At 45.1% G+C, this 144179-nt stretch overlaps 1 protein-coding gene across 2 annotated transcripts; it reads left to right on the top strand.

Annotated features, from left to right (window-relative positions):
- The first annotated feature begins 80969 nt into the window (after positions 1-80969).
- Positions 80970-135751, top strand: FGFR3 (fibroblast growth factor receptor 3). Of its 2 annotated transcripts, none has more exons than XM_058024305.1 (17): positions 80970-81150; positions 101601-101864; positions 106141-106194; positions 112069-112238; positions 116901-117024; positions 117441-117631; positions 122132-122276; positions 124841-125028; positions 125906-126054; positions 126147-126268; positions 127516-127626; positions 127761-127951; positions 128637-128759; positions 130356-130426; positions 131844-131981; positions 132497-132602; positions 132689-135751. In XM_058024305.1, the coding sequence occupies exons 1-17, from the start codon at positions 80970-80972 to the stop codon at positions 132851-132853; spliced, it is 2493 nt and encodes an 830-aa protein (XP_057880288.1). In that variant the 3' UTR covers positions 132854-135751. The 2 variants fall into 2 exon arrangements, with proteins under 2 accessions (XP_057880288.1, XP_057880289.1); XM_058024306.1 differs by having other exon boundaries at positions 81046-81150; positions 125909-126054.
- The last annotated feature ends 8428 nt before the right edge of the window (positions 135752-144179 follow it).

Genomic DNA, 144179 nt, shown 5'->3' with positions numbered 1-144179 from the left:
GACAGAGAGCTGAACAAGGCACCTGTAAGTGCACCTGTGTTATCCAAGGGGACAGCAGGTTTCCATCCACCCAGAATGGAATTTTCATCACTTTCCTTTTCATTCCAGTTGTGGGAAGCAGCAAAGTGATTTGTTTACTACACATGGCTCAGCTTTACCAGGTAAGAAGTTTTTACTAGGACTTGTAAACTCTGTGGTGGCACTGGGAGTAATTAACACCATCTTTGCTCATGCTGCCTACCCACGCCTGGGATGCACTCTGCACATCCCTAGGCCAACCTGCTAAACTTCTGCTCTGCTCTTTTACCCAAAAGGTCACCATTCCTTGCCCATAAACCAGAGCAGGAGAGAAATAAGAGGGCACAAGTTGCTGCTGAAATGGGGCGCACAGAGGTGTGGGTACAGTGCTCCTGAAGTTACTGCTGAGGTGCTGTGGCTTTGGCAAGATGTCTAGATGCATAGCTGGCTAATATAGACCCTTCTTTTCTCCAGAGCCACCTCAGAAACAGCTATTGATTCTTAAGGCAGTAATATTCATCTGGCATCTCATTCATTCCAAGTTAATTGCTTAAATGGGTGGAAAAGGAAATTTGTGAAACGAAATGTGCTGCTGCATCAGGCATAAAGGAAACTTCGTCCCTATTAAGCTGAAAATGCTTCCCAAAGACAACACATAGGCTCTGCTGTGCTGAGGCACTTAAGTTCAATTCTTCAGTGGGGCCACTGTTTAAAGAGAGAATTACCAACTCAGTCACAGCAAGCTTCTGTGCTTCGACTTCCCAGTCGCTCAGTTTACTCTTCAGGATGGTTTCCCCTACAGCTTAAAAATATTACCTTGGAAAGAATTGCTAAATAAGTAAATACTTGAGTCTACCAGGGTTTTCTTCCTAGATCCTAACCCTGGCACAGGTTGAAGCCTTGCAACTATGTCCTATCTGCTAGGGAGGCTTCTGTTGGTATTGAGTGGCATATTGTTTAGAGAAATAACACATTTTCCTTACGGAAGGAGAGAAATATTCCAAATAAGCTGCTGGTCAAACACACATTTTTATGCATGTCAGCAGCTTGAGGAGAATAAGGAGAAGGGAGTAGTTTCATTTTAAGTTATTCACTGAAGAAAAGTTCCAGTTTACATTACCATGAATTTCTCCTTCAGAGTGCTTCTCATTTTCAGGATGCAATTTTGTGCTTCCTTCTCACAGCAGACTTTTCACAATCTGTGTAGCAGTGCTCATTTTAGAATTGGCTGTTTCACCTCTCTAAATAAAGCTACTTTAGTACCTGCATTAATCCCTTGCACTGGCCATTACTAACATTAAAACATGCCTTTATGCAGAGATACTACCACTGCAGCTATTCACTGAATTATTGAAAGTAGTTGGTGTCTTTTAAAGCAGCTCTTTTAATGTTTCTATTCATTATTTGTTTTTACTTGTGACCTCCATTGTATTGGCTCACAGGTAAGTCTGGAGAAGTTTCTTTTCCCTGAATTAAGGCCTGATGAAGGTTTGAGGGGTGTTCAAGGGATTGGCCCAGATGCCATCCTGGGGTCTGCTGCCATCAGCTTTCCTGTGCCTGTGAGCAATTTTCTCCAGGAAAAAACCCAAAAAACAACAAACCAGTCAAAGGAGACTTTAATCCTCAGTGGAGTGTTTTTTCTTCCCCAGCTCTGGTACTGCCGTGTGACGAGCTGTTCTCTCCTTACACCTTAGCTACCAGCAGCCTCAAGAGCCAATGCAACCCATGATTGCCAAAATAGAGACCTATTCCTGTGCTCTCATGGTCCTTAAGGCTCTCCAGCTCAGTGGCAGTAGGGTAAGCCAGGCATTGCCAGCTCCTGTGGGTTCCTAATCCAGAGATCCCGTTCCCAGCTCTTGGTTCAGGGACCTGGTGTGGTCTAGGAGCGTATGACTTTGCTGGAGAACATCTCCTCCAACTGCAAGGGCCTGTTCAGTTTAAGTTTTCTCCAAAGGAAACAAAAAAAAAACCCTATTTTTTTCCCCCGAAGAAAATGCCATATTGTCGTGTTTGTGGTTTTGATTAAGGGGTTGAGGTGCAAACTGCTGTGCAGTCAAATTCTGTGGGATATGGTTGAGTGGTCAGTTTAAGAGTTAAAATTACAGGCAGTCAGAGAAAGGTGAGAGAGAAGAAAAGGAGGAACAGCAAAGAACTAAAAGGAACTGTCAGAGATTGAAGTGGAGCAAGGCAAATCCAAATCTGGAGGAATGGTGCTGAGAAAGTCAGGATTTTTTTGAAAGTGGCAGAACAAGTTTTGTGCAGTTTGGTGCAAGTCTGTAGCTGTGAATTCATTGGCCTTCCTTCAGGTATCAGCAAAACAGGCAAATATTCTTCAAATTCAATATTCCCTCATATTCTGCCTAAAGGACCATTTTAGCTGCTTTTTTGGTGCTGAAACACTTCACTTTCCTGCTCTGGAAGGAGGTGGCTGCAATGAGGTAGGTAATGACAGCTGACAGCAAGATTTGGTGCTCAGGCAATAACACCATTGTCTTGCTGGGCAACTGGCTTCACCAAGGCTGAGGAAACCACAATTTAACCTGGATCTCTAAGGCTATCCTTTTTCTATCAGGCACGCACAGAAACAGCAAATCATTCCCTCCTTCTCTATGTCAGCAGCTTTCTTATTTCTGGAGAACCCCTCTGAATACATTTCAGTGGATTTCCAACTTCAGTACTGCTTCCAGGGTTTGGCCCCCAGGACTGCCGCTTTACTTTCTGCACAGCAAAACAAAGCTAGAAGTTTCTGTAAGGGTCTCTTGTAATGAAAATAAGGAAACCGACAAAAAATTAATCATTAATGCTCACTCCCACTGACATACCAAGTCTGTTCATCCTTGTGGCTCTTATTTTGCACTTGTTACTGCAGTGTGTGGTTTAGAAGTAACTTCATCCTCACTCTTTTTATGGGCACTGTTTCTAAACATAGGAGATTTCAGCAAAACAGCCACACACACCAGACACATATACCCCACCCCAATACTAACCAGGTACTTCTGTAGGACAATGAATTTCATCTAGGGGAGGTGGAAATGATTTACAAGAAAGAGACACTTGTAAGAAAAAAGCCCTAAGAAGAAAGCCTGTAAAGCTGCACCTTTGAACATAAAACAGCATTTTGTCTCTCAATCAAAACTGCTGCCCAGAGGACATGTCATACATTCTGTACAGCATCAACATTTCTACTGATGCAGAAGGTCAAGGCAGCCACTCTGTCTAGCCCATGTCTGCCATTCCTGCTGGAGGGCAGAGTGAAAAATGAGCCTTACCTGCGACACTGCTCAACGCCACAACAGCATCAGGCTCTGCCCAGAACCCTGGGATTTAATGCAGTGTTTCACAATCTCAGATGATTTTTAAGTGAAGCTTACAGGAGAGAAAGGCTGATGAATATTTACTCAGGAGTTTGTTCATGATTTGGCTGAGGTTTCACTTCCAGGAGCCTGTGACTGATGCTCTGCACTCTTGTTCATCAATGCACGGAGTGTTGGGGATGCTTGTGGAGCAACCTCCGTTTCAGAGGAAGGGTGTGCAAGTTCAACAAAACATTGGTGTCCAAAGGAGCCTGTGGTGAAGGAGACCTCTAAAGAGCTATTAATTGAGCTAAAAGGAAAACCTTGTGAGAACACTTTAGCTTTCATAGGTTTTCTGCCCCAGGGAGATCTGTAAAGGGGGAGCCAAAAGATAAAGAAATCTACTCATATTTGCCTGTTTGTTTGCCTTGGTGTCAGTTATCTGGTACTTGATAAATGCAGGAATTGTATTCACTCAACTGCTAGGATGATGAAATTTTACTTTCTTCATCTGCTGTGGTTCTGGCAAGACATAAAGAATAACAAAAACCAAGTTATTAGGAAACTCAGTGGCTGAACCCTGGAACTGCTAAGGTTTAACTGACCTCTCTCAATGAGAACAGCACTCACTGCCTTCATATTTTAGGCTTAGGTCAGGAACCAAGTTCCTGAATAAATGTGCAAACCTTCCCAAAGTCTTGAGTTTGGTCTATTGAGGCTTTCATCTGCCTTCCAGAGAGATTAGGAATGGTACTAGAAGAAATAATTTCTGGAATCCAGGATGAGTGAGAGTCTCACAAATCACTCCAATACAGGTTTAGTTCCAGAAATAAGGGAAGAGCACTGCAGAGCACTCAGTTATTCTGCTATTTTTTCCTGTAGGAGAAAAGTAGTCATTCATATATCTGGACAAACTTGCCTTGCTTCCTTTCCAAACTAAATGAACACTTTGCTCTCAGTTTGGCTTCAGTACACAACAGTGAAAATGAGAAAAGAATCTAACAACACATTAATAGATTCCAGAAATTCTGTACAATGTCAATAAAGAGGTCGCTGAGCTATTTCAAAAAATGTGAAGTATTTGCAAGATATCATGAAGTGAAAGAAATTGTTCCTCTTATGGCTCATAAAAGAAGCCCTAGGAAATGCAGAAAGGATTCCAATTATTATTTTATCAGAAAAAAAATAATAATTGATTTATATTTAAGCTAAATTGTAGTAATTTATTGTTTCACTTGTAACCAAATAACTTGGTTTGCAGCATGTCATTTCAACTGAGTGCAAATTTCAGGCAAACAGAAAATCCTCTTCTGCTAAATGGTTTCATCATCTTTTGTATAAATATTCTACAAATGCTCATGGTTGTGCAAGCCCTAAATGAAAGACATTTTTTCAGAAAAGGTAAGGAACAAGTCCAAGAAAATTAGTAAAATACTGATAGGTCTAATAGGAGACATCTAATTAACAGTAAGTCAAAAGTCACCTACGGATTAAATCAGTGCAAACACTTTTTCCTACATGGTAAAGGAGGAATTGAGGTGTCCAAAGTCATCTCTAACACAGGCAGCAGACAACTGGTAGGATTTTTGGACAAATGTTTCTCCAGGAACATCTGGACCAAACATAAGCTCCAATTTCCTCTGGTGGAGTTGAGTCTCTGGTGGTTTTGCTCTTCAGCTGTAAAATGGAGGCATCTACTGTATTTTCCTTCCTCACCAGAATGTTGTGAAACTGACTCAGAATAAAACTTTCAACAGCTGGCTCTGAGGAGCGGGGGGGTTGTCTGAGATGTTAGTTTGCATTGCAGTGTCAGGAATGGTATCCACTTGATGGTCTGATTACTACAGGGATTGTTTTCTATGCAAGTGCTAAGAAAAGAATTAGAGAATGTCAGTTTTCCACTTCCCATTACTTTGTTTCCTTTCTCGAGGGCTGCTTTTTTTGGGTTTACAAAATGAGATTAGTTATCACTAACTGTGGATATCACTATTTATTCAGCTTGTCAAGATTTTTTTTATTGCCTAGAAGGGAGTGTCTGCTATTTCCATTTTCCTGAGAAAAATGGGAGTTAAGACATATATCTGGAAGCAGCCTATAGTGATGACACATGAGATCACAGACCTCTGACCACACCAGAGATTTCAAAGAGAATTTAAACACCTTAAACATTGTGGTGGGCTTGGTCACACCATCCTACCAAAGTCATTTTAGGCTGGTTCAGGTAACTGAATTTAATTCTCCAGAATCTGAGTGTTGCTGCTGTGGTGGCACCTTCCTTCATTGCTTTGTTTTATTTTCACCAAGCAAGAGTAAATTCCAAGCACCTGATGAGAGTTTGCAATTCTTGTTTATGAATACATCCGCTACAGAACCCAGAATGTGGAATCTCTTGTTCTGTTGATTCATCCATGCATCTAATTTGGTTTTTATTTCCACCCACCTCAGTTTAAGACCCAGCGCTATGTAAGTGATAGAAAGACACAGGCATCTTTCTAAGTGTGATTTCTGGGGAATAAACTCCTGAATTAACAACTTGGTCTTCAAAGAAGAATCTGGTAAAGGAAAACAAGGTTATTCTGAAAAACACCACTGTTTATTATGTCCCTGGAGATCTTATCATTCCAGAATAGCTGCAGACCTCACAAACACTGGAGAACATAGGAAATCTTGTGTTTTATCATTAATATTTTTTTAATTCACTTTAAAATAGTAAAAAAATCCAGCCTCCACTGAATTCCTGTACATTCAAAGGCAAAATGTAAATATTCCCCTAGAGAACAGTCTACTGGACAACTAAGGAAATGGAGAAAATGAAATTCAGGTGAATATATAATAAAAAATAACTCCTTTCATGTAGCTGCATTATTATAATTCATCTCTAACCTCTTGCTGAATTCTTAATGATGACAAAACTAATTTGTGGCAGTGGCATTAATGTTGAAATATCACACTTCAGCACAGCTTTTTTTCATTCTCTGAACTTTCATTCTCTTCCTCACTTTTCTGACTTTTCCACCTCTGCTCTCTGAGCTTATAATCAGATATACTGTATAGGGGTTTCTAAAATTTTTCCAGTGCTTATTCTTGGGGGGAAGGATTGCTTGTTTGTTTGGGGGTTTTTGGAAGGGAATAAATTTGTTACTAAAAAAATGTTAAAGGTCCTCTTTTGTCTCTGATACTGTTTCTGCATTTAAATCTCTGGCCAGGACTGACTAGGCCATGCTGCTCAAAGCCTTTTCCTTTGTGTAGGCAATAATTCTAATCAGTGCCATTTCTGATTTAGGGAATTCGTCCTCTGACTTCATTAGAAATTGATAAGCTCATTTGCTAAATAGCCTCAAAAATTAGGTTTGTGTTGTCCTGAAAAAAAATATCTTCTTTGTCTTGGTATAAGTCTAAAGCAAATCAATTTTTTATCCTTCTCCATCTAAATACCTCAGAATTCAGTGTATTCCCTTGTGTGCAGAGAGGTTGCAAATGTATTTCTGATTCCACTCATAGGTGAACAACCAGGGCACAGAGCAAAGAAGGGATTTGCCCAGGGCCATACAGACACTTTGTGGAGAGCAGGGACCTGAACCAGCTTTCCCACATTCCTTCTCTGGTTCAGTGAGGAACCAAGGCAATTTCAGTCCATAGACATCACAGGGTTCTTTGCCTGACCTGCTCTCCTGTTTCCCAGCACAGCAGCCAGGTACAATATTTTGTGCAAGATCATTCCACTTTCCTAGAGTTCCAACCTACCTGCTTTACTATGGGTGTGCTCACTACTTCCCTCAGAAAATGCTGACAGGAAGAATAGTGATTTTACCATCAATCAAAGGTCTCCAGATTTAGCAGAAACATTGTCAGTGTGGCATTCCTGATGGCCGAGCCACAGGCAAGGAGGCTTCCTGAAAATATGCCATGATTCTTCTTCTAGAAGTTGCTGGAATATATATAAATGCTTTTTTTTTCCTTTTTCTTTTTCTTTTTCTTTTTCTTTTTCTTTTTCTTTTTCTTTTTCTTTTTCTTTTTCTTTTTCTTTTTCTTAATCTAGGGTTTCCTATTTAGAAATATGCAAGAGCTGCTGTGTCCTTTTCAAGGCTATAGGAATGATGAGTTACTTTTTGCCATCTCTGAAATATCTCCATTTGGAAAATCCAGAAGCTCCTTATGCCTTGTAATATTTTGGTGTAAGCAATACTCTAAATTGCTTACACCAGAGACTGTGCTTGCTTTAAAATGCTACCAATTTCTACAGTGAAACCTAGTGTTTCTCAAACTTAGAAGGAATAATAGAGGAAAAAAATTAAGTGATTAATGAATTCTATATCTTCACTGCACTGGTAAATTCTAAAACACTGCTCAGGAGACAAGAAAAAGGTTTTGAGGGATTCTAGGAACCTTTCTCATGTCTGTATGTGCAAAACACATGACAGTAAAACTAATTTGATTTATCTTCACATGACTGCTAGCGATAATTTCAGTCTGAGATTAACACCTGTATGTCAGCAGGGAATGTGGGCATGCATTGAGGGGGAGGACAGATCAGCAGTAACACTGTACAGCTCTTTATTAATTATCTGATAAAAGACTGCTGATGAAAAAAATATGTGTTAAAACACCATCCTGATGTTCAATGCCCTTTAGTGTATGAGCAGTTTTACTAAGGCTTCTTGGTTCAGTATTTTTAGAACTGTTTAGTATGTTTAGAACTGTTCCTGGTATTTTCCTACTTAAATCTTATATGTATCATAGCTCACAAGATCCCTCTGTGCTCAGCCCCACAAAGATGGCAGAATCTTTAAGGGCACTGGTTTCACAACTGGCATCTATATTCTTTACAAGAAATAATATTCAGGAGAAAGATTTCTGAGGTGATCACACAGGAATAGCAGAAATTAGGTTGGCTGCTGCTAGAAAACCACAGCATTCCCTCAATAAAATGTAACGATAGGTAGTGCTCATCCTATGAGTGAGATGTTTTATCCCAACACATCTTTCTGGGAAATACTGAATTACCATTCAGCTCAGCACTCCTGCCAGCCACCAGATGCATCCCCCAGAAGGGCACCATGTGGCCAGTGCCAGTGTGAGGTCTGCAGCTCCCCTGCCCTGCTGAGCCTCACCCAGGAGCTGCTGGATGCTGTCACCTCATTGATGCCCCATCAGACTTGTGGGGCCTCTCTCATGCCTCCAACCACAGGCGACTCTGTGTCTCTGTGCCTCTGAGAAATGATGTGCCAGAGTGCTGGGCTCCTTTGGAAACAGAGCTGTGACTTCCCAGGCAGAAGCATCCACAGAGAGCTAAGGAAGGTTTCTGGGCAGCAGCCAAGCTAATTCCTGCTCTCGTTTCCACCAAAATAAACCCGAAACTGTGTGACAGAAGCAGAGAAGCACATCAGCACCTCAAACCCCACACAGCTGAGATCCCTCTGCATCTGCACACAGCAGCACCTTCCCTGTGGACACGGGCATGCCCTGCCTGGGACACAATTGGCCCAGGGCTTGTGGAGTTTGTCCTCAATCCCCCTCTAGACGAGCTCTCCTTGCAATTCCAAAAACGTAGTTCAGTAGCACAGCACAGCTTGGCTGATGACGAGGGGACACAGAGCAACTTTGGAAACACAAACTGGCACGGGGAGAGAGTCTTCTTGGCTTTGAAAGGACAGCACACACGTTCAGAGCCAGAATGTGTAAAGGCTTTTGTTCACAAACAGAAATCCCTTGTGCTGACAGGCCTCGAACAAGGCTGGCACTCTTGTGAACGCAATATGAAAGTTGCCTTGTACTGGGATTAGCTGAGTGAACAGTTAGCAGCAAATAATTGACTCAGAAAATTTAGAAGGATAGTACTCCAATATTTAAAAAAAAAAAAACAAAAAAGAACAAAAAAACCCCAAAAACAACAAAATAACAAAAAAACTGACTGTGAAAGCTCTGCTGTTTTGACTTTGTTCTCTCTCTAAAATCAGCAAATCTTTCAGGAGAATAGTCTTCAGCCCAAGAGTGGCTCATGGTCTGCCTATTACAAATATTCACTCTTCAAAGTGTGATACTCAGTCTGTGTACTGTGACTGTTGTCTATGTGCATCTCTGGAGCAATGAACTGCTCCCTGCTGCAGCAGGACCTTTTTCCTCCACCTTACCCAAGGCTGTGTAAAGTGAGTAAGGTCAGATCTCTGTGCCAAGTCACAGAGGGATTCTCAGCCAAATTTGTCTTGCTCTGTCACAGGCACATCGTAATGTCAGAGACACAAGCTCTGCTGGCAAAATTCTTACCTTCCTGGTAGAGGGTTCTTCAGAAAATAGAAGAACCCGGTACCAGGGTTCTTCCATTTTCACATGGACACTCTCTCCTGGCCACAGCTCTCCCATCTGAGGCAGGATTGGCTTCCCTTGGACCAGGTTCTGCTCCATAAACTGGAGATGGAGCACAAACAGGCCAAGAAGCTCTCTTACAGGCCTTGAAGGCTGATGTGGAGGAAAGAGGCTGAAGCCATATTGTGCTGTTGTGCTGAAATTTCTGTTTCTGATCAAAGCCCTGTATTTTACAGGCCACCTTTCTTATTTTTTAATTTCTCCTCAAAATAATTAATTCATTCCAGATCAGTTTAAAAAAATTGCTCAAATGTCACTTTTCTCTGTGAACATTCATATGTCCCAGCTTCTCCAGACCAAGCATTCTCCAAAGAGGTCATGAGCACAGACATTATAAAATCCCAAGATTATTTCCAGCACCTTCTCCTCACTTCAGGCAGATGCAAGGCTTCTGCACTACTGCTGTAATTTCACTGCAATGGTTTAGATCCTACACCCTGTTGTGTTAATTACCTGGAATGGAGATAATTATTACTGGATAAGTCAATTTATGCAATGTGGCTAACACACAGAGAAGAAGAGTGAGCTAAGCCTAAAAATTACTGGATTAAAAATTATGAGATTCAAAATTTTTTTAAAAGTAATTAGATTTTTCTCTTTGCTAAAACTGAGCTCCACATTTCCCTTCAGTTTCAAGCTTTCTGGAATGACAAGAAACTTCTTGCTGTCTCAAAGATCAGTGCCTTGCTGCTCTGCAGGGCTCATCTGGGAAAGCGCCAGCATTGGCAAAAGCTCCAGTGTTTTGTGGGGACTGGGAGGGCTGTCCTGGGCAAGCAAGAAGCTCAGAGAGGGACCTCAGTGCCAAGGAAAGCAGAAGATGCACAGGATTCAGCTCCATGTGAGAGCAGTTTGGGACTAACAAACACCCTTGAGTGGTTCCCTTGCACGGCTCAAGCCCTGTGTGTGTTGCCATCAGCTGTCTGGGAATGAGGATTTAGAGGTTTGTTGTTGTATTTCTTACATACCTGTCACAAGACTGTGGGTCCTAGAATCGCAGAATCATAGAGTGGTTTGAGTTCAAAGGGATCTTAAAGACCATCTTGGTCCAACCCCCTGCCATGGGCAGGGACCCCTCCCACTAGAGCAGGCTGCTCAAAGCCCCATCCAGCCTGGCCTTGAACACTTCCAGTAATAGGGCAGCCACAGCTTGTTCCAGTGCCACATCACCTTCACAACAGAGAATTTCTTCTTAATATCCAACCGAAATTTCTCCACTTTTAATTTGCATCCATTACTCCTTGTCCTGTCACTGCAGTTATTGATGCAGAGTCCCTCTCCAGCCTCCCTGTGGGCCCTGTTCAGACCCTGGAAGGCTGCTGTGAGGTCTCCACACAACCTCCCTTCTCCAGGCTGAACAGCCTCCCATTCCAAGCCTGTATTCACACCTCACACCCTGTCCCACCAGGCTGTGACCCCTGAGGAGCCCCAGGGAGGTTGAGTGGAAGAAGTTCTGTGGGAATTCCAAGACCAATGGCAAGCCTGTGAGATCCAAGCCTGAGCCCAGGTGGAGAAGCTTCAGGTGTTTAAAAAGACACTTTAACCTGCTTTCCTCTCTGCCACACAATGTGAAGCAGCATCTGTTCCCCACTTGCAGGACATGCCTCCAAATGGGCCTTTTTTCCCCCTTTTCCACACTTACAACCCCTTCTTCATGTCTTTACTCAGTCACTATCTCACATAGAGGGACTCTATGCAAAACCATCTGAGAGTGAATGGGAAAGACCCTTCCACTGAATATGTGGTTAGGACTCACAGGCACAAGCATTTTCCAGCAGCACTGAAAGGATTAATTGAAATGTTGAGCCAGAGCAGTAATTATTTTACCAAACAGTGAAACGCTATTCAGCCCTCACTTTTCAACTGCTACTGATGCAATCAAGGCCAAACGGAGCCAAGATATAAAATTACTGCTGCAGCCCAGCATTTTAAAAGCAATTAAAAGTGAGAGGTGCCCATGATTACAGTGTAAGAAAGAGAGTTTTCATTAAACAAATGGGTGTAATGCTTGCTCCGAAACCCTGCTTCCCAGCAAAACAAAACACACAGGACTGGACTCACTCCTGACTTTCCAGAATGAATCCATTCACTTGAGGAGAGGTACTCCAGATTTATTCGGTGAGATCAGAGTCACACCTGCACAATGAGGGACGTTAGAGGTGCTTTTGCTTTGCTTTGTGGTACTTTCCTGTACGTGTATTTTTGTCTCTTCCTATTTGCAGTTCAAATACCGGGACAACAATAAAAGTCCCAAAGAAGAAACTCAACTGGGCTGGGGAGCAGGAAGTGAAAATATTCCAGTCTTCATGTTTATTCTTGCCATAGGAATAAATAGGGCTTGGTTCAGCGCACAGTTCTGTCACAGCATGTTGTGCAAGCCTAAGGTTTGCTTCTCCTTAGGCTGGTGAAGCTTCACTGACTGCTGTGAAATCACCTCTGCAGTGAGCAAATAGAAGCTGGCTGATGCTCAGGGGGGACAGCAGTTATCTGGAACTGCTGAGTGATCTGCTCTCTCAGTGATCCTCACCCTCATGCTGGCAGTGAAGAGCCCTGCACATTTATCACTGTGAATCTGCCTCCTCTAGTCAGTGGAGGTGAAGGACATTTCCCCCGTCTGCATTGCATGCTCTTATTTATCAACCATCTTTACATATTTTTGATCCTTAATACACTCTGAACTTCCAAAAAAATTCAACCACATTTGCTGAAATTTTCCGTGTTTCATTTCTGACCAAAGGTGGGCCCTGATTTTTTGAAAAGCCAGAGGAAAATTCCATTGGCTGCTTGTGAGCTGAAAAGAAGTGCCAAAACAAAGAAACTCTTTCTCCCGTTTCAGACATGTCTTTAGGGAGTGAAACACCAACCATCCAGCATAAAGGAGCTGCACACAAAACTTATGAAGGTCTCACTCCACCTTTCAACAGGCAATAGAGCTACACCTGGACTTGCATAAGAAATGCCAGCTTGGAAACCATATGATTCAGTTGGTTTTCCTATGCATCCAACCCAAACCCTGCAGAAACCTGCAGCATCTTTCTACCCATCTGATAACAACTCAGCTGGACCTGAATATCAGCAATAACATGGTGATATGTGGGGCTTCTGTCTGGGTATTGTCTGTTTTCTTGCTAGTTGGATACCTATCACCCCAAAAGGCTCCCTGCATGCCTTGTATCCACCTTTTGTCACCAAAGCAAACATTTTTCCTAACAACTGTCCTGATTCTAGCCTGAATTGCCAAAAATTACCCTCTGACTCTGAACAGATAACATGGCCAGTAATTTTCTACCTTTCATGGCCAACACAGAGCTAGCTAGTCTCCTTCCAAACGAACCAAACCCTGAGAGAAAAAAAGATTTTCATAGGAGGAGGAGGAGGGACTATTCCATCATTGAAGTGATCTTGAAAGTTTGCAGAGATCTCCTTGATCCAATAGTGGAAAGCTCTCCTGAATGCAATTGCCTGCATCACTTTGCTTTGGAAAGCATGAAGGATGCCAACCTTTCCTGCTATTTAATTTTCATTTTTGTTTCTTTCACTCCAGTTTCTGTTTCTTTCTGCCCATTGTGATGTTATCCCTAAGCTGCTGGGGGATTTTTATTCTTCCTCTCCGTGCTAGTGCCATCTGACTGGTTAGAGAGCAGAGCTGTTCAGCGCTCAGCAGGAGCTCTCTGGGGCAGGCCTGGAGCACGTTAGGGGAGTTTATTATGGCCCCTGCCTTGGCTGGCACCCTGGGGTTGGGGTGGGTGCCTGCAGAGCTCAAAGCCCAGGTTGTTGCAGGCCGGGGTTCGGAGCCAGGCTGCGGGGCTGGAGCAGCAGCAGCTCCGATCCTTGCGGATTAGCACAGAGGGGGACTTGTGAGTGCTCCGTGTGATATCTGCTCAGGAGGTAAACAGAGGGTTTTAGTCTCCTGGCCTGTCTAAGCAACTCCTTTGACAAGCTCTAAATTCACTTAAAGCCATGTAATTTGAACGTGCTGTGGGGTCCAAGTCTGCTTCACCCTTGATACTGCGTAAATGGGCCCATTAAGGTGTAGCCAAGTTTTGTGTGGTTTGTTCCCAAACAGTCACCGCGACGCCTACTTCGGGGAGATAAGCTCTCCTCTGCCAGAGCACAATGGGGACTGCTCTCAGGATGAGAATCCACGGCTTTAAAATCATCAGAGGGAGGAAAAAAGAACAAAACAAGAGCTGTGCCCAAAAAACGTTATTAAACCTCAGCAGCTTCACCATCCCAGATAAAGATGGTGTTTGCTAAGCTGTAATTTCATCAGCACTTGAATCATAAGCACAGTCTTTTATAAATCAGGCATAAACCTTTACCATGGGACAGAACTTTGCTTACAACTCATCATCTATGAGAGAAACATTTTTTTTTCTTTCTGAGGTTAAGAAATTCAAACATTGTAGATACCTCTAAGTGCCAGGACAAGAAAATTGCATGCAGAAAAACATCATACTGCACTTACATTTGATTCGAAGTTTTGGGAGCTTTTTGTGAAGTCACTGCAGCATCAATGCAGTCTCAGCCCTCAGATTGTGCTCACAGTTCTTGTCTGAAGCAGCACCAACACCACTTGGCAGTCATATGAACCAGATGCAGTCTTCCATAACACTGAGTATGAGTCTCAAACAGGATGATTTGGCAAATCTGTTCCAAACTTCAACAAAAAGTACAAGCTGAACACTGTCACCTAAATAGTTCTGGGGGGAAAAATCTGCCTTTTTGATTGGAACCATACCAACTTCTTCAAATCAACATTTGTGATTATCTTCAAGATATTTTTAAGATTCTATTTTTAAGATTTTTCCAGTGTCATCTTTGAGTAGGAGCCCAAATTATTGCCACAGGTAGGAAAAAACAGTTAAGGAGAAAGAAACAGAAAGCTGAGTAGCCCACAGATGCTGATTGAAGCCACAGGGAACATAAGGTTGCAAAGGATCAGTATTCATCTGAGTTGTTGTTTTCAAACATCTTAGAAGAGAGCATGGTTTTAAAAAAATTGCTGAGAAATTGGACACATAAGAACTCACTGTTGGTCATGCTGCTGTCCCCAGTGTGACAGAGTAGGACATGAAGAGGACATGCACAGAGCTGGGCAGGGTTAGAGCACTCCTGAGGGCACTGGGGGCAGACAAAGCACAGGGCCCCAAGCCTCCCAGCAGGGTCACAAACCATGCTCTTCCACACCCACAGCACTTGGTTAGAGCCAGGTCCTGGCAGTTTGAGCATGGCTGTGTGAGAGCACAGGCAGCCAAAGCAAGGTCTTCTTGCAGCAGACTGCTCCTTGCCCAAAGAGAGCTGGCCAGATTGTGTTATGGCTATCTGCTATCACTGGCAATATTTGTTTTATCAGTTTTGTGCCTTAGTCATCTCTATGGCATGTAATAAGTTTGCAGTGGTGGGTTAACCCTCTTTTTGCTCTTATTATCCTTTGAAGGGCTGTGCTTGCAGTAGGCCCAGTGCAGAATAATTTGGATGCTGATATATTCCCACCTTGAAGGCCAGTGAAGGGCTCCCACTGACTGCTGCAGGGCAAATTCTCCGCTGTTTTTTTAAGAAGGAAGCAGCCCTGAACCCCTCCTGGAGCTGGACTCAATCTCCCTTCACAGGACTCCTAAAGCCAAACCCCACCTTTCCAGTCCACACTTCAGACCCTGAGCCTCTGCAGCTTTCCAAGCCCCTCATCACTCTTCTCCTTCAGGTTTTCTGAGTGCACACAAAACTTCTGCATCATTCCCCGGTGTTTAGGCTCAGTAGTGTCCCTTTGCATTGTGAGCTGGATGAGATGAATGCCTTTTTATCAGCTGGAAAGCAGGAAACATCGCCCTGCAAAAACAGCAGCCATCCAAGCACCTGGCACTCCAGGTGTGTCTTGGCTCCACTCAGGCACATTTGCTCACCTTCTTTAGCCCCTTGGTGTTGCTTTAATGATTTTCTATATACCTGATGCTCTGTCCCTTGCCTAAGCTTCCCTCTCTTCCCTGTGTCAGTTTTCCAGCCCTCCGTGTGGAAAGGACCATCCCTCTTACGCGGTGAGACTTCAGGGAAAGTGAATGAACAGAAGAGAGCACTTAGAGCCCAGACATTGAAAGGCTTCTTACACAAAACACAAAAGAGCTTTTCTTCTCATCAGTGTTTTCAAGAGACAAAAGAAAACACATTTGCTGAAGTGTTCCTTGGAGATACTTTGTTTTGAAGTGGTTGAAGAATTTCGAATGTGAGATAAGGGGGAGACACTGGCATGGAGCAAGGATAACAGCTTGTTCCTCCAAGGGCTAGGATTAAATTGCAGGGAATGCTGGCACTCAGCCCAAGCTCAGCTTCCCCGGCCCCAACACTTGCTTGAAAAGGTAGAACTTGAAACATGTGCTTTGCACTCTCTTCTTATCATCTCCCTCCCTGCTTCAGCCATTGTTCATGTGCTCTGGCACTCACAAAGCCTGCATCTAGGCTTTGCTCAGGACAGCATTGATAAGCCAGATGATGAATGTGGAAAACTCCTCCCCGAGAGGGTTTGATTGGAGCTGCATTTGAAGTTGCTGGCAAAGCACTCTTCTGTTGTTTTTTGTTGTTCTGTGCCCAGCATCAGGACAGTGCCATTCTGCAGGAGGCTGCACAATGTGGAGCAGAGATGCTCCACTTACAGGTGACTCATTATCAGGCTGGCAGTACTTATTGCTGGATTATATCAGTTTCTGTTTTGACATTATGAAGCTCAGGATCTCTTCAATGAGCAGTTTGCACTCTGTCTCCTTACCTGCCTCTGCCTTTTTTTTTTCAGCAGCAGAGACTTGCTTGCAGACATTTCAAGCTTAACATTATTCAAGCCAGAAACTGTGCAAATCACTCACTAAGTCCTCCCTGCTCAGTTTGCAGGCATTGCTGACAGATATGAGATGTTTCACCTATCTAACCCTCAACACACAAGTTCTCACAGCAGATGGGTGAGTGGGGATTTTCATGTCCTCAAAGGCAGCATGGAGTGGCAGATTGGTCAGGTCTGTGAATCAGAAAATGCTGCAAGGCTTTTTTGTGTGCTGACAGAGAGTGTCAAGACCTGTGTTTGCCTACATCCATTTATCATGGCTTGGTATGTTCAAAAATGTTGTTGATCTTCGTTAACTCTTTCATCTGTAAAAGAGCCAGAATCTTCATGCTGTCTTTGCAGCTGCATTCCTGGAGCTCCCAGGTTAATTGATTAATGAAGTGGAGCTGCTGGTATCTGTGTAAGAGAGGGCATCTTGATTTAATGTAGATACCAAAAGGATGGTCTGATGTAAACACAGGGGGCTGGTATGCAAAAAGAAAGACAGACCCCTGAGAGCCCTATGTGTTAAATGGCAAGGCAGAATAGCATTTTGCCCTTTTAAAATAAGGGAGGAGGTGGGAGCTGGTGGAAATTAGGGCAGGAAACACAAAATGCCTTGTCTGAGAACAAGTTAGCAGTGGGACACCTAAAAGCTATGTGTCCCAGCCACAAATAAATCAACTTTCAGTTTTAGGTGCGTATGTCTTGTTAAGTATGTGAGCTATGTGTCTATCCCTGGCTTACTCATTATCTCCTGGTGAGAAATGAAGCACAGCCCCATCCCTAACTGGACAGAAGGCAGGGACACACACTGAGCCAGAGAGCTCCCTGCTGGCTCCTAAACCCAGCCCCTGTAAGGAGGTAAGCTTTGTGCTGCTCCCTATCTCAACCACCAAGAGCAATTTTGGCATGTACGAGCATGGCTGGGCTGCAGGTGATCCTGTGTTCATCATGTGCTCAGTAATAACAGGTCCCAGAACCAACACAGCCAGGCACAAATATTATTATTGCAAAGGTTAGGATTCCCCTGGGGATCAAATAGAGTCATAAAGCCCACTTCCCAGTTAGGGTACAAAACATACTGGCACTGTACTGAGGCAAAAAATGATCCATCAACATCAGAAATGTCAGTTTGAGTCTTGATCTTCTTGTGACTTCGAAGGACACTGCTGTGTGGTTTGTGTTGGCTCACTTTCATTTGGTTTAGGATTTTGGGAGACAAAATACAAATTCTAGCCCATATATCTTAAGTAGTTGTATCACAGAATTTGGCCTGTGTTGTCTTTGACATATTGTATGCATGCAGCTTTATTTAAGTAACAGCTGGGATGTATGAACATATGTCATCCATCAAAGATTGGAGAGGGAAATGCATGAGCTGGTGCATTTTTGTATAACTTGCTGTCATCACATTCAAAAAGAATTAAGTCTCAAACAAAAATACTTGTTGCTCCATCTGACCATGGAAATCTTCCTTTAACCTTATGGCCTGCATGGTTGAGTAACTGTACGGAAAAGTTTAAGTGGATAGTGCAGAGATCAAAAGAACCCCATCCATTATAAATTATTGCAGTCTCTTGTTCTTCAAAAAAAACCCAGAGTCAGGTTCTGTTTGTGTTCCTGTGGGTTGTTGTTGTTGTTTTAACCTGTTTCTTTAACTTCTTATTTTGATGCTGACTGTGCCCATCAGCCAAAGCCTAAAAATAATCATAAAAACAGGGACTGTAAGCTCTGTGGAGTTAGGACATTTCATGTTTCACTCTTGGAGTGGCAGGGATCTGTTCAAATATAGAAATAAAGGTTAGCGATTTGGGGCCCTTTCATGGACTGACAAACCTGAAGGGATTGAAGCCCCTAGGGAAGATGTTGTGTGTCTATGGACACTTTGTAGAGGGCATCAGATTCTCACTTTCCCAGGTAACACAGGTGATATGGATGTGATACAGCGGATGGGAGAGCCTGTGGAGGTCAGAGCACACCTTTGTGGGATGGATGAAATTCCACCCAAATCGAGACAGTGTCTGAAATGCACTGTTTTGGTAAAATAGCTTCTCTACAAAAGCTCCAAAAGATCCAAACACTGGTTATTGCTCACTTTAGCCTCGCTCAGACAGCAAAGGCAGCTGGACTTTGAAACACTGAATCTAGGCTAGGATAGCCTTTGTTCTTCATGCCACATTAGCAAAGTCAGTGAGGCATAAAGGAAAGACATGAAAATTGTATTTATCTTCTGCCTATCTCACCTACAGATCTACAGATTGTCTTCCCCCATCCTCAGAATACAGAAGCTGACATTTTAAAGAAGACCCAAAGCTGATCTAATCCAGCATCTTGACTCTGACAGTAGCCAGTGGCAAATACTTGAGATAACTGCATTAAATCATGACTGCAGGCAAATTTTAAGTAATCTTCCCTCTCAGAATACTCCTTTTGCATTGGAATCATTAAGGAATGACTTCATCGCTTAACACGGAGTACTAGCCCTCCAAATGTACTTGCTGTTAGGATGCCTAATTTACGCCCAGGTATCTTCATTATTGCTAGGAATATACTTCTTACACCCAGATATCTTCATTATTGCTAGGAATATACTTCTTACACACAGGTATCTTCATTATTGTTAGGAATATACTTCTTACACCCAGGTATCTTCATTATTGCTAGGAATATACTTCTTACACACAGGTATCTTCATTATTGTTAGGAATATACTTCTTACACCCAGGTATCTTCATTATTGTTAGGAATATACCTTCTGGATATGGCTAAGCCTCTCCCTGCAGCAGGGAGTGCCTTATGACTTCACCTACCAGGAGATGGTGTTTATTTTTATTTAGATGCCAGTTCCCCTGAAAGCCATGGTGCTTTTGCACTGTGAGTTTGGAGAAACACCTTAGGAGGCCTCCCAGAAACTTATTTCTATCACATTCTCTGGTATTTACCTCCTCTCTCATTTGGTACAACCACTGCTTATCTGGGCCCCTTCAGCTGAGGAGCTGTGTCCTTGGGTCCATTCCTCCCAGCAGCAAAGGCTCACACAGATCTCAGCCAAATTCAGGCATCTCAGGAAGCTGACTGAGAAGAGGACAGCTGATATCTCCAGAGGACAGCTGAGATGTGATGATCATGCCCTGAAAGATCATGACCCATTCTTTTTCAGAAGGGAAAGCTGAGCTTCCCAGTGCCCATGTCTTGCATCAAGGGCAATCAAGGCATCTCCATCTTGAGTTTGCTTACAACCACTCCTACCTGCAATCCACCTGTATATCCACTTCTGATCCTTATCTTGATTTAGTGAAACACCATGTCTAACCACGCTCTAAGAGCAGGAATCTTTCGAAAGGTGACAGGATTTACAAATATACAGTAAAGCAGTTACAGATTGCATTCAGCTTTGGCTTTAAAATGCTCAACAAGTAACACCAACTGAGGTTTGTCTTCACAGCCTTCTCGTGTCCTGAATTTCAGCACATGCCAGATCATGTCTTTCCCATTCCAAGCTGCTGGGTGGAAGGAGAGCTGTCACGCTGTTCCCCATTAACACCACCACTGTTCTGCTCCTCACTCCCAGACTTTCTTACAGAAACCTAATTCCTTGCATGAGATGTAGGTGGGTTTCTAAGATCTAAATTTCCCTGGAAGCCTTTTCCTTATTTATAAGCATTTTCCACAGGCCTATCTGTAACTCAGTCTCTGCAAAGGCTTGACATGGATGCCACGTATCTCCACAGGCTTGCTGCTGCCCCAAGCTTGATCCTGTTATTCTACTGCAAATAACATCATTTCACTTGTATGCATGACTCTTTAGCCAAAACCATAATCTGAACTCTGTGTGCTGGTTCTGAAGAGCTTCCTACTCCATTTCAGCACGTCAATTTAAATGTCCTTTGTGGAAAATGCTGTTAAACCCATATGGACTGGTTTTGGCATACCAGCACTTTTCCAGTTATCCCTCTGTGAAATACTGCCAGATCAGGAGAGCTGTGTTTTACTGTCCCTCATCCTACAGCAACTGACAGCACTGCACAGTCCCATGGTTCATGTTTAACTTAATCTATGGCTGTTGGAATTACTGGATACTATCAAAAGACAGGAAGGAAAGAATGGAAAATCTTACTTCCACAGGGCTGTGGTCAACCGAGTGTTGAAACTGGCATAACTGACATTAGAGAGACACAGAGTGAGGCAGCATATAAGTAGGAATAAAGAAAAATGATGAGCTGTGAGGATAACCCAGGTCTGTTAAATGTCCTGCAGTCCACGCTGGGAGGCAAAGTTCCTTAGAAGGGCATCAGATGAGCTGCTCTGCTCTCCCAGTGGAAATGATGCCATGGGCAGGGGGTGGCCTCTATATCTGGCTTTGCCCCTTTTTGCAGCTAATGGGAAACTTTTGGTAGATGAATGAATTTTGAGAAAGAACCACTCTGGCTTCCAGATGAGGTCTTTCAGGCCTTAATATTGCTGGAGAAAGCAAGGCCCGCAGGGTGAAATACTTTGAGAAAAGGACCATACAAAGCCATGTGTGTATGGCTATTTGTCATGCTCTGCACCCACACAGACCTCAGCATGCTGTGGCAGATTTGCACCTGTACCCACCCCCAGAAGGTGCTTCCTCGTGGCTTTTCATCTTCTAGTGAAATGTCTGGGCAAATAGTGAGCGATTATTTCCTTCAATTGTTGCCACCATCCTCCACCACCCTCAAAATTATTAATTTTAAAGGAAATTTCAAAAAGCTTTTGTTTGAAAATTCCCTCCCTCTAATTGAGTGCATTGTACAGAGATCAAAGCACTGTTTTCAGTGGGTCTTGGTGGGCAGGAGTTTTCTGAACAGACTCCAAGCTTTTGGTGTAGAACGGGTCAAAATGACCTTTGCTTTTTCTCCCTCTCACATTTTTAATTAGTGACTGTTAATTCACATTACCTGGCATGGTCTAGACTTCACCTCTAGGCTGATAATTCTTAGAGCCTTGTTGTTTTCTACAGAGTTGAAGAGCAAACATTGCTCCTAAATGGCACATTTGAATCTTGGAACATCAATCTAGAAAGGAGAATATCCCACTCAAAGTCTTTTTTATGGATACATTTCACCTCTAGTAGGTTTCCACTTGTGGGACAAAAGTAGAGGGAAGCAGAGAAAATACTGAACCCACAGCAAACTAATGTTAAAGAGACCCAGATCACACGTGTGGATAAATTTCCTAATCCAGAACTCTTATAGGTTGGCAAAGCAAACAATAACTCATTTTATAGCCCTGAACATGACAGAAATATTCATCACAACGAGGAACAGGGACTGTTAAGGACCTAAAAAAGAATAATAAACAAGCAAATTTTATACACCATCCCTGGGGAAAATCTCCTCCCACGCACAAGTGTCAGATGCTAGTCTTGGCTTGACTAATGCTAAAACACTAAAAAGGGGAAGGAGATGGGCACTTGAGCATGGCTTCAAAGCTGCAGCTCATGGAAGGAGACATTAATCACCTGCAGGAAGTCCTGCATTTATAAGGGCCAATGGGTTATCAGAGAAAAGCACTGGTGGAATGGCTCCAGAGAGAAATATTTAATGGAAAAAAAAAGCAAAATAGAAGAGCGGAGAAAGATAATGTGAGGATTTACTCGTAAACAGACACATTTCACTGCTGCCAAATCAGCAATCTTACTAATGAGGGTTTAGAGAGCCTCTTGCCAAATAACTAGTATTACAGTGTGTAAAAAAGCTCAGGTTTTCTAAATGCATGACTCTCCAGCCAAAACCAGCTGAATGCTTCCTCATTTAATGCTCAGTAAAATGTTTTATTTAAATATCTCATAATGCTTCCAGTGTTTCTAGCGTACTGAAATGCAATATGTATCATTTAAATCCTGAAAATACAAGCACTTTGCAGGTTTGTTCAAGCTACCAAATATATCATATTGTCCAATGCTGCTATATTTGGGACCATTTTGAGGAGAGACATAAGTCCAAAACAGTATTCATGTTACAGTAGTTTCCCAGTCTCAGACAATTTTTTTTCCTAATTTTCAAAGTCTGCAACAATCCATCTGGAATTTTACATCTATGATCTTTTGGAAGAACGGGTTTTTCTCTCTGGAAAGTTTGAAGTAGAAGTGGACAAAGCTTCTTTGAGACCTGGAGATTCAACAAATGAGGTGTTTTCATTCTTGGAATAGTTGCCCAGTTTGTATTTATTTTGGCTCATCTGATTGTACATGGCTGGAGCTACAGACAACCAGGCAGGATCAATGCTTTTCACCAGCTTTTAGGAATGTTGTTTAGGGACAAGGACTGGAGACCTGGCCCAACAGATGGAATTTAAAAAATGGGCCAACACACTGGAGTTTAAAGCTGAAAATCTTAACATGAAAGATCATCAAGTCCAAGAGGCAACTAAATTACAGTTGCCTAAATGAATGAGGCTCCTCATATATGGTACTGTGGGGCGCTTTGAGAAGGAGGAGGACTGTCAAATTCACATTAAATGCAACATAATTTTTCCAGTTTCTCCCTGGCAGACCAGTCTCCAGAGGCTGCAGGGGATGTCCTGCTGGGCTGCAGCTCCTCCCCTGGTGCCAGCTCCCCTTCCCAGCAGTGAAGTTAAAGTCCTGCTGCCAATGCTGGTCCTCAGCCACATCCACAACCCACCTTTGTGCGCCTGGACTTTGTACCTAACTTCTTCACCTTCCGACCCACTGGGGTCAAATCACTTTGGATGTTTCCAGCAACTGGAAGTTCATTTTCCTTCAACTATCCTTTTACTATTCCAGCATTACATGTTTTCAAAGATGTGACTAAGCTGGGAAGTCCCTGAAGTAGAAATTATTGAATCTTGTTTACACTTATCCTTTTCTTACACCTTTCTTAGGCATCTGATCCTGACCAAGACTTAGAAATAGGATAGTGGGTTATCAGGGTCTTTATAAAATCATTCCTATGTTCTTGAGCTTTCATCATGCATTTTTTATACTATTTTATAATGAACATAAATCTGTGTGAGTGGTGAGTCTGTATTACTTTCAGGAAAAAGGATGTTTCTTCTTTTAGGTGGAGCACTGATCTGTGTATGCTATTATTAACTATCCTTTCTGTCACATCCACAAAGGAAGTGAATTTAGGACTGGCAACTCAACAGAAGGAGTGACTGCAGCCTTGGCTGTTCAGTCCAGGCAGAACATTCACAGCAGCACTGGCAAATGGTGGTGCTGGGTTTAGCAATGGCACTGCCAGTGCGGATCATGGTCCCAGGAGAGTTCTCACCAAAGCTCTTGCTGTGGGGTCTCTGCTGCTGCTGCCATTTGCTCCAAACATTTACCCTCTGATTCCACATTCTGATGGAAATTTAAGCCTGGTTTTATAGATTGATGCCTTTCCAAGCATGATGCCCAGTGTGAGCTCAAAACAAGGACATCCAAGTGGCCAAACCTGGTCTACACTTCTACACACAACTCAATTTCTCTACTGTAACCTTAATTCAACCCACAGATGCCAGAGAGGCAAAAGCTCTGCTGAAACCACACGGCTTCACTTCCACAGCATTGCATCATCAGCCCTGAATTTTGAAAAGTCCTACACCCTGTGCAATTTGTGTTTGTAAGGTGTTTGAGAGGAGTCACAGAGGCTGAGCCAACCTCTCACACTTCCTTGCCCCACTTTGCCATTACAGCACTTTTTGTGTCACATCACCCAAAATATTAAAAACCAGCATGGAATGACACGTGTCAAACACCACTCCAGCCAATAGATTACCAACAGGTAGTCATGTGATACTTAATGATAGGAAAAGAAAACAAATATTTTGTATTTTCTAATGATAAATATGCTTATGCAGCTACAGTAATAATGCTTGTTTGATCTTAGCCAATCTGCTTCAATAAATGTAATGTAAAATACCTCCTAGAAAGAGTTCAGGATACTGAAGAGTTTGGAAATTGCCTAGGATAAATAATACAGGAAGCAACTTTCCTTTTAAATTAAAAGCCAAGCTGATGAAGGAGTACAAGAGGAATTTCCAAATGTGACAGTCAGTGATTACAAGCTTGCCTGTGTTCAGTTGTGTACATATAAGTGCCAGTGAAACAGGAAACTGCTTACAAGGAAAAAAAAAATCATTCCAGGTCCTGGATGGGAGGGTAGATGAGAGAGGAGCAGCAGCATCAAGGTTTGTGTCACTTGCTCTGCAGCCTTCTAGGCAATGTCATTACCCTTTTCAAGTTACTGTACAAGCTGCCTGGATAAAGAGGCTGTGTCTCTGCAGCATGAGGGTGCTCTGTCTCTGGAAAGTCTCAGTCACTTGGAAACAGAAGTAGCAAATGCTGGCAGTGTTAGCAGAGTCATTTTTCCATCACCCAGGCTGCAAGTTGTTTAGTTGTTTTCTGCTTCCAATCTCTTCAATACAAATAGTTTGATTTGGGAAAGAAAAAAAAAGTGAGTGTGCAAAGAAAACCATTGAACAGAATGGGAAGGAAACATGTTTGAAGTGATCATTTATTTGGGTCCTGTTGTAACTTCTGTATTTTCAGGGTTCACAGGTTGCCCACTTCATATTAGAAAAAATCATAGATAAGCACTCTTTACAAAATTCTGAGATTTTCTTTAAAAAAATCATGAGATGTTTGAGCAACAAACTTCTACTACTTTGAATTCTAAACATTAAAGCATCATGACCCATATTCTCAGCCTCTTCTTTACAACTGCTGCTTATTTTTTTGGGGTTTTTTTAAAGGTGAATTCTTGGGTTGTCAGCCATAGGAAAACAGTCATAAAAAGTTCACAGAGGCTGGTGATTTTGGTTCAGTCAGGTGCTTATCCAGATAAATGCAGTCAGAAATGTCATGGTCTTGCTAGAAATCTCACAATGTTCGGTGGTTTTGCTAAAGGTCCATCAGGTGGGATAAAGAGATGAGTATGAAAATTCAGCTTTCAGTTAGAAAAGAAAGGGACATCTAGGCTTTTACATTGCAGAGAAATATTCATATGTGTGAGGCTCAGATGTTGGTTCACATCTTAAAGGCATGACTTTTACAGTGAGATGACAACATTTCTGAGTGAGTTTCTCAGGTCTAAAGGCCTGGCTCAGAGTTCAGGCCATGAAATTGGGGTTTTAGTGGTACTCCAAAATGCTGATCCAATCTGGGGAAAATCTGAAGTTAATTGCACAGGGAGGACACTAATTGAACATGTGCCTCTGTTACAGGTGCTGTTTATATACAGACCAGTCTGAACATGTTTTAAAAACCTGTATATTAACAGAAGCAAGTTCCGGGAGCATTGAGAATGCTGTAAAGGTGTAATTCAATGATGGTCCCAGCTTGCAAACCTGCAATCAAGGAAGGCACAGTTTGGATTCTTCTCAAGCAACAGTGAAATGTGAATGATAAAGCTACCATGTAAAGAGCAGTACATTATAACACCACCTTTTACACCTCTCAGCCTTGTTTGGAAGGTTACTGTAGGAAACCCAGATCTGGTGCATGAGACACATGATTACACAACTACTGGCAGGATGCAAAATTATTCCAAGTGTTGTGGTTCAAGAAATGCTTCCCTACATCCAAAATTATTCCAGGTGCTGTGGTTCAGGATATGCTTCCCTATATCCAAGAGTGACATAGGGACAGCCAGAGCAATGCCTGGCTTGGCACCTCTGCACAGAGGAAACAGGAACCACCTCACCTAGAAACAAAAGCTGGAATTTTATGTCTTCTGTGACAGTCACAAAGAGACACCCATCAGTCTGTACACAGCATGTATGCCATAGAATCATAGAATGGTTTGTGTAGGAAGGGACCTTACAGATCATCTTATTCCAACCCCTAAGGCATGGGCAGGGACACTTCCACTGGACCAGTTCACTCAAAGCCCCACCAGCCTGGCCTTAGATACTGCCAGGGATGGGGCATCCACAACTTCTCTGGGCAGCCTCTTCCAGAATCCCACCACCCTCTCAGGAAAGAATTTAATCCTAATATTTAATCTAAAAATCATCATCATTCTACTATTTAATCTAAATTAAGTCTCTTTCAGGTTAAAGCTGTTTTCCCTTGTAGTGTGGGTATGCAGTCCAGCACCAAAAGAACATTCCAGAGTCAGGCTCCTGCTGCAGCAAATTCTGAAAGCTGTGGGTCACAGTGGGTGGGTCTGGCTATGGAGGGTCAGACCTTTGCTGTGATCCTACCTCAGCCTGCGGGGACCTCAAGGAAACCATAATTCAACCTAGGTGTCAGACAGGTGAATGCTGGGCAGCTCCTCCACAGGGCAGAGGCATGAAGTCATGGCTCTTAATAGAGCTACAAACAGCCCAGCAATGTTCATCCTTGCGCTGAGTCTGAGCTGGGACACGAGCACATTGTTCCCAGTGGCTGCAGAGCCTCTCCAGGCCCAGGCTGGGTCTCCCTGCAGGGCCAGGAGCAAGGAATGAGCAGGAATGCAGACTACTGCCGTGGGATGGAGCAGCCTGAATCCATTTTCCCAGAGCTTGCTTTGGGGGATGTTTTTGTTTATCCAGCTCACCCATTTGCATTTGCTGCTTTGCTATTTCACCTCAGAAGAGCTTGCTAAGCAATTCTTCCCTGCTGCAAGCACTGGCAGGGTGCAGCCTTCCACCAGACACTGCTGGGACTCTTCTCTCCTCTCTTCTCTAGCTCTGTGGAATGAGTCACTTCAGCATTCTCTCTTCCCCTCCTCTCCTGCTCCCTGTGCACAGAGACATTTGTGAGACACAAAAGGATAAAAGCTCTCCTATAAACTGCCGGGCTAGTGCTGACACTTCTTGCCACACAACTGACAGGACTGAGTTTATAAAAATAAATCTCGACAATGAAGAGCTCAGGATATTGCTAAACTCAAAAAGATCCATTTGCTCAGCTGGGGAGGTCCTCTGGAAATCACCATCCATGGGGATTTCATCCTGGTTTCCTTCTGTTGGGACAATCACTTTGTTATGATCAAAACATGCCTTGACTGAATAAAGAATTTGGAAATAGATTTGAAAATATCTTACTTCTCCTCCATATTTTGTGCTCTGGGTTAATCAGCCTTGCTGTTTTAATTATTTAAATTGTTTTTCCATGCTTTATCTCCCCTGTGAATTTGACAGTCCTGAAATTCCAGGCTGAGCTTCTTCTTACTGGTTCTTATTGTGCTGCTCTCCAGCTGAATTTGAAAAGCCCTTGTAGTGCCCAGTATCTCTGGAATGTACTTGGACACTCGATCAAGTCAACTCCTCAATCTTCCTTTTATTGTCCTATTTATCTGGAGGACAGGAGGGAAATGGGTCACATGGAGACAGCCTGAGGGAAGTCACAGGTAGTGTCCAGCTCAGAAGGGATTTCCTCAAGCCTCCCAAGCACCCACTCCTGGCTTTTTATATGCAATCCAGGAGAACCATTCTGCTGCCTTCTTCACCCACTGCCTTGGGGACTCACCCCTGCCCCAGGAAAAATGTAGGAGATATTCTGGGTAAATTAAGTGATGGAGGCCACTCTGAGAGGGGACTGAGGACCTCGAGCCCAGCCCATCAACAAGGGCACTCTATCAGGAACCCAGATTTCTTTGTTTTCATTCCCCTTTACAATAACCTTCTTTTGCATTGGCGTTTGTGCCTAAAAGCCTGTTGTCAGCAGGTTCTGGTCCTTTCTCTCTGTCTCCTGGACTACAAATTCCCTGGAGAAGGATTACAGTCTCCCCACATCTACCAGGCAAGGAGGCAAAGCTGTGTCCCCAGTGTGAAAGGTGGTGCTTGTTGGTGCACATGAGCCTCTCCAGTCTCCAGTGCATTGTTCTTCACGAGTCTGCTCCCTGATTTGTCCAGCAGTTTTGTGTTGGAGGGCCCATGCCTCAGTTCTCCCAGCCTCTGGAAGCATTTCAGTGAGGTTATCAGTGCTACCATGAAGGAACACACCCTCCTCATGGAGTGGGACCAGAGGTGTGGTGCAAAGGTGTTCTGAGGGGTGGTTCTCGGATATTAACTGGTTGGTTCCTTTGATCTTATGGGGAAAAAGGACAGCCCATGCCAGGGTTAAAAAAAAAAAAAAAAAAAAAAAAAAAAGGCATTTTTAGCAGCAAATGCAGAGAGCATTCATTTTGCAGCCTAGCAGCGACTGAATTTCACACCCTTTCTCTCTGAAATGGACCGAGGATTTCTTTTCTCAATTTTTCCTGCCTCAAAATCCAGGTTGGTTTGTTGAAATAAGAAGTAAACATAATGACTTTAATGGGATGAGTTTGCAGGGCTGTTGGCTGACTGAGGCCACCCAGCTAGAGCTCAGTGTGAGACAGTCTGCACCTTATAAGGCCAAGAGATGAAGGCATTTAAAACAAAAAAATAAAGGATCTGAACTTGTTATTTAAATCATGGTGAAGGCAATTTTTTTTGAAATTCTTTTTTTCCCCTTCTGGTTCATGACAAAACCTGATATATGCAAGTGAATATAATGTCTAACATTTGTTAAACCCAGACTGAAGGCCAGCCAGATAGCTCTGAAAACAAACTGTGAATATTTTAAATGGAGTGAGATATACATGATGGAGTAAATAAAGGGCACATACCACATAAGAAAAATTGGACAAAGTTCAAATGCTATTCATCTTGGAGAAAGGCTTTTGAGCAGAGCAGTGCAGCTTGGAAACACTTGCATGTGCATTAGGGTCCATTACTGGGGTCTGACTTTTGGGGGCAAGGGGAGTTAAATCATTAAAAAGAAAAAGGAAAAAAAAATTGCCAGCCCAGGTATTGCATGCTCTTAGGTAACTCTGAAGTGCTAGAAAAAGAGAATAAGGGTTGTATTAGGCAATAGGTGGAAGTGGTCCAACATGTCAAGAGTTCAGTGCTACTTCTAGGACTTAAGTGCTAATAAAATAAGCTTCTAAACTGCTGAAGGCACATGTCCAGCCCCAAATGCTCTCCAGTTCCTTAGCAGTTATTACTTTTTCTGTTTTTTCTAGCATTTTTAACTCTACTTCTCCAAGTCCAGAGATACTCCCAAATTTGGCTTGTTTTGTCTTTCTTTGGATGCTTTTTCAGTTGACACCATTCTGGAAATTGAAACCCTTGAACTGAAATTCCTGGTACACATAATGCCACTTCTCCAATGTTTAAAAACTTGTCTCACTCTACTTGTGGGTTTGGTGGGAATCCCAGCCATGAAAAAAGATGACATACACGAATACATACAAGAAAAAAATGGATATAATTTACACATATATCAGTAGTTTGCTCTGTGCAAGCAGTAGGTTCAACTTTATGGCTGGAGAGAAGTTGCCCAAAAGAAAAAAAAGAAAAAGGATTTGAGAAAAAAAAATTATTATTTTTTGGAATGTTAGGACTGGACTAAAATTATTTTTAGGAATGTTAGGACTGGACTAAAATTATTTTTAGGAATGTTAGGACTGGATTTTGGAGCTGACAAGTGGTAACTTGTGGTTAGGGGTACATGATAATAAATGAGTGATAGCTCGACATCCCAGTGCCACCAATGGAAGTTTTTAAGCTCTCAGCAGAGTTGAAGCATGCTGGCTGGGGAGGTTTGCAAGGCAGTTTATTCTGGTGAGAACTGGAGACATTCTCGTGGGGCAGCAGGAGAGCTGACAGAACTGCACCCACGATCTCCTCGCAGCCCCTTCCCCAAAACCCAGCTCATCATTCTCCCCCTGAGCCAAAAGCTGACAGCTCCTGGCAGCCTGGCCTGGCCTGGCTGCTGGATTTAATCACATTGCTTAATTTCTGTTTTCACTCCGTGCTCTTGTGCCTGCTGCCCATGAATTCGGCATTTTAGCGGCAGCGCGTCACAGGAGCGCTCAGCCGCGCTGTGGAGGATGAGCAGGGGGGCTCGTTTGTCATCTCCCACAATTTGGGCAGCTCAGGCTGTTTGGATATCTCCACGGGACCTGTTTGCCAGGGTGGAAGGCTACAATATTTTTCCAAAGGCTCTTCTCTCAATCAAATGACAGGGGTCTTTGTGCTACCTCATGGGAGTCCCTCTCACCCCACACTGCCCCTGGAATAAAAAAGCAGAGAAGCACGCTGTTTAAATATGCATATAAAGCTCTGCTGCACAATAGATTAACTGCTGTCAGCTTTCTATTTAGTGTGAGGAAAAAACAGTAGAGATTTTTAATTGATAATTCAGAAAGACACTCCATTGAATGGTGTTAATAATTACATCTGCCTATTCTGAGCTCTTCATCTACGCAGGGGTAATGGAGCCTTGTCCCTCAGGGACTGGAGCCCAGCTGAGAAGGCGGGACACCAAGCAAAGGAGTTGTAATTTGTATTTTGTCAACAAAAGCTGCTTAATCCTCCAGAAAGGCATCCTTCAGAGAGGCAAGCCTTTGTCCCAGGGTTTTCAGAGTGGAGGGGGAGGATGGGGAGGGAGGGAGAGAGGGAGAAAAGGGAATTACTGGCCACATGTAATTTATGGTTGAAAAGGTTCATTTATAGCTATCCCACTGTTGTATGCTTAGCCTGAGACCCTACTAGCTTCTCATTCTCTCATCAAGTTTGCCTTTTGTGGCTATAGGAATGGTAATGATTTGAGGAGAGGCTGGTCATGGTTGTTAAGAGTCATCTAGCATGATCAGAACTGAAGTCTCAAATTTATATTCATGTCTAAATACATTTCGGCAGCATGAAATTTGGGGGTCCTTGCAGTAACCATCTAGGAGCAGGCAGTCATGATGCAGTGCTATGCATGCATGTATTTATTAGCCTCCTTTCTGTAAGTTTTCTAAGTTTCAGATGACACAAATTGTTTTCAACATCTGGCAGAAATTATTAATGTATATGAGGAATAAATAGATAACAAAAGGATTGGAATTGGAGATGTAGCCATGAGCCCTGGTGATCTGAACATACTGTCTAGTTTGGCTTTCAGGTCACATCCAAGCCAGAAGACACCTACTTTGCTTTGGATACAGTGAGAAGCTCTGAAACACAAAGCAAGAAGCCTGTAAGTGCAGCAGCTGCTTGGCACCTGTGCCACATTAGGCTGGCGTCTCATGGGAGGAGCATCACCCTGTTCTCCCTCTGACTTCCAGCCTGGACAGTCCATGAGACAGAATGCTGAACACCTTCATGGCAGGTATTTCAGCAGGCTGGCCACAGCTACCAACAGAGCTGCTGTGCTCACCCTGAACCTTTGCAAGGTGTGATTCCCCATGTGTGGAATCAGCCTCGTGCCCAGAGCAGTGAGAACCCTCCACCCCAAGAGTCTGAAAGCTGCAAGATAGGCCATGAGAAATTACAAGGAGTGATCTAAAAAAAAAAAAACATGGGCTGAAGCCAACAAACCTTCTGCCATCCTCAGGCTCAAGTCCTTTGGTGTAGCACCACTTCAAAAAAGGTTTAGGTGTACTTTGCTACGTGTGGATCCTCATTTGTCCACCAATGGGTGTCTGGCCAGGCACCTTCTCTGCACGGGGCTCCTCCTGGCTCAAGGCAGAGAAATGGCTGTGGGACAAAGGCTGAGGAGGATCTTCCCCAGTACAGGACTAAAAGATGCTGGCAGCAAGGGAGGGCCATATCAGCGTGGGGCAGTGGCAAAGCACAGCCTGGCCAGCAAAGTGCTCACTCCCTGAGCTGAGGCTTAATTATTGTTCAGGAAACTCGTTATTGGAAATGTAATGCCTAACTGCACATTTCAACACACACCCACATCTGAGGACTTTTGAAATCCAAATTTGCACCTTGATTTGTATTCTGTCATGGAGTCCTAGGTCTGTGACCAACCCAAAAGCCTCATTTCAATTTACATCAATTCAATCCATAAAAATTGGTTATTTGAAGCTGGACTGGCACAGGAATAGGCCAGGCTCCAGAATTCAATCTGAACTGGATACTTTTGATCCATCCTTATATATTTTCCTTCCTTACAGCTTCCTCCTTCCTTCTTCTCTCCCTTCCTGCCCACCTCTCTACCTTTCTAAATGAAATTGCATGCCCTGTCCTGGTTCTAGATGATGGCCTTGTCATAGAAAGTCTAATTTCAAGTTCAAGTGTACTTTCAGGATTTCCATTCTCTTAAAGAATGTCATTTTAAAGGATGAGCAGAAGCAGCAAGGGCATTTCTGGGACAGAAAGAAAAGGCACTTTACAAACCAGATCAATAAGTGTTCCTGCAGCAGACTAATCATTAATTTATGCATATAGGGTGTTATCAGTGCATCCTTCCAACAGGAAACTCACAAACCAGAAGTTATTTTCCTCTGTACTGTACATACCATGGATAATTTCTTCACTCAAAGGCATTTTTCAGGGGATCAATCGGACTAAGTCACTGTCACGCCACAATTACTGCACAACCTCCAGTGAACTCCTCACCCTCAGACCTCAGGGAGGTTTTACCTGGCTTGCAGACCTATAACACCCGTGCTTCTTTATGTCCTGACAGCTACCCAGGCTGCAAGCATGTTAGAGTACTTTTTCATCCCATTTTTTAGCAAATCAAGAGTTGAAGGCCATTGCCACGTTTCTGTGTTCTGCCTTTCTCTCAAATTTCTCTGCAGATTTGATCTTCATGAAAGCAAACAGGGACAAATAATAGTATGTACATATGGGCAGAGGAAAAAATTGTTCCTGGAGACAATCCACTGCATGCAAATAGTAATGTAAAATCATTACCCAGGTAATGAATTTGTCCCTTCTGCATTACCCCTGCTAATACATGCAGTAAATGCCTCTGAGTAAATGTCTCTCAGCAAATGTCTCTTAGCAATGGGCTGTTATTTAGTTTTAACTGTGTTTTAACACAGCAGTTTCCTTGCCCATGCCTCTCTAAACACCTTTGATCTTGCATTTGGACCATTAGGAACAGGTTATTACCTGGTTACTAATGCTGGGTCTGTGTAATTTCTCCGTGGCATTACCTGAGTTAACAACTGAGTCGCAGGGAAAAGGGCTCCGTGCACCACGGAACCAGGGCAGACACCTGGGCTGCTCTGGGCTGGCTGAAGTATGAGTGGTGATGGCTTGTGGGACGGTGCTGGGTGCTGGCTCCTGGCACAGCATGGACTGCTATTGATGTGTGCCTGTGTTGATATGCTGCAGCCACAGGAGCAGGGGGCACTTGCCTGTTTAGCGTCACGCTTGCTTTACTTCCCTTTGGTAACTATTTGCATTACCTCTCCTTGCCTTTATTATTACTGAGGGGGGACCAGTGTGTTCTTAACTGCAAAAAAGACTTGGACATGTACCTGATAAACCAGAAAAACAGGATAGGAACAATGTCTTGAGGGAAACTTACTGTTCTTACAGAGTCAGTGACTCGGTAGAGGAGCTGCTGAGAGTGGGATCAGGATCTCCTCCCAGTTATTTCCCTCTGTATCCCCATGTCTCCATGGAATACGAGAGGTTTTTCTGGTCTGTAAATAAAACCAGAACAGAGACCTTTTTTTTTGTCCTCTCATCATTCACAAGATGAACATTAGATCACTTAAAAACCCATTAACTAAAATCCTTTTGCAGAAGCAGGAACTGAATCAGCTTGACCAAAACATGCTGCTCTGTGCCTGTGTTTGTGAGAGGATGACTCCAAATAACACTTGGGGTTTACTCACAAAACAAAAACAGTGTGTTTCTGTTGAGCCAAAACCCCGTTTAAGGGTTTCATATGCAGCAGACCAGCTTCAGCCAAAGAGGCTGTGCCAGCCTGCTGAATTCACTCAAACTTTTCCGTTTGTCTAAATCAAGAGGGGAAAAAAGGCACTTTCAGCAAGGGAATTAAATAGTTGCACTAATTTACCCCTTCCCCATGTTCCTTGGGCAGTGTGTCAAAGGGAAGTCCTTGTCCATCTTTTCAATGGGGAAGATGGAAGAAAGAAAGAGATAAATTAAGTTTATCCTTTTATAATTTAACCAAATGCTATCAGCTCATTGCTAGCAACTGAGGTGGTCTCTTTACAGACTTACAAAATCTTCTCCTGCATATTTTTTCTGAGTTTTGCTATATTTCAGGCAAGAAAACTCATATTGTCATCAAGAAATGAAGTCTCAGGTTATTTAGCTGTGCCAGTTCTATCTGCTTCCTCCATAAACCAGAAAAAACCATTTCACTGCTATCCCACATTTCATTATCTGTTCTTATCTGGCTGGCTGAATTTTCTCACTGTTTATTTCTATTCAATGAGAAATTATTTATCCCAGAAGCAATATTTTCCCAGCAAACTGCCAGCATTGTTACAATTTTCCATTTTTTTTCCTTCCACCCCCACTTGTTATGATTTGCATTGACAGAAGAAGGTGGGATGGCAGGGTTCTCCCAGGCTCTGGATCCAGTCCTGGCCCTCAGGATATGCCATCCCTGCCAGAAAGTGGCCAGGCACCATCCAAGCTCAGCCCAGCCCTCGCTCCCACTGCTGCTGGCAGCCTGTGTCAGAGCAGCCCTGCTCAGGTGGCTGAAAAACATCTTCTGATTTCCTGGCTGTGTTATTAGTGACCAGTTTACAGCCATTTGTTCTTGTGCCAACCCTGCCTTTTGCTTTAATAGCTCTTTTTCCTCCTCTGTATTTACATCCCTGCTGTATTTATAGACAGCAGTCATGTTCCCTTCATTTTGCTGGGCTTAACAAGCCAATCTCTTTTAGTCCTGTCTCATAAAACAGGCTTTCCAGGCCCTGATTATCCTCCATCCTAGTTGCTTTTCCCTGCACCTGTTCCTGTTTGAATTCATCTTTTGTGATAAAGTCAAACCAGTTTAAAACCACTGAAATATCCCACTGACTCAAGGAGACCGGATTTTATTATTTTTCCAGCCAGAAGCATTGCAATAAAGCTCAGTATTATTTTATGAGGGCCATGAACAAAAGCTATGTATTTTCTTAGGCTCAGGTATTATCTAATTATTACTTGAGGACCACATTACTTAATAAAGCTGCTTTTCTGACTGCTCAGGAGACACGTGGCTGTGATTGGCATGAAGCAGATGCTTGCTCTGCCTGTGACATCATTCCATTCTGTGCTGGGAGAGAATCTATTTATTTAACTCTACCAGTTAACCTTTATTTTTTAAAGTTTGCAATATCATCCATCAAACTGGGAGGATTGCTTTTCACAGGTGCAAATGAGTCATCACATGTTTGCCAGCTTGGAAAACATTTAGCAAATTAGGGGCTAGAACTTCAAGAAGGAAAAAAAATAAAGGAAAGAGCAAAGAAAGTTAAGAAACTACAGTCAGTCTCACTGCCCTTGCTGGGTTGTGGCTGTCCCACAAGAAGCAGAGATGGGTTTTCTTCCATCTCAGGTTTTGTGCTGGTTTCTGAGGTCCTTGTCAGCAAACATCAGTGGCTCTAAAGCTGAGCCCATCCCGTAATGAAACAGTTATCCCAGCCTTAAAGGCAGGATTAGCTACCCGAAGTGGAGCAGAGAGCCCCTCTGCACTTTTTAACACCTCATGAAGAGATCTGGCTGCCAACAAAAGGAAAATCCTAATGTGTAAAAAATGCATAATAATGAGGACTTTGGCTGAGTGGAATTCCATCACGGATCAGATGAAATTGCCTTGTGCAACTTGCTGAGGGCTCCATGCTATGCTAAATGACCTTTGTACCATGTAAAATGGGCACTGCAGCAGGATGCAGGCAGGATCAGGGGCTGGGCTGCTCTTTTATTTTCCCCCCCTATGGAGTTCAAGCTTGTCAAGAATACAACAAAAACGAGAGGGAGAAAGAGGGAGAAGAAACGTCCCATTGAATTTTTCATGAATGATTTTTGTCAGAGGAGAAGGAACATCTGTGTTTATGAAGGGTCTGGGGAGGGGACACAGAGATGGCAGGATGCCACTGTCTGCTCCTGGGCACCCAGGGAAGTGTGCAAAGCCCCATTCCAGTGGTAAAATCCAACCTGTGCTGCAATATTTTAAGGCTACATCTGAAAAGGACCCTGCCTTTGCCCTCAGTCTTGTCTGCCTGCTTTGCACTTGTGAAGAAGCAGTGATTCCCAGAGGATTTGGGTCTGGACGCTCAGCACCCTAAAAATCAAGCCCTTTCTGCCTCAAAATGATGAAACCCTCATGACAGCCCCATTATTTCATGCGTCTGAGAAGGGCTGGGGTGGCCAGGCAGGTTCATGTCCCTCTCCACATAGGACTGATCATCACTTGATCATGGTGCCCCTAGAACCTGTGAGGAGCTTTTCTTTCTTTTGGGGGGTTTCCTCACCTCCCTCAGAGGCACCTGGGTCTGACAAGAGCTGGAAAGGTGAAGCAGGGAAGGATAGATCCTCATGGAGGTGTTGAACACTGTCTTGGGTCACCCACTCAGGGCCACATTTGGCACCATATTTGAGACCAGCAGCCAGCCTCTCTCAGCTCTGACTGGCAGGAGCTGTGGGGCTCTTTCCTTCTGTTTGAAGTAAGGGCTGTGAGCCTTTCTGTCGAGCCAAGGGGGAATTCTGCTTCACAATTTCTCTCCTGTGTTGTGATCAAAGATGCCCTTGAGGAATCCTCCACCAACAGCACAGCTCTGAGTCTCTGATTGTAAATGTGCAGTTTATTACTGCAGAGCAATGGTTTTATCCCATGGAGGTGGACATGTGGAACAGCTGCTCAGTGGTGACTTTGGGATTGGACATGTGTTGCAGAGTTCCCTGTCATGAAGGAAGACTGAGCTCAGCATCATCATGTCTGCTGTCAGTTCTGTTTGTGCTGGGAGCCCAGACACAATCTCACACCTGCCACTAGCATAGGATGCTCCCTTAGTAAAATAAAAAATAAATAAATAGACACCCAAAACTGATGAAAGGGATCCCAGGTATCTCACCAGCTGTGTTGTAGGTCTGCAGAAGCAGGATATGAGCATCTGTTGTCATACACTCAGTGGCTTTGTATTTGATCTGGCTGTGCATCAAGCGTCAAACTTCCCAAGAGCCCAATGGCTAGATTTCAAAACAAATGTTTTTCACCAGAGCTCACCAGGTCAGCAGCCACCCTGAAAGCTTGCCCAGGAGGGCGATGAAGAGTTCTGAAAGAAGCAAGCTGATTGCAGGTGCAGAGCACCCAAAGATCAGCCCCTGAGCTGTTGTCAAGACTTGTAGTTCTGCTGTCACCTTCTGCTCCCAAATGATCCTGCACTGCCCCACAGGCTCACACCAACATACCCCAAAGGGTGAGCATGCCTGAACAGGCAGAGATGAGAATCTGCTCCCTGGCATTGCAGGCCTGAAGTGCTCCAGTCTCCTGAGGGCCATCCATGCTGCCTTGCAGCTCTTCAGACAAAGATTCCCCCAGAAAAGACACAAAACTCACACAGAGCACACAGTACTCCTGGAGGCCAAAAGGCACGTGGAAAACACAGCCAGAGAGGAGCTGGAGTGCTGGGTTCTTCCTCTACCCACTCCAGTACCATTTTGCATGACAAAATTGTTTATTCACTCTACCTCCAAATCTCTTTTCACCTATCTGTGGAATTCATATCCACCTGCCAGGAATTTTTCACTAATTAGCTTGGTCTGGGAATGTTGGAAGAGCTGTTGCTGAAATACAAAGAGGATTTTAAAAAATATTATTATCTTTGTTAAATCTTGTTCCTCTCCTCACTACTCCCTCCACCCACTGCCCATGGCCAGAAGGTCACTCTGCACCTCCTGAAGGCATTGCAGAGCAAGTGCTTCCACAAATCTCCATAGAACTTCCCTCCACATGGGCTGGTATCATCAGTCAGAGACCTGATCCATCTGGAGATAACAGGAGTAATTTATCCTTTGTGGCAGCTCATCTTCTTGCCCAGACATCCTCAATGCTGTAGCAAAGTGGAATCTATTCTTGGAGGACAGGAAAGAGAAATTGCCCTTGATAAGCTCTTTTTATATTGGCAGCAGCAACATTTCACTCTGGTGATGTCCAATGCCCCTTCCCTGGCTGAGAAAGCCACAGAACAGACACAGGAAGCATGCCTGCTGTAATTCCAGCTTTTCCTCCCGTGCTGCCTCCCCTTGGAGGGGTTTTGCTCTTTATACAGAGTTGGATCTCTGGGCAAAGTCTCGGGGGTGGAGGTTCCCTCTGCCCCATCAGTGCTGCTCACACTCCATGTGAGAGCACCAAGGCAGCTGAGCACGGTTCCTCCAGCCCCAGGGATGGACAGCAGACCTCTGCAGCTCTGAGGAAGGACCATTCCCCAGGGATATCACTGGACACACACAGAGTCCTGTTCGTGCTTTTTGGTGAGCACACCGCAGGCCCTGCCCCGTGCCCCACAGCAGAGTCAGAGCTGCTCTGCCAGCCCCCACCACTCCATGGTGCCTTCCCCCAGCACCAGCCAGTCCCCTCACAGCAACCCCTTTCTTCTTCAGTTCAAAGTGCCCTGGCACTTCATCTGGAAAATTCTTTAAATCTACATTACCTCTGCCTTATTTAATCTTTTCGGGAGCACTGACAACCAGCGCATGAAAAAAAAAGAGATTTTAAGCTGAAAAGAAAGCAGCCCCTGATCACTTCTTGGGGCTAAGTTACAAACTGAATTGGAAACTGGAAGATGAAAAGAATATGTTACCATTTAAGTGTCACGTTTTTCGCTGCAAAAATGCCTTTTAACTGAGCTGTTGCAGGAGGCATAGAAATAGCATCAAGCCATGGCCTTAGATCTTGCTCTGTGCTTTGCTCCTAAACAGGTGCCTTTGGTGCCTGGCTTTGTTTTTGCAGAAATGGGAGCCACCAGGCATTTACTTGGAATTTGGAAATCTCTCAGACTTGGGAAGATTTCTATCTCTGTGTTGAAGCACTGAGAGTCCCCACTGCTTACAGCACTTCATAGCACAAATCAGATCCATCCTCAGCATCAGCAGCACACAGAGAGACCTGGACACTGCAGATACCAGAAAGAAAAGCAAAGAGGAATTTGTAGGCAGTCCCAATGTAGATGAACATCATAAATCCCCATCTGTCACATCTGAAAGGTGCAAACCACAATGCCACCTGGAGATAACCTGGCTTTCAGCTGAGGGGCTGCAGTCTATGTATCTGAGGTGAAGGATGTGCAGCAACACATGGTACAAACCCCCATGCTGCAGGACACAGGGCAGGCAGCACTGCCATGTTCCTGGCTGGATCCCATCAGCAGCACCATTTTGGGACACAGTCAGGGATGGACAGCCCAGAGCACATCACCTCTCCAGGAGGCACAGCTGCCTCCAGCTGATTTTGGGTCAAAACACATCCAAGGTCACCACAGCCCCAAAGAGCCTCCCTGCATCAAACATCTGTTTACCTAGAGGGGAAAAAACACCAGCTAGCCCATGGCACATCCCAGCAGGACTCTTCATACACTTCTGGTGGATTTGCAGGTGCCCATGACAGAGAGGAGATGGGCAAAGGTGCTGGGGCAGGACAGGGAGGTGCATGGGTTGACTGCAGAGGTCAAAGGCAGACGGAGGGAGAAGAAAGACTGGAGCAGCACTCCAGCACTCCAGCGCTGGTTTTTCCCTGTGTAGCTCACAAATATCAGAATCTTCAACACCTTTGCTGCAGCTGCACCCCCATCTGCACCAGGCTCACATCCCTGGGGTCCAGTCCCTCCTACCTGGTGGCTGTCTCTTGGCCGCCTTACACCAGCCACCCCTGTCTCCTCATTTCTGAATGTAGCTCTGAAATACTTCTGTGTCTGACCCCTTTTCCTTTTTGCCCCCCAGGACACTCACCTGAGCTGGGAACTATCAATTTTGATGGAACTTCAGCAGGAATTTTGCCCAACTGAGCAAAAGAAAGCCACAATTTCCCTACAGATGAGATAATATCTGCTATTTGTGAGTAAGCAGGCTGTAAGACATGAATAAAAGCAGTGTAGCAGAATAAAATACTATTTAAACATCAGACAGGCTGACAAATGTTGATTAAAATGTCTCCTTTCATAATCAAATGGCAAATATAAAGACATATTTTCTTATCTGTTGAGGAGCTTTCATAGCAGCCTAGGCCAGAAATGTTTGATGCTGTACAGTGTGCAGTGATGTGAGTGCTCTTTGCAGAAACAGGCACAAGCTTTTGTTGAAGGAAATCTTGTCTCACTTTTCTCTGACAGTGACTTAAGACAGCTCAATCCAGTTGTTCATGCACAGGCCTCCAGTGCCATCAGACACGGTCTTCAGGGTCCCTCTAGCCCCCAGGTGACACAAATGTCCCCAGCCCTTCTGTTTGATCTGCAGGGCCCCTTCAGGTGTTTGACAAACTCCCAGTCTTGTCCAGAGCAGCAGATAACCAGTTCAGGGTGGTCAGATTGAACTCTTAATCCTCTGTGCATCAAGCTCCAGTTTGCAAAACCTGAAATACCTTTTCCTCCTTGTTTTTTAAAACAGCCTGGGAGATCTGGGAATGAGATCTCCAGCAATGCCCTTTGTTAAGCAGGCACCATCATATCCTTCTCTCATATACATACCAAAGCAATCTAGAGGAGAGCTCTTTCCCAGAGCACTGATTAGAGGTTTATTGATCTCCCTTGGGATGCTGGAGAGCTCCCCATGTGTGTACCTCCCCTGCATGCTGTGAGACCACTGAATATGAAAACAAAATGCAAACAATAAGGAGCAAACTGCTTTTTGTTTATACAACAAAGCTGCAGGGCAGAGGCAAAGGAGCCTCCTTCCCTGCCTGCTGGAGACCTCCCTGTGAGCATCAGGTAGAGCCCCAGCTCAGCAAGGCTCCATCAGCATCCAGCAGCTCCAGGGACAGCACTGGCTGGTGGAAGGGAAGAGGGGAAGCAGGGCTGTGTTTGCCCCACAGTGCTGTGGCTTGCACCCTACCAGCTTGAGCTTTACAAGTGATGGATGCATGTGCAAAATCTTGGGAACAAATCCCAGTCCTGAGCAGATGCAGACAGCCAGGAGCTGGAAATGTGTCTGCTACCAAAGCTGCAGCTGGAGGGAGGGCTGGAGGGAGGGCTGGCTCCAGCAGCTCCAGCAGGGCAGCCCCAGGACAAGCTCTGGTGCAGCCAGCTCTGACTCACCAGCTCTCCCACGTCTGTCCTGGAGCAGGAGGGAAGGGTGAGCCCGCACAACCTCAGAGGGGTGATGTGTGCTCCCCCAGAGCAGCAGCTGTGCAGGGATGTGAGCCAGGGAGATGGAAATGCTGCTCACTGCTTGCCCCGCTGTCCATCCCATCTCTTGCACAGACAGGACAAACAGGAGAAGTCCTGCTTAATTCTCGACCTACAGGCCAGGGCACTGAAGGAGGCAAGAGCAGACCAAGACCAAGGGACTGATGACAGAAAGAAGAGGCAAAGCAGGGAGCTGAACACGGATCCTCTCAGGATCTTTTGCTGGTCGCCGTGACCCCGAGAGATGTTAAAAGTCTCTTTTCCCAGCCTGAGCGCTTGAAGAATGAGTTGGAGCTCTTCAGTTCTCAGTCTCAAGGTTGTTTTTTTGCATCTTATCTATAAAAATTTTTCTCCTGTCCAGCTGAGGTCTGCTCAGCAGGACAGTCAGAAGCACTCTGCCTCCCCTGGGGCAGTGTTATCTTTTTATACTAAAAACTACGTGTACAATGTTTACAATTACTTTTCAATACCTATCACCTATGTTAGACAGTGAGCTTCTACTCTAAACCAGTCTGTAAGTGCCACCATCACAGCAGAAGATGGAGGCCAAGAAGAAGAAGGAGAAAGGCAGGACACGCCCAGATCCCTCCATCTTGCCCCCTGAACCCCCATTCTAGAAACCCCAAAATCTACTTTTCCACCCCGTGATAAATTCACTATCATTCTACTTAAACTGTCGTGGCTTGCTGATCTTCATATAAGGTTGGTAATTTGCTCCATGGGTCATAATCAAACCCACAGGCATCTTGGGGTCTGTGCCAGGGTCTCTGAGCCCCCTGGCAGGGGTTCTGGCCGTCCTGGGTTCCCACAGGATCCCTTGGGGTGATTCACCCACTGGCAGGGTCTCCTCTCTAAGGAAAAGCACTCCAGTGAAACACCCATTTCCCCAATGTTTATGCACCCCTGAGTTTGCCAATGCCTCTCATCACTGCCAGGGCCTCCCTCTCCCAGATCACCCCTAATGTGCAATAATTCCCAGCTGGAGCTGCCCCAGGGAGCACAGGCTTGGCTCTGATGCCGAGCAGACAGGTGAGTGCTGATGGTACTGCAGCTCCTCCAGGGGAATGATTACCTGATTTATCTCCAGCCAAATCCTCCCTGATGTAAATTGTAGAAGCTCTCTTGGCAGGAAGCCCCATCCCCTTATATAAGCTGAAATATTGCCCTTTGAGATTTATCCATTACTGCCAGACTGCTGAGCCGTCTGTCTTCAGCAAGGGCCCCAGAAGAGGAGAGGGTGGTTGTGTTCATACTGGTTTTGTCTGTGCAAGGTAAATATTATTGCTCATTTTCCCCTGCAGCAGAGAGCCCAATGTCACCTGGACTGAGATTCCTCCTCTCTGCTGTGCCAGGACGCCGCCTCAAATAGCAGGAATCCAATTTGACCCTGTAAATATCTTTCACATCTAAATGCTTGATCCTGGGGGGTGGAGCAAAGTCTCTTTTGGAGGTCTGAAATTTATATATATGCACAGAGAAAAATGTTTCTGAAGAAAAAAATCCAAGCAGCAAATCACTGTGCATATGGGAATGGTATAGAGTAAACTGCAATCCCATTCCTCTTCAGTCCTTCCTCCCTTCCTTCCCACCCACAGTGGTACAACCACACATTTACATCCCAACACCACCAGAGCCAAGCACCCCCGGCCCTGCCCAGCTGCTCTCCCACACAACCAGCACATCTCCAGCCATTTGTGCCCCAGTTTCCTGGAGGGATCTGGTCCCCATCCTCCCAGCAATCACACTGCAGAGTTGGACCAGTTCTGTTTGCAGAGCTACATACTGGAACCCTCTGAGGGCTGACAGGCCCAGGGAATGAAGGCAGCTCTTCCCTCTGCAAAGCTCTGATAAGGCCAAGGTACTGGCTGGCAGACCTGGAGGGGCTGATGGGATCTGCTGGGGTTTGAAATTCCCATTACGCAACTGCAGATTGCAGAGAAGAGCAAACCTGGTGCCCAAAGTGGAAACCTAGAGATAGGGACACAGAGCCCGGAATTACACTGCCTGGGACATGGCTTCCCTCATTTAATGTCACTTGAACTTAATGATAAACTTCATGACATGAAAGATGCCACATGAACTTAGAGCCACTTCCTTGCACTGAGGTTTAATAGTTCTCCTGTGGCTGCTCGTTCCTGAATCCACTGATGAGCTCTGACATGAGTGGAGCTCCTGCAGAGAGGTTTCTGGGCACAGCTGGGTCAGGTCTTCCCAACTTGGTGACAATTCACAGGCCTGAGCAGGAGCATCCACTGAGAGCTATTGTCCTGGAAAGCACACATCTTCCCTTTCTATCTCCATGTCCCTGTCTCATTCAGAGTGATATCTTTCCTCTCATCCTGCTCAGCCCACTACTCTGAGCTCATTCCTCTCTGCCATTCCCACATCACTGAGACAAACCTCTGCTTCTCCAAGGGGAATCCAGTTTGGATGCAATTTTCTCCAGCTGCAAGGGCAGCAGGGAAGTGAACTGCTGGCTGTCACTGCAGGAATTGCTGTGCCCCTTCCTGGTGCATCCTTTATTTGACTCCTCTCGTGACAGACCCCTTTGAACCTGGCTGCAGGGAAGATCCTCATATGAACCCCCAAAAAAGCACTTGAAGGGTGAGATCCTGGACTAGGTAAACCCCAACTTACAGTAAGACAGCTCCCCATCACTTTCAGCATGCTGTCATGTTTCTCAAGGGCTGGGGACCATTGTTAGAGAACAAAGCAGCATTTCTATAAAAGAGTAGAGCACAGTTAATAAGTTCACTAACTGAGAAAAACAGCCTTTTAATATCTCTCTTTGTGACTCATAGTGAGAGAGCCAGCTGTTACTACTGGAGAGAAATTCCTTGCTGATTAGTCTTTTAAAGGGCTTCCCAGATAATTAAATAATGATTTCTCTCCCCATTCATTCTAAGTGACAGGAGAGCCTGGCAAACCCACTAAGCATGGAAGGGCAGCATGTTTTCCCAAGCCTTAGAGGAGCTTAGCTATTCTGCAGCTAATCCGGTGCTTAAACCCAGCCGCAGATCCCTGTGTGGAGGGACAGGCTGTGCCACCTTCCTGCTGCTCCAGGGCTGACCTGGGACAGCCTGAAATCCTGAACATGGGCTTTGGGCCAGGGATAAACATGTTTTTAAAGATGAAATTACAATAGGAAGGATGGTCTCACCTGAGCAGATGAACTAACTTTTCTTCGCCTCTGCTTCCTGAGAATTCAGCTTTGCCTGGGGTTTGCAGGAGCTCAGCGTGGTGAAGGGGAATCAATCCCTCTCTGTCTTTCCTGGACTGTGCTCAGAGCCACCACTAGCAAGAATGACTGACCAATACAGAGGCCATTTGGGTTTTTTCTGGGATGATCTGGCCTTCAGCACATCCATTGCATTTCCAAGACACAGCATGAATCACAGCGATTTGCTCCGGCAGGAATTCCAGCCATAAAATTCCATGGCCTCTCTGGGTACAGATCCACTGGGCTGATGGAGTTATCCTGGGTTTCACCTAAAAGGGGAAGAACAACCTGTGTGCTCTCCAGGAGAAACCAGGTGTATTCAGGTATATCCAGTCCTGGATGCAGGATTGGGAATCAGGCATGTCTACACCTGAATAACTGCATTCTCACTTATTTTCATGTATTTGGCTTTCAGAGAGGGTCATTACCTCATACCTAACTAAACCAGTGGGAAATTTCAGGATTCAATAACTTCTGGGAAAAATTAGGGTAAAAAATTAAGGTCACCACCAGCAGAAAAAAAGATGCAGCACATATTTTACCAAAGATCCAGATTGGTTTGTAGCTTAAGTTGTGCTGAAACATTTTTTCCAGTGAGCAGATGCTTTTATTTAATTGAAAACCAATGAGAAATATCATCTGAGACAGAAAAACATTGACCAACCATACAAATATGTGAAAATGAGCTTGTGAGTTTTGCCCATTCCTAATTGAGAATCTGTTCTCATGGTTAATTGAGAATCTGTTTAGGGGCAAGACAGGGGTGGGATAGATAGAAGGGAGAAATATTTAAGAAGCAAGTGTTCTATCAGTAACATATTGTAATGAGAATCTAGCAAAAAAAATTAATTTTATTTTTTTTAACTAAGATCCATCTGGACATCTTGGCAAGGGGAAAAATGCAGCATTAACAAAATAGATTTTTGAAGAAGATGTTCCAACCTCAATGCAACCCACAAGGGATGTTCAGGCACTTGGAAATGTTATGGATTTGTAATGTCCTCTCAGAACCTGTTGTTAACCATTGAATCGGCAGGTAAACTGAGGCAGAGAATGGCTAAGTAATATAACTGTGATAAAACCTGTCAGAGGATGAAGTGCTTCCTCCTCTCTTTGCTCCAGCCCCCAAGGAAATATCACCCAGCCATAATGAAACCCCAAGATGGAGTGAACTCTCTGATGACAGGAGATTTTGGGTGAAGTGCTCCCCAAACTGCAGCCAGGAAGGCAATGGGCACTGCAGAACTTTCCGTGGAAGCCTGGCTGGGGGAGGATTCTCCTAGGAAAACTTGCATCTAAATGGCATTGAGCACTTAGCCTGACAAAAGGCAGGAAACTCAAAGCAAAGGGTGACACTCTGTCTTTAACTTACATTTTTATGCCTTTTATTCCTTTCTTCCCTGCAGTGCAAATGAAGGACAGGGGGTCAAGCTGACTCCCTCAGGATTCCCCGGGTTCAGAGATATTCTACCAGAGATGTCTGGTGGCCTGTATCATCAGACTAAGCAACTTTTCCTGGGAATAGGAAATTTAGGCAAGATCTTGTAACTCACAGTGCAGAAGAGCTCCATGGCCACCCCTGGTCCAGGGGAACCAGAGCTCCTGGGTGCCAATCCCTTGACCCTGGAGGGAAGGTTAGTGAGACAGAGGTGCCGGGAGACAGGAAGAAACAGGGGTGCTTTGTAAACTGATAATGTTCCCTTTGATCTAAAAACAGTGAAGGAAGGCAGAACCTTTTTTAGATAAGCCATGGAAAGAAAGCAGCCCAGAGCATGAGGGCTGAGCTTCAGTAGAGGCTGGAAGAAAGATGGATCTCTGCTAAAAGATAAATGCTTCAAAACCCCAAAGCTGAGCTTTCTGAGCAAGAGACTTCCTTTTTACTATCATCTTGAATTCAACAAATTCTAGTTTGCACATCTGTTGAAACTATTTTAAAAATTCTAAAAACCCTCAGCAAAACTAGACTGAATCCAGGGAGTCCTAGGCATTGAGAAGTTCAAACTTATGGTCAAAATGCTACCACTCCCAATTCCTTTTTATTAGCTGAGTCCTTAGGAAAAAATTACTTTTAAAGCATTATTGCATAATTTGCCATGTGAAAAGTCCCTGTTGTTTTGTCTCGTTATTCTGCTCCTCTGCAAAGGCAGCCCCAGCATCTTCCCTAATGGATCAGGAGGAAACCAAACCCTGCTGGTGGCTTTGTTGGGCAGCAGCACCAGCAGTGGGTGCAATAACCAACATCTGGGAATTAAGGCTGGCTCTCTGTTCTTTGCATTGCTTTTTTCAAGAGAGTCTCCAGGTGAATAATTATCCTGGGGTGAATCTTGGCCTTCCCATTCCCCACAGTCCCTCTTGAACTGCACCAGGAAGTCATCTGTGGTGCCGCAGTGAAGTTGTTCATGCTTTCAGAGGGAGCTGCACATCCAGATAACTCTGGATGTGTTGTTCATGCTTTCAGAGGGAGCTGCACATCCAGATAACTCTGGATGTGTTTGTTTACCCACCAAACTCAGCCCTGGCATCGTGGCTGGCACTAGAAATCTGATTTTTAATGCCTTCGACTACTGGCAGCAAGTCCCTGGCAATCTCAGCTGGTAACATATTGATAAAGCAATGAAACCCTGGATGCAAGGAGCAGCATCTGCTTCAGCCTGGGGATCGGGGAGAGGTTCGATTTTGTCTTTTTTTAACTATTAGGAAAACATGATAATCAAACCTCTCTGCCACTCTTAATTAGCAAGGGGGAAAAGCAGTACAGAGAATAATTAGCAGAGGCAACTTTCCTTTAATACGAGGCCACAGCCAGCCCCTCCAGGCGATCCAAACACATCGGATTGTGCAGGGGCATTCAAAGTCAGCTACAAAAGCAGAGGAACTCCCCTCCATGCTAACATTACTGCCCTCCTTATATTGCACTATAAAACCGGGGTGTCAAAAAGGCTAGAGATTTTACACTTAGTGTCAGTGGTTTATAGTCATTAGACTAATTATGTTGGTGTTTTTACCACCTTTATTCTACTAATTGGTCTAAAAGCCAAACAGGGACATCATTACTTTACACAAACAAGCAATTATTGGGCCATAAACACACCCTGGTTTGTGTTCCCTGGGTGAGGAGGGAGCTCCTAATGCTCTCTCTGTGGTGTCTGCCTCAATTACAGGCATTACTGATGCACTTGACTTTAGCTCTGCTGACAAAGAGGCCTCAAAGCTGCTGATACACAAGAGAAACTGGCTATTTGTTGCCTCCCTTCGAACAGATTAAGGAAAATGGCACCACTCCAGGTTCAGCCCATGCATTGCTCTTTGTGCCAGCACAGCTCGACTTCGTTTTTGGTTGGGTTTTGTTGCGTATTTGCTCTTCTAGGAAGGGACAGCTCAGTGGAAGCAGCAAGAATAATTTGTTTATGATACACCCATGAGAAATGTTGTATTTCCAAGAAATTTGGTCTCCTTGCAGGTTACTGGGTGGAACATTAGCCGTGACATTCCAAGACTTGTCATTGCCTCGAGCTCTAGTAAATTCCTCTGCTTTTCCCGAAAGGGCAGCATCTTCCCAGCTTACACACCCTGGCAGTCCTGTCCCATGGCTCTCCCACTTTGGCTGTGTCACTAAATGCTTCCAGAGAGCAGTGCCTGCTCCTCATTGCTCCCTGCGCTCCTGGGATGGCCATTCCTGCTGGATACTGCGTTTTGCTTGAAGGCTCTGCGCACTTCACACATGCAAGCACAGACTGCAGTTTGAAATTGCGCTTATTGGAGAGCAAACATTTATTTGCACGTGGTCAGAAGAGCTGGGTTTATGTGTCACCTGGCAGGAGCACTGCACTCACCCACAGCAAAGATTTCAATACCACAATCCCTCTCAGAAACCTTAACACACCTACTGCCAGTGACTGTGTGTGCAAGGGGTGCTCCAGAAAGGTATGGGCAAACCCCAACCCCCCCCAAAGAAAGATAAACCCACCTTAATATTGCCATACTGGCAATATAAAAGTGATCCAATATGAACATCATGGTCTAATACTTTATTTTATTTTACCACTGTACAGATAGCTCCTCTTCAGATGAGATTATAAATTGAATTTATCTTTGAGTAGAACAAATGTTGACCATTTATTGTCTTTAAGGAGGCTTAGTGATTTTCTGTAAGCACTAGGATATCAGGAAATGATTAGGGCATCTGGAAGAAGGAAGGTTTATCTCAGGCAAAGCAGGGAATGACCTTGCACCATCCAAAATTCCTTCCCCATTGTCCCCTGGGTGTGATAGTCCTCTACACTGATTCAAATGTGTTTCAACAAATTGAAAGGCAGAGATGTCATGAACCATTAAATAATACATGTGTTTCCTACAAGGGTGATCTACCTTTAAATGTTTTTTGAAACAGTCTGTGTGGTTAGTCTGAGTTCAGATGCTGGAAACTTCTGTGTTTCACCTTAATAAAGTGCTCTGGAGTGAGGCCTTTTTAGGTTGCTGAAGGGTTTTGAAATCCTTGTGTCCTTACCATGTCACTGTTTTTTTAAGCCCTTTCCCTAAAGACTTCATCAAGTATTCTCACTTCAAAACTGGTGACACGAAATGGTCCATTAGAATTAAATACATATGAAGAAAAAGTCAAATGTTCAGTGTTTCACAAACGCTTTCTGCAGCAGAACTCCGGCTGCTGTATTTACTGAACACGTCAGATTTTTGACTCTACAGTTTCTTAAACAAGCCAAGCTTTTGTTTTATTTTATGTTCCATAAATCCATTTAAACTGGGCTATAATGGTTAATTTTAAGCTCTCTCTCAAATGTTTCTAAGGGGCTCTGTAATATCCAACAGAGCTGGCTCCTCTCCTTTGGAAATAAGAAACTGCAGCTTCAGAAACACTATCTGAACAATGTCTTCTTTAAACAGCCCCCAGAAGCACTGCATTTCCAGCTCTAAGGGGAATTTGCATGTGTTTCAGCATCAAAGCTCGATATGACCCTATCACCTAGGGACTGTCATGTTATCTAAGCGCCCGCATATCAGGAGCACGATAACATTGTGCTGCTCGCAGCTGCTGCAGAAACGACATATTTTCTGAATTAACCTAGGCTCGGATTTATATAAACTATCCCTGATAACATCTGCCCAGGACTCTGCTTTGAAAATGAGCAGAGATCCTGCCCGGGCGCGCTCCCTCCTGCACCGGGAGCGGACAAAACCCCGAACCAAACCCGCTCCCTCTGCCTGGAAAAGCCACGCTCGGATTCGCCACGCTCACCCCAAGAAACGGTGGGGGGAAAAGAGTGTTGAGCGGCGAAGGTAGAACAATGAAGATGTCAAGTGGCTTCTCGGGAGCGAGCCGCTGTGTCTTGTCATGCTTGGACATGAACGGGGAAAAAAATGTCTTTATTACCGGCGCGGCAACCCCGCAGCGCGCCGCCGGCTTGATCCTATAACTTTCCCATTAGGAGAGGGCGCCCGCAATCCTAATGAGGCACAATAAGTAGATTATGGGAGTCCTTTTGTTTTGCTAAACAGGCGCTTTTTCTGGCGGGGGTCTCACAAAGGTGTGCGGGGCCCCGGTGCGGGGCAGTGTCGGCTCGGGCGGAGCGGGGATGGGGCTCATCGGTGCCGGGGCTCTGCCCATTGTATCGGGGCTATAAAGCTGTCAGAGCAGCCCGATTGAATGTTCCCTCACTCCTAGCCTGGCGCTTCCTCCCCTCTCAGCAGAGAGCTAAACCCCGGGATCTTTTGTTTTCATGAGAAACCACTGGCATATCACATTTATACGGAGTTTCAAAGCGCTGCTATGAAAAATAGCTCTGTCTTAAAAATACTGGGGGATTTTCTTGTTGTTGTTGTTGGGTGTCTTTTAATTGCATGTAAACCAGCCAGTGAAATCGCGCAGTCCTCTGAGTTATTTTTACAGGGAGATCAGTGGTTGTTTAGCATGCAAAAGAGAGCACAGCTTTTCACCAGGCTGCAATCTTTCCACCTTGCATATTCATTTCGATGACTGGAGTAGGAGACTGCTCCAGGGGGAAAATAGCAGGGATGGATTCCTGCCTCTATGAAGGGGCTGGATCTTCTGGAAAGATAAGAGAGAATTGCAAGTGGGCCCACCACCCCTGTAATGGGTTTCTTAGCTATGTTCCTGTAACCATTTACATGCTGGATGGATGTGGAAAAGATATTAGAAGTGTGAAAAAGGTGATAGAAATTATCAAACCCGCCTGTAGGCTGACGTGCAGTGTGCAACATTGCATTCTCATTTTCTGTTGGTTTTAATTAAACCACCCAACCTTTGAAAATTGAGGTTGAGGAGTTGCAGGTCACATGAGGACCCTGCAAGGAGGAAGACTGCACAGCCAAGCAGGAAGTTTCATCACAGCCTGCTCAGATGTTGCTTGTCATCACTCTGGTCAAACTGGAGATTTATGGAGAAGAGCCTCTCCTACTCTGCTTTGGTCTGTCCATGTGACTCTGACAACAGAGAGAAAAGAAGTATAAATTTTGTGAAAGCAAGTAAAAGTAACTGGGGTTTGAGACCACTGGGAAGCTCTGTTTTGTGTTATAAAGTACTCTTGTTGCACCTTCAAGGGGGCAAAGTTGCCCTGGTGTCCTGACCAACCTGTCCATAGGAATAGGCTGTGCACATCTCTGCAAATCCTCATTTCACCAGCAAAGCCCATGAGTGCCTGGATTCAAAGCCTGGGCAAAGATCTTCTCAAACCAGAAGCAAATGTTCATGCATTGAACCCTTCTGGTGGATCTGGAAATATTTGCTGAGGAGTTTCCCTGAGAGTCCTTGGTCTGGAAATGTTTCTTAGATTTTTCAGTGGATACTCCTGTGGAATTTCATTGAAAATCTGATGGTTTTAATCCTCCAGAACCATTGCAAGTGTTTCTACTGAACTGAGACGGCAAGAGGGATAGGAGGTTATTCAATTTGTCACTGCATGTTCCTTCTTGAGTGTGATTAATACTATCTTAGTGATGGCATTAACCATCATGGATTGAGATCCCACTATGTGGACCAACATACCAGGGCAGGTGGATGTCAGAAACCCATTTTTTCCCCCAGAAGGGCTCTCCCAAGGCACCAATAGGCACGCATGAAGCCATGCAACCAACAGTGCCATCCCCAAGAGTAGATACTTTTGTATCTCATAGTCTAGGAAAGAAGACTCAGTTGATTGGTCACACCACTCAGCATTGAATCAACTGCTAGGTTCATCTCAGTCAGCTAAAATAAAGTACAGCATAAATGTGATGAAACTGATTAAAGTTGCACCAAAAATACCACTGATTAAAGTTGTACCAAAAATAACACGAGGAAGGATTTTGGATGTCAGGTATTTTGAACTTCCTCTGTATCAGAAAAACAAAACCAACTAACCAACCAACCAAACCCCAAAGCAATCATTTCAAACCTTATCCAAGCAGCTGGCAATGTTTTTTATGGGGACTTGAGATGTGTTACAGGTGTGTTGTTGGGACCTAGCAGTCCTGGTTTGTACCCAAGCACTAATCACTGCCTGAAGAAGCCCTTCTAGAGAAATCTTATCCTTATATTTTATTAGTGCATTTTGAAGGATTTTCCCAAAAATATTTCTCTTTGATGTCCCTAATGCCCCATTGGTTTTATTTTTTTTCTCCCCCATCACTGCCTTCTCCTTGCTCTGCACTGCCAAAGGGCTCTGGGAACTGCCTCTTTCCAGAGCTTGGATGAGGACTCTCCTCACAGCCATGGCAAAGCCTCTGCATCCTGGAAAACACATTGCAGGGCATCACACTGCACGCTCTGTCGCATTTTTAAAACCACTCTTCTCATGGGATCCAAAAAAACCAGCACACCCTGACTTCTGAGAAAATTGGGAAGACATCTGCAGCGCTGGGCTGCGGGATAGGTTGGAATAGGGTGCCCAAAATCCCAATAATACCAAACATTACCCCCTTCTAAGGTCTGCCCATCCTTCAGAAGCCCCTCCTAAGAGTCCACCCTGGACCCCCAGGGGACTGCAGCAGTTGGTGGGAAGCAGCTGGGGATCTTGCAGCACCAGAACTTTCCAACACACAAAATACAGCCTCGGGTTACCCAGTGCTGTATTTCTCCATGGAGCATCTAGGGATGTGCTTAGATAAAAGACATTGTTGATAAAAATCTTGCTTTTCAACCGCTTTTACTCTTGGCAATGGGTGGGCCACAGGAAAAAAGGACTGTTAGAAAACAAAACGGAATCTGTATTGTTGGCCAGGGCAGAAAATGATTGACCAAAATAAAGCATAAAACTTGTTAACAAGCAAAGCACACTATTGGATTCAATGGCAAGACCAGTAGGCAAAAAAATATGAAAACCTTCTCCAGGCACTCTGAATATAGCTCTTCTGAACTAAACCCTTTCAGAAATGTTATTTTATTTCTTGTAACCCACCCCCACTTTTTTTAAGGGCTTGGATTTATTTTTTAGCAGCAATCCTGGTTTGGTTTTTTTTTTTTTCTTGTTTTTCAGATATTTTCCTGTAAATAATAATTGGTCCTTTTGTGGCAGCATTTCCACATTGGCAGGGGTGTGTAGGGCTTTCTTGGAGGTGGCAAGAAAAAAGGGAGTGATTTGTTTCAATGGGTTATTGTTGAGTGAATGCAAATATCTGCAGCCACTGGAGCAAATAGGAGCAGGGGATTAGGTGCAGGAAGCTGGCTGAGTGGCATAGGCCATCTGTCCCGGGCCTGAGAAAAGAGGAATCTCGTTTGCAGTGTATGTTAATTAGTTGGATGATTGGCTCAGCTGTCACCTTTGCAGAGTGAAAGCGCACGGGCACAATTAAATTCATGTCCATGTATGTTTATCAAAGCACATGTTTTTAGACAGCTTTTGGGTTTTAGGTGTAATTTTGTCTTCTCAGGCACAGAGAGGATTCTTTGCTATTGTGCCCACAAATGGAGGGGACAAAAAAGGCAGAAAGAAAAAAGAAAGAAGAAGAAAGAAAATACCTTAATTAAAACATGATCTGGATTGTTTGCTGAAGCGTTTCTGGCCGCATTCTTTAATGCACTTGAAATTACCCATTTGCATCAATAGGCGTTAGCTGAATTTATTTCCATTCAAATGTATTCCCTTGATGTTTCTACAGAAGGTGGTAGGTTTGGAAATACATGTATGGCAAGTTTGGGCTCCTAGGGTGCCCCCATTCAAACACAATGTCAATATCCTACACTTAAAAGGGACCCGTTAGTTAAAGTGAAACGCTCCCAGTTTGGGGTGGGTTTTGGTTTTGTTGTCATTACATTGACATCTCCAACACAGCATCCCCAGTAACTTTCCTTGGGAAGAAGTTGTCTGCCTGCAAGCCCCAGGGAGTTCTTTCCCATGGTGTCATCTCAATTCATTTTGATTTATTTGTTTACTGTCTTCCAATCCTTGTCAATGCACAATGGGCACGTCTCCCCCTCCAAGGGCACACAGGGCCCTGCCTGCGGGGTTTGGGGACACTGGAGGAGCCCTGGGACATCCACCCAAGTGCCACTTGTGCACTTCAGGGGCTTGTGCAGAGAGGGCAGCCAAGGGGACAGGCAGGGCTTGGGCAAGGGACCCTCCCTGGCCAGGGACACTGACATTGACCTTCTCACACAGAGGCAGGGAAAAGCTGCAGAGGCTCTTGGTTCCAGGATGGAGGAGCAGTCACAGAGATGCTCTCCTGAGGCTGCTTTGCAGCAATGGAAGAGTTTTTTCCTCCCTGGTCTCAGAGTAGAAATCTGTCACTCATCCCACTTGGCTTAGGCAAGTCCTGGGAGAGGAGCAGCTTCAAAAGGCTCCAGCCCAGTGCCATGAGACTGTTCACAGACCCAACTCTCTGGAGAAAAACCCTGGAGAAAGCCCTGTCCTTCCCATCCTCTGGCAGGATCTGGCCATGGTTTCTCAGACTACAAAACCAGGCAAGGGCCATTTATTTAAGCCCTGGGGAGATGCTGTGCCCCTTGTTTGCCTGTGTCTGCCTGCAGGGATTCCCCACAAGCCAGCTCTGGATTCACAAGGCAGGGTGGGAAAATAAATTGCCAAGAACTCCCTGTATTGCAAAACCCAAGAGCAACTGCATTCAGAGCTTCAGTGGCCAGAAAGAGAGGGGGAGATGTTTATATGCAAAACAGGCAGCTCCTAGTTGTGAGCTATGTGAGAGGAATACACATCTGTATGTCAAGGGCTCACATACTCTTTAGGAGTGGGGAGGAGCAGGGGCATGAGGGTATCAGCATGGTGTTTGGGCTGTTTTCCAGCTGATGGACCAGTTTATAACCCAGCATGTTTGAATGTTCACCTCTGCAGGGGTAAGACATCTTCTGTGTGCATATAATTTGATAAAACATGTAGCAAAATTCAGGAGAATGTAAGTAACACCTTCTTCTGTTAGGTAGCACTCACACCCTTTACCTGCTGAGTCCCTTCCTTCTTCCTTCCTTCCTTCCTTCCTTCCTTCCTTCCTTCCTTCCTTCCTTCCTTCCTTCCTTCCTTCCTTCCTTCCTTCCTTCCTTCCTTCCTTCCTTCCTTCCTTCCTTCCTTCCTTCCTTCCTTCCTTCCTTCCTTCCTTCCTTCCTTCCTTCCTTCCTTCCTTCCTTCCTTCCTTCCTTCCTTCCTTCCTTCCTTCCTTCCTTCCTTCCTTCCTTCCTTCCTTCCTTCCTTCCTTCCTTCCTTCCTTCCTTCCTTCCTTCCTTCCTTCCTTCCTGCCTTCCTTCCTTCCTTCCTTCCTTCCTTCCTTCCTTCCTGCCTTCCTTCCTGCCTTCCTTCCTGCCTTCCTTCCTGCCTGCCTGCCTTCCTGCCTGCCTTCCTGCCTGCCTTCCTGCCTGCCTTCCTGCCTTCCTGCCTTCCTTCCTGCCTTCCTTTGACATGGGGCACAATCCTCACGCCATGGCACCTTGCTGGAAAGGTGAAAGCTGGTTTGAGTGCAACCACTCACTGGGATGCTAAATCCTGTGAGAGGAGAGGCATCTAGGAGAGACAAGCAATGTCACCAACATGGCCTTTAGTGGGTGTCAGGCTGTTTTGGAATATTGTTCAGCCCTTAGACCGAATTGATCCCACAGCACATTTAGCCATTTAATGGCTAAATCTGGCTAAACCTGGCTTAATGGCTGAATCTGTGTGATTCATGGGTCCTGGCCAGCTCTATTTCCTAATACCTTTCACAGGCACCCCCTTACAGGTTGTGTGTAAATGTGTGTCTTATTCCTTTTTAAGACAAAGCACTATATCAGCTATATTTATAGAGGATCAGCAGATGGCCAGCAAGCTGGGGAAAAAATTGTATTTGTCAGGCTTATAAATCTGAAAGGAGAGTTTCAGCGAGACCTCACAGAACTTGACGCAATTAATTTTTGGAATGGGATTTTGTCTCTGAAAAATCTTCCCAGGCATCCCTTCAGTGCATGGAGGGTGCATGGAATTATGTGGGTGCCCTAAGAGCAGCATCCAAGGGCTCCTGGTGTGTCCTTAGAGTCCCACGGAGGAAGAGTGCTGCTGTAGTAACAAAATAGAGGGAAGAAAAACTGGTCTGCTTGTGTGCTGAGAATCCCATAGCAAAAAGGGGAACTCAATTTGGGTTCAGGGTGCAACCAGAGACATGGGATGAGCACAGCCCTTCCCATTCACCAGGTGCTCGAGGTACATCTGTGCTGACTCTAAGGCATTTCACTCACTGACTGTTCTGGACATCAGTGAACATCCCACATCTTTGCAGGGTTTTTGGGGAAGCCTGGGAGAAGCCCCAACATGATAATAAAGAGAAAAGCTGGAGAAGCTCAGGGAGGCAGAAGCAACATTTGTCTTCTTGTCCATCAGAGAGGGAAAGGTAGAAGTCCTGCAGGAGTGAGTAGACGTGCTCCCAGCATGATCCCAGGAATGGCACAACTAATGGAAGGCAAGTTATCCCTTTTTTTCTTTAACCACTTTGCTAAATGTGTCCAGAGAGTCATGCCATGGCACTGCGGTGCTGCCTCTCACCTCCTAGTTAACCTGTAACCAGTTTACTTCCTCTCACTACTGGAGACATGGAGCCTTACTCAACTGGGCTTAAAAATGCATGTAATGTATTAGTGAAAATTGCCAGAAGTCCTGATTGAGATGGTTTAAACTGTGCATTAACATCAGCTGATCAGAGCAATCCCTGGGAGTTCCCCTCAGTAAACACAGCAGGTGTGAAAATGTAACTGGTCCCCTCTACGGGAGGCTTTAGGATGCATTAGCTGAAATGCTCTTAAAATACACTTTACCCTCTAATTAAAACCAGCTTTCTGTGTCCTATTACTTTGGAGTCACAGCTTTCAGAGGCAGAGAATTGCTTTATGGTGCGTTTTAGCACATCTCAGAGCATGGGATGGTGAGTCTGCCCAGCCATCGGAGTGTGGGAGCGCCGCTGTGCCCGGAGATGCACTGAGCACCTGCTGGTCCTTCCTCACAACAACTCCCTTTGCACTGAGGAGAAACAGCAAGTGCATGTACAAAAATAGCCACCAGTGCTCCTAGGTCATTACTCTTGATTACACTGTTACTTGGCTCAGGACTACCACAAAATTATCCTGATTTGCCACTGTCTTAAGCAGATGTTTAATCCAGCAGAAATTGAGTGCTAAGTGGGTGTAAATCAATAACAACTCCTGAACAGAGATTTCTGGCCTGTCAGAGGTTTAAATTCCATTTCTGTAGCAGCAAAGGATACCATATGCAACAGTGGAAAATCAGCTCCTCCCTCCCTAATTTTACCTGCAAGATCTCTAAGTGGTGAGCAGCCCTCACTTGGACCATTCCCAGCAGTGAATCTCATATACGCACACAACTTCCCTTGGAAATCCTTCCTATTTCACTTTTTTAGTCCTTGGCCCTCAAAATTCCTACAGCAAGTGACAGCTCAGCATCACTGAGGCTGTTTGTGTTCCACAGAGATTGGCAATGCTCCATGTTTCATTTAAGAACTGTCTCGAAACAGCCAGAGAGTTTTCCTCTGAAAAAATAAATAAAGCTCTGAACCCCATTCCTCAGAGAAAAACTCTCCCCAAAACCCAGCAAGAATCAAAGCTGAAGTATCCAGGAAAGTTTATTCCTTAAAAAGGACAAGTGAAGTTATTTTGGAAGACAACTGCCAGAGGTACTGTGAGAACACTGATATCCAAAGCTGTCATAATATTTGACCTTCAGAAAATAGGGCTATCCGTCCCTTGGGTAAACTGGGATAATATTAAATGGTGAGAGGCCAAGAAAACACTTGTTTTCCTTTGGAAGAGGGTCGTGGAGCTGCAGCAGAGCATGCAGGCAATGGGGAGATCAAAAGCTGAGCTCCACGTCCGGAGCCTTTCATCTGCAGCTCTGCCAGCATTCAGAGATGAAAGTCCTGGAGTTTCACTGGGAGTGACGAAAAACATTCCTTAGGACCTTGCTTGAAAGCATGGCTGTCTGCAGAATGGATTTGTATTTAGGTTTTATGCTGAGTTCCTTTTTTTTTTTTTTAATCCCGATTCCTAGGACTTAATTACCCATGTTGGGTCAAATGCAGAAGTGGAGAAACTTCAAGCGAAGGAGATGGAGTTGGGATGCAGGATCTGCTCCACTGAGTGTGGGTTTCAACCCCAGCCCCTCCAGGCTGATGTGTGTGAAGGGTGGTCTTATTTCCCCCAGAAGGAGGGTGTTGTCTTTAATCTTCTCCCTCCATTCCAGCTCTCCTGGCTGTCTCCAGGAGAGCAGACGGGGAAGGAGGTGACCAGACTGTGGCTGCTGCGGAAAGCGTCGGATATGCAAGTATTCAGTGAATTCTCACAAATGATGGTTCTGTTCTCAGAAATCAGGATTACTCAGCATACGCTTCACAAACAGGAGGGGATAAATCCATGGGATAATTTATTCACAATGAATAATTCAACCAGCAGAAGTGACTACTCCAAAGATCGGGTCAAAAGTTGAGTACTTGAATAAATGAATTGCCCTTTCACAAATATAAAAAGCAGAAATCTCAATATTTATCATTTTCAGACACACAAATATTCCAGAACAACATTTTCTAATGAAGTGGGGAGGGGTGTTAATAATAAATTCTATTGATAACAGGAGTTAGAAAAGCAAATAATAACTGACTGGAATATGTTTATATATGAAAACTGACTTTTCAAACAAACTATCAACAGTGGGCTGCATTATAAGACTATTAGGAAATAGAAACTCTGCAAATAACTTGCCTACCCTGGCAACTGCTGAACCTACTGCCAGTAAATAAGCATTACCCTGGAGCACGAGCCAAGCTGTCACAAGCTCAGAGACATATGGCAGAAAGCACAAGCAGAGAGACTCGAGATCCACAGCTGAGACCAGATGTGCAGCTGACCGAGGTGAAAAATTGGAACCATCAGAGTCCTCTCTCAGTGTCACTAGAGGAGTCTCATCCCCTCCCTGGCTGGGTGTGAGATGGGTTGAGCAGTCACTGCTGCTCAAGGACTCTGTGCAGCCTGGGAAGGGTGCCTGCATGTGCCAGAGATACCCCACCTTCAACCCAGCCAGCACGGCCAGCAGCCTGAGAAATATGCCTGCATGTGCCAGAGATACCCCACCTTCAACCCAGCCAGCATGGCCAGCAGCCTGGGAAGGGTGCCTGCATGTGCCAGAGACTGCCTGCCTTCAACTCAGCCAGCATGGCCAGCACACCCTTTGCAGCACAAGCAGCCACTTTGAGGCTCTTCTGGTTGGAGCAGACCACAAGTATTCAGTTTGTGCCTCTCTTTTGTCTCTCTGGTGAGATGTCCATGGGGGCTCACTGTGCTTTCTAGGAAAGATGTTGTCCACAGTTCCTCCAGAGTTGTGGGAGAGTCTGCCCTCATTGTCCCACCTTCAGTGCCTTTGGGTGAACCTGTCCTTTTCCAGCAATCATAGGGACACATCAATCTAGAGATAGCAGCTGATGTGAGCTCATCAGCTCCTTTCACCTGAACTACTGCTGGTCATACCTGCTCATGGCTGCCTAATCCATGGCAGGAATTCCTCAGCCCTGGGGCATCCTTGGCCACCTTGCTGTCAGCAGCAACTGAGCTTCAGACAGATTATGGGGAATTTGACTCTGTGCAGTTTGGGCTGATGAAAATTAGGGTGCCAGTCCTGTTGGTTGGCTTACTCCAGTGTTGAGGCTATGCCTTGAGTTCACATTTGGAATAATCACAGCACCAGGTAGGGAATTAAATTGAATTTTTTCTCATACTGTTCATAGCTGTAGTGAGGAGAGATCAGTCTCTGGCACATGCAGAGTGGGAAAAATTACTTGAGACATGAACAATTCCCAAAAAAGGGGCAAGGAGGTTGGTGAGAGGTAGAGGCTCAGCTAACAGGGATTGGAGCTGGGGCACTGCTTTCCTTCTGCCATGGAGGTGCAGACAAAAAGCATCCCAAACATTGCTTTTCTATGAAGTCCTTCATCTGCCCCAAAGAATAGACACCTCCAACTACCCTGAAGACCAGCTAGGTGTTCCTGACCTCCAAAGATCTGTGAAACACTGCCCAGATGGTTTGCAGCTGGGGTTTATGCCTGGAGCAGGACAGAGGAGCAGCTCTGCTGGGACAGGGAGCCTGGGAGGGCTGGTGTGCTGAGCTGCACTTTGCTCTGCCGTGAAGCCCTGCCTGCTGGGGAGAGCCATGGGCCACACAGCAGCTTGGTGGCCAAAGCAGCATTCTCAACCACTTTGGAGTCCCCATCCCCTCACTGCAGCCAGAGCACAGCCTCTCACTCAACTGCAGACCCAGATTGCAAGAAAGGTATCTTAACTGGATTTTTAAAAAATTCTTTTTATTTCTGGAGAAAAAAAGTAAAAGGCCATTTTCAGTTTGGCTACAATAATAACAAACACACAAGAGCTGAGAGCGTTGATTTGTGTTTGCACTTCTACAGTTTCATCTCAACAAGGATTCTGGACCCAGGAGAGGCAAATAGTTCTCCTACCCTATAAAAGAGGTACAGGGGGCAAGAATGCAGTCCAGTAATTATAGAAATGGTCTGGAGTCAGAAGGACTCTACTACGAGCAATTAAAAAGAAAATTAACCGTAAGAAAAGTTTTCTTTCGGTTTTATAGCTAAACTCACAAATAGAAGAAATACTGTACTGCTGAACTCAAACAAACAAGCATGCCTGATTTTAATGAGCAAAATGAAGGGCTTGTTTTATGGGATATGTAATATAATAGTCCCATGGTAAGGGAGTCTCTTTCTCCACTGCTCTGCACTGCATGCAGTTATTCCAAGCGGTGTGAAGTGGATGTAAAACATTACCAAACCCAAATCTCTTCCTTTTGTCCTCCTTCAGTCCCCTCCTACACCCCCTCAATATATGTGTGCAACCCTGTGCTGCATGTGGATCAGCAGATTAAAGGGAAAGGACAAGTACAGTGGTTGGGAAAGGAGGGGAAGGGAGGGAGGCAGGTTCCGGACTCATCCCCTTGCCACAAACTTCCTGTAGGATCCTGGCTGAGTCACCTAATTTTGGCAGGAGGTGTGATGGCAGAGCTCTGGCAGAGGTCCAGAGATGCCAATTGCTGGTGAGGATGGGATGCAGGGGACTGGCAGATGTGAAACACCAATGCCATGACTGAGCCATGCATCTTCCCACTTGATGCTCCTTAAATGCTTCTGTGGAGCTCTAATTCTGCTCTCAGGGACAAAAAACCATTCCTCATGTGACTGTAGCCATCAAGGCACTCAAATACCCCTACAACAGAGGTGCACCAGAGTTTGGAGATGAATTTTGCTGTTACTATGGCAAAAAAACTGCTGTGGTCAATGAATATAGACACAATAAGCAGAAGGCAGGCAGCAGCAAGGGTGCAGTCCCAAAAATTCCCTGGGGGAGCTGCAGACAGCTGGGTTCTCCCTCCATGCCAGCAAAGACCATGGATGTGTATGAGGGGCACCATCACACACAACACAACCTCATCCCTTCCCACCACACCCCTCCTTGCATTCCCTGAGCTCTCTCACACCAGAGTTAAAAAACCCTAACTATGCTTATACCCCCCACCAGTGCAACCACCCTTTGTCCCACAAACTAATCTGTGCTTTCTTGCCCAAATGTTCTAAAATATAAAGGCAACTTGTTGTTTATAAATGCAAAAGAAAATATATGACTTGTTTGCCAGGGTCTTAAGGGAAATAGTCTTAAGGCTATATAGCAAAAATTATTTCCAGTTGACTCCTTCCACCCCATCAGTTTCAAAGAACCAATTTGTTGGCTACTTTGTTTTTGCTTTATTCAAAAAGAAAAGCTTTTTTTTTAAATTATTCTAGCTCTCAAATTTCATGCCATTCTTCTTGTGGGCAAGAGCAGAGCAGGGACAATACCAGCACAGAGAAGAGAGAAAGGTCTGAGCAGCAGCTGGGTACAAGTGAAAGCAATAATCTTCAAAGCTGGCTTTTGTCTCTCCTAGCCCCTATGGTAGGAGACAGTGATCTCACCCAGGGTCATGCTCCTGCTCCTGCTCTTCCTCCTGCCTCTTCTCCCTCAGTTTTGGGTGTTGCTGGTAGAGGCTGCCCTGTCAGAGACAAAAACCTGGGGCTGCCTGTCTCAGGGCACTGCACGTGGTGAAGATCCGAGCATCCCCAACTGCACTTTCCAAGGTGGTGGCAGCCCAGGGCCTTTCCCCAAGGATGGCTTTGGCTGCCAGAGGCCAGGCAGCCAGGATCAGCTCCAGGCAGACAGCACTGCAGGCCTTGGGTGCCATGAGAGTTGGGGAAATGACTCAAACACAATGACCCGAACACAATGACCATGGGTGCTTTGGATGGCAACCTGGTCTAGTGGAAGGTGGCAGGGGTTGGAAACAAGGTGATGTTTCAGGCCCTTACAACTCAAGCCATTCTATGATTCTGGGATTGCAAACCAGCTCAAGTTGCTGCTCCTCAGCAATTTCTCAGGGCTACCAGCAATCTCTGGAGTAACCAATCTCAAAACTGCATCACCTCCACCCCTGGGGAATGCCTTCCTTTGAGCCAGTAAGGGAGTCACCATCCCCACCAAGTTTGCTGGAGGTTGGACTGTTGAAGAGGGGGATGAGGAGGCAACACCGATTTGGCACTCACATCCCCCAAAGTGAGAAAAAAACTCTCTGTAGTGGCTGCAGCAGAGGATTTAAAGGTAGAGCTATCCACTGTCCTTGTCCTGGGCCAATGCAAAGTCCATTTCAGAGATGCCCAGCTGCTCTTCCTCCCCATCCGTACAACAGCAGCATCCAGAGATGATTCTCAGAGGTACTGCAGGGTATTTTGTATTTGTTTTATTCTGGGTTGGGTTTTTTCTTTTCAGTAACAGCAAGTAAATCAGAAATTAAAGATTTTGGAAGATTAATTTGCTTGCAAATTCAGGGTGATCTGGGCTAATAGTTTCAGCCAGAGGGGGGAAATAAAAAAAAGAAACTAAGAGAATAGAGTGGGAGGAGAATTCTGAAAAAATTTCAAAACACATTGTTTCAAAATCTTCTAAACAAAATGGGTTGGGTTTTTTTCTGAAGTACAAAAATGTTGCATTTCGACATTTTCCCATTCGGGTCTCAAAACAGCCTTTTTGTTTTACAAACTAATATAAATCAAAAGAAAACAAAGTTGAATGAAAAGGTTAATAAATGAAATAAAACATTTGGAGTTTGGACTAAAGAAAATACTTGGTCTTGACCCTACAGGAATCTCTTCCCTTTTTTTCCCTCAGTTTGCCAAGAAAATGCAAATAATTTGTTTTGGTTTGACCTGAAGCAATTTATTTATCATTCTTGGAACATGAAACGCCATTGTTTACCTAGATCAACTCATCAGCTCCCTGGCACCCTTTTCTTGGGGGAATTAAGGAGATCAAGGGGATTAAGAGAGACCACATTGAGCTGCTGCCAGGAGGGTTGATGTGGGGTCTGGGCTTTTTGATCCCAGGAGAAGTGCTTAGGTGCTGTATTTCCCACAGTGCCCTCAGGAGAAGAAGCAGATGTGGGGAGAAGTGAGATTTTTTTATTAGACTAAAATAAAAGATTAATTGAAGATGTTATCTACACTCACAAGGCTTACCTTGCCTGGAAGATGAGGCATGGTCACTGCTAAAGCACAGCTCTGTCCCAGAGGACACCATAACATCCTGACAGAGTAGATTTTATGGGCTTTGGAAAGAAAATCAGGATGGACAGGTTTCACAACTTGCCCTCTGAGAAAGAAGGCAGCAAATCCTGCCCCTGTCCATACACTTAAGAGCTGTCAGACAGACAGACAGACAGACACGGGAACAATGGGAACAACGTGGAGGATCCTAAAACAGGGCTGGCCCTAGGTTGAGCTCCTCACCGTGCCATGCCAGGGGCTCCTGCATAACATGTGATTTATTTTGGTTGCGTAATGCTGAGCTCTAAGACCTCATCAGCTGCTACTCATTACACAGGCACAGCCCTTCTTGAATAGAAACCATAGCAGAAAATAGATCTGGGGATGTAAAACCTGACATCTTGAATTCATAAACGGAGCGACAGCATTCTTGTTTAGAGTCTGAGGGTGGCCTGTTCTGAACTCGCCTTTTTTTATACCAGATGAGTCTAACCTCAGAGCCAGGATGACTCCAGCTCGTATCATTAGCCTAAGGCAAAGAAAAGACCATGTCTCAAGTCTCAGTGCTAGTCTACAAAGTGCTCAAACAGGGACATCAAGTCTGATCCTGCCATCTCAGCAGACCCACTGACTCTTCTCAGCAGGGACAAAGGGTCCAGGCTGCAGTCAGACTGTCTCACACACAGATATCCTAATCAGGAATGAGTCCCAGTCACTAGAAAGAGGCAGAAAATAAACCAAGAAATTACTCTCCTTCCTACTCCAGTACCAAATCTGTTTCTCTTCTGAAAGCAGTGACCCAGAGCTGTGTCAAAGAGAGGGACAAGATCAACTGCTTTCATTTACCAGTGCAGGGCCTGGGGGAAGGACTCACTGACCTCTCAAGGTCTTTGACAACTTTTCAGTCTTCATAATTTTCTTTACAGTTCCACATACTTGTTTCATTTAGATGTGGGTTTGGGGAGATTGGGTCTTTATGCCAAATCTCCTGTATGAGCCCAGGGAGCACATCTGACCTCTTCCTGCCTTTCCAAACCCATGATAACATGTACTGACAGACCCACAGTGCTGGCTTGGCTGGCATAGAGTTAATCTTCACAGTGGCTACTATGGGCTGTGTTTTGGATTTGTGCTGGAAGCAGTGCTGATAACCCAGGGGTGTTTGTGCTGCTGCTGCCCAGGGCTCACACACAGCCAAGGCCTTTCCTGCTCCTCACCCCACCCCAGCAGTGAGGGGCTGGGGGTGCACAAGGAGCTGGGAGGGGACACAGCTGGGGCAGCTGACCCCACATAACCCAAGGATATTCCACACCACATAGATGGCATCAGGCCAGGATATAAAGCTGGGGAAGGAGGAGGAAGGGGGGGGTCATTTGAAGTGGTGGCATTTGTCCTCCCAAGGCACCCTTACGTGTGATGGAGCCTGGCTCTCCTGGGCATGGCTGAATTCAGCCTGGGGAATTAGTGAGTTTATTCCTTGCTCTGCTTTGCTTGTCTGAGGCTTTTATTTTATCCATTAAACTGTCTTTATCTGAACCCATGACTTTTCTCCCTTCTGCTCCTCTCCCCCATCCCACCAAGAGGTGAGTGAGCAGCTCTGTGGGGCTGAGTTGCTGGCTGGAGTTAAACCATGACATCCATTCATGATAGTGAGATACTTACATGGTTGTGCTGGAGACATGAAGTATCCATCTGGCCAGCAGGTATGGACAGTTGCAAGAGTAACCTGAGTAACCTACTTGTCTCAAAGTGTCTTGTATCACTGTCCCTAACCTGCCCACATCCAGTCTTCCTCAGTGCATCCATTAACAACAGTCAGCTCTTCCCCTGCATCTCCTTGTGCCCTCTCCACACAGTGGATCACCCTTTTGCAGATTCTTTCCAAGATGTCTGGCAGTGCAAGCCCCTTTCTCACCTGCAGAGTGTGAGGGAAGAAATCAAGCACGAGATAAAAGCACACCCTGAGCAGCAGCCTGGCTTAAGCATGCTGTCACCGGGTCCTGTCTGTTTATTCTTTGTCAGCTCTTTCTGCTTGCTCCATCTTTCCTCACATATTTCAAATCTGCTTCTAATTCAAGTATTACATCCATTTATTTTCCTAATGCTCTTATTCCCCTGCACTGTGTTTTTGTGCTGGGCAGCCGTGTCTGGAAGCACAGTGCTGAAATAAGGCACTTATTGGCTGCAGCTCCAGGGATTTTAACTGGATATCTGCCTTTGTTTAAATTAAGTAAACCAGGATGTTTCCTAAACACCATAAGGACAGAAGTTTAGACTTCTACTGAATCAGCTTTTTGACCTAAAGCCAGAAATGCTTCAGTCAAGGACATCCCCCAGAGGAGTCCAAGGAGCCTGAAAATCCCCTTCCATCGGGTCCAAGGGGCTCTGTGACTCACTCTGTGGAGACACCAGTCCCAAACCTACAAAGTGCCTTCCCATAGCCACTCAAACTACATGACACACATCCCACTCTTCAAATGCATTTTTGGACACAAGGCTGTAGTTTGTATACTTAGAGCCACACTGACTCATGCTCCCCAATGAAAACAAACCTGCAGCCAGTGATGGGGTACAGCTTTGGACACTTCTACAGAGCCATGGGCTGATACCTTCGGTTTTTATCAGGTGAAGAGTTTCCAAAGTGCTCAAAGGTGGACATTATGGTGAACTCAAAACAGAGATTTCAGCACTGTTTCTTACACTGACTAACTTTCTGGAAGCCTGGAAATTAAGTATACAATTCTATAAGCAACAAATGGCAGATGGACATATGTTCCAAGCAGATCCACAGCCTCCAAAGACTGGAGAGTCCCAAAAGCCAAGCCTTTAAGGCATCTCTGCATCCTCAAACTTGCATTTTTATTTCCTTCTGACGAACCAAACTGTGGTGGCCCAGATACAGCACAGAGGGATCCAAATGAATAGGAAAGTGTCAGTGTACCCAAAGAAAACTGCTGCAAATATTGACTGCTGGGTGAAGAGGGAGGGGGAGTAATTCCTATCAGAAATTGGTTCAATTATTGGAAATGCTGACAAAAGGAAAATGCACAATAAACTATGGCTGTTCCCAGCCAAAGGCTCAAACAGCTTTGCTGTCCTTCAGCCACAGGGCACCGACAAAACAACCCAGAAACTGCTGATGAAATTAATCATTAATTCTCTTAATTAAACAACCGAGGAAAAGCTTTGTAATCAAATATCCACCTTCCTTTTGTCAAGAACAGCTAACACTTTTGCAACACAGGGTTTGGAGAACAATCTCTCAAGGTCAGTTTTGGATTGAACTGATTCCCATTTGAGGCTCTGAGGTGCTTGGCTGGGTTGTTTCCCTGTGAGCTCCACCCATCAACCATTAACTGGGGCTTTACTCTTCCAGCCTCCTTCCCTAAAGTCAGCTGCTCTATTTAAGGAAAGAGACACTTCTCTGTAGGAATGATGTTAGTAAAATATGACCAGCAGTGCTGACTGTGGCATGTCTACAGAGGTCACTGGCTTTGGAGGACTTGTTAAATGTTTTATTTGTCTCAGGTAATGCCATCGTGGTGATTCACCCTGGTTTTGTATGCCAGCAAAATGAAGGAGCATTACTAATGTTTTATATCAAGGTGCAGAGTGCATCATTAAATGCCTTCACACAGACAACTAACGTCACACAAGGGTTTTTTTCCCTTCACTTCTCCTCCTTGGCACTGCCCAGGACTTCATCAGGAGAAAAATCACACATAGATGCAACACAGGCCTCGTGTGGCTCAGCAGCAGTGCCCTACATCACTCAGATTTTACTAGCAGCACAGTTTCTACATGAGAGCTGTACTCACATATAAACAGAGCTCAAAATGTTGTCCGGATCAGTAAAAAAGGAAGTTAAATAATTAGCTATTAAAAAAAAAGCAAACTTAATGAGAAGCCAGGTAATGCCTAACTGAATGTGATATTAGAAAGCAAAGGAATCTAAGTGAGGCAATTTACATGTCTTGGCAGCAACGTGCAGCTCAGTAGGAATGTCTGGAAGGAAATCACATCCACAGTCAGCACAGCAGTGTTAACCAAGATTTGAGCCTCAAAAATCTACAACTTAAATTGCCATCACTCAGGCTTCAGTTCATATGTTATTCCCATGTTAGCAAATGGGTAGAAAACCAGAAAAAATCCTCTCAAGGTCCAGAGAGCCAGCCAAAGGACTTTGGATGCAAATTCCTTGGGAAGAATGATATATGACTAAAGGAGTTTATTTCAGACAGTGCAGAAGTTGATCAAAGGCTCTGCTGTAGAAGAGATAACCTGTAGCCATACCTTAAAGCAGCTTTAAACATATAATTAGCAGCAGCCTAAGCCAAAAGCATAGTGGAGTAACTACTCACACACTCACCTCTTCTTTGGGTGGGTTTTGTCACTGTTTTGGAGCTGGCTGCTGCTAAAATTATATGGCTTGGATTAATCTGCTCAATGCTTCAGCCACAACAGTGATGGCAGAAAGGGCTCTCAGAGTTCTGAGACTCCAACATTACCCAGTGCTGGAGAGGCACACAGCAGATAGATGCCAAAAATGAAAGCAGAACTTGTCTCAAATACTGCAGAGGTTGTCCTGCCACCAGGCACCTGGAAGGAAGCACAGATGGGGATGGCTGCAGCACTCTCCTCAAAGGAAGAGACATTCAAAGAGCAGCTCAAGACAGACAGGGCTGACTAAGAAATTGTCCCAGGTACCCAATGGTGAGGGAAGCATCGAAATTCAGTTTCTTCAGTCTTGTAAGTGGTTAGCAGAAGCAGAAACTTCAGCAGAAGCTGAAGACAAAAGGAAATAATTAATTTTAAAGCTTGTTTCCACTAGTGTCCTTCAGTGCCCTCAGAGCTAAAACTAAGTGACTGAAACGCAGCTGGGTAAACACAAACCAACCCCAAACCCAGCCTGCTTCTTGAAAACATCACTAGTAGCTGCTTATTTGCAACTAGTTTGAGAGTTTAAAACCTGCTGGACCCCAAGGACGTGTCTGCATGGACATAATCCTGCTCCCAGCTGCTGGAGCAGCCTGGTGCTGCTCGCCACATCCCTTGGGGAGGTCCCAGCTGCCCAGGCACAGAGCTGGGAGCAAAGGTCCTCCCCAGCACCGCTCTGCAGGATGGCCCTTGAGCAAAGGCGCTTTCAAGGGTAAATGCTGCTGCCCATATCTTTTCTCTCACCTCCTTAATCTTATCAGTCTGCCTAAACCTGGTCTAACAGGCCATCCAAGGGACAGTGATTGCCTCGGGGGTGGACATGCAATGGGAGAGAGCCTGCCAAGTATGCAGATGGTTGTTATCTGCAGCAGCATTGCTGTGCAACAGGCTGAGCCGGACTCTGGGCCATCTCCTGGGCAAGAGCAGAGCATGTCCCAGAGTTCCCATCCTGCAGCCTTTTGAATTCAGCCCCGGCAGAGGCTGACTTTGATCAGATCATCACCAAACCCTCCCCAGATTAAACTGCCCCGAGCTGTGGTAAATCAGTGGCTCCCCCAGGGTGGATGGAGGATGGTGAAACCCCAGTGCCTGAGGAGCCATCCAGCCCTCTTTCATCTGGATCGAGCATTAGTGATAAATGCAGCTACTTCCAAACGCCTTTGTCTGCCTGCTGGAAGAATGCAGATTGTGAAATGGGAATTTGCAATGCTAACAAAATCCCGAGGAAGGGCCTCAGAGAAAAATAACTGCAAACAAACATGACCAAGCCCTCTCCTGTTTAGAAGATTCACAGCATCCCAAGGAGGTCAGAGCAGGGAGTCAGAAAACAACTCCACTTTCTGAGGTAGGTCTGTGGACAAAGGACACCTGATATTGCAGAGGGATTTGCTGGCTGCTTTGCAAGACCCTGAAGATTCACCCAGCCACGATGGACTTGTGCACCACAGAGGTTTTGGCCTGCCCTCTTTTCTCCTCACATTTGCATTTACTGTGGACACAATCCTCACATTTCTGCTAAACTCTGCTATTCCCTTGGCACGCTGCACTGCCACTTCCAGGGTGTATCATTGCACTGGTCAGTGGAAACGATCCCACTGAAGGATATGAAAGCAGAGACCCTCACTCCATCCACCCACTCACTCAGCTTCTCCCCTGGTTTTCTTGCACCTTCTCTCATTTCTGAGAAACTCACCCTCTGCTCAGTTCCTCCATCTGCAAAGTCTTTCATCTGGAATTAAAAATAGAGTTGCTATAGGCAATTTCTGGACTCGCTGTGAATATAGAGAGGTGAGATGTGAAAACTGAGTTTGCACCAATTCTGGCCCAAATTCCCTGCACCTCACCTCTTGCATTTTCTGCCCCAGTGGAAAGGCCATACTCAGAGCTTTGAGGAAGAGAAGGGTTACCTTTCATTGCCTTTGCACAGGACTGCAGTCCTTGGGCCTTCCCTTTAGGTTTGACATCCTCGAGAAGCAAAAATTACAGTACAGACCAAGGAGGGAAACACAGAAAAGAGCAAGTACCACAGTAAGTACCACCAGGTGTACTAGAGCAAAAAAACCACATTTGACTTAAGCAAGGCATCATCTCTCCTGCTTCTTCTGGATCTGCAGAACTCAGCATGAATCCCCCACAACTCTTCCCCCAGATTCCCTCTCAGAACAGTCCTCAAGACACCCCTGAGCTTCCCACTGCCATGGGACAGGCAATGCCCTCTAACATTTTTTTCCCCGTAAATAACTTCTAGCTTGAATTTGCCAGTGGTGACCTGTGGTGTCAGAGCACAGCCAGGTCCCAAAACACAGAAGCTTTGTATAAATAAGGATGTGAAAAGGTGTGAAAGGTGCACACCTGCAGGTGTGAAAGTGGCACAGCATTTTTATTCCCTTTCACATGGGTCATTGCAAACCCACAGGTGAGGTTGAAGCACATCAAATGAAGGCAGAGAAAAAGACTGAGTGCAACAGAATAAAAGAAGCCAGTATAAGGACAAGTGGTTATTGCATATAACAACCAAAGGAAAAATAACATTTTTCAGTCTTCCTCCCTCCAGTACTTTTGACAAAGAAGAAGCTAAAGTCCAAATATTTCTCCTTTTTTTTCCCCAAACAAGCACCACAGTCTCTCGGTAAAATGAATTTCACCCTGAAAATTTAGCTGACACCAGTTAAATTCACAGATCTATAGTTTTCCAGCATCATCCACCTAAAAACCCCCCAAACACTTGAGAAATTAAAAGTGCTGCAAGAGCCTCTTTGATTTGGAGAATTTTCCTTGTTCACTCTCAGGCCTGATCATAGGGTTGGCATTCCAGCATCCTTTTCTAAAGACTAAACACCCCACCTTCCCCAGCTGCTCCTCGTAAAACCTGTGCTCCTGACCCTTCCCCAGCCCCATTGTCCTTCTCTGGGCACATCCAGCGCCTCAATGTTGTGCTCAATTCACCCCTCTTGCTGTGAGGGGCCCAGAGCTGGGCACAGGGCTCAAGGTGTGGCCTCAGCAGGGCCCAGCACACGGGACAATCCCTGCCCTGGTCCTGCTGGTCACACTCTTGTTGATACAAGCCAGGATGCCACTGGCCTTCCTGGCCACATGGGAGCAAGCATCCTCAGGAGAAACACCTTTTCCCTAAGGCACATCCTGTGTTTCCACCTGTAGGTAGGTTTTTCTTTGGCTTTCAGCTGGGAGGTTAATTCTGATAAGCCACAATACCTTGTTTTAAATTGTTTTTATTACCAGTTTGACACATTGCACTAATATTTATTTTTCAAATCATTCCATGAAATACCTTACTGATACAATTGAAATGGATATTAACTTAATGGATATTAACATAATGTTTGGTCTTCTTGGGACCAATATTCACCTGGTATCTCAAATCGGCCCAAGCCTGCTTATGAAGAAATGTTTTTGAAAGCTGAAGTGAGGTAGAAGCAAATACAGTATATTTCACACATAGTAAGAGACTAAGAGAACTCAAAGTTACCATATGAGTCCATTTCCTGCCACCAAACTCCTGAATGTTCTTTTAATTTCTCTGAACACAATATTCCTCCTACAAAATGATCCATAAGCAGCTGTTTATCAGACTTCAGACCTTCCAGTAATGCTTGCAATTTCCTGAAAAGTCAACATTTATTTTTCAAGTGGCTGAGTCAGGCCTCAAGTAATTTATTGGCTGAAAAAAAAACATGAAGTGAGGCATTTTGAAAGCTAATGTATAACTCTGGATGATATCCATTGTGCCATAAAGTGTTTGAGATACCAGCAGTGATGACCATGATAGTAATCTTTTGTTGTGTTTGTGTTTCATTACTGTGTTATGTCATACTCCTGCATAGTCAAAATCAGTGCTGTAATTTTGAATCATCTCACAGCACACTGCAAAAAAATGTATGGAATAAAAGCAGCATACTTCAGTCACCTAGCATGTCTCTCCATCAACCTTATCTTTATTATCTTTAAGGAAAACTATAATTGGATAATCTTTACTTAATGTAAACTTCTAAAAGCTGGAAGCCATTTCAAGATTACACAGATTAACTGTGGCTACCTGTGAGAACATGCTTCAACATTTTGATGAGTTCAGGGTGGATAAAATCAAGCGTCTCCAGTATTTACAAAACTATTTTGGCAAAGAAGTGACTGAAAATTTTTCACACAGCCTTGAAGAAAAAAATTGATAACTTTACTCTAGTGTCCTTGTCTCTTTTATTACCCCATGAGCCAGTCATATGGCTGGAAGCAAATAGTGGTTTTAATTTTCTTTGCAGACAGAATTCTCTCTGGCTCCCGGGTTAACTCTAGCACTGTCAGCTGCAGAAAGGAATATATTTTCAAAGTTCAGATAATTTTATTTTGGTATCCTTTTTTCATGTGCAGATATCCCTTGTTATGAGCTGCACAGCTGTCTGCAGAGAAATCAGCCCGATAATCAGTGATTATCCCCCTTCCACTCTGTAGTAAAATACAAACTATTACAAATATTTTTATATTTCTATGGTTTGAGGCATCAACAGCCACAGAGAAAATATGCCCTTTTAAACCAAGTTCCTACTTGTGTTCTCAATTGAAAGAGGAGCAAATATATTCCTGGCAATATGCAACGCTTTTGTCTTACCATGGCAAATGATTAATACTACGCCTAAAATTTGGGGAAGGACACAAATTTGCTGTCACAACCAAATGCCTTGTGTGAGCCAGAGTGGATACTGCAGCCACCTCCTTGTCACTGTTCCAAAGTGCCTAGCTTTGTGCTTTTTCCTCACAGAAAATGAGGATTTTTCTCCATCTAGGCTACAGAGATTCCTTGGATCTGCACTGTTTGCTGCTGTCTCCCATGAGCCCACCATAAGCAATTAAGGAATAATTTCTGAGTAAACTACATTAAGCCTTTTGGCAATTATTGCTATTATTCTGATTCATTTAAAGTCTTTTCTCCCTTCATTGCAACAAGTTCAGAAAGTGGTGATTAAGAGGAGTAACTTGATTTTGTCCATTAGTAATTGTTCCCAGTTACAGCTGTTCTTACACTCCACATAGGGACATCACTAAATAATTGAAAATATCTAAATAATATTTGCCTTCAGCCTTGGAGGAAATGTCCCACCTACCTAGAAAGCCCACAGATCCTAGACACTTATAGAGACTGAAGCAGACAGTTCACATAAATATATGGCAATATCTATTGCCCATCCTATTTAGTAACAGAAGAATAAATACATAGCAGTTTTCATCGGTTTCACTGCAGTTTGTAGGTCTTCTGAATGGTGTACAAAAATTCACAAGAAAAAGAAACATATTGTCAGTAGGCTTCAGTTTAACTCTATGAGGGGCTGAAGCTCTGCTGGTAAAAAATGTGAATGCCTGCAAATGAAAAGATTGAAAACCACTGACTGAAAACCACTGGCTACTCTGGCTGTTTGGGTTTTTTTTTTTTTTTAAGGAGGACTGGAGTTATGCTGTAAAAATGCTTTCAGAAGGTCCTATTTATCCCTAGTACTGAAAACATATTTGAGCGAGGTTTGCAATGAAATTGTGATCTTTGGATTTAAAGATGATGCACAAATGAGAAATGGTGCTGTATGAAATGAAGCCTTAAGGGCCCATGGGACTCCTGCCTTGGACCCACGAGTGGCACTTCCAGGCAGTGTCCATGGAGTCAGTGGAGTCCTGTCTCTCTCTGCACCACAGGGAACCCTTCAAACCCCTCCATCATCAGAAAGCAGCCCTAGAGGCTGAGAGAAAGGGGTGAAAAACAACCCCTCCTCATCAGCTGAGCACCCCAGATCCCTCCACTGTCAGCAGATAGAAACAAGCACCATTAGAAGAAATGTAAGTTTAAAAAGTCAGGTTTTGGAGGCATCCCTCACGTTCCTAATTCAGGTGTTTGCTAACTTCACTTGAAATCATGGGAGTTTTTCAGCCTACATGGGCAACACAGTGTCACAGAGGGAGGAGATGCTCAGAGAGGGTGGGGAGTTTCTAGAGTCACACAGTTAATGGCAAATCTGGGGGTAAGCCTTGGGTCTCCTCCGTAAATAAAAACCTTTGACCTGCCGGTGAATCTTTTACAAGGTGCTCAAGATCAGTGGTACCTGGCGCCCAGGGTTTCCAAATGCTTATTAATGATTCATCTGATCCACTGACCTGAAGAAAAAAATAGCTGTGAAAAGCATGGCAAACCCATGCAGGCCTTGCAGGGCTGGTACACTTGTCCCCCAGAAATTTTCTGGTCATGTTTTGAATGAGTCAGGGCTTCCTTTCAGAACAGGTAGAGCCAATGTGTTAAAAGTATACGCAAAATAATTGGGGCAAAGTGCAACAGAGGATGGAGCCATCACCGTGTTCTGGAAAAATGTATCACAAGCAATTTTTTCATATAAAAGGATAATAAGGAAGAGAATTTCTATCACAAGAAAGGCTCCTAGCGTTGAGTTCACTTCTCTTCTAAGAAGAGGAAATTTGTCCAGTATAGGAAGAAAGTGCAGTCATTTATTAAAAACATTAATTTGCCCATCTCTCCCAGTACCAGCACAAACACCTGCCCCTGCCCATGGCAGCTCCTCCTTTCCAGCTCCTCTGGAAAGGCTGCTTGAACACTGCAAACTGCACTACAACTCAAGCAATCAATTCCCTCCCTAGGAAAGAGGCTGCTAGAGCATCACAGTGTTCCTGGAATGTTTGGAAATACTTGTCAAAACATGACTCTAGTTTCATTGTTATTTCTATTAACATTCAAACATTTCCCTTGTTGATTTAAGGCATTGGATCCGTGAAACGTCTTGAAGTCAATGCCTACCTGCCTCCCATCCAATTTCTTAGGCAACTGCTGCTTTCCACACCACAAATGTTTTCCCCTTAATGGTAAATGAAATTATTTATGCCACAATTACTACACAGAGGCCTTTTAAGGCTGACGGAGGCCAAACCTCCCTGACCACAGGTTGCATTCTTCATTGTGTTTGATCTGGACATGCAGCACGCTGCGTGAGGGGAATCACATTCCTGCAAAAGCACAAGATCCCTGAGGTAGTTATCACTTTATTGTGACAGAGTTGGACATGGTCCCACAAGCCAAGCTGCAGACCAGGAACTGATATTTGGGAAGGCATTTTGCCTTCCTGGGCTTTGGAATGACTGAGTGTACCACAGGGATAATAGCACTTAACTATTCCCTACAGGATTATCTCTGTTTGCAAAGGCCCTCAATTGCTTTTCCTCTGCAGAGCTGCTGGACATGCACACTGAATCTGGAATACATATTTCTGTTTCTTCTTATTTCAAAGGCCAGTAAAAGCTGTGGAGTCACCCAATCCTGTAATTAATCCTGTATATTTAATATGCTGATACATGTTTGATCCACCCACCCTACCTCTGCAGCAGAATACACCCAGAGCAGAGCTTGCACCATGCCCTTTGGAAAAATAAAACTACCATGGGAATTGCAGGAAGACAGCCATACAAATCAGGCTCTAAATGTGGCTGGGCTGATGTCAGACTGTGTCTGCACTGGCTTGAGGGAGCATACAGTCTGTATTAAAGCAGAATTGAGCGTGACTGAATTGTCCCCGTATTGGAGCTTCCTCCCAAGTAAGTCAATCTTCCACTGAAAAAGAGCTTGCCTTAAAGTCATAGCAATAATGACTAATATTGACCACAATTCTGCTGTCCCTTACAGATGGAAGACCTGAACCTGTATTTATTTTAGGATGTAGCTGCTTGTTCTGAAAGCTCCCAGGCCACTCACTACTCATCCCTTTCCCTGCCTTGGAGTGGGGCAGAACAGGGGAAAACCCCTGGAGAAAGGAGAGCCACCAGGCAGCACAGTGGGGCCAGGACCTGGGGAAGAGTCCAGTGTGTGTGTGAGCTCTAAAGGGCTGCAGAAAAGGGAAGTTCTGTAACGCCTGGTGCAGGTGAGCAGTCAGGGTGGATGGCAGCAGCAGACAGCTGGTGCCCTTTGGTGGCCACATCCAGGAGAGAAGACTTCAAGGGCAGCTGCTGGACTCCCAGAAGCTCCTCTTGGCAGTGTGTGATTTCTCCTTGCAGGCACCAGCCTGCACAGGTAAGGGATTAGACAGGCTGTGGCTTCATTTCAAATGCCCCTCAAAGTGAGGTGCCCTGCTACAGCCACAAGTGCGACCCTGCTGCACACACATTTGCCTGAAATATCCCTGTGGCCATGGCATGAAGGGGTCTGGCAGGCAGCAGGGATCTCTGTCTCATCCCCTCCAGGCTTCAGCATGCTGCCTTGGTTTACTCCAAGGACAGGCAACACCCAGCCTGTGCAGGTGGTCAGTGACACCTCTGAGAGCCACTTGTGACCCTGGTGCAGTGCCACAGCTGCTGTGCTGAGTCAGCATTATTTCAAGGTCTGATTTTAAAACCTTGCTTCTCACACCCTCCACAGGCTTGCTCCAGTTTTTTTCTCTTTTTTTTTCCTCTTTTTTTTTTTTTTTTTTTTTTTCTCCCTACTTTCTCCAATTGCCTGCTTTGCTTACCAGGCTGACAAATTATTTTTCCTCTGCCAGCACCTCTCCATGTGCAGCTCTTGCAAAAGAGATCCAGCCTGCCTCTCCAGTTCACTTCTTCCTTCTTATTTCACCTCAAATAAAACAACTCACTCCTTGCAGAGCCTTCTATTGCTTGTCTGTTCCATGCTGCTCAGTGGGAAACAAATCCAGCAGGATAAGGTTTTGTTGCAACCAGCTCACAGAGGATGCAGGCACACAGAGATCCTTCACAAGGTGCTTGACTGCACACAGTGTTTACCCTGACAATCATTTGGATCCTTAATCTTAGCAACAATGACTTTTGAGCTGGAAATTCAATAAACCAGCCTGGAACCGCAGTTCTAAGGGCTGGCTAGCTAATAAAAAGGGGTTTAGCCGTTCCAATGCACCTTATTGATATAAATGGGTAGTGACATGAGCTCTGGAAAATGTACCCCAGTGCTGGCATCCACTGATGCTATTTAACCCTTGAAGGCTAAGGGTGAACAGCTTGGGATTCTACTCATGCACACTGATACTGACCTCTGAACCAATATTTCAATTCAGTTTCATGTGAGCCCGTAGCATTCGGCTGGGCAGAAGGAACAGCCTGTTACAGCATTGCGAGGCCACAACACTCAGTCTGGCTCACGAGTCACCTAACAAGACCCAGTTTTGATAAGAAATATTTGGGAATATTTACTGTGTGTACTTAACCTGATATGATTCAGCAAATTATGTGATCGAGACTCTGATCAAACTTGCCAGCATATTAAAGTTTCCCCTACTTTATTGCTCTGCTCCAACTCAGTCTTGATTCAGGAAGACTGAGGAAGCAGCAGTATCAGATGTATAGGGGCAGCAGACCCCAGTGCAATTTTTGCAAGATCCTTCTTGAGGCCAGAACTTTTCTTGAGCGTTCGGGCTGTCGTGGTACATCTGACAGCTCAGATGTGCAGGGGAGAGCTTTGCACAGCTCAGATGTGCAGGGGGAGCTTTGCACAGCTCAGATGTGCAGGGGGAGCTTTGCACAGAGCACAAAGAGGACTGTAGGGGAAGGGAAGTGATTGCAAGCTCTCTGACAGCGATGGCATCAAGGCTGACATTGGCATGAATAAAGCCTCTCTCCCTTCATGCCTCTCCAGAGCCTCAGTCCCAAGGGCTTTGGGACAAACCTCTGACAGCCTGTCCTGTCCCCATCTCCTGGACAGAGAGGCAGAAGGGACTGCTTAAAGCATTCACACCTGGAGCCAATTTTGCTCCAGTTTTTTTGACAGGATCCTTCATGTAACTTAATCTGAGACTATCAACAGGTTGCACTTTCACAGAGAGAGATTAGCAACCTCCCTCTAATGTAGGGCTTTGGAGAGAGGCACGAATGGAGGGAGGGGTTTTAGCCATACAAATGCCCCCAGGGTCTGCAAGGCTCTCCAAAAACAGTCCCAGGGCAGCCAATCTCAGTGGCTGAGCCCTCAGTGGGGTCTGGGTGGACAGAGGTGTGTGACAGTGACAGGCTTGGAGCCACTCACTCAAAAAAGGGCAACCACTCACCATCCCTGAGCTGCTGAAAGGGGGTTGATTTTCATCACAGACAGCTTTGGATATTAAGGGGATAAACAAATATAAAGTTCTGGGAAGGGAATTCTTATAAAGGGTAAAAGGAGAACAAACATGCTGGCAGATAAAGTATCCCTACAATGGAGGGGGGTGCATGCTCCTAGCCTGAGGGGGAAGAAAAACTTTGGGGCTAATATATGGCTTATGGCATAACAGTGCTGAAATAAATGCAACTGTGTTGTGGAGGCTTTACTAGCCTATGTACATGGATTTTTTTTTTTTTAATAGTAAGAAAGTGGCTGAGACACAGTCCAGAGCTGCAGTTTTTGCTGCACAGCACTACATCCTGGGCTGTCTTACAGTGGCCACCACTGTGACAAAGCAGCATCAAGAAATCTGTACTTAATCGAGTCTGTGCTCCCCAACACCACATGAGTGTTCTGCATGGTTAATAAATGGGAAATCTAAAAATATCCTGCTGCAGGGAAAACTGCAAACCTTGAAGTCCTTCGTACAGGACTATCTCAATACCCATTTGATTTCCTGTTGTAAAGGGCTTCCAAATGTTATAGGCTCTTGGTTTTTTTCCAAATGAAAACCAGTTCAAAACCATTAAAGGGCTGAGCTAACTTGATCCACGGTGCAGACCTTTACATCTCCCAGCAACCTCAAAACTCTCAGGGTTCAGATCTGCCGTTTCCATCCTGTTACTCCAGGAGCAGCATGACCGTGTTTACCCTCACCTGACAGAAAGGAACAATCACTGTGGCACTTTTAAAACTTCACACTCACAGTGTGAAAAAACACACTGATTCCTTATGGACGTTTTTATTTTTTCTGCGAATTTAGGAAAGCTCCTGGTCCTCCTTTGCCGCTCTCTCCTTGGAAAATTTGGGTAGTGGTAGTAACAATACCAACACTTGGTAGCATAGGAACAACAATGTCACAACAACAATCTTACCCTGGTGGCTTTACTTGAGAGCAGAATTTGGCTCTGCTTTCGCAATTCTGTCTTCAAAGTAATGACGCCAACAACTCCTTGTGCAGTATTATAATTATGATACTGTTGTTTTAATTTTTAGTGATTTTTCTGGCACCTCCAGCACAGCAGTTATGAGAGCAAACATCGTACAGCTTGATGTGCTGCCAAACCTTCTCTGTGACGGTGAAATAAGCACATTTTATTTATATGTCTGCTTTTCCCTCCATTGTTTTCACTTAGAACCGACGGTGTCACCGGCGAGGGTCTCCGCTGACATGTAGGATTTCCTCGCCGCAGCCCCGTCTCAATGCTTCCCCACACAATGCCACAGTATTGAGATGTCAGAGCCTCTGTGCCTGATAAAGGTGTCAAGAGAGATCCCGGCTGCAGCGACAACTGCGAACGCCGAGCCCTCCACGGCGGCCAGGAGCGATCCCGCTGTTTGCCCTCGCTGCGAGCCAAAGCTCCGCACTGCCCGCCTTTCCTCTGACCCAGAAAAACTCCCCTTGACTCTTATGCAGGTTGGGTTTTTTGGGCCCCTTCTGCAGGGCATTTTCAGTTCTGATAATATCTGCGTCTATTTTCAGCGAATGAGCTGCTGTGTCAAGTGGGATTAAAGCGGAGCTGTGACTTCTCTGTATGAGGCAGCTCAGCTCGCTGTCAGCAGGAACTGATGCATGTCACTTCAGCAACTCGGCCGTGCCGGGGGTCTCTGAGACGACCACAATACCCCGAACCGTAACTGTGGTAGTGGCTAGAACACGGTAATCGCAACTGTAAATGCGACTAGATCCATTTAGTCAGACTTTATTAAAACAGCTAGTCCAGCGGGCCGAGGAGAACACGCAGAGTGGAGTGGAGTCTGTCATTATCCCATACACGCACCGCAGCGATTATGCGTGTGGGGGAGTGAAGTCAGGGCGCTGGAAGCGGGCGGCTTCACTTCGGGGTACAGAGTGGCAGCCACGAAGAGGGAATGGGTGCATGGGCTGACCGAACTGCTGCACGCACAGAGCCGTCCCCAACCCACGGATCCCCTTCCCGCCGCCTCTCCTCAGCAATCGCGCTGTTCCGGGCCAGCAGAAGGGGACGCGCGGGTGACGGCCGCGGGATGCAGCAGGGGAGCCCCGCACCAACTCTAATCCCGGTCTGTGGGAAGCGGGGCCGCTGCCCCCGGGGGCTCGGCGGGCTCAGCCCCCCCGCGCAGCCGCGGGGCCGGGCGGGAGGGGAGCGGAGAGGAGCGGCGCGGGGCGGGGCGGGGCGGGCGCGGCCCCCCGCGGCGGCGGCGGCGGGGCGGGGCGGGGCGGGGCGGGCGGTCCGGCGGGCGGGGACATCGCGGCCGCCCCGCTCCGCGCCCGCTGCGCGCCGAGCAGACGCAGGAGCGCCGCGGCGGCGGGCGGGCGGCAGCGGCGGCTCCTGCGGGCGCTCCCTCCCTGCTTCGCTCGATGCGCGGTGCGCGGCCGGCCGCGGGGCTTGCGCAGGTAGGCGCCCCGCCGCCCCTCGGCGCACGGCTTCGCCCGGCCCCCTGCACTTTTTTTACTGCTCCCGCACCACTTTTTTTCCGCCTTTTTACTATTATTTTTCCTGTTCCTCCTCCGTGCGGGCACTAGGGGCGGGGGGTTTTCTCGTCCTGTTCCCCGCGCTGAGCGCCTCTCTCCCTCTCCCGGCAGCGCGGCGGCGGGGCGGAGCGGTGAGCGGCGGCAGCATGCGGCGGCCGGGGGATGTCTGAGGCGGGCGGTGCGGCGGCGGCGGCCGCGCTGCCCCGGCGCCGCTCCGGAGGCATGCGGGCGGCCTGGGGCTCCGTCTGGTGCCTGTGCCTGGCGGCGGCCGTCGGCGGGATGCCGGCGGCACGGCGACAAGGCGGCGGCAAGGCGGCGGCGAGGAGCGGCGGGCAACCGGCAGGTAAGGGCTGCGCGGCCGCGCACACACACACACGTGCTCTGCGGGGACCGCTCCGGCCCGGCCGCGTTCGGAGTCCCCGTCCCTGAGCGAGCGGAGTGGGGCGGATGGATGGAGAGCGCCGGAGGCGGCTGCGGAGCGGGAGTTACGAACGCGGGGCCGGGGCGCTTGCACCTCGCCGTGGCTCGGGGTAGTTTCGGAGGCGCCCAGGAGGGACAAAGTGCTTTTAAGAGGATCCCTGTCTGCCAGGAGCCCTCTCCCAGCAAGGCGGTGCATGGGGCGCCCCGTGGGTAACAGCTGGGAAGATGCTTGCTTGCGTGCGTGTGTAGCGGCGCATCTTCGGCGCTCATCGGGAATGCTCTGACTGCGTGTGCTCGGATGGGAAAAGTAAGGAAAGGGCATTTATATCCTCAGATTGGGAGCAGAAGGGGTGCTTCCACAGCTCCGGGTAGGCACAAGCTGGGTTGCAGCTGAATAAGGGCTGTGCTGAGAAGGGAAGCGCGTTTCGGGGGAGCCGGTGACGATCTCTCCTGGAGTGGCAGCACTGCAGTTGCAAGTGAAAAAAAGTTAACACGTCGGGCAAAAGCTGGGTTTTGCTTTTTGCCTTCTTCTTTCCAAGTAATATACGGCGGGTTTGAAACATCGTGTCTCTCTGATCCGCCTCAGCTGCTACCTGAGTCCCTGTTTATTTTTTAAAGCTCTTTAATGGAAGGGAGCCCCCTCGCAGCCCCCTGTCCTCCGGTTTGCATGTACCCGGCAAAAAGTTTCCATTGTTCAGGAAAGGGTTTGAAGCCTGTTTGCCAAAAAAGTGACAGGGGAATAAATGGACTTCGTGGAGGCTGGGGGGTGGGGGGCATTACTTTCCTACCCCTTTTGGTTAAAGCTATAAATCACACAGGGGGTTGGGTTTGTTTTCAAGAAAGTCCTAATAAAACACCAGATTCTTAGTGTAACTCGTTTGGCTCATTTTTCACAGCCAAAAGAATTGATTTATGGGGCAACATCGCGGGGACTTGGTCGGAGCAGATGAGGTCGGTGTGCAGAAGGCAGCGAGCAGCCTGTGCTGGCCACAGGGCTGCGAGTGACAGAAGTCAAGTGTCCCCAGCTCGCTCTGGCTTATCCTGAAGGGCGCGTTGGTGCTGTCACTTCAGGCACAGTCGATCCCATGGGGTGAGGAGCAGCCTCGGTGGCCGCCTCAGTGGTCCCTGGGCTTCCACCCTCACCTCTAGCCCGTAGCTGGGGTCGGTGATGTGTTGAAGTGCTGCTAAACCCTTCCCGTGCTCTAAGATAGTTTTGCAAGTTAAAGCTGTTGGAATCGTAGCAAGTGGCACACTCGAGGTCACACGGTGGGAAACATCCTTCCAGTGATGTCTGTGAAGTGAGGGATGGGTTGGGATTTCCAGGACCTCCCGGGACAGGCTCTCTCCCCTCTTGGTCACCTTTCTCCAAAGCCAAGGTGGCACTGTCAACTCTCGCTCTGCTCCCTGGAATGGGATTCCTCCCTGAACCAGGAGGGTTCCCGCCAACCCCAGCCCCTAGCAATGTCTTCAAGAGTTGCCCCATCACTGTGGGCTGTTGAAATCTCCTGTGGACAGGGACTATGAAGGGAGAGACAGCTTTTCAGTGCCAGTGGCCGTCCCACCATCATCTTCCACATGGGTGGGGAAGCGTGAAGCCAGCCCTGCTCCCCCAGCTCAGTGCCAAAGCCAGCGGCTCTGCGACCCGGAGGGCACCCGCTGCCTGTCCGACCTGGGGGGGAAAGGTTGTGCAAAAGAAACTGTAAAGAATATAAACCTTCAGAGCCAAGTAAAAACACATTTTACTTTTTCAGTCTTTTTGAATTGAATGGTAAAAAGCAAATTCTTTCTCCTAGTCAAATGGGCCATGGGGTATTGGCTCATTACTGAGGGTTGTTGTTCGCTGGGCTTTGCATTTACAGTCTAAGGCCTTATTTTCCATAAAGGGGCTTGGAAGGATTTTTCCCCAGTGATCTAATTCTCCACACGGGGCTGTGAAGGCTATAACAGCTACTGCTTTGTGCCTATACTCAGCTACATAAAACACACATTGAAGGGAGGCATTCTCGAGGTATGTGTATGTTTGCTAATATGAATACTGGCTATTAGCGGAGGTGGAGGGGGTGCAGGTTTTAACATCTCCGCAGGGAGGTGTTCGGCTGTTGGCAGGAAGGAGGCAGATGGCGGGGCTGTTGCTGAATAGAAGCTAAACTAAAAACACCAGGGGCCTCATCTGGGCTGAGTTTCTCTTCTCTCCTGTTCTCGGAGCTGCTGTAGGAAGAACAATGTCAAATTTCCCCCCTCCTTTTTTTTTTTTTTTTTTTTTTTTATGAATGAAAGTGAGAGAGGCAAGGCAGGATTGAATGTGTATGTCATTCAGGGGCTATGACAGAGATGATTAGGGAGGTCAGTGAACTCCTTTGCAGCCTTGAGCATGCGGTCACTCTATTCAGCAGCCACAGAATAGACATCAATATAAAAAAGCCCGTCCAATTTGCATTAGTATTCAGATAAAGATATTACTTCGTACGATTTGTGAATGTCAAGTAATGCTGGCTGTTTTCTTAGAGAGCAGCCCAACTGAAACAGCAGCATTTAACTTTTATGAAATTCTGATAACCAACCATCCTGTCTCCTATAACTGGCTGTGTGCGTGTCTGCACGCGGTAGATGTGAAAAAGGCAATTTCTGGGCTCTTTAGGATTTGTGTTGCAATAGTTAGCTGCTGAGGCTGAGTGCATTGAAAAAGTTGTATAGAGAGCTGCTAATGTTTGATCAGGTTTGTGCGAGGAGGGGAGGGGAGGGCAGAGCTCTCCCAGTCTGTCAGGAGCAGGAACCAAAGTTTCCTTGTGGAAGGAGTGGAATTGTCACCCAGAGTTTTAATACTGCACAGGCATTTTTTTTTTCCATAACGACAGAACATGTTTAATGGGAGGGCATGTACCAATTCCTGCGACTTTTTTTGTGTGGAAAGAAGTGGTGATGTGCTGGCTGCAGTGTTTTTCATGCAGCTGATGGCAGCTGGGCTCTTGCAGCCTTCCAGCATGAGCTCAGCGAGGGCTCCAAGGTGTAGGGTACGCCGATCTGTGTCACTTTGCTTTGTGTATCTCAGTGTTTCAAAGTTCATCCTGAAGTTGTAGGGGTATTGAAGCAAGTGCCAAGTGGCCCTGGCTGTTCCTGGAGCTGGCCTTGGGGTTTATGTGTTCCAACCCTCTGCAGAGAGTCTCTCTTATATTGATGGTGCTTGCTGCTTACTTTGTGCCTTACACCAGAAATGTTTCAGATTCAGTGGGCAGCTGTGAGTGATAGTTTTGAGATTAAAACTTGATCCATTTGTTCTCATGAACAGTAGCAGCTAAAGCTAGTTAAGTCTTTAATATTGAGACTAGCCTATTTTGCTATATGCAATAAAATAAGAGGACACAAATAAAAGATGATGAAATACCACTTCTTTAAAAAAAAAATCTATTTCTTACCTTGCAAATAGTGAGCTAGAAACTGAACTCTGTTCCAGTGCAGAGATGGACTCAATATATTCAATAGTAGCTGTATAAATGATTTCTTCTACACCTACTGACATGGGTCACTCCAATTAAATCTGAGGATTTTTTCTTTTAATAAAGACTTTATTAGCAGCTGCTGAGTAGGAAACGTGATGAAAGTAGATCTGAAAATTGTGTAGCAAACTGTTGATCTGCTAATTAAATTATGCAATTAAGGTAAGCCGCTCTAACTGGCATGTTAACTTTTACAACTCCCTCAAAAAAAAATCCTCAGTGCTGTTTGGGAAGGTGAACCTGTCCTGAAGCCTGACTGAACATGGTGAAAATTAGGTGAACATCAAAGAACTCTTGATTACAGCATTCCCACTCTATCCAGACCATTTCCATGCAGTGGGACCCAGTCTGCTGGTTGCTCAAAGCTGAAAGTTTTCATAAAGCTGCAGGAAGGTTCTTCCCCCACACCTTAAAAGGCTAAAAAACAAATTTTTTCCTTTTAAAATAACAGTGAACTTTGATATCCACCTGAATGCTTAGAAAGCTGTCCTTTCTGAATACTTACTGTGTACATCTGCTATTCACTGAGGGATCCTGAAGGATAGGGAATCAGCCTGGTTTGTGAGCAATTAATAGAATTTTCAGTTTATAAAAGCTTTGGATCAAGGTGTTTCTGGCAGTGATCTCTCATTGGCATGCAGAGCTGTGACTGAAGACATTTGCCGCACCTTAATTTTAGCTAAGGTTAGGGCATGGCCTGCTGGTGGCTTTTCTGGTTGGTCATTGAAGTGTGCAGGATTCAGAGCGGGAGCCTGAGCATGAGCCATTCATGGAGAAGTGGCTGTGCTGTCATCATGGTTTAGCTTTTGGCAATTTTTGCTATATATAAGGTCGACCAGACCCATCAGGCTTATAACAAATTCAGACATTTATACTGAAAATAGAGTTGAAATTCCCTCTGCAGTTTTTCCAGCTCAGCTGAGCCTGATACACAGCTAAACAATGAATCTGGCTATTATTCTTATGTTTCTTATGTTTGAATAGATTTCTGTCTTGTCTGTCATGGACTACATGCTCGTAAATTTTCATGTATCCTGGGAGTTTCTCTGACTCTGCATCAGAGTCAGTTTCTTCCTTTTTTTCTGACCCTTAAAAAACACTCCAGCCTTGAAATTGCCTGATGACTCCAAGCCATTGAATAGAGTGGTTTGATGTAGCTGATTCAGTATTTGCCATTTCATCTCTTTTAACAGCGATTAGTGATAAACTTGATTGTACATGTACACTGCTGTGTGCCAGAGAGGATGGTGCCTGCTAAAAGCTTGCCTTACACTGGGTTTTTTCAGCAAATGGGACTTTGGTTCAGCACAGCCACTCGTGGTATATGGCAGCAGGCAGGCCAGACTGGAGGAGGAGTAAATCTGAAAGCACCTCTCTGCAAAGGCTGGGCTAAATCCATGTCTGAAGCTGCATACAAAGCCAAAAGCACCTTAAAATACCTTGTTACACCCTCAATTTTTTTTTTTCTTGGCCTCCTACATAGCTTGTCAGTTTAGCTGTTTCCCCTCTTTTGGCTGTTTATCTGCTGGTCTTGTTAAAAAAAAAACCTTTTTCACTGAGGTAAAGCTGACTCCCCCAGTGTCTCCCTTCTCATACGCTCAGAGCTCAGGTTGCCAAGTGCCACAGTGTGATTTAAAGCTCTATATGTGTGAAGAAGGGCTTTTTTTCCTGCACTGAAAGCTGCAGTGTTCCTGGTGTGCTTACCCCTGAAGTATCTGCCCCTTGGCTTGAATGACCAGGAAGTTTCTGCAGTATCAAAAGCAAACAAGAACTGTGAGATACGGGCTGAGTAAAACCTTTAGCAAACTTGGTAGTTAAAATGTGAAAGGTAATCAGATGTAAACCTGCCCTATTATTCTGATAGGCTATCAGGGCTTTTGCATTCAGGTGGATAGAAACTAGCCAGGAGGTAGATAAATCAATTTTTTTTTTTTTTTTTTTTTGTGCAGTGTCACTCAGGTTACTCAATGTAGCAAAGCTATTTTTGAAGAATAGCAGCACAGTCAAGTAAGAAAACATTTCTCCTGTCACTGCTTCAGTTTCAGATGTATTAATCTAGAAAAGGGGTGGTATTTATTGCAGAGGTGGAGGGTAGGTCTAGTGTGCTCTTCGTGCTTTCTCAAATCCAGAGAGCAAGGCAAGATAACGAGCTGGTTAAATAAAAAGGTTATATTGAAACTTGGAAGTAGATCTCTTTATCATGCAGAACTGTATGCAAAACAATTGCCGTGTGCTTACATGTTTAGCATCTGTGAGATTTTGGGGCTGTGCCATTTCTGCAGGTTGTGAGGGGTTAAAAGCGTTATTAACTCAAGTGAGAAGGGTTCCAAGTTTTCGGGTGAGGAAGGGATGGAGCCCAGGGTTGCTCTCTGGGAGCAGGCTCTGCTGCACAGGCTGCTGTGTGTGCCAAAGGCTCTTTCCTGGGAACATCACAGCACCAGGACCTGTTTGCAGCAGCACAGCCAGGGGTGTACTCTGACCTCCTGAACCACCTGCAGGTGTCACACTGACATACAGCATGCTGGCTTGGATTGTCTCCCCTCATTTCCTTTTCACCCAAGGAGCCAAGCCATCAGTTAAGTTCCTTGAGTATGAGGCTTTTAGGGAAAGACAGTAACAGACAATGATAGACAATGATAGTTAGATAGGCATGCCAGAAACCTCCAGAGGTGGCTTCCCAGCTGTTGCTTTTTCACAACTGATAAAAATGTTTGTGAGTTTATCTTAATTTAAAACGGTTGCCCTGGAAATTTGAGTGTTTTATAGTTGATTTCACTGAGCTACCTTTTGCTGTTCACAAGGAATCTCACTAATGTATTTCAGCTGAGTAGTGAAATCAGTAAAGCTTTGGAGACCAATGCTGGGTTATAAGGATTGGACTATTATCCAAAAGCAATGGATTTTAAGTATTTTGGAGTTGACCTGGTTTGAATTGGGTGTAGGGGAGACAACAAATTAGCTGGGTATTGCTTAGGGGCCAGACCTTGTGGTGGGGATGTGTGTGGGTGGGTTCTCACTGATGCCAAGAGGGAGGAGTGGTGTGAAGTAACAGGCGAGGAGGGGAGGACTTTGCTGTCAGAGGGCTCCAAGGAGGGTGCTGAGGATGAGAGCATCTCTGATGCTCCTCTCACAAGAGGCAGGTGGCACCTGGCTCTGAAAATGGGGTTCAGGCATGGTCCTTGTAGCAGAGCCGTGTCCCAGGAGCCATCTGGTGCCCTGTGTGGCTGGTGGTGCCTCTGCAGAGGGGATTTTCTGGGGGTTTCACTGTGGTGAGTGTCAGAGGAGGTCATGTGAAGCCCTGGAGCTGGTTCTGTTCCACAGGGCACTGCAGGGTAACTGGCACCACCCTGAACTGACAGCTCACCCCCCCTGCTCTCTCCCCCTGGGGAAGGTGAAATACACCTCTGTGAGTGCTTTTCTTTGGAGTAAAAAAGGAGCTACAGGGGATGTCTCTGGATCCAAATGATGGGGCCAGCCTTTCTCAACCTTCCGCTTTCCCTGTCAGAAAACTGAAAAGATCCCAAGAATTAGATTTTTAATTTTATTTTGATGCTTGACAGAGCCTGTAAAGATCCTTCACAGCAAATTTGGCTCCCAGTTTGGAGGGTCATTGCTTTCTTTAGGGGTTTTGCCATTCTCTGCTTCTTGTCCTGTAAAAATAATAATGAGGTCCTGATCTTGTGCCTTTTCAATCCTAGGCAAAAAAAGCCCCCATTGATTTCCAAGAGAGCAGGCTGAAGCTCTTCACAGTTCGTGGTGGGAGCAGCTATTTAGCATAAGCGGGGATTGTTTGGGAAGTTTTCTAATGACCCAAACATTTTAACAAGCGGAGGAAACTCTGGTGAGTAAAAGGGCTCCCAGTTTGGGGGTGGAGGTCCCTGGAACTGGCTTTCAGTGACCTCCATTCCTCTCTAGGCAGCTGTAACACAGACCTTCACTTCCCATCTGCTTTCTGTAACTCCAGATTCCATGGGAGCCTGTGGCAGCATCACAGCCCAAGCTCAACACCAGAGGCAGCAGTGACAGCCACCACTCAGCTCCCTGTGCCTTTGTGTGGGGCTGTGCTGGCCACTGTCCCCTCCTGCCCCATCCTTGCTGCTGTTTTATCAGTGTTACCAGCATCAGCCCCAGTGCCATGACCTGCAGGCAGCACAGTGCACCAGGAGAGTGTTAATAATTTCCTATTAATAATCCTGTGGGTGAGCTGAGCCCTGGGACCCTGCCCCACACAGGAGCCTGTGGAGGAGCTTTCCTGGCACTTCCTGGGCAGACAGAGCACAAGAAAAAGTTTTCCCACAGGATTTTTTTTTTTAACCCTGCTTTCATGGGCAAGACTCAAGTACAAGCAATTCCCTCCCAGCAAAATACTTCAGCAGCTTGTGTGGAGACTGTGGGGCCTGAACGAACTGGTGATTTCATTTATTTTTTAACTTCTCTCTATAGATTCCCCCAGGAAAGCATTTTGTTTCTAGGCAGTAGCAGGATCTGTGTGAGATGTGCCTTGGGAGATGGGACTCTCACAGCTAAAAGTGAAGAGGAGAAACCAATTGCAGTGAGAAGGTTAAGGAGTTCTGAGTGTGCACTGACAATTAGCATGTTGGAGTGAAGATAAATCCTCAATGAGCCTTTCTTTAATTAAAAGAATGATTGGAATTAAGCACAGTATCATCTCTCCTGATCAGTATCATGAGTATCTGTACGAATAAAGCATTTCTGAGGAGGGAGAGAAGCACCAGATTTTAATCTTCCTTTGGTAGCCGATGTGTCTGCCTTTTGCAAGAGCATATTTCTCCCATGTCTTGGAGTACCCAGGCTTGTTGACAGTAAACAACTGTCACTTGGCAGTTTATGAAAGAAGAATGTTTTAACAAAACATGTCCAGTTTAAATAGTTATGTTAATAGGCTGGGGATTCATGCAGAACTGAGGGGATCTGGTAAATGGAGGTACATAAATTAGCTGGGATTTAGAACCATAGGATTGTGGATTGGTTTGTGTTGGACAGGACCTTAAATATCACCTTGTTCCAACCTCCAGTACTCACTTGGTAAGAAAAAAGCTGAATGCAGCTGGGGGAGAAAAATTAAAAAATGCTTTTCATTTTTACAGTCAGTGTGTTATGCATGAATTCACAGCTTTCTGTGAAAGCATTATTCTTTTTTCCAAAGAAAATTCCGAAAGCCTCTTTCTTCCAGCATGTGCTGGCTTGGGCCTGGGGGGCCCCTGGGTGGGATGAGCTGCGGGACCCCAGTGCTCCCACCGAGTGCCCCAAATGCTGCTCCCAGCTCCACAGGCAGCGTTTGGGCTTTGCAGCTGCCCTGCCCTCAGCCTTTGCCTCGCAGGGTGGTCGCCCGAGGAGGCTGCAAGAAAACTTTGGCTCCTGATTTGTGAATTGATTAATTACAGAAAGGAAGGGGTGGGGGAAAGTAAGGAACAGCAGATGGTGTCCTCTCTGCATTCCTGCCCAAGGTTGCTACAAATCCATCACCCACCTTCTTTTGAGTTAAACCCTGCTGGATGCAGTGAGAGATGAGTGAGTGCAAAGTGTTTGTTCCAGCTCAGCCCAAAGTCATCACTGTCAAAATATAATGAGTGGGGGCCTGGTGTCAGGCACTTGAAATCTGTAGTCAAGCATAAAAAATGTTTCAGGCTTTCCAGGCTCCTGGATCACCCAGCTTGGGAAGAAGGGTGTAAGTGGCTCATGGGGGATACTGGGTAAAACCACTCTCCTGCACTCCAGCTGCCATCCTGGGATATAATAGAAATATATTAAATATTATATATTAGAAACATATAAATACATTTTAATATAAATAAAATATATTATATTTTAAATATATATTAATATATTAATATAGTAAATATGTAATTATATATGATAAAAATATAACTATATTAAATGGAGTTTAAATACAGAGTACTGTGTTACAGATATCCCAGTCTGAAAGAAAGTACCTCAGAGACAGCAGCAGCACCTTCTGCCCTTGTTGCAGTTAGGGCAGGAGAGCTGGAGAAGTAAATGGGAACCACCAGAGTTTTGACAAAGGGTCCCACTCAATTTTCTTTTGCCCAGTGGTTCAGTTAGTATTGCCGTTATTTGAACTAGGAGCCAAAGGAAACCCAAACACAGAGCCTCCCACTGCAGAAATGGTTTGTGATGTGCCCAGGCAAAAAAAGGAAAGTAACTCCCAGAAAGTGTTAGTGGAGTTGTGCTGGGGCTCCAGCCTGTGAATTATTTACTGAAGGAATAAGATTTCTGCCTCATTTTTAAGTGCAGGCATTCTGGCATCTTGATTTTGGGGAGGCAGTGGGCTCCTGCATTGCAAAAAATCATGAAGCAGAGGGGGGCAGCAGGGGTTCTCCTTTTGCCCTGTCCCCCTCAGTGCAGGGACAGAAAGGGGCAGGTTTGCACCCATCCCTGTGGTCTCAGTGCTGGGTCACTGCCTGAGCCTGGGTCTGGTGGCCCCATGCCCTGCAAGTCCTTCCTGTGAGGAGTCACTGCATGCTCTGAGCAAGATTGTCTTGTGGGTGGAAGGTGTTAGTCCTGGCAAAAAAAGGGCCTGAAGCCTCCTCAGGTGCTTTCAAAACACATGTAAATGTTTGAAGTAGAGGTTTTCCCCCTCTCTGTCCCCTCCTCCCAGTGCATAGCAATGAAGTGCAGACAAGAGGTGCAGTCTTTGCAGCAATAACTTATCCCAGTGTTTGATCCCAGCTGCTTTGGGCATGAGACAGAGCACTTGGAGGGGGGACAGGGGATGTTTCGGGGAAAGCAGGAAGAAGAGATGACCCTGGATTAGCCACCCACCCCTGGAAAGGGAGTGGAGGAGGCAGAATGCTGTGTGCAGCTCTTGCTCCATGTATGGGTTATGCATCAAGTGAGGTTGTTAAACCTCGTGTTTTCATGAGTAATGCACAGTGACGGTTCATCCCACCCAAGGGAGCATGACAGGAGCTTTGGTGCCTGACTTTCAGACAAATCCAGCCCTTTAGTGGCTGCTGGGCTCAGTTTTTATCATCTCTGTCTTCTACCTGGCAGAGAGCTGTTATCTTCCTCCCCTGCCTTGCCTGTTGCACTGACCATCTTTGGCATCACAGCAGCATCCATCTAATTCTTAGAGGCTCATTTGCACAAAGAAGAATTATTAAGTGCTTCTGGTGGGGAAAGGAAAGGGAAAGCTGGGGAAATGAGAGTCAGAAGGATGGGGAATATATCCCAACGTGCCTGTGAAAGGTCCCTGGTTCATGCAGGTAGAACCAGCCATGTCCTTGTGTGAGAAGGTGGAAATAGCCCTCTGAAGAGAGTCTCCATTTCCATACAGCAGTGCTAAAATATACCTAATAGGGGTATCTAGCCTGCTTCTGGAAGCTCTGGATCCTAATGTAGTGCAGGTTGTAGATGATTATTTGGGAGCCCTAAAACTGCTTGGAGGCAGTGGGAACCAAGACACGCATGACTTCCCTGAACTCTCTCTTAATTTGTAAAGTGGAGTCCCAACCCTGCTGTAATAGATAGGGTTACAGGAGACCATTAAAAGGTCCCTCCTGGTGAACCTGATGCCCTGGTGCTGCTGCTGGAAATGATAAACCTCTGCATTGAGGTTGGATGGTATGCCATGCCCTGCGTGTATGCACGGATGCATGGGAGCTGGTAAGTCCTGCTAATTTAGGGGTTGTTTTCCAAGTCTGTTTTCTATAACCCTGTAGGCTTAGTACAAATAAAGAACTGACTAAGTTTCCTGTGAGAAGCGCAGAACAAATGCAAAGGGTGGGATTTGAATGCAGAAAGGTGAAAACACAAATGTATACAGAAACAGCAAGTCAAACAAGCTGAAAAAATATTGTAAGGTTGATTTAACAGAGCAGTGAACTCAAAGCTGTCTAATCCTTTTAGCAGCCTCCTTTAAAGAGGAGAAATAAAATAATTTTTGACACTACTTTTCTTTGCCATCTCTCACAACTCTTTCTAATAATGCTAAAGGATAAAACTTGAATTTAGCACAAGGACAAAGTGTTGCAGCTTTAGTTAGAGGTGTTTTCTAACAAATAACAAAATCTTCGTTTGTCATTTGCAACATTAAAGTGGATCAGACTTCCTGAAAGGAGATTACTGTTCAATTTCTCCAACTAGGGTACCTGGCACCTAAATCTCGCTTGAGACTCTGAAATAACAAGCTTGGTTTTATAAGATGCTGAGCCAGGTCAGGCTCTGCATTTAAATCGTTTAAGCACTCTCAGAATCTGGCTATTCATTTTGATGCATAGATATGGATTTCAGAGCTTAATCACTGACCTTTGCATTTCAAATGTTTGACCTTTGTTTTCTTTACTAAGTATGCAGACAGAGTGGCCCCCAAATTATTATTATTTTTCCCTTTTACACAGCTGAAAACGGCCAGCAGAGAAGACTTGAAGTTCTGCATCTTATTACTGAGAAATAGGGATCTTTGGAAATAGCATTTTATGTTACTCAAGGGAAACTTGCAAAAAGGGGAATATTTTCTTATTTTCATTCATGAGAACATGATCCTTCATATATCTAAAACCCACAATCAGTTGAAAAAAAACCCACCCAAACTACCCTAAACCTTTGCCCTCTCTTAATCCCTGTACAAGAGGGTTTTTTTTTAAGATGTCCTTTTCTCCCCCCTGAAATAAAGGCAATTGATAGGCTTATAAACAAATACCAAACATTAAGTCCTAATCTCCATATAGAGGAGCCTGACCCTTTTTATGGAGAGAGAGGGTAGAGAGAGGAAACGGGGCCAGGAGTTTCAGGTTTAATGCTTATTAAAGTTTTAGTGGGTGGGAAAATGCAATCAATAAATTTTGTTTAATGCCTCAAAACTGGTGTTAGTTTTCGCTAGCTACACCGGAGAGTAGTTTTCATTTTGAAACTGGGACACTCGTAGTTGGAATGACAATTAATGTGGAGTGAATATGGTCCCAGTTGGAAGCTGATTTTTTTTGAATAGCATGAGAACTTCCCCCACCTCCCTGCCTTGGCTCCAAAGTGGGGTAGCTTCCGTTTTTAATTAGCAAACCCGGCAAAATTTAGCTCATTGTGAGTTTCTGATCCTTTGGCCCAGTGGATGGCTTGGATTTCTCCATCTTGCTGTCTTGAGGCTGTTCTTTTTTTTTTTTTTCCCTTCAGTTTTGGTGCGGGAAGGAAAGGGGGGCTTCAGGATACTTAGGATTAAAGTCATTGTTTGGGGGTATTTGCAGCCAGCTGCCTGCATTAAATGAAGATTAGAGGAGTGCACATTAAAAGTGCAAGGGAAATACAGAGGACCTGGGATTTGGGAGCTGCATAGCTGTGAACCGAAGGGGAAAGGTTGGGGCTTTATGGCAAATTTTTTCTGATGCCATGTGATCTGAAAGCCCACTTCAGAAAGCAGCACAAGTAGCTTCCAGGGCAAAACTGGCTTGGGAATTGGAAAGGGAGCAGGAGCATTTGCATCCCTTAGAAAGTTCTTCTGAGGTAAACCTAAACTTTTGAACCTGGGGAACTTATGTACTTCTCAAAAATTCATCTGCAAGAGCGCTTGAGAGGTGGTGAAATTTTGATAGAACTGACCAAGTAGCTGAAAGCCCACCCTGGAGGTCAAAGCTCCAGCAGTAATGAATATTTGAAGGATTTTTCGGAAAGAAATGAGGGTACAGAGAAAGAGCCCAGGAAAAAAAAATAACCAGAAGAATCATTCAGCAACACTGTAAGAAAGTTTGAAAATATTTCCAAAGATACAGCTGCTGTCCTTTTGCTATGCTTTGTGGAGCAGTCATTTGTGAAAGCTGTGTCTTTGTAGCAAACTCTGCTAATTGCTTGGGGTGTGTCACCTACAGAACCCTCCCGGTAACCTGGAGTAGGAGGGATGCTGCGGGTGCACTGGTGCTGAAGAGCACAGGTTTGATCAGGACCTCCACAGTTTGGTCCTGCCAAACTATGGTTTGGACCAAGTTCTGCTCCAGTGGAATTTGGGGCAAGCTTTGCCCAGTCTGTTGGGATGCTGGGGAGCCTCCTTCTGTGCCTCAGTTTACACAGTGGCTGCCACTGGCTTTGAAAGGGCTCCTCGTAGTTGCTTGCTTGCTGCAGTGATGAGGGTTTTTTGGACTTCCTCAGGCATGTAGAGCAGAAATGTAAAACATCAGCTCATTGTGGTGGGATCTGTCTGTCAGCATCAAGCTGGGTTGCCTGTGCTGTGCTGAGCAAAAGCTGGGGCCAAGTTGGCCACTGCTCTTCAGAGGCAGCAAGAGGCAAGACACCAAAAGGATGTGACAACACAGTCTCTTGTGCTCCCCAAGCATCAGCCCAGGGAGTTCCATCACTGCCTGGAGCAGGGAGCAGTGTGGGATGGCCACGTTTGGCACCAGGGTTGGGTGAGGTGCTCTGTGTGAACTGTGGGGTGCAGCTGCACGGGTGTGCTCATTGTGGGGTGCAGCTGCAGGGGTGTGCTCACCGTGGGGTGCAGCTGCACGGGTGTGCTCATCGTGGGGTGCAGCTGCAAGGGTGTGCTCACCGTGGGGTGTAGCTGCACGGGTGTGCTCATTGTGGGATGCTGCTCTGCAAGGGTGTGCTCATTGTGGGGTGTAGCTGCAGGGGTGTGCTCATTGTGGGGTGTAGCTGCAGGGTGTGCTCACCGTGGGGTGCAGCTGCAAGGGTGTGCTCATTGTGGGGTGCAGCTGCACGGGTGTGCTCACCGTGGGGTGCAGCTGCAGTGGTGTGCTCATCGTGGGGTGCAGCTGCAGGGTGTGCTCATCGTGGGGTGCAGCTGCAAGGGTGTGCTCACCATGCCAGGCTGGGGCTGGTGTCACCCCGCTGTGAGTGTGGGCTGCTGAGGATTGATGCAGCTCATTGCTGCCCTCCTGGAGGAAAGCACAGAGACTTTGGCACCTGGGAGAGCTGGAACCATCTGCACGGGCATCCTTGAGCAGGAGCTCTCACAGTCTGGGGACACAGCGTGCCCATGCTGCCTCCCATCTGCTGCTCCCTGCCTTTGGGGACCATTCATGGAGCGGAGACATTTCACATCAGTTCTTTTATTTCTCTAAAACAAGTTCCATGCTGAGTTCAAAAAGTTCAATGCAGAGCTCTGAGCTAACTAGGTACATACAAGGGGTGTTGGCTTCCCTGTTTTCAGTGGGGAGCTGACTGGCTGTACAATCTGGCCAGATTTTAGGGAAAACTCCCCATCACTGCTTGTCCTTTTAAGCCAGCAATCCCCAGCTGAAGGCTTGGGGTCAGTTCTGGGCTCTCAGCAGCAACCAAAGCTTTGTGCCTCTTGGAGGGGTTTGCATTCCCATCTCTTTAGGTGTAGCCAGGAGACCCCTTTGATTTGTTCTCTGGTGGGTTTTTTCCTGTCCTCCTCAGGGCTTCCAAGTGTCAGAGGGAAATTCTCCTGGCCAAAGTGTTTTTGTAACTGTTTTAGCTTTGTGACAATTTATTTCTTTAAACTCTCTGTGCCTGAATTGGGTGATCTATGAAAACAGTCCATTAAAAGGAGGATACTGTAGAGTCCTGATGAATCCTGTTTTCTACTTGGCCGATGGAACAGAAAGCTAATTGCCAGTAGTAAATCCATTCAAAGGAGAGCTGGAGGGAGGGAGAAAAGCTAATATTCCTCCTTGAATGCCATTTAATCTCTGAAACCTTTCATGCAGATGTAAATTAGGATTTGCACAACAGAGTCAACAGTTGCTCCCTAGATAAGGCAGATTTGCAACATCTGCTTTTTCCATTTTGGAAGCTCTTCCAAAGTTGGGGATAGCCAAGCTAAACAGTAGAGATTTTTTTAATTCCTTTCCATAATCTCTTGTTTATAAAGAAGGCTGCATATGACAGAACTAAACCTGGTTATTGTTTTGCTAATTCTCTAGGAAAAAGGTTTGCTTTTCTCCCAAAACAGATCTAAGAAAACCCCCACAGGGTTTTAACACAGTGCAGTTACTTGTTAATGTCTTTGAAAGAAATGTCTGGTAACAATTGCATAGGCCACTGCAGTGCAAATACAGTATAAACAACATTATTATTATTATTATTATTATTATTATTATTATTATTATTATTATTATTATTATTATTATTATTATTATTACAGCTGTTTTAAGCTTTTCCAGGAGAACTGCCTCCTCCCGAGCAAACACTTGCAATATAGGAAAGATGAAGTGGTACTTTTGAGTGATCTGCTCTAGGGGGAAGGTGTCCTTGCCCATGGCAGGGATGTTGGAATGAGATAATGTTTAAGATCCCTTCCAACACAAACCATTCAGTGGTTCTATGATTCTGGGAAATAATGGAGGCAAACCCTTTTTAGATGTGATTATCTAAAGACATATTTTTATATCACAGTTTAGACTTTTGCAGATACAGATATTTTGTTTTTGCAGTATTTTATTTCTGGGTGTGAGCCCCACTGAGCAGGGGAGATAACCCAGCACAAACACTTTGGGAGGTGATACTGCTTCAGCAAAGCATCCTGTGCTGCTGTGGTTGCCAGAGCAAGCCCCTTCTTCCCAGGATGGCTGCAGCCTGGCATGGGGAGGTGTGGTGCAAGAGGGCTCCTGACCCAACAAGGGGAGAGGAGCTGGGGAAGAGAAAAACCAGAAGGTTTTATGTAATACTTTTTATTTTATAAATAATAAAAAATATGTACATGTACGCATTTATATAATATCATGTATGCATTTGATATATTTGCTGTGCCAGGCTTTTGGGGTGACTGGGCCCTAGCCAGACAGGAGTGTTCCACCTCTGGCACCATCACATCTGTGCAGAAAGGAGGGGAATCTGTGCCCTGCATAAAGCACTGCCAAATATATATAAATATAAAAAAATATATATCAATATAAAATATACATAAAATATTTATGCAGAATATATATATATATTTATACATATATAAATATATATTTTATATATAAAATATATTTTTATAAATGTATATTAAAAAAATATATATGTGTGTGTGTGTGTGTGTGTGTGTGTGTGTGTATGGCGTGGTTCCTGTGGGGAGGTGACACTGAGGCCACTTGTCACTTTTCCTGGCTGCTTCTTAGATTCAGACAGATCTTAAATGAGCAATGTTTGATAAGGTAAGTGTTTTATTTCCCTTTTGGGAAGTTTGCTTTTCCCAGTGCAGAAGCCCCAAGGTGAGGTAGGGAAATTACTCCATCCTAAGAACAGACACACAGGTATTGTGAAAAGCACCTGAATATTATCCAGTGGGTGAATAATACTCAGTTAACACAGGTAGGATGCTTATTTAGAATAAAGCAGGGCTAAATAGACAGGACACAGTGCTGGTCTGAGTCTGGAGACAGTGTACAAGCTCTTTGCCACCATGGCTGTGTTCATCCCCCTCATGCCGGAGGTTTGCATATACCTCCAGCAATTATCCACCAGCTTGCTGGCTGGGACCATGGTCCCGCTGGGACTGGGGTAACAAACTCAACATGAGAAAGCTCTGGCATGGCTGTTGCTCTCTGATCCTATAATGTGTCCTGTCACGGTGGATTTGGTGCCATAAAATACATAGAACAAGAAACAATTTCAGATTAACCTGACGAGAGAAATGCGTGGAGCGCTGCTGTCTCTGTGCTTGTTAACGTGCCAAATACAGCTTGTCCAGCTTGAAAAGGGAAAAATATGATCTGCTTAGAACTGAGCCTTAATCCTTTCCAGCACTGGGCTGTAGAGCAATGCTGGAGAGCCTCTGGGGGTTGCTGGGGTTCAGGGTGGGGTGAGGAATCTCCTGCGGGTGGTACACAAGGTGTTGTGTGCCTCGAGTGCTCTGTGGGGCAGTGCCAGCGTAGCCTGAGCTGTGGTGGATGCTCCCCTGCTGCAGGATGCCCACTGAGGGAAAAGAATGGTGGTGATGGGGAATGCATGTGCCCCACCAGAGCAGTTCCTCTGGACACTCCCCAACGCTTTGGTGTTTGAAAAAGTAGCGCTGTGGGAAGTTGTTACAGGGAAAAAAATCAAAGGTGAAGAGAAAGAAATTTTCTGGAGCCAGAACCCAGTGCCCTTGAGGTGACATGGGAGCATGGGGCTCCCTCACCCCTCGCTGTGAGCCTTTGCAGCCCAGCAGCAATCCTCAGCAGCATGTGGAGATAATCCCTGACACCCAGGAGGGCATCAGGTGGCCTCGAGGTTGGCTTGGATTTTTCACCCTCCACCTCTTCCTCGTCCTTTTTTGCCTGAATAAAAAATAACTTGGGAGCTGCATGCGTTAAAACCAAAATAAAACATTTCCAGGCTCAGCCAGAAACAAGTATTGATGTCTGAAAGGAGCAGACAGCTGATGGAAATACTGACACACTTAAGTACTTGGAGCTGTGAACCACACAGAAAGTGAATAATTGCTGGGATGAGCCAAGCAGCCAAGGAGATGAAGTATCTTATCCTTATAAGTGAATACATACAAAAGCATTTCAGCGTTGCTGGGCCAACTGCTCCTCATTGTGGAAGGTGTTTCCAGCCAGTTGCTGCCTTTTTGCTCCTCTGAACAGCTTAAAAATGTTCTCTTTCTCTGTAGTGTGTTAGCTACGAGTAGTGATGATGCTGCGAGTGCTGATCTCCATCAGAGGCATCTCTTGGTGGTTCTCAAGTCATTACTGCTTTGACTAAACTAATAATTAGTGGAGTTTTAGTCATACCTTGGGAGCCCACAACCCAGATTGCCTCTTTCTCAAAGAGCCCTTTAAAGCTGCAGATGTGTTATTCAAGTGTCAGAGTGGGCTCCTGTAGCCCCTACATGGGTTAACTCCCTGGTAATTTATACTTGTGTGTCATGGTTTAATCCTGTCTGGGAACTCAGCCCCACACTGCAGCTTGCTCACCCCAACTCTGAGGATGGAGGAGAGAATTGGAAGAGTAAAAGTGAGAAAACCACCCATAAGGGTGGTGACAAAGGCAGTCTAATAAGAGAAGCAAGGGCTGTACACAGAAGCAACGCAGAACAAGGAGTGAGTTCTCCACTTCCCCAGGGCAGGTGTTGAGCCCTCCCCAGGACAGCCAGGCTCCCTCATAGGGTGACTGAGAAAGATAAATGCCACCACCCCAAAAAATCCCCCTTCCTCCTTCTTCCCCCAGCTTTATTGCTGAGCATGGTGTCATGTGGTCTGGAATATCCCTGGGTCAGCTGGGCTCAGCTGTCCTGGCTGCATCCCCTCCCATTTTTTTATAGCTGGAGAGTTGGCTTCAGAGGGGGCACCTTCATGTCTCCTTCATTTCTCCTTCATGTCTTGGTGTGTCTGGTTGAAAAGGTGTAGGAAACACCAGGCACATGGAGCTGGAGGGTGGGAAGGAGGTGCTGGACTCTGGCCACCCTGTGGGAGATGTGAGCTTTGCCTCCCTGCTTTGAACTCCTGCTGTTTCAAGCATGAAAATGAGACTGTCTCTGCTTTCAGATTTATCTTGTACTTGAAAGCTATATAAGGAGTGAGAGTAAAAGTTGGTTCTCCAAGGTCACAGTTGGCAAAGTGCTTAAAAGCATTTGAGTGCCCATTTAAATACTTTGTGGAGATCTCTAGTTTGGGTCCTGTTTATTTTTTAAGCCACAAGTATATAAACAAAAGTTTGAAAAACAGTTAACAGAAGTGAGATTAAGACCATTTGTAGTGTTCTCCTTTTAATTCACTGCTACATCTACCCTGAGATTGTTCCCAGTCAGTACAAGTGAAGTCACTAGAACCAAACTTTGCATCACAACATCTGCTGGGGAGATTAAAGGTAGAGATGCCAAAATCAAGTTGTCAGAAACAAGAGGTGCTGTTTCATTCCACAGAAGAAGCTTGAGACTTCAGTCCATCTGCTGAGTCTTACTTTCCCCTTCATTCCAGCATTCCCTGTATACATTTTATAAAAATTCTTTGTTGCTTTGTCATTAACCCAGGTTCATTATGGTTTTTGAAAAAGAGTTATTTCCTTTTAAACAGCTAACCAGTACAGTTTGGGCTGTGCTTAGTCTGGGCTTGTTCCTGTTCAGTGGGTTTATAATACAAAAGCCAAAATATACAAGGCTTGATCGTCTGGCAAACAGCTTTGGTAGAACTGTGTTTAGTGTGGAGGGCTTGTACAGTTGTGTGGGGTTTGTTTTCCAGTAGATGAGATTAGCAAGAGGTTCCATCAAAGTTAGACCAGTACTCAGTTTTGCAAGTGCAAAGCTGTCCTCAGGACTTTTTAATTTAAAGCCAAGGTTGGTACCAGTGAAAAAAATCCTCATAGTCTAGAAGAAGGAAGAAAAAACTTGAACATTTAAACCAGAATATTTCTTGACCATATTTTCCCCAGAGATTTATCCCAGTTGGGAAGAGACCATGGATGAGCACTTAAATGTAGTAATGAGTGCTGGTCTGATAGCAAGGAGATTCTGCATGGAGCTTCTTTTTTTATTTACTAAGAGTGTATGCTTTTGGGGAAAAATTTTATTAAAAGGGAAAAAAACCCCAACGCCCTAAACCTCTGACTGTATGAACACCACAACATTCTGGCCAAACCATAAAATATTTGAGTTGGAATTGCTGCCATGGTATGAGAAAAGGTTCTTTGTAATCCCAGTGAGTGTGGGCTTTGCCTCCTGTGAGACAATACCTCCCATGAAATACCACCTTTTCAGGCTCTCAGAATCCTTTCTTTCTACCCTGCAAGGCTATTGACTGCAACAATTTTATATTTTGAATCTTTACATTCACACAAGAATAAAAACACACATGACAAGAAGAGAAAAGCAATACATTTTTCTCTTATAGCCCGTGGTAGGCAAGGGGAAGGTCTGGGCACGTGGAAGCATCAACAACAGAGCAAATACAAGACGTGTTTCTTTTTTAAACACTATCCCTGACACCTGTTCTTATTTATTTATCTCCACTTCTTTCTACCTTTGCAGAATACTTGAGGAGCGAGACCGCCTTTCTGGAAGAGTTGGTGTTTGGAAATGGAGATACCATTGAACTTTCCTGCAACACCCAAGGCTCTTCTGTGTCTGTTTTCTGGTTTAAAGATGGTATTGGAATTGCACCTACCAACAGAACTCATATTGGACAAAAACTGTTGAAGATAATCAATGTGTCATATGATGACTCGGGGCTGTACAGTTGCAAGCCAAGGCATTCCAATGAGGTCCTAGGAAACTTTACAGTCAGAGTTACAGGTATGTGCAGAAGTGCAGCTGTTTCAGTGGCTTTCTATATTTCTTTTTTAATTTTTGCCCTTTCACATGTTCAGCACAACTGGTGGTTTGTGGTGTTTGTCTTTCCTTGGAAGGTCTGTACCTCCGTGGTAACTCCTGACAGTGATTAGACTGGCAAAACAAACCAATTGAAGAATGCTTGTATGTCCATACCAAATGCTTGATGTTAATGCTGAGAGAGACTTAGAAAGGGTGATGGTCAGATTAAACCTCAGATCCCCCTTAACACTCAAATAGATGCAATGCTACGTGTGGCTTTGAAGTTTTTTGTGAGTGAGTGAACTGTGGCTCACAGGGGTTAAATGATGTGTTCTATGTTATGTGACAAATCAGTGGCAAAGTTGCATGCTGGAAGTTCCTGAAGGCTGTTTCTCTGTTGTAGCTGGTAAATCTCCGCCCTCCATCACAGTTATCACAAATTGCTAGCTTGTTTTAGAGGTAGCTTATCTGTAAACTGTGTGTATCTGAAATACGAGCTTCATCAAAGTTACTTACTGGGATTCATACATTGCAAACAAGTGCTGTGTTAGCAAAGCACATGCTGTCATTTGCTTGGCCATATTTTTTGTGATGAGGACGATAGAACAGAACAGCTACAAGCTGTCCAAGCCTGGATCACTAAACACAGAGTGCCAGAAAAATCTGTTGTTTCCAGATAGCTAACCACCAAAACAAAGGTAATTTTCATGATTTCAGGTGGGTGCATTGGTAGGTGGATCACTGTGAGCACATAGAAACTCTCCTGATCAAAGGTTAAAAGCCTGAATTTTCAGGAGAGTTAGCCCCTTTGAGATCTCAGGTTTTGAAAACTTTGATTTGCCCTTAAACTGTTGGAGCTCTTTCAAGAATCCTTGAATAGTAGGTCCTTTCTCCAAAAGTTGAGTTCCCTCAAAAAGTGAGAGTCTCTGTCTGAAAACCAAACACAGAGATGTTTGTGATTGTGAATCACAACCACTCCATAGAGAGCTTTCTTGTGCAATAGGATTTTGTGTGAGAGAAAACCATCATGAGAATAAAAGCTCGTTTCACCAAGCCTTCAGCAACATCTGCTTTTTATTGAGCGTTACTGGAGATTGCTGTGAATGCTTCAAGGTCATATCAATTAAATGGTTAAAGAAGTATTTGGCCCTTGAAAGGCTTTCTTTAACTAGGTACGATTATATGAGCTATCCAGCAAACTGCAGGTTGTTAGAAATGTTACTCTCTCTTTTTTTCTTAAGTGACATGAAAATGCTTTTGAGTTCAAGGGGCAGCAGAGAGGCAGGAGAGGGCAGCTGGTTACATGCTCTAATGAAACAGCTGCCAGCCCCAAAAGTTTGTAAAGTGAGAAATTGTTTTTAATAGTGGAAGGACTGATAATCCTCTGCTTTTAAAAAGTTTAAGCCCCTGTATTTTTCCTCTTCACTAATAATAGCTAATAACAGCTTAAGAACTAGCGAGTAACCTGAACCTGCTTTCTGACAACATTATGAGTCTTTGATTCTATTAGCCCACTGTCATTACCACCAAAGTGCTGGTAATGTGGGAGCCTCCTTTTTAGCTGTCAGCAGCACTTGTTTTAAACTTTGAAGCTCTGCTTTATGTGGCAATAGTGGCGCCTCTCATATACTCAGATATTTCTTCATAATTAGTATTGATTGCTCAGCGTGGCACTGCAGAGGTGAGATTGGGATCAGAGATTTGTGGTTTGTGTCCCCAGTTCTTAAAGGTAATGCCAGCAATTAGCTCAGGTATCTGGTCAGGTGTTCATGTGGGTATCTGATGTTTGGGGCTGGAGTTGTTCTCTGCATTAAACTGGTTTAAAGCTGTACTAACAGACTGGAATTGCTCTGATCTCTCTTCTTAAGTGAGCAAAGCTAGACTAGGTGTGTTTGGAATAGCTGATCCACACACAAGTTCCATTTGGAGAATGCTTCCATGTCCTAGGGGCGTATGAGGATTTTCCTACACAGAGCCATGATACAAACTGATTGTGCTGCGGGGGATGTTTGATGCTGGAAGCAGAGCAAGTAGATGCTGGAGCTGGCATTCAGGGGCTGAGAACCAGGCTGATTAATAATAGCAGGATTTGATCTCTTTAAAATTCCTCCCTTGACAGACAAGGGCTTGAGTGTTTTGCTTGTTTACAAAAAGAAACATACTGTCCCCTAAAAACCTGAGTACTTGGAAAGGATTGTGTAGAGGCTGCGTGCCCAAACTGATATCCAGCCTTGTTGGCATGAAGCTCCATTTCTGCAGCCATTTCATGCACAGAACAGCCTTTGGATTTAGTGGCTGAGCAGCACCCCTGTGATGAGCCTGGACTCCAGGCTGGTACCAGCAAACAGAGCTTTCAGAATACCCAAGGCCAAGCATTACAAAACAGGTGACTGAACAAAAGTCCCTTTTCATTCATAATTAAAGCCCTTTTGAGCAGTTCTTGCCAAAACTTCAACAACTTCTGCTAAAGATTATTCGTTTAGTAATTGATGAACAAATAGCTTATAAATTTTAGTCACCTTTTAAAAAAGGTGATATTTTAGTAACTTGAATAGGACAGTAGCTATGAATATGGGATATTTGGTCTTAAAATCTAAGCTGCACTTCTCATCTTAAGGACAAGCAAAGTCAAAAAACTTCCTTCAACCTTGTGATTTTGTATTAGTTTAAAAATTGATTCTACTCCTCTGGTCATGATGGATTCATTGGAAAGCAGAAGTAAACTATAATCATGTGTTAATATGTGGGTAACCTAATCTGAGAGCAGAGCTGAGAAGGTGCTGATTTCTCCATCAGTGCTGGTGGGGATTTGGCTCAGTTTCTGCCTGACTTGAGTAAACCCGCTGGATCAGCCAGAACATCCCCTTCACTTTCAGCAAGCCCCATGGCATTTCCCTAGTTCTGCTGCCAGCAGGACCTCAAGTGTGGGTTTGCAGTTAGAGACGTGCTTGGAGTCGTCCTTGAGGCTTTGCCAAGGAGAAGGTGCAGAGCTCCATGAGCCCCTGCAGACCAAGGCAGGGAGATGTTTCCTGTGTTGCTGCTGTGGATGGTGAAAATGCCTGGGAGGCCATTCCAGATTCTGCAGGGAAGAACTATTTGTTGTTAGCTTTCTTTCTTTTTCCCTTCTTTTATCCCCTCCCCACCTTTTTCTTTCTCCATTTTTACCTCTACTGTGCTGGTCAGAAGATAGTAGAAAACTCAAGTGCATCTTGTAATGAAGGGTGTTCTGCCTGGCTTGATCTGAAACAGCTCCTTGCATTTCTGGCCACATATTGAACCCTCATAATGTTTCCTGATTTCTAGTGTTTAAGGCCAAGTTCTCTTACCACTGTCTCAGAACATAAAGGCTGCTGGGTTACTACCATTTTGCCTTTATTTGAAAGAAAAATTCCTGGAGATTATGTAACAACAATGATGCTAAATCTTCCAGATGCTGAACTGTACTAAGCTAAACTGTGTAAACTAAATCAAACACTAAGCTGCTATTTGATAATGGCATTTACATTTACAGTAGTCAGTTGATGGGGGGAAGAGGAACTGAGCCTTCATTGTGGACAGCTTGGAGAAGGTGAAATGTTAGACCACATTAAAAGAAACACTTCAGAATGTTTTGGAGAGATACAGATGGAAAATTCCCACCTGTTTACCTGTATTGAGTTACAGTCTTGAGGTGCCTCTGTGGGAGGAATATAACTGAAGGGAACTGGAATAGCCATCAAAATGTTGATGGAGAGAGGTTTGATTGCAAGAAGGTCAAAAGTTTTGGTCTTAGTGTTTGAACAAGGAGTTAATGAAGGGAGGTGTGGCAGGAGGATATTGAGTTAAAAGAAAAATGCAGGGAAAGTGAATTTGAAATGCTGACCTGCCGTTTTGAGACATGGTAAAATAAAAAGTCTTCAGAGTGAATGCTAGAGGGAAGGAACAAAAAAGCAGTCAGAGAGCTTGTTCTGCAAAACAAAATTTTCCAGTTTACAATTCCTTTTGTGTTTATGAGGCAGAGAACATTTCACAGGGAGAAGTATTTGACATTGGACCACGTTTTCAGAGCGCTGGCAAACTCCTGACACCTCTCTCCCAGCTGAGGCAGCTCCTGTGCAGTTGTGCCTGGCCCAGCAGCACCAGAGGGCTGGGCTGGTGGGGCTGCAGGGAAGGGTGAGCCACCACTCGGATGTCCCTTGTGTGACACCAGCAGCCTCATCCAGCTGTGTCCCCACGCGCCATCCTCCTTCTGCTTCACTCCTTTCTTGTCTCTTTCCAGATTCCCCTTCGTCAGGTGATGATGAGGATGACGATGATGAGTCAGAAGATACAGGTAAATAATTTTTCTGGATAGAGAGGCCTTTAATTTGCAGAAGCTGTGGCTCCCAAGCAGTGCAGCTCATCTGGGTGTTCGCACACAGCAGCTTTGTGTTGAAAAATCAGTGACCTTAGGATGAAACCACGATGAATGAAATTTATCTAAAAATTTAGAAACAGCTGACAGAATGATATTGCTGCTGTGGAATCCTACTGTATTTTGAAGATTTGATGCTGAGAATCTGAATAGATGGGTAGTTACAAATTCTCCTTGCATGTTAATCCAGACAAGCCCACTTACTATATATATATATTTATATATATACACACAATTGTTTTACTGCACTAATATTATACCAGTTTTATACCATTTCAAACCTTGACTGCTCTACTTTTAACTATTCTGATTCTGGTCCTTACCAGCATCTTGACAGGAGTCAGAGTACAAAACATAGACTAGCCAAGGGCCAAATTTACAGGTGCCATAAGTGAGAGCAGCCTCTTTGGCTTTATTGGCTTTTTCTTTCACTCCTGTGAGGAAAAGAGTCCCAGGTCAGTGCTTGGTGCTTTCACAGTGAATCTCTTTCAATCCCAGTGCTGCTTTCTTTAAGTGCAATAGCATTAATCAGGATCATTACAGGCTTCAGAGGTGTTAGTGCTGGGTTTTATTCTGCTCTTTGTACTTCTGCAGAGTGCGCTGCCCATGTGTATGTATTTTTAATAAATAAATGTCTTTGCATTTGAACTCCCAATCAGCTATGTGCATTGGCAGAAGTTCAACATGACTGGAAAATCTCTCCTGCCCATAACATTGCACATGCAGGACTCTGTCAAACAGATCTGCCACTGCAATGAGTTAATACTGCTGTGTGAGCAGTGTGTGGACATTAATGGTGAGTTACAGTGCCAGCAGACCCATCAGCAGCAATTAGTGGTTTTCTGATAGCTTCTAATTAGGGGCCAAATCCTGCCGGGTGACAGGCACCTTTGCAGAGGTGCTCAGGGCTCCTGGTACCTGCTGAAGAATGGTACAGACATAAAGAAGGTCTGGTTTGGTCAGGATTTTTTCCAGCTGCAGAGCAGCTTCTGATGAGGACAACTGATTGTTCTGTACAGTTTTTTATGTGGTTTGCAGAGAACTCAATCTCTTAGCAACAGGTATCACAAAACATCAGCTGGCTTATGGTACAGAAAGATGTTTTTCTTCACTGGAAAGGAAAACACACATTTCACCACATGTATTTATAGCCTGTTTTCTGGGTCTTCTTGACTTTGAGGCTGTCTCTGGTTTTAGACCTGAAGGTAATGGCTGGCTTTGCTTAAAAGTCTCGTTATAAAAAGTTGGATTCTCCTCTCCTTCAAAAATGGTTGATTAGGTTAATGCGTCAGTGCGGTGAAACCTCGCGGTGATGTTTTGTGACACAGGTGTGCTTTGTGTTGCTTTCTTTGATGTCAGATCCTCCACTTAACTCTCGGAGATCTCCTGAGTGTGGGGAGCTGTGTTGTTAACCCTGGTACCACCACTGGCAGGACATCCCACCAGGAGCAGGGGCTGAAGGACCATCCCAGGCAGGCACATACGGTGTAGCCAGTGCCATGTTCTGTGAACAGCCCCAAGACCCAAGTCCTCTGTCTCCTGTGGCAAAAATGGGCCCTGCTGATAGGGTGTGTGAAACACAGCTGTGGTCAGTAGAGGAGGAAAGGCAATAAATGCTTTCATGCAAAACAAAAACACCACGGACTTATAGGATGGTTAGGGTTGGAAGTGACCTTAAAGGTATCTTGTCAGTATAACTGATACTGTTTCATATTTAGGGGGAGGCAATCCAGCCTGGACTGGCTCACTGAGTGTTGCCACGCTGCATATCACTGACTAAAATCCTTTTGTCCTGGCCCCTTGTGGTGCTAAGTTACTTTTCTGCCTTGTGTTACTCAAGAGAGTTTCTCATCCTCACATAGTGGAGAGTTCAGAAAGCTGATTCCAATAGCATCATGCATTTGAAGCCAATCTGGGTAATTTTAAGGGTTGGTAATACCAAATTCTGTGTGGAGTGCCCTGCTCTGCTCACTCTCAGCTTCCTCTCTGAAGGGCAGCACAGAAACAGGGCATCCTTTAGGGATGGGCAGCAGAAAAGGAGAAACTTCTGCAGCTTCAGATCAGCTCGTTTGTCGCAGCCTTGTCTCAAGCCGTGATCCGCCTTTGCAGAAAGAGGCTTTCTAATACCTCTCTTCTCTACAGCTGTTTTTCCTGGCCCTGAAACAAAAACAAAACTCCCTTTTCACACACTGTGCTTCTGCCCCAGTGCTCCCTACCCCTCTTGTATCTGTTTGTTTGGGGCCCCCGCTGCGCAGCCCCAGCACCTTCAAAGAGCCCCCATAATCTCCAATTAAATCTGGCTCTGTCCTCCGAGGCGTCAGCTGGGGAAATTACACAATTAGGGTTGATTCTGTCTGCCACAGAATTTGGTGGCAGCTCCTAATTGCTAAATGAGTGCTTGGCTGTATTAATTATTCCAAGTATTGCTCTCAGGTTTTTTTTAATTGGTCATTCCAGTTGGATGGGTGGCCGGTGTCTTTGACGAACAAAACGGACCGTCAGGCTTAGTGTTTGATGATGGGAAAGGGCTGCTGATAATGTTTGGGGGTCCCTTTCTTTTTTCCACACCTGCACATGCAAAACCATTGCTAGTAATTAATTTACAGAGAGCTAGTCTAGAAAATTTTCCTGTCTTTCATCCTTCCTCTTTTCCTGCTCCCAAAACTCTCTGGAGCTTTGCTTGAAAAGAAGAGTTAGCAACATTTTCAGGCCCTTAAAAAGTGGTAATGAAGGGACTCCGAGGGCAGAGCAAAGCAAAAGCAGGGTTGTTTTGTTCGCTGCTCCTGCAAGTGAGAACAAAGGCACTGTTTTCAATGTGTAGACGCTTTCTTCCAGTTCCAGTTTGACTTGAGAGCAATGCCCTATTTGAGTCTTGGCACAATAATCCAGGGGTGCCCAGCCCTGGCAAGCCCTGAATCTTACAGAAGAGCACGGAAACGAGGGAAAGCACTCAGGGAAGAAGTCGTGTCTAATTGCAGCAGGCAGGAGTGAATCCTGCCTTTGCTCCATATGGAGAATATCCCCAGCTGGAAACTTTCCTGGGCTCCATCTTGCTCCTCTCTGATGTCTGATAGCAAAATTCCCTTTGGCTTCAGTGACTACATTTGCAGCCAATGGGTTGACGGGTCTCCTGTGAGACTCAAACTCATCTTTTGAATGAAAAAATGTGATAAAATGTCACCCTGCAGCACATGCAGATGTTTTGTAAAAGGGAAGAACCCCAAAAAGCAAAAGGAGGAACCTGGTCCTGACCAGGTGACCATGTGATGTAATTATACCTCCATGCCTAGATGATTGTCACCAACACCATAAAATGGGATTTCTTGTGGGCAGATACATTAATCAAACAACAGGACAGGTTATTTGGCTGCCCTCTGTGGCAATGGCAAAAGGGGGCTTTTCCATCCATGCCTGGCCTTTGCCATACCTCTCCCCTGTAGCCCTGTTAACCTCTTGTAACATCCCCAGAAAATAAAGGTGCGTTGCCAAAAGGAGGCAATTGGCCAGAAAATGGCCCAGGTGTCAGAGACCAAGGACCAGCATGGGTTTCTGGAGCCCTCTCCTCTCCAGCCTTCCCAACACCACCCCAAGTGTCCAATGCGTTCACTCCCCTGTTACTGCCTGGGGATTTGCCCAGTCTTTGCTTGGTTTCTGCCCTTCCTTCATGCTATAACAGCACCATCTTTTTTACCATCAAGACCTGTTCTTTCTTTAGCAGTTGCACCCTCTCTTCTAACATTTCATGGAATATTCCCCATTTTTGTGCAGTTCTGCCATGTGGAATGGTAGATGGCTGCATGATGTCCCATTTTAGCTCACTTTATCATGCAGTACTTCAGGCCTTCTGGATGTGCTGTGTGTTCACAGCAAAGTTTGTGGCTGGGATTTTCCAGGGCCATGGGAATTGCAGGGATTCCTCCTTTTGCTGTTGTTTGTGCCAGCCATGCTTCTGCAGGATCCTGGCAAGAAAAGGGCCTTAAGCAGTTTCGTTATTTGAAACGTGAGGCGTACGCGGGATGTGCGAGTGTCGATCCCTCTGATACGTGGGGCTGACTCTGATAGCATCACACTGCTGTGCAAGGCAGGCTGGGGGCACATTCAAACCCTCAGTAGTGGATTTCCCTCCCTGAGATGGTGTTACTGAAGCACCTGTGTCCAGCCATCCCACTGCAGAGCTGGGAAAGCAGATGGGACATGAGGTGTGCCCAGCAGGGCTCTGTCTAGCACATAGAGGGGCATCCCAGATGGAGCTCCTGGCATCCAGTTCCTCATGGACTTTGCAAGGTGGAGGAAACATAGGGAGAGTGTTGGCAGGTGCTGAAAACCAATGGGTGCATGGTTTGCCTTGGCTGAGCAATATGACCTTCCCTGCAATATCCTTGGAACTGGAATGCAGCAGGGAGACTGCATGGGGGACAATGGGGACCTACACCAAGGTGGGGTCAATCTCTGACTTACTGGAGTTGTAATGGGGTGGGAATCATGCAGCCAAATGCATCAGAGAGTGCTGGAGAAAGGGAGCAGTTCCCATGCATCTCAAAGGGATGCAACAAGAGGGAAAACTTTGTACACGCTTGTCATTAAGCAGGGAATTACAGGGGCTTCAGAGTAGCACTGAGATGGGGCTGTGATGCTGGCTGGTGTTTCTGAGCATTGTCACCACTGCAGGAGAGGCTGCAGCAAGGCTGTCCCAACAGCTTTGGTGGCTGTCATGTTCTCAAGGGCAGTTCTTGGAGGGCCAATGCCATCAGTTTGTCTTGGCCAGAGGCACATGTGCCTCTGCAGCAGGTGCTCCTTGTCTGTGAGATTTTCCTACCCAACTGGAGGAGATGCCATTTACACTCCTTGCGCCCCTTCTTGCTATTTGCAGCCCAGACCCTGCCTGCCCCATCTCCCTTTGCCCTTGGTGTGGAGCCCAGATCTGGGGGGCTGGATATGGCCCTGGTGTGGCAGGGGAAACACAGCATGTGCAGCTATGCAGTGTTGCCTTAAGCAGAATTGAAAGCTTGGAAGGCTTTTTTTGAAAAACTTTTTCTTTCTTCCCAGCATAATGAGTTTGCCGCTGCTGCTGCCTTAATTTGGAGTTAATATGTAATGTTTGTAACACAGCCAAGGAACGTAGCTGTACTTGAGGCAGATTATAAAAAGTATCTCATGCTAACACTGGTGTTTTAAAATGTATCCCTGTTCAAAGGTAACATGAATCTTTAAAACTAAAATCACTTGTACTTAAAGAACATAAACACGATAAACCAGTTTGGTACTGGCGCATTTTTTTTTCTTTCCTTCCCTTAAGGAGGCTACACTACATTAGTACTCACTGAGGAGGAACATTTTCCAGTGCACTCAGCTCATACATTTTGTCTGCTCCCTTGCTGGCCCATCAACATTCTTTTACAGTTCTAACATCTTTCTGCTGTTTATGCTTCTTGGCTACCAATGTCCCAAAGGTACATCTGTATCTTTTTACACACTGAGACGAGATTCTCATCCTGATCTGGGATAACTCCACTTGTTGATTTAAAAGGAGCCACTTTAGATTTATACTGGCATTACCAAGACAAGAACCTGGTCATGAACCTTTCATCGCAAAACTGAAATGCAAACACCCTCTCTATGTCAATGAGAGTCATTTAGCTGGAAAGCATTTCTGTGTCATTTATCTTAACGGCAGCAGGTAGCAATTTAACTGTCAATCTGCACACGCCAAAGACTCCTCAAATGCATCTGCTCACCAGCTGATATCCTCTGCTGCAGAAAGGGGCCTGTTCAGCTTGGTTTTTCCTTTCTCAGGTGTCCCCTTCTGGACCCGGCCAGATAAGATGGAGAAGAAGCTGCTGGCAGTTCCCGCCGCCAACACCGTTCGCTTCCGATGCCCGGCGGGTGGAAACCCAACCCCTTCCATCTACTGGCTGAAAAATGGCAAGGAGTTCAAAGGGGAGCACAGGATTGGGGGCATTAAGGTAAGGTCTTGGTTTGGATCTCAATTTTTTTTTGTTGTTTCTACCAACTAGAAAATTGTATTGCATATGGGTAGTTTTAAGAGCACTGTCCTGAGTGTGTAGAAATGAAGGTGGTCCTTGCTCTCTTTGGAATTGCTTGGCACCAAAAGTGTTTAAAAGGACTGCTGTCCTTTGGGATCAAAGGCTAATTCCCTCTGAGTTTGTCTATAGTGGTCATTCAGGGGAGTAGGTAAAAATGGGGCTGGGTTTATGGTTGCATTGTGAACAGGGATGAAAAAGCAGGAGCAGAAACTTCTGTCCTAATTTCTGGAGATGAGCCCAGTGCTTTGAGATGTGTTGGACCAAGCCATAGCTGCTCCCAGCCCTCAAAGAAAACCTATTCAGTGTCCTTTGAAGGTATAGGAAAGACCTCACCAAAGAGCTGGATCATCATGCTGGTAGTCATTAACATTCTTGTGGTATAAATCACTGACCCTTGGTCAAGTGTTGGATTCCCTTGTTGCCAGAGTAATAGCATCTGCTCCTTGGCTGCTTTCTTCTTCCTCCTTCCTTTCGATCATGAGGTGTTCTGGAAAATGCTCTGGCTCATGTTTACAGATAGAGCTCAGGGACGCAAAACTCCACCGCAGTCAAATTATTTAATTAACCAGAAGTCTCTGTGCTACTTTATATGACAAATTATGGCAGGATTTTGAAAGGAAAATCAGCTTTTCTCACATTTTGCTGCTGTTGTTATTATTACTTTGTCCCCTTGAGGTCACAGTCCAACTCTTTTTTTCTGGTTTTATTTGGGGACAATAAAACTGCTGTAGCTCATTATAGCAAAATCATCATAGCAGGAGGGACTCTTGAGCAGCAACTTTTGCCTGCACTCTCCCAGCCCTGACATATCCCTGGACTCTGCTACTAAGGAGAGAAGGTGCCTTGTAGGAAGGCACCTTCATCAGAACTTGGAATAGCTGTGTGCTGATGCCTGCCACATCCGTAGTGTTTTGAAAGGGGACTGGGCATGCAAAGTGTGCCATGCTCCAGAAACCAGAGAAGGATTCACAAAAAGTCCCCCCTCCCCACAGTTCTGGGCTGTTTCTTTCCTGTTAGCTCAGACCTGTTCCTGAAAGAGCCTTTTGTGATGGCTTCAGTGAAGCCTTTAAAGCTCCTTCCTCAGTCCTGTCCCTGCTCCAGTCTGGATGAGGCTGAGAGCATGCTCAGGTTTGGATCTTCTGAAAAGCCATGGAGGGTAAAGAAGTGGGGAGGCAGCTCCTGGGGGTAAGCTGCTCTTCAGCAGATGACATTCACAAAGCACAAGCATCTTTTACTAATTGCAGGCTGTAAGGATCATCCTGAAGTGTTTTCAGGCTTGCGTGCGCCATTCCAACAGCTTTTACCAAACTGTGTCACATCAGCTGCACTAAATTATGCCTGCAGGAAAAAAATCTGAAGTTGAAAGCTATTCCCCATCCCACTTTCCAGTAGTTTTAATCTATCTTTGAGTTTAAATTGACACATTTCATCCTCCGAAACACAGTAGTGAGTCTTTGGCATCACTGTGCTTTGTTTCTCTGGGGGCACCTTCCAGCAACAAGTCAATGCTTAAAAGAGCTGTTGAAGGCAATGTCAGGACAATTACAGGAAGATTGGTTTAAGCTCCCTGTCTAGGTGTAGTTCTTTGTCTCATTCTTGATATAAAGACATCTTTCTCTGTAATTTTCCTTCCTTTATTTGCTTGCTTTTGGTCATGAGCCACAGTTAGATATACATAATCTAGTGTAAATCTCATCCAGTATAAATATACTGATAGATATCAGCTGAGATTTGAACCAGAAAAGGGGATTGAAAACTTGCTTGGTATCTCATGTATTTAAGATTTAAATTCCCTGTTACAACTTAACTTCATAACAGGATTAGGCAGCTTGAAAAGAATGGGCAAGATCCAGATCTGGCAGAGTTTGGTTGGCTTGCTTCATCTCGAGATCTGGTCTTAACCCAGAAATCCTTGAGCTGGGAATGTTCTCATTTGTTTTCAGTGTGTGAAAGACTTTTAATGTTGATTGTGAGAAGTCTGTTGTCAGCAAATAAAGCTGACCACTCTTCCACATCTGCCCCTTGCACATAGCATTTAGATCTGTGTGACTGGCCAGTGTAAAGCTGGCAAGAGGGAAGGGTGAGTGTTGAAAACATGATAGGCAGGCTAACCTGGTTTTGTTACAGTTCATTCTTAACTGGTAAAGGAAAGAAATTCATATGACTTATCATATGAAATTTCCCAAAGAGCATTAATGGTTAAATCCGTGTTGGAATCTCTAATATTGTAACCCTGTGTGTGTTAAATGACCCTAGAAGGGAAGATTGAGGGGGAGGGGAGATGAAGGATTATCCCTTCCCCAGACCATTGCACTGACTTGCATACCAGTCTGGCAAACACGAGGTTCCAAGTGTGTCTGTAAATGTGTTTGTTTCACAAGGAGGCAAGAATGACAACACCAAATAAACCAGAGGGATTTCCAGTATCTCACCCACTTGATTAATGCCTGCACTAAGTCACTTCATGTTTCTAGTGTTTTATCGAGTGCAGTGACTATCCTAACATGAGAATTACTATCTTTTGCCAAAGGCTTTCAAAACTAAAAATGTCTTCCCAAGTTTCCAAACAAGTTCTGTGCCCCCAGGTTCTTCTCTATTCAGAGTACAAAGTTCCCATCACAAACCTGGCGAAGAGAAGTTTTTGGAAGTGTCATAAAAGTGTCTTTGAAAGTGCATCCTTTGTAAAACACCTAATTTGGACCTGGTTTTAGAATATAGGTCAGACTAGGGAGTCATCCATATTTCTGGAGCCCCATTTCCTTGGAGTAGCTCCTGGGGGTTCCAGATGCAAACATTTTGCAAAGCTGAAAAGAGGATTCAAAGAAGCCTTTAGACAGAGCTATGAGACATGCCAGTCTGGAAATGAGCTACTGAGCAGCCACAAATTTGCATTGAAACTTCCCTGACAGTCTGGTGTGTTCAGCTGTGGGCTCGGGGTCCAGGCTCTGTTCTCAGAGCTTCTCTCACTCTGTAATTTCCACACAGTTACAGAGATGCAGCAAGGGGGATGGATGTTGCTTTACAAAAGGTGAGATGTTGGTTCTGCTCCTTCATTGAGCTCCTCCATTTGTGCCATCCTGGATGGGCAGAGGTGCAGTCAGAGCTGACCAGACATCTGCCACAGCTGAGACGTCTGTACAAAATGTTTGGCCACAGCATCCTGATACCCATACTCTAAAATGAAAAGAAATGCCATATGCAGCGTTCTCTGAAAAATGGGGTGCTCAGCAATGCTGTTTTCAGGGCTGTAGAGGTCTACAAATTGTTAAAATGACATTTGCTTGCTTATCTTGCAACTAAGCTGTCTAGTCTCCTATGGTTTTAAACCTGCTCATTGCAAAGTTCTGGCTTTGATTGCAACTTGGCCCTCTTTGGAAAGCATGTGGATGCAATTTATGTGTAGCAAAAGAGGTTAAATGACTTCATATTTGAGTTCACCTGCTGCAGCAAGAAATCTCCAGAAGCAATTACACCCTTGTTTTTCTCCATCAGCCCCTGACATTCTGTAGTGCAGCATTATTGTAAATCTCCTATTTCTGTGTCCTTGGGGTCACCTTCAAAATGTTTAATAAAGTTAAATGTTCTGCTTTGGGCGGCAGAAGGCATCAAATTAATATCCAGAGATTTGGAGAGCTTTCATATGCTATGCACCCTGAAGTCATCTTTGTTACTGTTGGTTGCTTTCTGTATTAATTCAAGATTTGCTTTCCATATCCATTATTTCCTCTATAATCATTAGAAACAAACGAACTAGCTGAGATCACAGGGCAGCAGGTCAGGGTGAAGGCAGGGGCTGTGCTTTCCCTTCTGCTACTGAACCACCATCAGTTCTGGACATGAGCCACATCCAGAAAACCACCTAGTATAAAACTTGGTGCCAAAATAGAACGGCTGGCCAAGCATCCTAGGGACCAGATTAGAGGCTGGACATGTTTGTTCCTGTTTTTTAGAGGGAATTCAGCGGACTAACTCAGTTGAGAAACCTGTTTCTGTTCAGACAAATGCCATAACCTGTTGCCTCCAGAGCGCACACATTTTTAAATACAGCTCAGAATAATAAAATATATAAAATACATAAAATATAGATCCTATATGATGCCTGTTGAAGTCATTATCTAGTGGGAGGTGCCACATTCAGTTGTCAGCTGGCTTTGTTATTGTGATTATTGTGGAAACATAGAACTCCCCATTGAAATCTCAATGTGTTACATTGTGTTGCATCATTTTTGCATTGGTCTTAATGCCTTTTCTCACTAAGACTTGACAGAATTCACAGAATCACTGGACTGGAAGAGACCTTAAAGATCATCGAGTCCAACCCATGCCCTAACGTCTCAATTAAACGATGGCACCCATGGCCACATCCAGTCTTTTCTGGGATGGTGACTCCACCACCTCCCCGGGCAGACCATTCCAGAACTTTATGGCTCTTTCTGTCAAAAACTTTCTCCTTTTCCTGTAATTAACCTTATACACGGGTCCTTGTGATGTTCGGGCTTCCTCTGGGACCCGAGTGTGTGGAAGCTCAGTGATTTTTCATTGGTTTGCAAGGTCTTTAAGTGTTTTGATTTCTTCTCCCAGCTGCGCCACCAGCAGTGGAGCCTGGTGATGGAGAGCGTCGTGCCGTCAGACCGAGGGAATTACACCTGTGTCGTGGAGAACAAATATGGCAACATCAGGCACACCTACCAGCTCGATGTGCTAGGTGAGACTCCTCTGCTTTCCCTCAACAGCTCATCTGTGGCTCTGTGGAAGAGCTGCCTGATAGGATATGGGAAGCAGGAGCTTGGTTTCTTTCCCTAAGTGTTGGATTGTGTGTCTTCTAAAACCAGAACAAGCTTCTTTTTGGCCAACAATTTGGGCTCACATCTGTGATCAGTAGATTACTTAGTGGGTCTGCAGAGGGCCAGAGAAGGAATGGGAAGGCTGAAATGCCACCTCCCTTCCCAGGTGGTCCTTCCCCATCTGGCTTGAGAAGCCCTGGGTAGAGCAGTGATCAGGACACCCTAATTTGTGCCCTTTCCCCTGAAAAGCCAGAAGATTAACATTTCAGAGGAGAATACTTGCTGGGGGAAAAATAAGGCAAGTAAATTGGGATTTCCCCTCTTTTCTGTTTTTCAGAAAGGTCACCCCACCGACCAATCCTGCAAGCAGGGCTCCCTGCCAACCAGACTGTGGTGGTGGGGAGCAATGTGGAATTTCACTGCAAGGTCTACAGCGATGCCCAGCCTCACATCCAGTGGCTGAAACACGTGGAAGTCAATGGCAGCAAGTACGGACCCGACGGAACCCCCTATGTCACAGTGCTGAAGGTTGGTACAAGCTCCTCCTTCTCACCCTCAGGGCAGTCCTTCTGTAAGCCTGCCCAGTGGATTGCTCTTCTTTTTGGAGGGGATACAGCAAAAATGTCCTGAAATCGATATTCCAAACTCTTCTGTTTGCCAGAGATAACAATACTGTGGTGGCACAGATAAGCAAAGTTGTAAGAGCTGAGGCAATTGTGAGAAATGCAGCATAATGAAAGAGCTGTCAGATTGCATTTGGCCTAAAATTGTAAAAATACCTTTTTTTTTTTTTTTCCCCACAGCTTCAATGGAGGTATTTTCAGGGTTTATTAAAATAAAAGTCTCCCAACTAAAACACATTCTTCCTTTTCCAAGTAAGCACATTGCAGCATGCACATACCAAATAATGCTGAACTACCAGCACCTGAGAGCCAATGTAATCTTGTTCCAGCCACTAAATTTGTGAACATTGCTGTTATCAATGCTCAGAAAAGCCTTTTTTTTTTCAATTGAGCAAAAAGTACATAGCAAGACTTTACTTTGTTAAAATGCTTTCTTGAAAGCAACAAAGCCAGGGGATTTGGTTCCCCTCAATCAATGTAAATATAAAAGCAGGGAATAGGGAGTGAGGAGCACAATGAACTTCTAAAATACTTAAAGAACAGTTAAAGGCATCATGTGGTGGTTTTTATTAAAATATATAGGGCCAAATGGAGTTTTTCTGGCTCTGCAGTTAGTGCTGAAAGCAGATTTTGTATATGCAGCTTCAAGCTGAGGCTGTCCTGTGTGTGGACATTCCCTGTGCACATCCTGCTGCACACACCCTTCTTCTCTTTGTATGAAGTTTGAAAAAAAAAACAACCACCACTTATCAGACAGTATCTACAAAACTGTAACGCAGCCAGATACATTATAATAAAAGCCAGAGACCCTGGAAATAATTACACAGATTGAAATAACAGATTGGTTGGAAGAAATGGTTGGAGACAGTTCTGCAGGACTGGCAACATGTGCTTCTCGCGAGCTTAGAAAACTTTTTATTCCTCGCCACCTCTCCAAATGTGTTTGAATTATGCATATTTGAATTTCCCCCTGGTTTCACAGCCCAGCACCAAGCTCTGAATAGCTGGTTGTGTCACATGCCATCTCATATAGTCTCCGAGCTCCGTGTGTGGTCCCCGTGGGATAAAGTGCTACCTTTTGGAAGTTTGCGAAGCGGCTGTGAACAGTGCCTTGTGTCACAAGCACAAGCCCCCATTTTGCTTTGCTGTGGCAGAGAACATATAAATAGTCCTTATAAACAGTGTTTTAAAATTAAGTTGGAGCAGCACCGGGGTGGGTAGGTAATTAGAATTGCCAAATACCTCCTCTTCTGTGGACGGCAAAGGCTCCGCATTCCTCGAAGGGGAGCACAGGCAGGCGTTTGAAAGCACAAGTTTTGTTTGGTTTTATGTTTTTTTGCTGAATAGGACCAGCACACGTCTATTTACTACTTCTGGTTAATCAGGAATGCTTTGAATTGTGTTAATGCCGGCATCAGTGCTGGGGCATGGAGCATTTCCATTTTGGGATGCATCTTTTGTGCGCCAGTCCTGGGCCTCCACAGAGCTGTGTCAGGCCCAGCTTTGCAGGGATTTTTTTTTTCTTTGCCTTTTTAAATGTGGTGTGCTTGTTTTCTATATGTAAAGATGTGATAAAATGATCTTGCTGTGGTCTTAGGGCTGTCCATTGGTGTTATGGAGCTGTTTCCCTCATGCCATGCAGTGCTGCTGCCTTGCCCCAGCATCCTGGCAGGGCAAGGATGCTGTTAACAGCCCCCCTGCCCACAGAACTGCTCTCTCCTGCCCTGGGAGGGAGATAAGGCTTTTTTATCAGCCTGCCCTTCCCTCCTGCTCTCTGGAGATTTTGTGGAGTGTAGGAGCTGCTTTGGGGCAGTTTAAGTGTGGGGAATATCCCGTGCTCCGTCGCAGCAAGGGAGACAGAGAGGTGCCCAGCATGTGAAATTCCTCCCCTACATCTGAAGGGGAGGGTGGGGGGGTGTCAAACCCCACCCAAGTCCAGATGGATAAGTTGAATGCTCTACTTTCAAACCATTTTTTAAACAGCCTGACGAAACCAAGCCATCACCTGCATCAGTTCCTGAAAGCCTGAGCTAATTTGTGATCAAAGAAAACCCCTTTTTCTTTGCAGAAGAGCACTAAATGCATTCCAGTTACAGAGGGGGGCTGGCAACACTGTGCCCAAGCTTTGTCAAAAGCTAAATAGTACATTCTGCATTGAAACATGCCTGGTTTAATTATAAACAAGGCAGCAGCAGCAGGCAGGCACGTTTCCCCACTAGTCAGGGCAGACAGACTTGCACGTAAGCCTTGGAGATGAGCTCAGGTCAAAACTGGTGGTGTTTGTCATCAGGCATGGACACTGGGGCTCCTCTCTGGTGCCTCCTCTGGGTTCAGTTCCTAATAACCTATCAGAGCTGGCTGCCCCAATGATTTTAATGAGCTGCAAGTCATATTGGCAGGATCAGGCTTGGAAATGAAAGGCATCAAGCCTGGGCTGGAGAGTGTAAGACCAAAACAGAGAAGACATTTGCTTTATTTTCATTTCCAGAACTGAAGCTTCTTCTGAGGCCACTTAAAACAGTTATGCATTTTCAGCCAAAATAAAAACAACTGTTTAGTGTTTAGGGAAAAGCTGGTGTGCTGTTGTGGCAGCATAGAAGATAAATAAACCCATTGCTTAAAAGTCTGAAGTTTGTTTGATTTATGTACACCACTTTATTTAGTAAAGAAGAGGCTCCTATAAGCAGTGGAAAAAATTACAGCTAATTTCTGAAAGGCAAAGTCAGCAGCAAGTTTCAGACCGCCACTGCTTATATTTTGTTTCCAAATTCTATTTTGGAATCTGATAATTGAAACAGTATTTGCTGAGCCGGGTTGCAAACAAAAATCTCTGCTTTAAGCCCTCTCTCTGGTGCTCCTGTCTGCAGAGTTATTCAGAAACCATGAGCCTTTGAGTGCTGTCAGATGGAGAAGGGGCAAACTGGTCTGTTTTTACAAAGAAATGGCATGTGTGAAGGGAAGGGAGCTCACCTGCAGCTGGTTTGGGGGCCAAAGGCAGCTTCTTTTCACCAGCCAGGTGCTGGGTGAGGTGTCCCAGCCCAGCGTGAGCCGGGGATGTCACCACAGCCATGCAGTCAATCCTAGCTGATGTAGGTGCCGTGCAGCTATTGTTTGGTTTACTGAAGTTCAGGTTTCTGTCTATTCCTGCAGTCTTGGATCAGTAAAAACGCTGAAGCCGATGCTAACCTAAATCTGTTCAATGTGACAGAACAAGATGAAGGAGAATATCTGTGTAGAGCCAACAATTTCGTAGGCATAGCCGAAAAGCCATTTTGGCTCCACATTCGCAAACCAAAACCAGGTAAACCACAGACTCTGTCCCAAGGCCCTGGCAACTGCAAGAATGAGCTATAACATTTTTAAGAATCTAGTGATTAAAATTACTATTCATTTTGTATTATACCCTGTCAACTGACGCTGAATGGCTTTATCTTATTTTCTTGCTAATTTTTTTTTACAAGACTGTAACGCCTATACAGCAATTGCCATGGAAAAATTCCCACAATAAAATGACTGTCAAATTTTCCTATCAACTTTTCATACATTTATTCCTTTCCTTTCCTTTCTTTACAATTGAGTGCTGATAACAGAATTGCATGTTAATGACCTGTGATGTTCCAAGCTCTGGAAAACCAAACTGTTTTGAGTTTTCACCTACAAAACTGAGTTAATCAGTTTTGTCCTTTGGAGAAGTAATGGAGAAATAAATATCAACATTGGCTCATGCAAGCAAACATGTTAACTAGAGAGTCTCATGGGCTCTGGGGTTTGACTCCAGCCTAGAGGGTTTGACTGCTGTATTATTCAGTACCACTGCAGGAAAGTTCCTTACAGGCACCCTTTGGTTATCAGCCAGATTTTTACTGCAGTGTCAAGGTCTGTGTAATCAATATATGGATTTGAGATGCCCACTGAAGAAATTCTAAAAAATTCTAGAGTTCTATATTTTCAATGAACTCATGAACCATAATATTTGTATATTCCTCTGATCAGCACTTGAATCTTTCCCCACTACATCTCCCCTCCTTCCCCCTTTCTTTCTGACTGTCCTCATTTCCCATCTCTCTTTCCCCACTCCTGTACTCACCTCACTAACCCAAAGTCAGTCATATTGTGGGGGCAATTTTTCATTTGGATGCTTTTGCTTGCATGCTTCTTTAGTGGGACAGAGTAAGAACCTGGTGAAGGGAACTTTTTTTTTTGTTTTTGCTTTTGACTACAGGTTGCAGAGGGGAATGAATAAATAAATGCGGAAGATGGGCCATTGGAAAATAATAATAAAAAAAGAAAAGAACCACCTTAATCTGCTTTTGAAATTTGCCTGTGGTGTCCTCACACTTGCTGGGAATGTGGCTTATTCTCTGTTTTCCCTCTTTCTATATGTGTGTGTTTTTTTTCCCCCTAGACGGCAGGTGTTAACACAACGGATAAGGAGCTAGAGATTCTGTACTTGCGAAATGTTACTTTTGAGGATGCTGGGGAATATACTTGTCTCGCAGGGAATTCTATTGGGTTCTCACATCACTCTGCTTGGCTGACGGTGCTACCAGGTATTTCCTTCTGTGCTGGCCTCTCCCTCCCTCTCCAGGATGTTTTGCTTTGGAAATGCCAAGTTCCCGGAGGCTGCAGCAGGGGTGTTTTCCAGAGAGGTCTCTTCTCTGGGATTTGCTGCAGACCCCTGTTGCATACTTGCAGCTGACTCTTTTTGCATTGCATCTCAAAATTTAAATTATTACAATAAAATGCACAGAATTTTTTTTCCTGTCTAATAACAGGGAGGTATTAACAGCCTCTTTCTTAGGGCTGTTAAATGCCAAAATAAGGAGCTTTGTCTTCTTACACTGACAGTGGGAGAAGAAAACCTCCCCATCAGATGATCCAGGGCACCTAAATTGGACATGAACTGTGGATCATCTTATGAAGGATCCTTTCTGTCTGACCTCATATCTTAACCTAAAATTAGATGCATAAGTGTCTGGTGTGAGCACACCCTTCCCTGCCTATAGCATTATTTCCACTTCATGGATGAGCAGGCCAAGATAGCGATCTCAAACAGAAGGTCAAGGAGAGTCATCTGTAGGCAGAGCACAGGAGTCCTGGCTCCCAGGGGCATTGCATGCTGCCTGCTCCAGCTGGGATCGATGAAAGCTGCAGTGGGCTTGAAACCCGAGGCCGGAGTGACCTCAATTTTGTGGTCCTTTCATGTGCAAAGCTCTTACTGACAATGAAGCCAGCACAGAATGTGCGACAGAGAGAGCTGTTCTGCAAAAGGGGGAATGAGGTGTGCTGCCCCCTCCACCTGCTGAATCTGCCTCTGGCTGCAGGGCCGGCTTGAGCATGGTCCAGGGAAGTACCAGCAATATTCACATTGAATCTCATAGGTGCTGTGCCTTGCAGACAGTGCAGAAGCAAACCTTGGGTATGTTCAATAGCCCCCTACTGAAAAGGCACCCAAAATCCTGAAGAGCACACTTTGATTTACCCAGTCATGGCCACATTTGGGTCCATCTCACAACACATCTATCTCAGGATGTGTTTAGGAACCGGGAACTTTTGGCATTTCTAATCTTGACTTTATCTGTGCGGGTGATTTGGATGTAATCACTTTTACTGGGTCTTGAGAAGGTCTCCTCCATGCCCAGCCCTGCTGCCAGTGGGATCTGCTGATCTTTTCTGTTTATTTGCCAGCTCTGTAATAGCTGATCTGATCCTGTTTCTGTTTCTGACTTCCACTGGATGAGAAAACATTTCCTTTGGTTAGAGGACTAATTTCTCTGTTATTTTCAGAATATCATGATATTGTCTCATCTGACTCACACTCTGCTTTTATGATTTCACACCTCTTATTTAAGCAAAAAATATGCAGGAGAAAACTGACCAAAAATCAAAAAGTAGAACTTTATTTTGAAGTCAGATGCAGTGAAGGACAGCTGTCTGAGCAGCAGCAGGCCCCCACAGAGAGTGGTGCAGGATACAGCCCACCTGGGGAACTTCAGCTTGCAATGCCCTATCCATGCTACAGGAGGAGGGACAGAGCAGAGGGCAAGGCAGCTGCAGTGCCAGCCACAGTGCCTGATCCCAGGAAATCTGGTATCCTGTCATGTGGGAGGAGATGGCCATTGGCAGGATCAGGCCCTTCACAGCTGGCACACAGGCTGGAGCAGCCCCAAATGTCACCAACAGCCCTTTCTCCATGTCCTCCTGGGCTCTGCCACCAAACACTTGAAACAGAGCCTGCTGCTGCCAGGGAAAGGCTCCTGCTGCTTGCTGAAGGGACTGCTCAGCAATGGACACGACCCATTCCTGAGCAAACCACACCAGCATGACTTCATCATAAAGCTTCCCACTGCTGACTGTCCCTCTGATGCCAGCACACCTTTGGGGGACAGAAAATCAGTCCCACTGTGGCTCCTTCCTCTGGTCAACATGCCTGTCCTGAAAGGAACAAGGGGGAAAACACAGCTGACCTATGCTGGTCTCTAAGAAGCCTTGCAAGCAGGTAGCCACTGCTGATGGGCTCATGCCATCACCCTCCTGGCTATGCCACCTCTCTGGGACAGACCTTCCAGCCTCTTCCCAGCAGAACTAAGTTTTCATTAAATAATTAAGCAGATTTTTCCCTTGAGACTTTCTCCCTGTGAGACTTTCATCCTCACTGCTGGGTGCTGTTCAAGCCCCTTGGTCCCTCAGGGCAGGCACTGGTCTGGTGGAAATGTTTGTTGGAGAATCTGCATCAGCAAAGTGCAGCAAACCCAGTCCTGCACATCCAAGGCATCCCAGCCACCTTGTGTGGGTTTGTGGAGAGAGCAAGAGCTTGGTCAGAGGGACAGCACAGACGTGTGAAGATGCCTTCAGCCTAGAGCAGTGGTTTTCAGTCTGTGGGCTGGGGGCTCTTAAAACCCAAAGTAAAATGACCCCAAAAAGGGCAAACTGAACTAATGTTTTAGCTACAGCTGCAGGTGGAAAACCACTGGCCTGGGAGAGTCCCTCACTAAAGTCACTGACACTGACGTAGCTGAACAAGTTCTGCCCAGATTCCCTGTGCTGTATGTGTGTAGTTGTGTGTGGGCAGCTGCCCAGCCTGTCCTGACTGCCATCTCTTGTCACCCTGCAGCCGAGGAGCTCATGGAGATGGATGATTCGGGCTCAGTGTACACTGGCATTCTCAGTTATGGCACTGGCTTTTTCCTCCTTCTCCTGGTGCTGGTCTTGGTGATTGTCTGGAGGATGAAAATGCCAAACAAAAAAGCCATGAACACCCCCACTGTTCAGAAAGTCTCCAAATTCCCACTCAAGAGACAGGTAACAGAAAGTAGATACAAGATTCCTATTCCCCTCTATGGTATCCCTCCTTTTTTTTTTTCCTCCTCCATCTCTTTGAAATTCTCTCTCTAGGTGAGAAGCTCCACCAAAAAAACATTGCCCAAGAGGGACATAATTTGGCTGCAGCCTAGAAGTGTAAAATAAATAATATTTTATTTGTTTCTATGCCCATGGAGCTTTGGCAGAGGTGTCAGCTGACTGGTTTGTGAGCAGCCCCCACTGCTGTTTGCATTGTCCAAGAGGTTTTGGCAGTGCAGCTGTGAGTGCCACAGAAAACACATCTGGCAGGGGAAGTCCAGTCCAGGCTCCCTGGAGGAGTGGGGATTTGGGGAGAAAAAGCACTGGTTGTGCTCATTCCTGCTTTCACAGATGTCACTGGTGAGCCCAGAGCTGTTCCTGTGATGGTGGCAAAGGTCCTCTGTGAAGTTAGAGATGTTCTGCTGCATGAAACTGCAGAGGGGCAGGACCAAAAGACAGCATGTGAAACCCCACAGTGAGGGGTACAGTACAGATTTCAAGCTTTGGCTGCAAGCTCCCAGTGGGCATTGACAGTGCCAGGATGGAGAAGTCACTTCATAGCCTGTATGGGCTGTGGAGATGCAACAAAACTGGATGGGTTACACCTCCTCATACTGGAGGGCACTGGCTGACCTGTCCCTCTTTTCCATCTGCTAAACACTTGACCACAAATGCCTAAAGGAGTGGATTTCTGCAAGGGTGGGGGCATTTCCCAGTTAGAAATTCCCAGAAATCTGTCCATAGGCCCAGAGAGCTCAAACCTCCTCAGTGATCCATCTCAGCCACGGCCTGCCCTGGAGATACAGTTGGCAATAACACTTCATTTGCTCTACCCAAGCAGGTGTCGCTGGAGTCCAACTCTTCCATGAATTCCAACACGCCGCTGGTCCGGATCACACGCCTCTCCTCCAGCGACGGGCCCATGCTGGCCAACGTCTCCGAGCTGGAACTGCCTCCAGATCCCAAGTGGGAATTGACACGCTCTCGGTCAGTCAGAGCCACGGGCTGGGGTCTCTGTGCCTGCTCGCAGTGTCCCCACACCAGGGCCCCCTAACATTCCTGTCTGTTCCTCCCTCCAGCCTGACCCTGGGGAAGCCGCTTGGCGAGGGCTGCTTTGGCCAAGTGGTGATGGCAGAAGCCATTGGGATTGATAAGGACAAGCCAAACAAGGCCATCACAGTTGCTGTCAAGATGCTGAAAGGTATGGGGAGTCCACAGAGGACAGAACAGCATATTGTACTGGGATTTCCTCTCTGCCTCTCTTTTAAGTCTTTTATTCAAACTAGATACAAACAGAAGAAAGCAGGAACAGCCTCTCCTCCCCTTTACCCACATAGCCTGGGGGTGAGGGCTGTCCCTGGAGAGCAGGCAAAAGTGCAAATCCCATCAGGAAGAGGGACTGGGAATTAACCCAGTTCTCTGCCAGGGGGTAATAGCATCCCTGACAAGAAGGGGAATCCCCCTCGCTTCTAGCCAGCTCCATGAATCAGCCCACTCCTTACTCCTCCCCTAACCAGCGCTGCCTGTTCTACCAAAAGCTTGTGCAGCAATCTCAGATGGAGTTTGCGGAATTTCAGCTGACAAAACCCCTTCTTGAGGAACTTTTTCATTGAGGAAGCTTGGCCCCAGACACCTGAGAAGTTAAAGGGAGACACAAATGGGGGATTCAGTGGGCTCCTCTGGATAAGTCTCCATTTCCCATCCTGCCCCCAGGCACAGTATCCACAGACAGCTGAGGAGTTCACCTGGAGCAAGCAGGACAGTGAGCAGCCTGGGCTTGAGGTTACATGGGGGGACATTGGGTAAAAAAAATAATATTTCTTATGAGAAATGGGTTTGGTTAATTTACATTTCCTTCATTTCTTATCTGAAACAGGTTTGGTACATTTACACTTCCCTCGGTCTTTTCTGAAGCTGGTTTTGGAAGTTAGGAGCATTTCCATCTTTCCAAATCAAAACATTCCTTTGGGGAGGTTTTGCCAATTTTTCTACTTTTGTAGATAGATTTTTCTATTTTTGTAGAGAAATTGCAACTTTTCATCCAAAAAATACATTCCCTCCCAGCCCTGACCTTCCACCATCATTAACTGCTGTCCCCTAGAACTGAGGGACAGACGCTATCTGAAGAGCAGGTACCAGGTACCAAAATGTGAATTTTTTTTCTTTAATACTTGTGAGGATGAAACAGAAGACAAAAGGCATTATTGATTTCCATATGAACATTTACCTCCACTTATATGTTCTTTTGGCTTTTTTTGTTGCCTTGGTAGTAGGTTTTGTTTTTATTTTGATTCTTCTTTCCAAAGTAGAATAAAGCCAAATACTTCCATATTCTGAGTACTGTTTCCCCATCAAAGCCCCACATGGCTGCACAGCAGTTGTAACTATACCCCTAAACACTCATTTTCTTCCTGACATTTTTTTGTTTTCCTCCTCTACTTTGTCCAGATGATGCCACAGACAAAGACCTTTCTGACCTGGTCTCTGAGATGGAAATGATGAAAATGATTGGGAAGCACAAAAACATTATTAACCTCCTCGGTGCCTGCACACAGGATGGTACGTAGCAGGATCGTGGGAGGCTCAGATTTGGCCCTCCCTTCTTTGTAATCACTGGCTGCCCAAACTGGCCCAGATGAGATTTGGGTGGTCAGCTCTTCCCCTGCTGGATGCTGATGTGCTGTTCCTTGCAGGACCACTCTACGTGTTGGTGGAATACGCGTCAAAGGGGAACTTGCGGGAATACCTCAGGGCACGGCGCCCACCTGGCATGGACTATTCCTTTGACACCTGCAAGCTGCCCGAGGAGCAGCTGACTTTTAAGGACCTGGTTTCCTGTGCCTACCAGGTGGCACGGGGCATGGAGTACTTGGCATCTCAGAAGGTGAGTTGAGAAACCTTCTTTGGTAGAAGCCTTGGTCAAAGCCACACGTTCAAAGGCAGGGAATGCTCTGTGTGTGGGATAACCCCAAGCAAAACATTGCAGGCTTCTCCCTTTAGAGGCCAAATATTGCTGGATGAAGTATCTCGGGGTTTTGAAGCTGGAGGCTTCATCCATATGCAAAGTCCCCGTATGCAGACTGCATTCCTGAACCATGCAGCTGCACAGCTGTCACCTGCCAGGACCATCAGCACCCACAAAATGCCTATAAAAGCACCAGTGACCCAGACCATTCTGTGAGTCTGTGCATTTTGGATGTAGTGGGGTACCTTAATTTGAAGATCCCCAAACATCACCCTGCACTTCCCTTCCTGGGGGAACCAGCACAGAAAAGCAGCTGCGCATCCCAGGGGAGGGAAGTTGGTTTTCTCATCCCTAAATCCCATCTGGAGAGGAAAAGCACGTGCGTGGCCGTGCCGGCTCTGAGGCCACCAATTCAGTGTTGCTAAGAGGTGGCTCCCACTGAGCAGGCACGGTGGTGTGGTGACACACAGAGCCAGGATCTGAGCAGTGCCCACAGCTTTATGAGCCTGGGAGTCAATGAAACAGCAGCTCAGCTCATAAACCACACGGTGCCGTTGGTTCCAGCTAACGAGCCCGAATTTATTGGCTTGCTCACCTTTCACAGTGCATTCATCGCGACTTGGCAGCCAGGAACGTGTTAGTCACTGAAGATAATGTGATGAAAATTGCTGATTTTGGCCTCGCTAGAGACGTTCACAACATTGACTATTACAAGAAAACCACCAATGTAAGTACAGAGCTGCCAAGTACACACAGTTCTCCTTCTGGCAGGGGGCTCGGTCATCCCTGCAGCAACAGGCCCTTGTCCCACATCTCCCTTCCTAGAGGGGCTTAGGAGGAAGAAATCTGACAAGGACTTCACCTGGTGAGGGACTGTAGATAGGCTGGTCCCAGGAGTCTATCCACCATCTGTTTTTATCCTGACAGATCCTGGTCCTGCTAGCAGCTGGTTGTGAGGTCTCAGCTCTGACGAGGATGCTTTAGACTAAGAGAAACTCAGGTTTCTCCCAAACAGGAATGGAGCCCTTTCCAGTCTGCTCCACTACTGTTCATAAATGACCCAAGGAGCTAACTTCTGTCTCACCAGAGCCCTTGACAGAGGAATGTCATTTCTTGTATACCTGGATCTACCTGTCTTTCATGTATTTCTCTCTTTTTTGCATCTGAGCTTCTTGACTCCACTGCCAAGTGTGAGAAGATGGTCTCAGACAAGGGCTGAGGCCTGGAGCTGTTTATATTTTCTGTAGAGATTAATTTACAAGTGAAGGGCTGAGAGAAGAAGCCCTGTGTCTTGGTTCAGAGCCTGCAGCAGATGTTGAGCCCTGAGGGAAAACCCTGACTAGGACAGAGTGAGGAGATGGCAGGGGAAGATTAAGGGCAGTGCAGAACCTGCGGGTCCTGGGATTGCAAGGGGTTTAAATGTCCAAGCAATCGTTTGAAGTCTACCATGTCCATCCTGATACACTTCAATAGCATATCAGAAATCTTCCTTAATTGCCAGGATTTCTTAATCATAAATTAATAACAATTCTTGGGAATTTTAATCACAGATCAGATGGATTTTTCTCTGTTTGAGCTGTGTGGAACAACTGAGAGCATAATCCCATTTGTATACCCTGCCTGTGTCTCATCTCTAGTTGTCTCCCACAGTGGGTGAGGAGAGGACAAAATTCCTCCATATCCAAATCATGGTTCAAACAAAAAACAGTACTTTCTGTCTCCCTCCAGGGACCAAACAAAAAGCCCCAGAGAATTATGATTAATCTAGCCTTTCTCATCTTGTATTTCTCACATGGCAATCTGTGTTTCTGACCCTTATGTAGGATGGGATCTGACCTCCTCCTTTAGCTTCCAGCAGGATCAGGATTTGTTTCTTAGAGGACCTGGCCCTTGCCTTCACTCTTTGGAAGTTTCCCTTCAAGCTGAGCCTAAACTGGGTTTGGACTTGGAGTCAACTCTACTTTCCAGACAAAGAGATGGAAAGTGTTGTCCCATGCTCTGCCACAGAGTTCGCTGCATCTGTGAGCCCTGGATGCTGTTCCCATGCAAAGCTTTAGATGCACTGATATGCTAAACCTGCCTTGGCAGTGAAATACAGTCCTCTACAGAGAGCATTCACTGCAGAGATTGTCAGTGAAGATCCAGGGGATCAAATGCTCTAATCTGTTTATATGGCCACTGCTGCTTTGCCCAGTGACCGGGAAGGCAGATGTGGTTGTTAATGAAAATGTTTCAAACTGGATTAGAAAAGAAGATTCAGATGGTGCCATTGTGGCTGGGGGAATATGCTGATGGGATGTTCCCATTGTCTTCCTAATTACAGGGTCGGCTGCCTGTGAAATGGATGGCTCCAGAGGCCTTGTTTGACCGGGTCTACACTCACCAGAGCGATGTGTAAGCAAACCCTCACTTTAAAAAAAAAAAAAATACAACAGGGAAATCAACACCTATAGTATCTTACAGACAAAAGTACTGCTAAGTATGACCAGGGCTCGTTCTCTGCTGGAGTGCCTGGGAATGCAAAAGTGCAGGAATTTATTCCAAGCTGCATCTTCACGCACGTGGTTTTATTTTGCTGTTAGCTGGTTGCTTTCATCTGAGGGTCTCTAGGGAGCTGCTGAAAAATTACTGGAAAGCGGACAGGTATTTCGTCCACTTTATAGATGAGGTGATTCATCCAGCAGTTGAAAAATACTGTGCCAAAAAAACCTCATGAGAAAAAAAATTACCCTCAGCATCCTCCACACTTTGCCCCAGACTGTTACACTTCAGTCAAGTATGTGGAATGAGCTTGAAATATTCTCTCTCTTGTTAAAATTGATCAAAGAATATTCAACAAATATAGTCTCAGATTAATTTTGTCATTTCATTTATTTTATTTTTTCTAATCCTGTCTCATCTGTTTTAGTGCCTCTGCACAGTAACCAAACAGCAGAGCACTCCTTACATGTAAATCAGTAACACATCTGAATTTTGCAAGGGCTGAAGCAGCTCCACATATACACTAGCTTTTTATTTTAATATTTGATCAATAATAGCATTTTTGTAGCTAGCCTGCCTTCTCCCCAGAGCTCACCGCTCACAACTGGACAAACAAATCCTTTCTATTTCTGTATTTTTCAGATATTTTGACTTTTATTGATCTTAAATCATACTTTCCTTGCTTAGGTAATGCTGCAGAGGGCATGACAGATAAATCAAAGCTAGAGAATGGGAGAGTGAGTATGCATGAAAGCGAAACAGAGACAGATAATCCCTGTTTTTAGAAAGAAAATGAAGAAGGCAAAAGATAGTTTTGAAAAAAGGACTTTTAACCAGAGCACAGCTGCAGGACTGAAGTGTGTAACATAAGTGCTCTGCTGATTTTTGTTGGGGTATTTTTCCCCCGGCTTGGCCAGTGAAATGGGTGTTGTAACAAGCAAGTTTTGGTATCAGCTTGCACAATTAGTGGCCTGTGGTTCCAAGCCTGCAATTCAGTGAAGCCGTGCATGAATAATTTGATTTGTTCCATTCAGTGGAGCTGGTGGAAGACCTAACAAAGAGCTGGCGGTGATAGATGGGCTGTCACCTATCTGATTAAATGCTCATTTCAATTTCAGACTTGGTGCCTGGGATTTCTTTGCTATTGAGTTGGATCAGCAGAGATCTCCAAGTAACTAGTAAAAATGGCCTAGGCAATTAGTCATGCTATTGATGACTTTGTTAGCTATGCATGGCTGCACAGAAATAAAGCCAAGCAAGGGGGATGGGATATGGGGGGGCTTGGAAAAAAAACCTCATTGAATTTTAAAGATCTTTCTGTGGTTTCCAGCTGGTCTTTTGGAGTGCTACTATGGGAGATCTTCACTTTGGGAGGGTCTCCATACCCAGGAATTCCTGTTGAGGAACTCTTCAAGCTCTTGAAGGAAGGCCATCGGATGGACAAACCTGCAAACTGCACCCATGATTTGTGAGTGTGTGCTGGGGGCTGACCCTGCTGCACTCCCCATTCCCTCTGAGGCCAAATACACCCCACTGGGCTCTGGGTTCTGGGCTGTTGGGACATCCCCACTGGGAAATGGTGTGGCCATCTCCAGGTAGACTTTCCTCAGCCCAAGGCTGCTGAGTGACATGCAGCACCTCCCTTCACTGGGCAGGTGGCACCTGGGGTGTAGCTCTGGTGTGTCACCTTCAGGACAGGTCCTCCTCCTGCTCTGGGGGCACGGTCATGTGTCAGATGATCACTAATGAGGATCATGGCTCCACAAAACCATCAGATGTTCAGTAATGAGGACCATGGCTCCACAAAACCATCAGATGATCAGTGATGAGGACCATGGCTCCACAAAACCCTCCTCTTCCCCCCAGTTGGCCGTGGCTGAAGCTGCATTGGCCACAGCTGTTCCTTCAGTGATTTGGAGATGGGTGGGCAGGTGGGTGGGTGTCACTTGGCCACATGTGACTGTGCCATGTCCCCATGTGCAGGTACATGATCATGCGGGAGTGCTGGCATGCCGTCCCCTCGCAGCGACCCACCTTCAAGCAGCTGGTGGAAGACCTGGACAGGGTCCTCACTGTGACATCCACCGATGTGAGTGTGGTGTGATGGGTTTGGGAGGGGGTCACTTGGTCCCTGGCATGGGGGACCCCCAGCACTGATGTCTGTCACCCTGGCAGGAGTACCTGGACCTCTCAGTGCCCTTCGAGCAGTACTCACCGGCCGGGCAGGACACCCACAGCACCTGCTCCTCAGGGGATGACTCGGTCTTTGCACATGATCTGCTGCCTGATGAGCCCTGCCTGCCCAAGCACCAGCCCTGCAACGGCGTCATCCGGACGTGAGCACCCCCGGGCACGTGGACAGACAGACGGACAGACGGGCGGGTGGGCATTGTGCCCGTGGAGGCACGAGTGCAGGGCGCCGAGCGTGAAACCGTACTGAAGGATCTTCCAGTGGAACTATGTGATGGTGCCTGGAGATTTGTGTTGTTGACAAGCTGTTCAGGGTAAAAAGAAAAAAAAAGAAAAAAAAAGACACTTTTTTTTTCCGTCAATTTTTTTTTTTTTTTTTAATTTTTTTTTCCCCCTATTGCTGTATGAAAAGTCAAGAAGCACTGTTTGGCCTGAAGGAACTAATCTCTTGCCAAGATGATCTATCCTAGATGATTTTTTGTTTGTTTGTTTGGTTGGTTGGTTTTTTTTTGTTTACTTTCCATTTTGTTAGGGATTTTTCCTTTACTAAGGAGAATGTTGAACCTGGGGGATGCTGACCTCCCAGCCTCCGCGTTCCGAGTGCCACAGTAACCGTTCTGTGCCTGCAATACGAAGAAAAGAGAAAAAGAAAACTTCCTTTAAAAAATAACAAAAAAAAAGTGTCAAGAATGTGGAAATTCTTCGCTTATGCAATCTGTACATGAACCTTTTTGGTGGAGCTGAAAAGCCACGTTGCCTGCAGGGATTCATATATTTATAAAAATATCTATATTTTTGTTGTCGTCGTTTTTATAGCTTCACGATCATACTACCCAGCTACATAGAAGGAATCCTTTCTGGAAGAAGAGAGAACAAAGCTAAGTAAAATGCAAATTTGTCATGGAGAAATGAAAGTAAAAATGGTGAAAAAGAGATGGTCAAGTCATCTGAAGTGTCAGCGCCTTGGCCCTTGCACGGGGCTGGGAGCGACGGGTCGGTGCCAGGGCAGGAGCAGAGCCCAGGGATGGCAGAGACCTGTGGGGTCCCTGGGGAGCAGAGCATCACACCCTGACCTTTGAGACCAGCCAGCTGGGGGGGAAAAAAGGAATAAATCTCATTTTTGGGGTTTGCCTGTTCTTGCTTGCCAGGGGTGAGTGGGGGGAGCAGCTCCTCCATGCACCCCTCATGGCCAGAGGTTTGGCTCCATCTACATGCAGTGACTTGGAGAAAGAAGTTACGGGTACCTGTAGGCAAGAGCCTTTAACTTATATCAAAAAGGTTTATTCCAGAGAATCTGTGTATATATCTATAAATATATCGTGTATATATATAAATAAATATATTGAAAGAAAAGAATGTATAATACTAATGCAACGTAAAGCAGTACTGAGAGAGAGTCTCAAAATACGAGCATTGCAATCTAGGATATACTGATCTGGGCAAAAGAAAAGATGTTTTTGATTGTCTGTTTTGTATCTTCACAGTTTTGTTTTAAAAATTGTACCTTAACATGTATATTTGTAAAGTTATTTATAGACATTAACATATCTGTTCATTGGTTTAAATAGCATAGCGTTACTGTAAACTTTAAATTTCACCAAACTTAAGGGTGTTTTTTTTAACTTATTAAAATGGAGAAAAAATATATTAATCAAGTTTTTTCTTTGTGTTTATGGGAAATATTGAAAGAATGTATAGATGTACAGTCCTTTAACAAATTACATTTAATGTTATAAATATATATATGTATTCATTAAAAAAAATATTAGTTTATCCTGGATTGCAGTGAGCAAAGGTAAGTTTATTTTTCAATACATCACCAGTGGTTAAAACCAAACAAATAGCAGCAGAGAGATGATTTTTACGCATTTCAGAAAAACAGGGCCAAGAATTCTTCCATCAGTTTAACCACTGTGCATTAAGGGGGTGTGGGTGTTTATTTTTCTATTTTCAAATGAAGGTATTCTTTGTGGTCGATTTAATAACAAGTATGCAGCAAAGTGAAATGTTGACTTTGGATGGTGCAGGGTAGGTTTTTTTCTCTCCCCTTTGCCAGTACTGTTGTATTTTGGGCTTCAGAAATGCCATGTGAGCAAAATAGTGACACTGTTTGCAGGAGAGCTGCTACAGCTGCATATTTCTTTTGCATCTAACACATGGGAAAGTGCCAGTGATGCCTGATTTTTGGTGTTTAGAATGCTATGCTGTTTTGTTCCTCAACACCAGATAGCTGTGTAAAAGCACAGGAGTGACCTAAAGAATGTTAGCATGGATCAAGCTGACGGTGGAAGATGTTTGGGCTGAGGATTTTTTGTGGGTGGGTTGTTTTTTTTTTTTTTGTCCAGAAGACTTCTTTATGTACTACCAGAAGAGGCAAAGCAAATTACATCCTGAATTCTTTCTTTTCATTTTTCTCTGGTGCATATTGCATATCAATGTTTCAGAATAACAGGATGATAGCATCTCATTGAAAGATTTTTTTTCTTCTTAGAGCCACCGAATCCTTATCCTAAAATAAATAATTTATAGTTTGAGGTTACTTCAGTGGAAGTTTGAGAAGGTAGATTTCTATAGATTTTTGTTTTGTTGGAATAAAAAAAAAGAATTTTTTGGTATTTTCTTACAAATGTCTGCTAATTGTGTACATTCCAAGTACTCGAAGCAAAGAGTTTTCCTGTACTGAAAAAAGAAAATGTACAAAACTGTGCATGGTTTTAAATGTTACTAGATATTATAAATATATATATAATTTATTGAGTTTTTACAAGATGTATCTGTTGTAGACTTGTTGACTTTAACATTTCTTATTCAATGCTTATATAGTTTTATAGCCTGGACTATTATCTTTAAAAGCTTAAAAAAAATTAAAAGTTCCAATTTTGTTACATTTTATACTGTTGATGTTACAATCCACAGGTTTGCATAGTGTGATTTTTTGCAATGAGCAACTCTGTTCAGTTTATTTTAATACTGTACTTCTGTGCCTGACAGCTGCAGCTGTCAAAGGTGTGAGATGAACACTAAATAAAACTATTCTGCTTTTGTTAACATGGGAAACTTACTTCTACCAAAAAAAAAATAAATAAACAAGTTGATAAATTATGGGGTTTATTCCCAGTTGTGAGGGTCCTTTGCAAAACCAAGTGTTCCAGGCAATGGGACTTGTAGTGCCAGGAAGGTTTACATTTTTTTTATAGTGCGGCTTTTATAGTGCTGCAAGTCTTGGCCAGTTCAGGTTTTGTATTCCTAATAAATTGTAGCCATTTTGGTTGAAGGGCAGTCTTCTGTATTTGTTAGTGGGTGTATTTGTAGCCACACCAGCCATTGTGAGGTGTCAGCCCTGGCTTTGACTTTGGGGGGGCCAAGCAAGGGAACTCAGTAAAACCCGGTTTTGCTGCTAGCAGACAATGCAGGGAAAATTTGGGCCAATCCTACCAGCACTTTCATACAATACTGATTCCTACAAGTGATCCTGTTGGAATGCATCCCAGACACCTGGATGTGGGCATGCAAGTTTGCCTACCTGTGTACAGCCTGCCCACTAGCAAACCTTTGTGCTTTAAGCAGCTGGGCATGGAATGGCATGCATCCAAGGAGGTTGTATCTGTGGCACTGGGACTGGCACCAGCACTCTTCCATCTTAGATTAAAAAAATATTAAAAATTACATCAGGTTGGGGTAATTTCCTTGCCACTGTAAGAAAAGACACCCATTCTTTTAGTACCACTGTGTTGTGAGAGGAGTCTTGCTACCTGAAATGAGTTGCTTCCTTGCTTTAAGGACACACTTTGGTGGCCAGCTCTGAGCCCACCCCCAGCAGGAGCAGCATGAGGACCAGCCCTGGCCATGCAGGGCTGCAGGCAGAGCATGGCTGAATGGCCTTTGCTGGCTCATGAGGCTAAATGGCCTTTTGCTGGCTCATGAGGAACTTGCTTCATCAGGGCAGGGTGCTGAGCATGTTGTGCTCCATTTGCCACCACCAGGACTGGAAAAGCAGAGAGGACCAGATCCTTCTGCAGCAGTGAGCTGTGGTGTACAGCACACCTGTGCTTGAAAGCTTTCCCAATAAAAGCCTGCTGGGCAAGCAGAGAACACAGAAATCAAAGTCACAAAGAGGAAAGTCTGTCCTGGTGCAGTGGCTGACCTGAACATGGTGCTGGCTTGGTGTTTGCTTTCCCTCTTGGGTTTCATGATGTCATTCTTCCTCTGCTGGCCTTTCCCCACAGCCGTGTTTGCTTGTGGCCCAGAAGGAGAGGGTAATATTTGACTTAATTGTCCCACAATGCATCCAGTCCTAAGCCCAGGATGAACATTTGGCAGCAGTATGTGACGTGCATTGAGCAACGCACTAAACAACCTCAAGGAAAATTTGCAAATTTACTTGGTTAGGCTGTGCGACTGAGTGAACATCCCACTGCAGCTCATCTCCCCTTCAGTGGCTGCAGCCTTCCACCCAAACCCAAAATGCCCTTTACACATGAAAGAGTTATTTTTCAAAGCAAAGCAAAGCTAACGTCTTCTTTCCTCTGTGGGTGACTACACAAATAGAGCCTCTCACTGGCTGCCGTGTTTCATAGCAACATTCAAATAAATTCCTAAAATTGTGATTTATTTCCATTGGTCATGGCTCCATGGTGAGACAGTAGGGATTTGGCAAAAGGAAGAAAAGTCTGAAGCCCTGCAAGTGTCAGTAGGAGAAGGCAGCTAGAACCAGAACAGCAAAGTTTCCTAGTGGTTGGTGCAATTTCAGACTTTCAAAGGAGGTGTTTCCTGCTGGTGACTCTTCTGAGCAAACTCATCCCTCCCAGGGGCTATATAATCTCCAGAAAAGGGAATATGGAGACGTGTTGTGCTGATATTAAAAAGGAGAATAAAGGGTGAGTGATGGCTCTGCTCAACACAGCAGAGCTATAAGAGGAGGGCACAGGGGAACAGCCAGAGGAGATGCCAGGAGCTGAAGAAATTTCATGGGGCTTGTGGCCCAGGACCATGGGCTCACCAGAGACAGGGAAATTATTTGTCACTCTTGTTTATTCCCTCTTTTTCCTTCACTTTCTCAGGCATGTTAGCTTTCACTTAGTTCCTCTGTTTCATAACCATCGTGTTGTTTTTCACAAACAGCATCTCAGGTGTCGGTAACATGTCAAGCTGAAAAACCTTCATGCCCTGCCCCAACAAGATTGTTATCTAAAACCAAGAAAGAAATCATTGTTGTAGTGTGCAGTGTTGCAATCAGAGCCTCATGGGGACATTTCTGGCCACACACAACTCTGGGTTACGGTGCCCATCAAAGACCAGCTCTGTCTCAGACCTTTTTTTCTCCCTTGGGTGGTGGTGTCTGGCAGGAGTAGGGTTTGGGGAAGCATGAAAGCAGAAGAAAGATATATCTCACCAAATGTGCAAGTGGGATTGGCACAGGAATGATTTTGCTGAAGATCAAAGTCTGCATCACACTCACCATCCATGGTTTGCTCCAGGTTCCTCACTGGTGCAGGAAAAACTGGCATTTCCATCAAGAAGGAGGGACCCCAGCTTGGAGAAGAGAGCAGAAATAAGGGACCAAGCCAAGTGCCTCTTCAGCCCAGTGCTAAATTCATATAGGCATTGGGCACAAAATTTAAGCAGTAAAAGCAAGAGGAAATGTGGCACCAGGAGACCATAAGGCACCTCCCAACCTCCAGGACACCTGGGTGCACTCCCTACACATTTGGCCAGAAAATCAGGCAGCACAAACTGATACTGGGCAGAACAAGAGGGATAATCAATCAGTACATATCCTCTGCAGTGATACACACCCTGCCTAGCCCTTGTTGCTGGCATTTAGCTAAATGCCTTGCACACTCAGCTCTGGGGCTGCCTGGGCACCCTCTGCGTGCTCACTGAGATGGGGTGGGAGGTGCTACCACCGTCTTGCATGCCAGGTAGGCACTGGGTTCAGCCAAGCCTGAGCCAAAGGCAACATGGATGTTGGTGTAATGAGAGACTTCCAGATGCTACAGACTGTATTAAAGAGCAGGTTACAAGCAGGAGCGGTGAAACTTTTGACTCATACCAGCAAAACCTCTTAATAGGAGAGGAGCAGAACAATGGGCAGCAGAAAAATCAAGGCTGAGAAAGGCAATATAAAACATAGCACATCCCCTGAGGGCTCTGCCAGACTGGTAGAACTGGGGAAAAAACCCAAATGAATTCTTACAAGTTCTCAGTGAAGCTGCCTCAAGCAGCTTTGGAGAATAACTTGATGCTCACAGCCTGCACAGACACAGCGCTGAGCTCCTTGAAGAAGTGCTGTTATGCACTCCTGACATGTTCCTGCACAGCCAGAAGAGCTGCCTGGACACCCAGGATCCAGCCAGCAGCTTGCCACTTTCCCAGGAGCCAGCATGTTACTCTATGTGGTAGCTGAGATCCTGCTGAATCTGCCCAAACCCAAAGAGAAATCATTCCTTGTCTTTCCTGGGTAGCACAGTTATCTTTTCCCCCAGCAGAGAAAATAACTTAGTCAAGAAATTATTCTTTCTGCTGACCTTCCATCAGACACTTGTCTAGTCTGCTCAGCAAGGCAGAAAACACATTTATTGGTTTCAGCCAACTTTTCCACTTTCACACCAATAATACAGAGGAGGCAGAAAAAGCCAATTTTCTCCCAGACAAGAAATGAGCTTGTCTTTGCAGAAGTTTTCAAGCAAACTCTGCTAATTAAACCTGCTTTAGTAGTGCTGACAGGTAACCTCTTCATATTGCAGGAGACAGAGATCTGTTTTCATCCTCCTGTGCCTCCCAGCAGCATTTGTCTGTCCCACATCCATGTCTGTCCCACAGGCAATGGCAGGCCCTGAGGTGATGGTGCCTGAGGCCACTCTGGAGGAACAAATTAAAGGAGCATTGACAGATGCTCACTGCACATTACAGAGTTCCAGAACTACGACCTCCCTGTCTTGGAGTGACAGACAACCATCTCCCACGTGGGAAGAACTTTACATGGATGATGCCCACTGTATTTTCATTCATTAATTTCATTCTTGCCTTCATGCACCTCCATGAGGGCTGAGCAGAGGGACAGGATCAGCTCTTGGATGTGTCTGATTGATTCAGTTTGGCCAGTGGCTTCAGAGGATGTCCAGTGCCAGTCCCAGGGTTTTGCCTAATACCATCTTCCACGGATGTCTTCTCCCATTTGATGGCAGTTTCTTGCCTTAGCAGCAGCCTGGCCTCCACCACACACCTCCTGGCCCAGCCAAGGGACTCCAGCAGGTGATAACTGCAGGACCACGGACCTTAAACCCTCAGGAAAGTGCTGAGCAGGCACGGCTGGGCATGCCAGCGTAAAGGCACTGAGATGTTCAGATGGTAAAGGCAATATGGAAACCAAAGGAGAAGAACAGAGATGGGCACAGGGGAAGCTGAGTCATCTTTGTAAAAGGAGGGAAAGTTCCAAGCTGTCAGATGGTTTCCTAAGAAACACACGACACCTTTCCAGTTCTGAGTTCACACACTGGGAATGTGCTACTGTCAGACAGGGCCACTCATTTACAGCCTGAATGTGAGAATTTCAAAGTTGTGGTAGTCTGAAAGCCATCTCAGAGCTCTTATTATACACATAATGCAAATATCTGATTATTTTCTTTCTTGGACAGAAATCATGCAGCCAACTCTAACCTACAAGGGATGCAGGAGGTAAATTTTAGGCCTTTTTGATCTGGCATTGTAAAATGCTTTTGTGGAAATGCCCTTGTCAGCACATACATTCCTATGGAATGCCTCTGTTGGAGGTTTATGGTTTACACATGCAAAACCTCTGCGAGTACCTCCCAAAGGCATTTATGGTCAAACTCTGGGAGAACACCTGTACCATCTTGATGAGACCATGCAGAGTTTCCCTCTTCATTCCACTCAGAACAAACCTTATTGCCTCAGCCTGGGGTGTATAAACACCCAAATGATAAAAATCATCTGCCAAAAGCCCTTTACAAACTACCCAAGGAAATATTCATATGGCAAAAACATGAAAATTAGGTAATACTTTTGCAAGTTTTATCATCTTTCAAATAGCTCAAGAGAGAGGAGAGGATGTGCAATATAACCCTGATGACCAGGGCAAATCAATTACCAAGGTCTGAAACCACCATATCTGGCTCCTGGACAGCACAGTGACTATGAGATTAAAAAAAAAAAAAAAAAAAAAAAAAAAAAAACCATAATAAAAGAAAAAAAATCTAAAAAGGCAAATAAATGCAACACACCTTTTGAGGCTGATGCTGAAACAACACTGAGATCCAGACAGAGCTGCTGGCTCCAGGCTATGAAGGAGGAAGACAAAGGAGCTTCCATCTCTCCTGGTACAGGCTGAGCAAAGAGGTTCACTATGCATGAGTGGAGCTGGACCTCCTGCAGCCTAATAATGGCAGGAAATTGGTGTTTCTGCTCAGCTCAATGTCTGTGCAGAGGGCAGGAGGGAACACCTGGAGCTCTGCCAGTTGGGCATCACTCCTTTTCTCCCCAAGTGGCTTTTTCCCTGCTATTAACAAATACATTGTAATTAATATATAGTGATATCTATATGCTTGGTAGGTACAATTTCAGCCTAGGAACAGTTCTGTTGTTAGGTTAAAATTCTGGGGAAATGGATGCTTTTAGTATTGCTTACAGTTTTATTGATCTTTACCACTAAGACCAATTCTGCCTTAAGCTGAAGAAAGTCTCAGATGGGCTGAAACATTCTGGGTGCACTTCCTTCCACCTCCACCTGTGCCCCCTAACTGTTAATTACTTGTGACAATATTTTTCATCAAAAGGGTCTCAGAGCACAGGAGATACACGCACACTCTGTTTTTATTTCAAATTATTATTTATTTGTGATGATGATTTCTTTTTCTCTTTTTAAAAAATAATCAGGATTTAAAACACCTGAGCCAGTGAGAGCCTTCAAATACCAAATCCATGCAAAGTCATGCAAAACCCCACTATCAGTTTTCACTCTTTGAGAATTATTTTAATAACATTTTCAGGAATTGAGCTGGCAAAAGCAAGGCTGTTGCTGGATATTCACAAAACAGAAAGGTAAGTGCTGTATTCATTACAACATTACAGAGTGCTGTTGGCATGACTTTTCCAAGTCTTGTAATCAAAAGTAGAATTTGAGATATTTTTACAAGGTAGAGAAAGGGCAAGAAATTTCTTGCAAAAGGGGTTGCTCTGATGTTACAGAATCCAAAATAATTTTGGTTGGCTGATCAACAGCTAGTTAATTTTTCTGAGTAATTACATCAGGGGTACAACTCATATTTGCCTTGCCCAGATCAGTGAGTCTCATGGATTTTATGAACAGAGAAGCGTGTACGAACTGTATGAGCCCAAGGAGAGTGGGCAGCTCTCCTAAAGGGAGGCACATCCTCATTATTACAGTCAGCCTCAAGGAACCCTGTAAAACACCATCCTTTCAGGTGTTAGGCAAAATTTCCAGTAAAGCCAAGAGAGGTTTGCTTGTGTGGGAGGGACTGGAGAAGCAAGGCCTCTGTGCATGTGTGAGCATGTAGGACAGGGCAGAAAAACAGTTGTTTATGCAACATTAAAGTTGAGAAATGAGGCAGTCAAGCAATGCAGTGTTAGGGGTGAATGCTCAGGTGCAATGTTGCCTCCTGGTATTAAGTGTTGGTCATCACAGAGTCACTGAGAATGGAAAAGAGCTTTAGGATCACTGGGTCCACCAGATAGCCCAGGATCACTGTGCCCAACTCTAGACCATGTTCCCAAGTGTCATGTGCCTTTGAAACACCTCCAGGGAGGTTTTGCATCTCACTGTGACTCTATGCAATAGCCAAGACCTGTGAAATCTGCTATAGCTGGGGTTGTTCAGGGACAAGTTAACCTGTGATTATCCTGCAAAGGGAAAAATAAATTTTAAAAAAGACAACACTTTAATTTGAGACCTCATTCTTCACTCAGGAATTGCCTGTTTTGTGATTCTGATCTGAGATGCTTCTCACAGTTCCTCATAAGTCATATCAAGGCAACAACCCCTTTCTAAAAGCACCTGAAAATGTTCCTGCAGTTACTCCCCTGCAAACTCCACATCTTCCCTCAGGATTCAGCTATACAGGACAGTCAGGGCCAGCAAAGCCATTCCATGGCTTATAACACAGCTTTCTTGTCCTCCCGAGAATTGAGAATCTGTGGATACAAAGGGATGAACTTCCACATCTCCTTGCCCTTCAAAGTTTCCAGCTTATTTTACATATAATTCCAAATTATCAAATCTAATTCTGATCTGATCTGTGTTTATTTTTCTTTCCTCGGTATCTGAGTGATATATTTGGCTCAGAAAATGGATTTAACTGTCATTTCAAGCAACTGCTAATTACAGTGACTGAAACCTGACACTTAATTCCAGTCTCAAAGGTGTGAATGGTTCACATTAAACACCAGATGAGGTGCAACATCTCAATTTAGTCCAGCTAAACATTTGCCAGATTTCTGTGCAGAATGCATGCATGAGCAAGATGCAAACAAGACAGAGGATCTCAGATATCACCAAACTCTCAGTAACACTCCAGATGCACAGCTCACAACATTCTTTAGCACACCTTGAAATTCAGGCACCAATGCTGCAGATCTTGGGTGGGGCATCTAATGCGCAGAGAGTGGGGATTTCAGCAGAAAATAAATTATTATCAGAGAAACATTTAGGTTAATGATTAAGTTCTCTATTTTCACATCTTACAGGTGCTGAAAAAGAAAGACTTTGGCAAATTTAATAGAGCATTTAGTAGGGCAATGCAAGCTCAAGGAATGGAGTTAGTTGGCAACACATCTCCCAGGAACTCAGATGTAGGCAGGGTCCAGTCACAAGTGGGGGCACTGGAGCGGCTTTTCCTTTCTCTGAGTAATCTTTTAGGATGGTGCCAAAGATGTCAAACTTGAGAGATTAGTTTCTACAGCTAATTACCATAGTTTACAGACACTGAAGCTAAGGCACATATTTTCAGAAGGGCTGAGAGATTCAATATGTTGCAAATTAAAGCAATAGCTTTGTTCACTGTCTGATCACTTTGCAGCAGTACCCCGTGGAACTGGGGCATGGAGACCACACTGGATGGATTCTGGGCTTCTCAACTTTGCTTGGGTGAAGTGAAAGAGATATTTCATAATTTTTGACCACTCACTTACGAAAATAAAGTAATTACAAGCCAAACAAATGGCATTTTATTATTTCCAAATAACATGGATTTAGATGGCCCATCTTCAAATGCTCAGGTCTGAAACTTCTTACAGGCATCCTTCTGCCAGACATGAAACATTAGTTTGCTTCAGAAAGCCAAACAGTGTCAATTGAGGGTGGCTGTGAGCTGGACACAGACGATCCCATTAATCCCACATCCATCCATCCCAATAATCCCCCTCAGCACGAAACACCCAGACAGAGCATTTCAAGGGTTCAGTCACATCCCAGCAGTGATTTTTCCTGCAGTCCTGCTGC

The sequence above is a fragment of the Melospiza georgiana genome, chromosome 5 (assembly GCF_028018845.1).
Source record: "Melospiza georgiana isolate bMelGeo1 chromosome 5, bMelGeo1.pri, whole genome shotgun sequence".
NCBI lineage: Eukaryota > Metazoa > Chordata > Aves > Passeriformes > Passerellidae > Melospiza > Melospiza georgiana.
This window is presented reverse-complemented; position numbering and strand designations above follow the sequence as displayed.

Coding starts and splice junctions, on each gene's coding strand:
- FGFR3 (XM_058024305.1), top strand. CDS start 80,970: ATGTCTGAGGCGGGCGGTGCGGCGGCGGCGGCCGCGCTGCCCCGGCGC. Junction 101,865..106,140: donor CTTTACAGTCAGAGTTACAG/GTATGTGCAGAA, acceptor GTCTCTTTCCAG/ATTCCCCTTCGTCAGGTGAT. Junction 117,632..122,131: donor CCTATGTCACAGTGCTGAAG/GTTGGTACAAGC, acceptor TTTTCCCCCTAG/ACGGCAGGTGTTAACACAAC.